We start from the raw sequence: 140158 nt of genomic DNA, 5'->3' as shown, positions 1-140158 counted from the left end.
CAAAAAAAAAAAAAAAAAAAAAAAAAAAATATATATATATATATAAAAATTAGTCAGGCATGGAAGTGCACGCCTGTAATCCCAGCTGCTCAGGAGTCTGAGGCACGAGAATCACTTGAATCCAGGAGGCAGAGGTTGCAGTGAGCCAAGATTGCAACAGAGCAAGACTGCACTCCAGCCTGGGCAACAGAGCAAGACTCTGTCTCAAAAAACAAAAACAAAACAACCCACAGAATTGTACAACACAAATAGCGGACCCTAATGTAAACTATGGACTTTTGTTACTAAAAAATGTATCAATATAGATTCATCATTTATAACTAATATAGCACACTGATGTTAATAATGAGAGGAATTTGGAGCAGGGGAGGAGGAGGCATGTGAGAACTCAGTTCTATCTGACCAGTTTTTTTTGTAAACCTAAAGACATCTAAAAAATAAAGCATATTAATTTTTCTAAAAATCCTTCATTGTTAAATTCAGATTTTACCAAGTGTACCCAACTATGTGGAACAATTGTTTTTTAATAGAAACTTTTTAAGATTATTTGTTTTATTTATGAAATCTAAATTGTTGAAGCTTTTTCAAGATGACTGCTTCCATTTTTTGTGGGTCTGTAAAGAGTGCAGAGTTCATGTTGAAAATCATTTCATTCCTTTTTGCTTTCTCAAGTAGTAGAGTGGTATAAAGTATTAATTGTGTAAGTTTTTCTTTGTGTGTGTGATTAATTTAGAGCAAATATTTTGCATATTACTACATCAAAAATCTTTCCAAATATTGTAATAGCTAAAGTAATCTGGAATGTTTGTCTTGATTGTTACTCATTCTTTATCATATAAAACACCTTCTTTCATTGATTCCAGGACATCTATTCTAGGACCTCTCTGAAATCAGTGTACCTCTTAGAATGATTCTAAGTAACATCTTAGATTCAGTGAAATATGATATGTCTAATAAGGGTCCGGAAGAAGGGCTATAATGATTGTTACAAAATCATGATAATTTTTCACTGGTGTTATGGGACCGTTCTTATTTTCCTTTGCCTGCCTGTCTTCCAGATGCTCTCTGTGTGGGTATGTGTGTAGCCATCCTCCTTCTTTGAAGTCTCATATGTGGAAACATGCAAGTGACCAAAATTACAACTACGAACAAGTAAACAAGGCTATTAACGATGCAATTTCACAAAGTGGCAGGTATTTCATCCTACCCCCTCCCTTTATTGCTATATGTAAATTAAAGCCAGGATTAAATCTACTAGTTCTACATTATAGCCTCCTCACGGTGTGGTGTGTTTGTTTTGTTTTTAAGAGTTCTGGGGAAATCCCCTGGAAAGACTCCATTAAAGAGCAGTGAAGAGAGTTCTGATCCCATCACTGGAAGTTCGGAAAATGCAGTGTCATCTGCAGAACTGATTTCCCAGACTCCCACTGAAGTTCTGGGTCCCAGCGAGAATGAAAAACTGAGCCCTACAAGTAATACCTCATATAGTTTAGAAAAAATCTCCAGTCTGGCCCCTCCTGGTATGGAGTACTGCGTTTTACTCTTCTGCTGTTGTATTTGTGGTTTTGAATCAACCAGCAAAGAAAACCTCTTGGATCATATGAAAGAGCACGAGGGTGAAATTGTAAACATCATCCTGAATAAGGACCACAACACAGCTCTAAACACAAATTAGGTGGAATAATGACTCAAACACGAAAGCAGTAGAAGAGGATTCCTTCACCACAGTTTCACATTTGCGCTGTCAAACCACTTCCTAGCCACAGAAGAAATCATTGATGTGATTTTCGAGAAAATGACAGATGTGACTTTGGAACCAAACTTGTAATAAAAGGAATTCCAAATGGACAAGCAGTAATGATATTTAAATATTTTGAGTGAGGGGGAGTGGGTCAAAGAGGAAGCAGAGGTGTAATCCTGTATTAACCCTCTGTCACCCCTTCTTAGTGTTGAGTGTATTTATTAAAGCTTATTAGAGTGTAGAAATGCAAGCAAAAGAGTTAAGAAAGGGCTTTTCAGGAACCATTCTAAAAGTTATAAAAAGGTCACAGTCTTAAGCAGAGCTTAGTTTTCTTCTCACTTCTCAAATGCAGACTGTGAGGCCTCCAGTGAGAAATGGGAGGCAGTTCTGGGAGGGGTGTTTTCAGTGTCACCAACAGAGTCAACAAGGAAACATAATTAGAGGGCTTTGAAATGATCTACTGAAATCCCTAAATTGATAGAAATTCATCATACTCAATCTAGGACATGTTTTAAGGAGTAACCTTAAACAAGAAAAGACCTCTCAATTCAAAACTAGATTGTAAATAGGCATTCAAGAAGTGTTGTCTTAAATTTACAATGAATTTCTTGTGAGCCGAGGACGAAACAGGTGAATTCCCACCAGACTCAAACCAGATCTCAAACCAGATCTCAAACCAGATCTCAAACCAGATCTCAAACCAGATCATAGTAATGCTAAATCGTCTTGCGTGTCCTCAGAGGTTCTTTTCAGTGTCTGTTAGAATTTGGCATACTGTCTCCATAGTGCACAGACCTTCTAATACTCTCTGCTAAATGAGACCACACTTGTTATCTGAAAGTGTGTAAAAGAAACAATGTATGAAAATTTACATTTGATCATCCTGCACTGGAAATAGTTTGAACTATTTCCAAAAATCCCTTAGGGGATGAGGGGTGAAATTTAGAAGCTGCTGAAAATGAGTACTGCTGTGTTGAGCTTTTCCTTCCTGGGATATATTAATTTAGTTATATTTAGCAGAAGAGGAATATAACCAAATGTGACTAAAATTAATAGCAAAAATTCAGGTTGTTTGTAAAAATTTTAATAACAAATAGCATTTGGCAAGTCTATAGGATTCCTCCTATCTGGGAAATTCTATTTTGTTAAGAGTGCGACAGGACATATGGAAAACCAATGCAAAGTGCTTAAGCATTAAAACTCACCATCAAATAGATGTAGTCTTATTAATTACACATTTTGTGATTTAATTATTTCAAGGAGTGAAGAAAACAGGGTGTTTTTGTTTTTGTAGTTCTGATTACTCATTTAGGCATTGTTTTGTTAAAGTAAATTCTGCCTACAAGTGAAAAGGTCGGTGCGCTCTTCCGTGCACCATCCTCATGGTGCTATTTCCGAATATCTGAATATTGATTTCTAACACCTGAGATGAGGCTGTGACCGATCAACTTGGAACACTGTGAAGGTTTTCGAATGGGATATGCTGTAGGCACATTTTAGGAAGAATTCTGTTCCCAAAGTCCAGGTATGATTGGATTAATATTTATAAAATTATTACTAGGAATTATTTAAGTGGGGCCAGGCATCTTGCAACATTTTCTGATTTGTTGGTTTGTTTGTTTTTTTTTTTTCTTTCTAATCTCATTTTGGTGATATTTAAGCAAACATAAATGATTGTAACTTTGCAGCCTTTTTATTTAGGTAGCTTTAATTTATTTATGAAAGTTAATCCATTTCTGATACATGGTTTTTAAAAATATGAAATGGATTTATATATACTGTATTCCTCAAATCCACTGAATGTGGACTTACATGCATTTTCTCCTTTTTTCAGAATGGAAACATTTTAATTTCAAATTCAAATAAAACATTTAAAATGGCTTCATTATTATTACCCATACTGTTGCCACTCATATTGTAAGTCAGTTTTTTCATTGCTGGTACAATGACTCAGTATTTCTTTATAAAAATATGTTGTTCTGAAAATCAACAACCTTAGAAGAATTTTGTTTTATTATATTTCCTTGGCTTTAGTTTTATGTCATTTTTAGAAAATAATAATAAGCATCCCCAAAATTTCAAAGATGTGAACTTTTAAATTACCTTTCTTTATTTCTTTAAACTAATTCCATTGATTGTTACTTAAATTTTCCACTTGGAATCATGGATTTAAAATTTCCCCACCTCATGGGGAAAAAACTAACCCAGAAGTTCAAAGCCTCTAAAGTTTCGTTTGATTCTGGCCTTAGAATTGTCCTTAAAAGCTTTCTCCTGGCCCATAGGAGGAAGCATATATCAAGGAGGTTCTTTACCTTCCCATTATCATTTTGTGGCAAGCCTTAAGTTAACAATGTGTCTACCAAGAACAATTGAGGTTTCTAAAAGTGATAATGAAGATTATGCAATTATAATTGTAGCAGAGATAGCTATTAAAATAATTAGTAGCCTGGGCACAGCAGCTCACACCTGTAATCCCAATACTTTAGAAGGCCAAGGCTGGAGGACTGCTTGAGTCCAGAAGTTTAAGACCAGCCTGGGCAACAAGGGGAGACCCCGTCTCTACAAGAAATTAAAAATTAGCCAAGCATAGTTAGTTGGCATGTGCCTGTACCCCAGCTACTCAGGAGGCTAAGGTGGGAGGATCACTTGAGCCTGGGAGATAGAGGCTTCCAGTGAGCCGTGATGGCACCATTGCACTCCAACTGGGGTAACAGATGAGGTCCTGTTACCCACCACCCCCCCCCCCCCCCCCCCCCGCGAAAAAAAATATTCAGTAGCAATTCCTTCATAGGAATAACATTTTATTTATTGGTATTAGACTTATTAGACAGAGCTCACAGTATCTGCTTTCTCCTCTGAACACTTAAAAAATTCTAAGATGTGATAGTGAAAATAGCTTTGAAAAGAAACTGCATATGGCAAAGGTGGGGAGGGGGGAAGATGATGCATTCTGATCATTATAAAGAATACTTTTCAGGGCTCTATCATTTTCTCCCTTTCTCTAATCATCCAGAATACGGCAGGTGTCCCAGTGTTCAACAGTATCATGCTAATATTCCATTTGATCGGTAGTCCAAGTTCTTTGGCCAGATAGTGCAATGTTGTGACACCAACCGAAGCCTTTGTTCTGGATCTTTCTTCTATTGAAGGTGGCTGCTGGTGGCTTCATAATTATTTTCTGTTTTTTTCTCACAAAGTAAATGGTGGGCATCCATGTTTACATTGCACCTTCCTGTGCTGTAATTGGCTTGACAAAGACAAGCAGGCTTCTCTGTTGAGACTTATTGTGTTTTTAGTTTTCATAGACACTTATTTAATCTTTTTAAATTGTACAGCAAGGTGCTCTAAGTAATATTCGATAAAATATATTTAATAGAAATTTGCGTTTGATATTCATGAACATGAATACATGTATTTTTTTAAGAAATAAGTATTGTGTAACACTATGGCATTGCTTCTATAGCCAAAGTATAAAAATTTCTGGAATACTGACATGTAAAGACTACAGTTAATTCTGACACTGTATCTTATTAAAATAGGATGATTTGCATTTTGTAAAATTATCCTGCACATCGAGCTGCATGCCTTAAAGCTGAAACTCTAGGACTGTGTTCATGGGAGAACAGTTCATCTGTTCAGAACAGTGAGGCAAGGTCTGTAGTGCTTCTTTAACTACCTTTGGAAATACTGTACAATGTTAGAATAATTTATTTTGCTTTACAGGAGTTTGTCATGTATTGACTTTAATATTGTATTTTGGTAATAAATTTTTTGTTAAAAAAAAAACTTGCCTCCAAGTTTTATTAACCACGGGTTGTGTCCATTCTTTTCCTGGAAATGATGACTTTATTGCTTAGAAAGTTGTATTTAAATAATTAAAAGCTTCCCAAGGGTTAAACGAAGGTTTATGATGACTCTTGATAACTTGTTAATCTGTTGCTAACTAGCATTAGACTGTTACACGATAAATTGAATAAGCATTTACCTTTTAAAATCATTTTAAAAATTCAGTCTAATTTTGAAGCTTTTTTCCTTGCTACCCAGTTCAGTTTCTCTTCCAAATGTGACACGCTTATATGCTTTCAATTCTGATATAGTCAAAGTGCTAATGACTAGTTCTGCTATTGACAATTAGCATTCCTTAGCGAAGGCCAAAAACTACAGTGATACGTTCACACCTTGATCATTTTGTAATGTATACAGATAGCTGTTGACATCATATTTGTTGCATTGACAAATGAAGCTAATATCATCTGACTGTATTGTGGGTCTGGTTATCCATTTGTGCCCTAGAATCCTGAGCCACCTCAGTTGAAAGTGACCAAGACCAAATATTTCATCCTATGCTTCCCAGGGACAACGTAATCATATCCCCTGTCTTTGAAGAACCCAATCTGAAACTGTGTCACTAACCTCCAAATTAGAGAATCCTAGCATGGAAGCTGTAGAACATATGGTCCAGTGTGGCAGCCACTATAATATGATCTAAGTGTAAAATACATAGCAGTTGCAAAGACTTAGTACAAAAAGAAAGGAAATGTATTAACAGTATTTTATATTGATTACGTGTTGAAATGATATTTTGGTTTAAATAAAATATTAAAATTAGTTTTACCCTTTTTTTTTTTTTTTTTTTTTTTTGAGACGGAGTCTCGCTCTGTCGCCCAGGCTGGAGTGCAGTGGCCGGATCTCAGCTCACTGCAAGCTCCGCCTCCCGGGTTCCCGCCATTCTCCTGCCTCAGCCTCCCGAGTAACTGGGACTACAGGCGCCCGCCACCTCGCCCGGCTAGTTTTTTGTATTTTTTAGTAGAGACGGGGTTTCACCGTGTTAGCCAGGATGGTCTCGATCTCCCGACCTCGTGATCCACCCGTCTCGGCCTCCCAAAGTGCTGGGATTACAGGCTTGAGCCACCGCGCCCGGCCAGTTTTACCCTTTTTTTAATGTAGCTACTAGACAATTTTAAATTACATGTGTGGCTTACATTGTATTTCTTTTGGACAGTGCTGGTACAGAAGAGAGATTAGCAAACTAGGGCCCTCTCTTCAAAGCCAGCATGCCTCCTGTTTTGGCAAATAAAGTTTTATTGGCACACAGCCATGCTTGTGTGTGTACATATCATATACGGCTATTTTCAAGGTACAACAGCAGCACTGAGTAGTTGTGACAGAGACTATATGGCCCACAAAGCCTAATTCACCACCTATTTGATAGAAAAAGCCTTGTGAGTAGACCTCTGAACTAGAACAATGGTATAATTTGTGCTCTAGAGCTACCAGAAAGAAAATGGCTTTTTACAAAGAAAGCTTTTTATAGTAGTGCTTTATAACTAAATTAGTTTGTTTCTTCCTTTGTAATTTTTATAGTCTACCTATCTCAGGTCTTAACTATATTTGATGACTTGAACCTATTTCATCTCTGATATTTAAAGCCAGTTTGTTTGAAATAACAATGCATAATTAAATAATAAATTAAATCAAAATGCAGCTATAAAAAGTCTCACTTGCCTCCTGACAACTTTATGGTGTTGATGTCAGCCCCCACGGCTTCACCCTGCCAGTGGTGTGGGACTGCAGCACACCGCCTGCACGTGTAACCATGGTGCAACGTAACCCCAGTGACTAATCCACTTGGCTGGGGTGACAAGTGAATTGAATAATCCAGGATATAAAGAAAAGAGTCTTAAATGCACCTCTTCATAATGAATAGCATGTGTGACTCCAAAGCCAGCTTCAAAGGTAGGGAGGAGGTGGTAGTTGGCTTTGGTCTAGAGCTGTTGATTAAACTGGCAGAGCTAAGAAAAAGTCCGTACTCTTCTACATAAATTTCTTCCAAGTCAATCAGTGAATATGTAAAATGAGAACATTTTTGGCCCTGTAAATTCATAGAGAAGTTACTAATTGGTGCCATACGATAGACTGACTTAGGTAGTGTGTTTTGATGTGTATCTTAGAATCCAAATCAGCGGCGCATAAGATGCTGGAACCATTTCCAGAGACCTATGTGTACAGCACAGTCCAGTTTGCATGCTGTGCTAGGGGACTACAGACCTCATTTTTCTAGTGGTACATTAATAAGTATACTGTATCTAGTTTTATTTGAACTAAGTGTTTACAAGAATATGACAGCTTTGGTTTCTTTAATCTCCTGATTTTTTTTTTCCAATAATGGGTAATCAGTTGAAGTTGTTTGCCTTACCAAAGTAGATTATGTAGGTAAGAAGGTTTTCTTTTGAATTAAAAAGTTTAATGTCAGGCATCTAATATAAATTCTTATTGCCATATAACAAAATTGTGTCACATGTGGGTGGCTTTTTGCTCCCTAAGTCAACCAGATTTACACCAGTCGTGTTACTTAATCCAGATAGAAAAGGTGTCATTCTGTAAACATTTGTACAGATCTATATAAGACAGGTACTTCTACAATGCGGTGTTTGTTTTAAAAGGATTCTACATATTAGGTAAATGTAGAAAAAACATGTAAAAACATCTCCGGCCACTGCACTCCAGCCTGGGCGACAGCGCGAGACTCCGTCTCAAAAAAAAAAAAAAAAAATTGTCACTAGATGCAGTGGCTTACACCTGTAATCCCAGCACTTCGGGAGGCTGAGGCGGGCAGATGACTTGAGGTCAAGAGTTCAAGACCAGCCTGGCCAACGTGGTGAAACCATATCTCTACTAAAAATACAAAAATTAGCCGGTTGTAGTGGCACACGCCTATAGTCCCAGCTACTTGGGAGGCTGAGCCTGGAGGACTGCTTGAACCCGGGAGGCGGTGGTTGCAGTGAGCCAAGATCATGCTACTGCACTCCAGCCTGGGCAACAAAGCGAAACTGTCTCAAAAAAAAGAAAAAAAGAAAATATTTGCACAAATCAGAAAATCATGGATCCTTAGCCATGAGCTCAGACCCAACTGTTTCACCTTTCTGATTTATCAGCTTTGTACTTTGGTAAAAGGAAAAACAAAAAGAATATTTATAATTACCCATGTTATTACCATGGATTGATCAGTAATAATCAAGTATAGTTTTAAAATGAAAGTGTGTTATCTGAAATATATACACAATGGAAAGCTGGACCTGAACAGACCCTCAACAAAATAAAACATTCATTTTTCAGGATTTTTATTAGCACCTACTATTGATATTTAAAGGCTTATTGTCACAACTGTGCACATCTCCAATTTTTTTCCTACTTGTCATCTCATGCGTATTTCAGAAATAATGTGGCTGTGTTTTACTGAAATAGGCACGTCAATCCACATCTTGTTCTTTTTGTTTATATCTGCAGTCCCATTTAAATTCAGTATTTCCCACCACAAACGGTGTTAGAAAATTCTATTTCGGGCTGATGAGAAAAAGTACAGCAGGATATGGTTCAAAGCTTAAGCTGTATTTCTGCTCTTCCAGAGCAAGCATTCCACAAAAAATAGTTATGCTGAAATAAACAGTGGTAGGAAACCAGTGGTTTCAAGGCTATCTGCACTTTCTAAAACCCTTCTCCATGTGAAGCCTGAGAACACAGCTGGTGCAGCTGTGCCTCCCTGGAATGGTGATACTAGAGTCCACCAGTTCCACCGCAGAGGTGAAAAACTCTAACATGAGGCTCTTCGGCATTTGGGCCCCCCTGGAGCAACCCTGTGCTCAGCCTGCAAACGCAGACAAAAGCTCCAGTGTACTGTCTGACAGTTGTTTTTTTAAGTTCCAGGGTACATGTGCAGGATGTGCAGGCTTGTTACATAGGTAAACATGTGCCATGGTGGTTTGCTGCACCTATCAACCCATCACCTAGGTATTAAGCCCTGCATGCATTAGCTATTCATCCTCATGCTTTCCCTCCCCCCATCCCACCCCCAACAGGCCCCAGTGTGTGTTGTTCCCCTCCCTGTGTCCATGTGTTCTCACTGATCAGCCCCCACTTATAAGTGAGAACATGGGGTGTTTGTTTGGTTTTCTGTTCCCGCGCTAGTTTGCTGAGGATTATGGCTTCCAGTTTCATCCATGTCCCTGCAAAGGACATAATCTCATTCTTCTTTATGTCTGTATAGTATTCTATGGTGTATACGTACCACATTTTCTTTATTCAGTCTATCATTGTTGGGCATTTAGGTTGATTTCATGTCTTTGCTATTGTGAATCGTTCTGCAATGAACATATGTGTGCATGTATCTTTGTAATAGAATGATTTACATTCCATTGGGTATATACCCAGTAATGGGACTGCTGCATCAAACGGTATTTCTGGTTCCAGATCTTTGAGGAATCACCGGGCGTGGTAGCATGCACCTCTAATCCCAGCTACTCGGAAGGCTGAGGCAGGAGAATCATTTGAACCCGGGAGGCGGAGGTTGCAGTGAGCCAAGATCGTGCCATTGTACTCCAGCCTGGGCAACAAGAGCAAAACTCCATCTCAAAAAATAAAAAATTTAAAAGTATACCTGCAAACCAGTCCAAATGCTAGCCTCTTCACGTCAGGTGCCCTCCTGCAGGCCCAGGGCATAGCTTACTAGTTCTATCAAGTGGCCTTGTGATCAGGCAGGAAAACAGCAAAAGTGGCAAAAATAAAACCAAATCAGCACTTGTCTTTAACCATAATCCACTGATGAAACTTACTCTTGAAAGATAAAGTGGAACAAGGCACGGTGCAGTGGCTCATGCCTGTAATCCCAGCACTCTGGGAGGCCGAGGCGGGTGGATCATTTGAGGTCAGGAGTTTGAGACCAGTCTGGCTGACGTGGTGAAACCCCATCCCTACTAAAAATACAAAAATTAGCCAGGCATGTTGGTGGGCACCTGTAATCCCAGCTACTTGGGAGGCTGAGGCAGGAGAATTGTTTAAACTCAGGAGGCAGAGGTTGCAGTCAGCCGAGGTTGTACCACTGCACTCCAGCCTGGGCGACAGAGCGAGTGTGATTCTGTCTCAACAACAACAACAAAAAAGTGGAACAAGAGCTTCACAGCCATATTCCTAACTAGGTTATTCCTTACAAAACTAACAAGAATAAGTATGGACATGAGATACAAAGGGCATGATCGCTAATTAAAACCCTAAAATAGTAACACCTATCTATTGTAAACAGGCAAGCCAGCTGCACCTATACTTGTATTAAATACCTTAAGAGTTTTTGGGCCGGGCGCGGTGGCTCAAGCCTGTAATCCCAGCACTTTGGGAGGCCGAGATGGGCGGATCAGGAGGTCAGGAGATCGAGACCATCCTGGCGAACACAGTGAAACCCCGTCTCTACTAAGAAATACAAAAAATAGCCGGGCGAGATGGCGGGCGCCTGTAGTCCCAGCTACTCGGGAGGCTGAGGCCGGAGAATGGCATGAACCCGGGAGGCGGAGCTTGCAGTGAGCTGAGATCCGGCCACTGCACTCCAGCCTGGGCTACAGAGCGAGACTCCGTCTCAAAAAAAAAAAAAAAAAAAAAAAAGAGTTTTTGAAATTCAAGACATCAGTGGCTCACTGTAATCCCAGCATTTTGGGAGGCAAAGGCAGGAGGATTGCTTGAGGCCTGGAGTTTGATACCAGCCTGGGCAACATGATGAAACCCCATCTCTACAAAAATAAAAATAAAAAAATTAGCCTGGTGTAGTCCCAGTTACTCGGGAGGCTGAGGTGGGAGGAATCACTTGAGCCTGTAGCAAACTGTGATTGCACCACTGCACAACACCCTGGGTGATAGAGCAAGATGAAAGAAAAGAAAGAGAGAGAGAGGAAAGGAAAGGAGGAAGGAGGGAGGGAGGGAAGGGGAAGGGAAAGAGAAAGGAAAGAAAAAGAAAAGGAAAAGAAAGAAAGGAAGGAAGGAAGGAAAAGAAAGAAAAAAGAAGAGAGAAGGAAAGGGAGGGAAGGAGGAAGAAAGAAAAAGCAAGAAAGAGAAGGAAGGAGGGGAGGGAGAAGGAAGGAGGGGAGGAAGGAGGAAGGAAAAGGGGAGGATAGGAGGGAGGGTGGGAGGAAAGGAAGGAAGGAGAGAGAGAAAGGGAGGGAGGGAGGGAGGGACTAATGGTGTGCCTGAAACAATACACATCGACCTTAACCTTCAAAAGAATGTACTTTTCACATGGGTAACGGCAAGCACTGCCAGTTGTTCCTCAACATCCATTCTTCCATGATCACAGAATTTTTAGCTGGGCATAAAGCTGCCCAGGTAGGCTGTATTTCCCAGGCTTCCTTGTAACTACATGAAGTCATGTGACCAAGTTATGGTTCATGGGATATGATTAGTGATATATGAAAGTTCTGAAGAGATCACACCAGGCACAGTGTCTCATGCCTGTAATCCCAGTACTTTGCGAGGCCAAGGAGGGAGAATCACTTGAGGCCAGGAGTTCCAGACCAGCCTGGGCAACATGGTGAAACCCCATCTCTACAAAAAAATACAAAAATCAGCCGGGTGTGGTGACACACGCCTGTAGTCCTGTTACAGTAGGCAAACAGCTAGACACGAGCAGGAGGGGAAGCCCCTAGAAACGGAAGGTCTGGGAAACCTCATGCCCAGGGACCACCCAAAATTTGCAAATTATTAACATCTCTAATGCTGGAGGGGGTGTGCAATGAGTCCAGTGTGAGCAAGGAGGTGGGGAAATACCTATGCAGAAAGGAATACCCCTTAAGACTCCTAGTAAATCACCCACTCTTCAGTAAACCTCTCAGAATGTTGCTAGCTGCGTGCTGTTGAGGGAAAGATGGCAAAGGAGAAATTCCTAAGATACCAGGTGCAATAAATACAGACCTGACCTCTATACAACCCTCCTGGGGTGGCGGCAATGAGCAATGCAGCCATTTGGTAGAGTCTGCACCCAACACCGGCCACACATGCCCACCAAATAGTAGTAAGAGAGGGTCCCATGAGCCTGGGAGGGAACGAGGCAGTGATAAAGGCAAGGACTTAAGGCAGAAGCAGGAAAACTGGACAAAGAAAAAGGGCAGGGACTTAAGACAGAGGCGGGAACTTCCAGAAAAAAATCAGACATCATTAAAACCCACCACAGAACCCTTGGAGCGGCTGCTGGCTCGTTCTGTCTCCGCAGCTGGCTCTGCCTCATCTTTCAAAGTATTCTGTCTCTCTAAATAAACTCTCTGCTCTCTGTTTTCCTTCAATCATTTCTCTCTTTTTTGGCTAAACTGTCTCTTGGCTGAATTCCTTCTCCCAAGGAAGACTAAGAACTGAGGACTCTGCTCTTCCAGGTAACACCCCCAACTACTCAGGAGGCTGAGGTGGGAGGATTGCTTAAGCCCAGAAGGTCGAGGCTGCAGTGAGCTATAATTGCACCACTGCACTCCAGCCTTGGCAACAGAGTGACATACGATCTCTAAAAATAAAAATTAAAAATATTTTTTTTAAAAAGAGATGAAATGAATCTAGGATCACAGAGTTCAAAGCTGGCTGAGAAAATATACCAGTTGTCCTTGAAACATCCACTGTATTTGATGGCTGTCTTTTCTCTAAACATATTGTAATGCAAATATAAAATTGTTTTGTTTTAAAAAACGATAGAATACATCAGCTGAATTCACCACCAAAAGAAATGAAAGAAACTTCTGGGTGTGCCCTTAAAATGAAGGGAAGTTCTACCTCCCCTTCTTTCTCTGTGCTGCCACCTGTTATGTAAATGTTATGATCACTAACTATGAGAACAAGCACAGGACAGAACTAAAACTCAACAACAAAACCCAATTCAAAAACGGGCAAAGGGCCTGAATAGACATTTCTCTAAAGAAGATCTACAAATGGCCAAAGAGTACATGGAAAGATGCTCAACATCACTCATCATTAAGGAAATGGAAGTCAAAACTGCAATGAGATACTACCTTATGCCCATCAGAATGACTACTATCAAAAAATAAAAAAGCAGAAGATAATAAAGTGTTGGTAAAGATGTGGAGACACTGGTACCCTTGTCCACCATTGGTGGGAACGTAAAATGGTACAGTCACTGTGGAAACAGTATGGTGGTCTAATGCGCACAGAGTTTCAGTCTTACAAGATGAAGAGTTTTGGAGGTATATGATGATGATGGTCGCACAACATTATGAATGTAATACCATGGAACTGTACATATAGAAATAGTTAAAATCAGCCAGGCACAGCAGCAATCCCAGCACTTTGGGAGGCCAAGGTGGGCAGATCACTTGAGGTCAGGAGTTTGAGACCAGCCTGGCCAACATGGTGAAACCCTGTCTCTACCTAAAATACAAAAATTAGCCAGCTGTGGTGGCAGGTGCCTGTAATCCCAGATACTTGGGAGGCTGAGGCACAAGCATGGCTTGAACCCAGGAGGTGAAGGCTTCATTGAGCTGAGATCGCAGCCTGGGCGACAGAGCAAGAAGGTAAATTTTATGTATTTTGCCACAAAAAAATTTTTTTTTTAAAACCACAAGTGTGACATTTTTGTTGGAAGGACCCTGGGTCCCTGACATTGTGGAACCAGACTGCTTACATGACAGACATAAACATCATTTCAGCCACTGTCTTTGGGTCAATACTGATCCCTCAGCTCTTATTTCCAGTCTGTCCCACCATTTACATATCGAGAAATACATTAAAGGGAAAAGTAAACCACCAGGATTCTGCAAGGATCCAACCACCAAAACCTAGTCTATATCGGTGTTTCCACCTTTATTTCATTACCATCCTCCTAAGCCCTTCAAGGCATTTTTCCCAATTAATTTCCCCACCCATGACACAGAAGTACTGTACTGTTTCTCTTTCTAGGTACCCTAAGTATATCTGTGCTTTTTCTTTTTTTTTGGGGGGGGGGATGGAGTCTCACTCTTGTCACTCAGGCGGGAGTACAGTGGCGTGATCTCAGGTTACCGCAACCTCCACCTCCAGGTTTGACTCTTGCCTCAGCCTGCTGAGTAGCTGAGTCTACAGGCACGTGCCACCACACCTGGATAACTTTTGCATTTTTAGTAGAAAGGGGGTTTTGTCACGTTGGCCAGGGTGGTCTCTTAACTCCTGACCACAGGTGATCTGCCCACCTCGGCCTCCCAAAGTGCTGGATTACAGGCATGAGCCACCGCGCCAAGTCTGTATATCTGTGCTTTATACATTAAAATAATAATTTTTTTCAACAACCAGGGACCAGTTTTTCCCCACGAGGGGGTTATATCGCCATAGGGAATTCATCCTTGTATTTAAATGAACTGGTTGAATGAAGACAGTTACAGGGAGAGCTATTTATTTCAGACCTCATTTCCTGGTATCTTGACTGAACATCCAAAAAGGTCAAGAGATTGTGAGGAGAAACCTGTGAGGAGGCTGGATTTGTTACCTCCATCACGTGGAGAATCACTAAAGTACAACAAAATCGACTCGATACAGCTAGACTCCATGTAGCTGTTGGGATAGTTTCCGTCTCAGAGCTTTCGGACCTGGACAGTTGCAATCAAACCTGTGGACTTGATGCATAAGGAGTCCTTTGGGTTATCTCATCTCTGGCCACCAGTTGACTCAGCAAGGTTTGTGGGGAGCGCTTGATAAGTGTTAGTGAAAATCCAGCCATAATTTAAGGCATGATAAAATGTCTGAATTCGAGAGTGTTAGAAACACATCCTTTTCTGGCTGAAAGTCCTGCGTACAACAAGAAAAAAAAAAAGTCCCAAGCCTAACAATACGCCTTGGCATCTATTAGTGGGAAAATTCTGCTGCTGAGATTTGTGGACACGTGTGTACATGCCTGTTTTGCAGGAAATGACATTACAGCAGTCCTAGGAAACAAACCAGAAGGACCAGCCAAGGACACAGTTTCTCGGACTAACATCTAGGGAATCAGCACATGTGGCAAAAGCTTATGTAATAAAACATCATCATCTGCTGTAATTGAATACCTTACCTATTCGTGTCCTCATTCAAAAATATACAAGTTATTCTAACCATGGAAATGAAAAAAAGTGTAGGTGGTAACCATGGAAATGAGAAAAGTACAGACAAGTAGAGGTAAGCAGAGAAGCAGGTGTTGAAGAAGAAAATGAGGCCAGACACAGTGACTCACCCCTGTGATATCAGTGCTGTGGAACGCCAGGGCAGGAGGATTGCTTGAGGCCAGGAGTTCGAGACCAACCTGGGCAACATATTGGAACCCCACCTCTATTAAAAATTGACCAGGTGCAGTGGCTCACACCCGTAATCCCAACACTTTGGTAGGCCAAGGTGGGTGGATCACCTGTGGTCAGGAGTTCGAGACCAACCTGGCCAACATGGTGAAACCCTGTCTCTACTAAAAATACAAAAAAGTCAGTGAGGTGTGGTGGTGCATGCCTGTAATCCCAGCTACTTGGGAGGCCGAGGCAGGAGAATCACTTGAACTCAGGAGACAGAGGTTGCAGTGAGCCGAGATCGCACCACTGCACTTGGTCTGATGACAAGAGTGCAATGGGTGACAAGAGCGAAACTCTGTCTCAAAAATAATAGCAATAAAAGAAAATGAAACAAAAATTCCATATGTAAATACTTCGCTAACTTTACATTTTATAGAAATCCTTGGATTTGTGCACCTATGCTAATCTGTCTAAAAATGTCACTATTTTAAAGCACTACAAATTTAGTGAATATAAAGTTGAACAAAGGAAGAGAGAAAACACAAACAACATTTCATAATGCTTTTCTGAATGTTCCCGGACCAAATCGAAGGTCAGGCTGCTTATTCTCACAGCCCAATAACGAGATGCAGATGAACTGGGAAAGGAGGGAGTTTATTTCTGTAACCGGGTACAGGGAGAAGGCCTAGAAATTATCCCCAGACCAACTCAAAATCATAGTGTTCCAGAGCTTATAGACCTTCTCAGCTATATGTCTGTGTGTAAGTGTGCATTCACCTAAACACGTAAGTGATCGACTTTTTCAAATCTGTAACTAACATCTAAGTCCTGAAGACCTTCCTCTGGAGCCTCAGTAAATTTATTTAATCTAAATGGGTCCAGGTGCTGGGGTGATTACCCTTATCTTGTTTCCTGCTAAATCATGGTTTGGGGAGTTCCTTCGGACCCCAATAAAACTAGTACAATCCTAAACGGGTCCTGTTGAGAATTCCTCGTTATCTTGTCATGCTTCAAGACCCAGGAAAGGCCAGGGCGAAACTCCTGATGGGCGTTTGTTACATTCTAGCCTTTGTATAGGGTACTGGCTCTATCGGTTTTTACTATTTAACTTCACCACTCAGTCAGTAATGAAATGGTTGTTACGGAGGCCTGCGTTAGTGAGACCTGGCCTGCCACATGAAGACTCCAAGAGAAGAAGCCATCTATTGACAAACACTTTACAGGAGGGAAAGAGGAATCCAGTGTGATGTCAGTGACTGTGGGACTCTGGAATGATGCAGGCATAGAGGAAGCTCATCCCTGGCACTCGGCCCGGGTTCCCGAAGACCTACACATGCTGAGCCAATCTCAGAGGACTGCCATAGACACGCCCCACCTCTGTGGTCTCAGACATGAGTCATACAGTGTGTGTAAAACAATTCAATGGGATGTATGCAGAAAACACTAGGATTTCCACGTGTAGTCACTTTGTTTAAAAATATGTTTATATGGGCTGGGTGTGGTGCCTCATGTCTGTAATCCCAACACTTCGGTAGCCCAAGGCTGGAAGATCACTTGAGCTCAAAAGTTCAAGACCAGCCTGGGCAACATGGCGAGACCTTGCATCATTTTTTTAAAAAAAAATGTTTACATATATACAGAAAGAGAATACAACATTTTTTTCTGATAAAAGTTTGGAGGCTGGGTGCGATGGCTCACACCTGTAATCCCAGCACTTTGGGGAGACCAAGGCAGGCACATCACTTGAAGCTAGGAGCTCAAGACCAGCTTGGCCAACATGGTGAAGCCCCGTCTCTACTTGAAGTACAAAAATTAGTCAGGTGTGGTGGCACACGCCTGTAATCCCAGCTACTCAGGAGGCTGAGGCACGAGAATTGCTTGAACCCAGGAGGTAAAGGCTGCAGAGAGCCGAGATCGCACCACTGCACTCCAGTCTGGGAAACAGAGTGAAACCCGTCTCAAAAAAAAAAAAAAAGAAGTTTGGAGACCACTGCTTTGACTTTCACCAAGACACTTGAAAAGTCAACTAAATTGGATGAAAGCACTGTTGGAAAAAAATATATACATAGTGTACCAAACTGTCCCATACATGTTTCTGTAAGGGAATACTCAGCATTATAAATATCTCGTTTCTCCCAAACATTTATAAACATTTTATATAATTCTAATAAAAATTTCCATGGATTCTGTTTTGGAACTTGGTAAATGATTATAAAGTTTATCTGAGCAAATAAATAGGCAGAAATTGCCAAAATACATACTGAGACGGAGTTCCGCTGTTGCCCAGGCTGGAGTGCAATGGCGTGATCTCGGCTCACCGCAACCTCTGCCTGCCGGGTTCAAGCAATTCTCCTGCCTCAGCCTCCCTAGAGTAGCTGGGATTACAGGCTTGTGCCACTACGCCTGGCTAATTTTGTATTTTTAGTAGAGACGAGGTTTCTCCATGTTGATTAGGCTGGTCTGGAACTCCTGACCTCAGGTGATCCGCCCGCCTTGGCCTCCGAAAGTGTTGGGGTTACAGGCGTGAGCCACTGTGCCCGGCAACTATCTAATTTTTAAAAAATTGTCAAGTCTCTCTCACACTATATTTAAAATATAATATTTTTAAATACTAGCAGAAAGAAATAAAGAAACATTTACGATCTTGAGACGGGGAAGGTTTTTTTAAGCATGATGGAAAAACCCAGAAGGCATAAAAGAAAGTTGACAATATAAAAATGGAAAATCCCTGCACAGCAAAAGACATCATACCAGATACACAATAATGAGAAAATATCAGATACACAATAATGAGAAAATATCTGCAGCATATATGACAACAGATTAATAAATACCCATAATCAGCCAGGTGCAGTGGCTCACACCTATAATCCCAGCACTTTGGGAGGCCAAAGTAGGCAGACTGCTTGAGCTCAGGGGTTCAAGACCAGCCTGGGCAACATGGCAAGACCCCACCTCTACAAAAAATTTTTTTTAAATTAGCCAGGTGTGGTGGCACACGCCTGTGGTCCCAGCTACTCAGGAGGTTGAGATGGGAGGATTTTGTGAGCCCAGGAGGTTGAAGCTGCAGTGAGCTGAGATGGTGCCACTGCACTCCAGTCTGGGCAACAGAGCAAGACCCTATCTCAAAAACAAAAACAAAAACAAAAAAACCCTGATAATCTATAAATAATCCCTTCATAGCAAGATTAAATAGATGGTGAAAGAACACAAAAAGACAAATTACACAAATTAAATGCAAATAGCCAATAAACTCCTGATATATTGTCTTCACCTCACTAATAAAGAATGCACACTAGATAATCATGTATTATTTGTCACCTAAGATTGGCAAAGGTTTAAAATGCTAATTGTTGGCAAGGGCATGGAGAAATAAGTGCCATAATACCCACTGGAGGAAAAGAAAAACAACAGAATCTTTAACCTTTTTGGAATGTAGCTTGCCAATGTTTATCACAATTTAGAATATGAGTTATAGGGCTGGGCGTGATGGCTCAGGCCTGTAATCCCAGTACTTTGGGAGGCTGAGGCTGGTGGATCACTTGAGGTCAGGAGTTTGAGACCAGCCTAGCCAACATGGTAAAATCCCATCTCTACTAAAAAGACAAAAATTAGCCAGGTGTGGTGGCGGGCTCCTCTAATCCCAGCTTCCTGGGAGGCTGAGGCAGGAGAATCACTTGAAGCTGGGAGATGGAGGTTGCAGTGAGCCGAGATTGCGCCACTGCATGCCAGCCTGGGTGACAAAGCTAGACTCCACCTCAAAAAATTAAATAAAATGAACATTGTATATCAGACAGGAAAAAGCCAGTAATACAGAAGAACTCACACCCTCGGGATCCCAAGAAAAGATCCATGGGAAGGATGTAATGAACAGTGTTAATGACTTCTGGTGCAGTGCTTCTCAAAGTGTGATGTACATATAAATGAACTGGGGGTCATATTAAATGCAGATTTTGGCTACACAGGTCTTGGGTAGGACCTGAGACCCGGCATTTCTCAGATGACCCCAGGTGATGCCCATGCTGCATAACCCACAGACCACATGTTGAGTAACAAGGTTCTGCTGTGGTTCCCTAACTTTTCTGAGAACAGAATTATCTGGAAAACTTCTGTATTAGTCCATACAGCTATACATACTGCTCTGAAGAATACTGCTATAAAGAATGCCCAAGACTGGGTAATTTAAAGGAAAGTTGTTTAACTGACTCACAGTTCAGCATGGCTGGGGAGGCCTCAGGAAACTTACAATCATGGCAGAAGGCAGAGGGGGAAGCAAGGCACTTTCTTCATAGGGAGGCAGGAAGAGGTGCTGAGCGAAGAGGCAAGAGCCCCTTATAAAACCAGCATATCTCGTGAGAACTCACTATCACGAGAACAGCATGGGGGAAGCTGCCGCCATTAATTCAATTACCTCCACCTGGTCTCTCCCTTAAAAGGTGGGGATTATGGGAATTACAATTCAAGATGAGATTTGGGTGGGGACATAAAGCCTAACCATATTAACTTCTTAAAGATTAGTGGTCCCCTAGCCCTACAGATTCTAAATTCAGTAGGCGTGGGGTAGGACCTGACAACGTGCATTTTTTTTATTATACTTTAAGTTCTAGGGTACATGTGCACAACGTGCAAGTTTGTTACATATGTATACATGTGCCATGTTGGTGTGCTGCACCCATTAACTCGTCATTTACATTAGGTATATCTCCTAATGCTATCCCTCTCCCCTCCCCCCACCCCACAATAGGCCCTGGTGTGTGACGTTCCCCTTCCTGTGTCCAAGTGTTCTCATTGTTCAATTCCCACCATGAGTGAGAAAATGCAGTGTTTGGTTTTCTGTTCTTGCGATAGTTTGCTAAGAATGATGGTTTCCGGCCGGGCGCGGTGGCTCAAGCCTGTAATCCCAGCACTTTGGGAGGCCGAGACGGGCGGATCACGAGGTCAGGAGATCGAGACCATCCTGGCTAACACGGTGAAACCCCCTCTCTACTAAAAAATACAAAAAACTAGCCGGGCGAAGTGGCGGGCGCCTGTGGTCCCAGCTACTCGGGAGGCTGAGGCAGGAGAATGGCGTGAACCCGGGAGGCGGAGCTTGCAGTGAGCTGAGATCCGGCCACCGCACTCCAGCCTGGGCGACAGAGCCAGACTCAGTCTCAAAAAAAAACAAAAAAAAAAAAAAAAAAAGAATGATGGTTTCCGATAACGTGCATTTAACCTCTCAAGTGATGGTGACAGTGACGCTGCAGATCCCCAGACCACACTTTTGAGATGCACAGCACAACTATTTCTGGCCCTGGCAGAGACAACCAAGGAGACCATTTAGGCTTCTAAACCTACTGCACACCAGAAGTCTTCCTCTACACCACCACTGCAGTCACAGTCCATTACTGGAGCCCATTCCTTTTACATTTCCTCTCTGGCTCCTGGCTCATATGGCCAGAAGTGTGAGCGAGGACCTACACTCATTACCCATCACCTCCATCATTACTTTATCAGAACCAAAGACTAATTCTTAATTGGCTTATTCTCCCCAAGACTTACTCTCAGCAGTAGGTCCTACTTAGGAAAAGTCTCAAAGCGTTATCTTGCTTAGGAATGTCCTTTCATAGTATTAAAACAAGCAGCTGCTGCTGAATTCTACTTTCTTTTTAAGCGATGATGTTTCACAATGGTCACATTTCCCCCAGAGTGAAGAGAAAAAAAAAAAACCTAGACAGTAAGAGGGAAATCCTATTTAAGGGGGACTCAATTCACCTATGTATTCATGAAGCAGACAAATGTACATAAAGTCATCTTAACATGAAAGATAATAAACATACAGTCCTTGCCCTCAAGCCAGGCGACAGAAAAGCTACTAACCACCAGGTTGAAACAAGACAAATGTCATCTGAAAAAACAGCTGCATTTGTTTCTATCGAAGTCTTCCACCAGATACCTTAACACCTTCGCACAGAATGTGTGCTCTTTACTAACAACCGACACACAAAGGAGGACGATCTCCAGCAGAGGTGACTAGGAAAGGCTTCCTGGATGGAGTAATTTAGTGTTGGAGTCAGACCAATGAGCGCCTTTTCAAGGGTGGAGGTCCCAGATGGCCATTCCTTTAACAAAAATCAATTAACATGTAAAGTATATGCTGACAAATAAAACGTTTGATGGGCCCAGTGCAGTGGCTCAAGCCTGTAATCCCAACATTTTGAGAGGCTGAGGCAGGCCTGCCTCAACTCAGGAGTTTTAGACCAGACTGGGCAACACAACGAGACCCTATCTCTACAAAAATTAAAATGAATCTCAGCTACTCAGGAGGCTGAGGAAGCAGGGTCACTTGGGTGCACGGGACTAAGGTTGCAGTGAGCTATGATCACACCACTGCACTCCAGCCTGGACGACAAAGCAAGACCCTCGTCTCTACGAAAAATTTAAAAATTAGCCGGGCATAGCAGTGCAAGCCTCTGGTCCCAGCTACTTGGGAGGCTGAGGCGGGAGGATTGCTTGAGACCAGGAGGTCGAGGTTGCAGTGAGCCGTGATAGCACCATTGCACTCCAGCCTGGGCTACAGAGTGAGAGCCTCATCTCTAAAAAATAATTTCAAAAAAGGTTCCATTTAGTGTTTTTCGTGGTGTGACTAAGAAAGATATCTAGAAATATAGCACAGTCACTACCTGCTCTCAAAAAGCGGCTGCCAATCTAGTTTGGAGACAGAAAAATATACCCGAGTGAGAACACAGAGGAGTCTATTTTGTGAAAAGGGGCATCTTTGGAGACGAAAATCCCTCTCTGTGGGACGCTGACGGGCAGTCGTTAAAGGACTTCAGCGGCAATCGGGCACTGGGGCTTTGCCAAGGCTTGGAGACGGCGCGCCAGGCCGGGCAACGCAGGAAGCGGGACAGGCCCGAGTGGCCCTACTGCTGGCGTCCCTACCGATCCCTGCGCATCCGCCACACAGCAGGGGACGGCAGGAAGGAGGAAGGAGGGGAAGTCCCGTAAATCAGGCCCTCAGGGGCTCCCAGACCCGCACCCTTCTCAAACCCCGGGGGCCACCGCAGAGCCGCTGCTCCGGGCCGTGTGGCTCCAGGCGACCCTTCCTCGGAGTCGCCGGGCCCTCCTCTCCCAAGCCGAATCTCTAGCTCTGGCCTGAGGTCACCGGCGCCGGCGAGAGCAAACACAGGATTCGCACCCCGCTCCCCACGACAGCGGCTCCGCGGCGGCGCTCAGAGTCTCCTGAACAGACCGGACTCAAGGCAGGCCAGGCAAGCGGAAGTGTGCCGCTTCCTTCCGGCCAGCTCCGCACGAGACGGGGCGGGGATCCGCGGAAGGAGGCGGGGACTCCTGTTGACGAACAGCTCCTGGGGCCTATGGGCGCGGCCGCAGCCGCCAGGCCTCTCCGGCGCGCCCCCTCCCCGGGGCTGTCGACGCCCCCCAGCCCCTCATTTCCACAAAGCTCCGCGGCGGCTCTGCCCTCCTTGTCCCTGCGGCGCGCTGCGGCCCGTGGCGCTGCCCCGCTCCCGCCTAGCCCAGTCGGCCTCCTTCCCCTCCCGGAGCCGCGCGTGAGGACCGCTGAGACCGCAGGTCTGTGGCGGCGCGCGGGGACGCGCGGGGGAGGGTCCCCCGAGAGGGCGGGCGGCCGCCGGCGGAACACACGGCTACAGCTTCGAGCCCCTCAGGCCGCCCCGCCCCGCCGCGTGGCGCATTCGGGGGGCGCGGCCGCGGCGTCGGGGCGTCGGGAGGGGCGGAGCGCGGAAGTGTCAGCCGGGACGCGGGCCGGGCTGGACTCGGGAGGGACCAAGTTTGCGGAGCGGCTTCTGCGCGACGGCAGTGCGGCGAGGCAGGGCCTGGGCTGCGACCCCCAGGGCCGCTCGCCCGAACTTCCCGGCTGCCCCTGTCCTGGGAGACCTACCTGATGGGGACGCCAGGTGTGCAGGGGCGTGGCGCGTAGGTAAGCGGACCCGGTGCCTGCCTCACCCAGGGGATGCTCACTAGAGCGCTAGGCTTTTTAATTTTTTTTTTTTAGAGACGGGGGTCTCGCTCTCTGGCCCAGGCTGGAGTGCAGTGGCGCGATCACGGCTCACTGCAACATCGAATTCCTGGGCTCAAGCGATTCTCCCACCTCAGCCTCTGGAATAGCTGGGACCACAAGCATGCACCACCGCACCCGCCTAATTATTTTATTTTATTTTATTTTAATTTAATTTTTATTTTTATTTTTATTTTATTTATTGTATAGATAGGGTCTCGCCCTGTTGCCCAGGCTGGTCTCAAACTCTTGGTCAGAAGTGATCCTCCTGCCTCAACCTCCCAAAGCGCTGGAATTACATGAGCCGCCTTGCTCGGCCAGCACTAGTCGTCCTTATTAATAAAGAATCGAGTCTGGTCCCTTTTCAGTCGCTTACAATGGCATTCCTTTTGATCCGATGGAGGAACTTTTTGTTTCATAGTTCATGGGACTATTGCAGTGCCTGACACATAATTGGTACTTAAATATGTGTTGGTTTTCTGCCTTACCATATTAGAATATATAAATTGTTTTAAAAAGTCCTTTCCCACTTAGGGAGGACTCTAGGATGAGGTCACATGGGGGATAAGCCCATCTGTGGCTGTAGGACTTTGTTAAACACGCTCTCTGTTCCAGGTTCTCCATTTCCAGTGCTTGAAAGCGCAGTACTTAAATCTGGCTTCCTGCTTTTTTATTTTTTATTTTTGGTATGAATGAATACATGAATTGTATAATGTTAGTTGGTTTGTTCTGTAGAGCAAGTTACCCTTAGGAATTAATAAACTGTGGAAACAATCATGTCAGGCTACTAGTCACATTTGAGAAATAATTAGTAAGAGGCTGTTCATTATTCAGAGGAGTGAAGCAAGATGTTCTGGAGGACTGGAACCCGCTTACTCACTGCCACCACTCCCCCGCCTCCCACTTACTGCTGCCAAACCAGGCTCCTGCTCCCCGCGGTTACTCCCACCGACGCTCCCTGGGATAGCAGCTGCCCTGATTGGCACACCCCCGCAGTCATCACCACTGAGGCATATTCCTGAAGCTGCCAGTGTGAATTGTTTTATAGAACACTGGTGTTAAAATTCAGGTACCTGAGACAAAACAATATTTTAGTTCTTCAAAATCCGGTTGTCAACACATTTACTATGGAGTATCTCCCACGTGGCCACTTCTGTGGGAGGTACTGAAGACCTACTACCGCCTATGGAAGTAGAAAATAATACACAACTGTGTAATTACGTGATGCATTGCATGGTAACTGCTATGGCTCAGGGAGGGAGAAGATCAGCCAGAACTGGAATGTCCCAACATGTTCTGGAAGAACAGCGTCTTGTGTGTGTTGCTCACCTGTTTTCGTGACTCCTGGCAGGGCCTGCTGTAGAGCGCATGCTTCATGAATAAATATGATTGAGTCAAATAAATATTTATGTTTTGAGTGTAGCTTTGAAGGCCAGCAACAATTTAGATGGCAAGATCGAGGGCAGGCTGGGCAGAATGGCTCATGCATGTAATCCTAGCACTTTGGGAGGCCAAGGTGGGGAGGATCGCATGAGGCCAGGGGTTCACTACCAGCCTGGGCAAGATAGGAAGACCCCAACTTTACAAAAAATAATTAGTTTCGTGTGGTAGCACATTCCTGTAGCCCAGATACTCGGGAGGCTGAGGTGGGAGGATTACCTGAGCCTGGGGAAGTAGAGGCTACAGTGAGCCATGGTGATGCCACTGCACTCCAGCCTTGGTGACAGTGAGACCCTGTCTTAGGGGGAAGAAAAAAAAAGATGGGAGGGCATGTGAATCGAGGGAAAATGGCATTAGTAAAGGCATTTCAGCATGGATGAGCACGGGGTGTGTTGGGGAGAAGGTACTGACGTTGATGGCCTGTTTATTTCTGTGTAGGAGTGATTGGGAGAACAATGCATGAAAGTCTGACATCATGATGTCCATTCGGCAAAGAAGAGAAATAAGAGCCACAGAAGTTTCTGAAGACTTTCCAGCCCAAGAAGAAAATGTGAAGTTGGAAAATAAATTGCCATCTGGTAGGTGATTTAAACTAAAGCAGCGATTTGGGTTGCTTTTATTTCTGCATATTAAAATGTCACTCTCCAATAGGATAAATATTTGTTGGGACCTGACAATTAAAACTTGTTCTAGTACCCTGATGTTCTAATTGCAATTTGATTGGATTGATTTTACAGTTATGATTTGACAAAAGATGAAAGAACGTTGATTAGAAGCATTCGTCAGCTGTCTGTTCATTAACTTATGGTTCTTCCAATCTCATCCTTTGACTCTCTAGAGTAATGGTCCCCCATCCAAACCCCAGAGTTTAGTCTATCTCTAATTTTTGTGGTCATGTATACTGTTCACACCAGGCAGCCTTACCTTGTGTGAGTTTCTCATTTCATTAAAATAGTGAACGGTGGATCAACATTTTTTTAAATTCCTTATAATTTAGTCAAATACCTGAAGTTTTCTTTTGCTTTTTTTTTTTCTTTTATTGGTGGGAAAAATAATCAGAACTTGGTCAGTTGTTTGTATAATGGTAAAGCTTGCTAAGTGATGCATCAAATAGCATTAACTTCTGTCTTCCTGAGTAGGTTTTATAACTAAAGCATGGTCAGGATTTTAAAAGTTAACATGAAAATCTTCATACCCATTAACCATTTTGGATAGCTGACAGAATTTACATTATTTACAGCCATGTTAATTCTTACCAGCCAGGCTAGTAAAGCAATTCAGGGAAACAGTTTAACAAAAGTGATCTGTAATGGGAGGTCATGCCACCTGGCTCAGCCATTAGCAAGTAATCAATGCATTTTGGATAATAGTACTTTCTGAACACCTTAAACACTGCAAAGAAAGAAAAATACACTCCCATCCTGAAACTAACACCAGTGACATTGTCTTGCTGTCTAAATGTCATATTCTGCATATGTATACCCATAAACATTCATATACAGTTTTGCAAAATTGGGATCCACGTGCTGTTTTGTAGCTTGTTATTTTTCTCTTATTATGTTATGAACATGTCATAAGCCAGTTAACGTATTTTTGAAGTATCCATGTAAAGTATTTTTATAGCTGCCACTGGAGAAGTGAAAGGTTTTCTTACCATTTGCTAATACAGACAGAACCGTGATCAGTGTCCTTGTGGCCATATGTTTGTTTAAAACTTTATTTACTTGGGGCATGTCTTAGTCCATTTCTGTTGCCATAAAGGAATATTTGAGGCTGGGTGATTTATAAAGAAAAGAGGTTTATTTGCCTCAGTGTTCTGCAGACTGTACGGGAAGCATGGCACCAGCATTGGCTTCTAGTGAGACCTCAGGAAGCTTCCAATCATGGTGGAAGGCCTAGGGGAGCCAGTGTGTAGAGATCACATGACCAGAGTAGAAGTAATTTCCGGGGAATACAGGGTGTCAGGCTCTTTTTTAACCAACCAGCTCCCCTAGGACTAACAGAATGAGAACTCGAGAACTCAGTACTGCTAGAATCTCACCAAGCCATTTATGAGGGATCTGGTTCCATCACCATACCACCTCCCATTAGGCCCCATCTCCAACATTGGGAATCATATTTCATCATGAGATTTGGAGGGCCAAATAGTCAAACCATAGCAGGGTACATGCCTAGATTTGGAATTACTGGCCAAATGGGATGCTCATTTTGGTGGCTTTTACTCACTGCTGCCATGTTGCATTCCAGAGAGGCACCAATTTATTCTTCTAGCAGCAGTGTTTGAAGATGTCTATTTTTTATACCCTTACCAAAACAGAGTATTCGCATTTTGAAAGCTGTCAAATTGGCCAAGATTTTTAGAAGTATAACTCACAGTTTTGATTTGCATTTCTTTAACATTAATGAATTTGAACATCTTCAGTCTGTTATTATTGGCCACTTTTTTCTGTTGTACATTGCCTGTTCATGTCCTTTATCTTTTTCCTACTGCAGTATTCATCTTGACAGGACAATAAATTGTCCTGAAATAAAATAAATTGTCCTGAAAGTATTCATCTTATATTAAGGATATTTAAGCTTTCTTATATGTGCTATCCATATTTTTCCTAGTTTATATGTCCTTTAACTTGAGTTATGTTGGATTATTTATTCTGTAGGTTTTTTCCCGCCAGAGCATTCCTGCAAAACCTGTGGGTTTTAAAAAAAAGTTTTAGGTAATCGGCCAGGCGCAGTGGCTCATGCCTATAATCCCAGCACTTTGGGAGCCCGAGGCGGGTGGATCACTTGAGGTCAGGAGTTCAAGACCAGCCTGGCCAACATGGTGAAACCCTGTATCTACTAAAAATAGAAAAATTAGCCACGCATAGTGGTGTGTGCCTGTAGTCCCAGCTACTCAGGAGACTGAGGTGGGAGAATTGCTTGAACCTAGGAGGCAGAGGTTGTAGTGAACCGAGATTGCTCCACTGCATTCCATCTTGGGCAACAGAGCAAGATCCTGTCTCAAAAAAAAAAAAAATTTTTTTTAGGTAATTAAGTTTTTAAAATAGCTTTTAAAGAATAAACCACCGGTTGTACCTAGATCATCTAAAAGATCGATTGCGTCCTAGGCATGTAACACATTTAGTCATCCGTTTAACAGACTTCATAGTTAAATTATGGTGGTTAAAGTGTGCCAGACAGAGGTCCTCAGTATTAAAGATGAATAAGATAATATATTTGTCTTCAAGAAGCTCACACTGTAGTTGGCAGAACGGACACATGAACAGTTGGATATGGGGCAAAAGTTGTAATAGAATAAAACAGGTCTGTGGAATCAGAAAGGACCCTCTGTTGGAGACAGGAAAAGCTTTCCCAGTGACAGGCAGCTAGACTTAGCTTACTTGGTAATCTGAGGTAGAACTATTACATTCTAATTTTTTTGCTAACTTAGTTATTTATCTGTTCCATTTTTCCAAAAGGTTGTACCAGTAGAAGATTATGGAAGATTTTGTCATTGACAATTGGTGGAACCATTGCCCTTTGCATTGGACTTCTTACGTCTGTCTACCTTGCCACGTTACATGAAAATGATTTATGGTTTTCTAATATTAAGGTATGGAGTTTCTTTGACCATTGTATGATTCACTCAGCGGGGTCTCCAATAGTAAGCCATGTGGATGAATGACCAAGGCAACACAGTTTTGCCATAAAGAATCCAGTCTCTAGAAAGGTTGAACTATAGAGTGAAAAGATTTTTGTGTTTATTATTTTAAAATAACATATCAGAATCTTTTTAAAAATATTTATTTATTTATTTATTTTTGAGATGGAGTCTCACTCTGTCACCCAGGCTGGAGTGCAGTGACACAATCTTGGCTCACTGCAACCTCTGCCTCCCAGGTTCAGGTGATTCCTTTGGCTTAGCCTCCCGAGTAGCTGGGACTATAGGTGTGCATCACCACACCCAGCTAATTTTTGTATTTTTACTAGAGACGCGGTTTCACCATGTTGGCCAGGCTGGTCTCGAACTCCTGACCTTGTGATCCGCCTGCCTCTGCTTCCCAGCGTGCTGCGATTACAGGCATGAGCCACCACTCCCAGCCAGAATCTTTATTTTTAATTTTTTGAGATAGGTTATTGCTTTGTCACCTAGGCTAGAATGCAGTGGTGCAAACATGGCTCACTGCAGCCTCAGCCTCCTGGGCTCAAGCGAGTATCCTGCCATTGCTTCTTGTGTCGCTGGGACCACAGGCATGCACCACCTCGCCAAGCTAATTTTTTGATTTTTTTGTAGAGACAGGGTCTCACTTTGTTGCCCATGCTGGTCTCAAACTCCTGGGCTCGAGTGATCCTACTGCCTTGGTATTCCAAAATATGAGAATGAGCCACAGCACCCAGCCCAGGATTTTTCTAATCAAATGAGTTTTTTCTTTTTCATTAAATTATTCCATTTATTTAACAGTTATTCTAAATTAGTATTATTCAAGTTATAGATTGTGAAATTAGTGCAGTAGGTCATGAGTAACATTTTTCTTCATGAAATCAAAAAGAAGAGAATACTATCACATCTGGTAGAGTTGAGGATTGTTTTGTGAAACTTTTAATTGTATATATATATGTGTGCACAAACTGGGTCACAGTATACAAGGTACTTCTCTTTTTTTTCTTGTTGGCTACAACAGGAAAAAAACAAACCAACCAACCAACAAACAAAAAACCGAAAAAGAAATAAAAAAGCCACTGCTTTAAATCATGAGCTCCACAGAGGGTTCTCAGCATGTTCATGCCTATCTAATACTCTGTGCAAGTGGTTTTGCAGGGCATAGGGCGATGGGGAACCTATGATATTTCCAGGGATAGGAGCAGTAATTTTAATCCGATTTGCAAGAGGGTCAGCCGGGCATCACGCCTGTAATATCAGCACTTTGGGAGGTCGAGGTGGGTGGATCACTTGAAGTCAGGAGTTCAAAACCAGCCTGGCCAACATGGTGAAACCCCATCTTTACTAAAAACACAAAAATGAGTCAGGCATGATGACATGTACCTGTAATCTCAGCTACTCGGGAGGCTGAGGCACAAGAATCGCTTGAACTCGGGAGGAAGAGGTTGCGGTGAGCCGAGATCACACCACTGCACTCCAGCCTGGGCAACAGAATGAGACTCTGTCTCAAAAAAAAAAAAAAGTTGGGAGGGTGGTCTGTGACTCTTTAAACACGTTTCCTTGTTTTCTTTCTCTCTCTCTTTTTCAGCATTTCTAGAACTCCTCTTGGCATTGTTTTCAGAACTCGTATATAACTTACATGTGGAAATTTACATCCAAATATACCTTATTTTTAAATCTAATATGTCATGCTCTTAAACTGTGGTGTCTGATGATTAGTTGCTTGTAAAGGTAAACAAACACCGTCAAAGCCAAAGATGTATATCTGTAAGAAAGTTCAAAAGAAGTGACTGATGTAGGATCTAAAGACATTTTCCAAAGAAAGTTTTCCAAAACATTTTGAGCTTTGGTTCTCTTACTGGAATGAGCCTCCAAAGGAGATTGCTTTGATGAGAAATCTAGTTCATAAGAATAACTTCTAGTGTATTTATTTTTAAACCTGCTGTGTTACTTTATGGGAACAGTATATATATCTTTATACAAATTATCATAGTACCAAAGAAGAATAATTCTTATCCTTCAGTGGCAGTAGGTAGGTCTTCTTGTCAGAAGAATTTTACCCGTTTATCTATCTTTTTTTGGGAGGAGCTGGGGCGGACAGGGTCTTTCTTTGTCACCCAGGCTGGAGTGCAGTGGCGCAATCACAGCTCGCGGCAGCCCCAGCCTCCTGGGCTGAAGCATTACTCTCACCTCAGCCTCCCAAGTAACTGGTGCACGTCACTATTCCCAGCTAATTATTTAATGTTTTGTAGAGATGGGCCTACTGTGTTGCCCAGGCTCTTCTCAAACTCCTGGACTCAAGCAATTCTCCTGCGTTGGCCTCCCAACATGTTGGGATTGCAGGTGTGAGCCACTATGCCCTGCCTATCTCTTTAAAATGGAATGCTGGCAGGGCGTGGTGGATCACTTGAGGTCAGGAGTTTGAGACCAGCCTGGCCAACATGGTGAAACACTGTCTCTACTAAAAATACAAAAGAAATTAGCCAGGCATGGTGGCGCATGCCTGTATTTCCAGCTACTCAGGAGGCTGAGGCAGGAGAATTGCTTGAACCCAGGAGGCAGAGGTTGCAGTGAACTGAGATCGTGCCACTGCACTCCAGCCTGGGTGACAGAGCAAGACTTCATCTCAAAAAAAAAGTGTTTATAAAGCGATTACCTTGAATTAAACCATGTAGTGCTTATATATTAACATAAGTATTTTGAAAAAAGACTGAAATATCCCTGTGTGAGCAGATAGCTCAAATTAAATGCTAACAACAGTGTAGCAAGGAGACATGTTGAAAGAGATCATATAACTTAATTATAAACTATTAAGTGTAGCTCTTTAATGTAAAACTTGTAACTAGCCTTGCTGGTTTCCTTAAATAAATATACCCCATCATCAAGAAATTTGAACACCCTTGGTTTTTCTCTCTTTACTTTCACTGGGTTAAGGAAGTTCTAGTTTCACCTAGTATTTACTGAGCTCCTGTTCCGTGGGTAACATTGAGTTAAACACTGTGGAGAACATGGAAGGAATAACACAGATTTCTGAATTTGCCAGCAGATTTTCCAGTATAGTAAATGAATTAAGTATATATTAAGCACCTACAGTATGCCAGCAGGTACTGTGCTTAGTGGTAGCAGTATCACTGAATAAGACAAGGCCGTGCCCCCAAGGAACTTACACTCTTGAGAAGGAAACAGGTGAGTATCCAGACAATTACAGGACATCCACACTCAGTGCTAGGATGGGGTGAGATAGAGAGCACTGTGGGAGCACATAGGAGGGGGAGCCTAACCTCATTTTGGAAGATCAGGGAAGCTTTTCTAGAGGAAATGATGGTTAAATAGACCTGAAGGAGGAGTAAGAGTTAACCAGGCAAGCTGGGGAGGAAAGATGAGTGTCCTAGAAGAGGGACAAGTGCAGGAAATTGAAGAGGCAAGAGAGCCTGGTATGTGAAGCATTGGCAGTAGTTCAGCCTGGCTAGAGAGTAGAAGGGGAGAAGGGATGTACTGGGAATGGTAAACAGAGGCCAGATAATAAAGGGTCTGTCTTCTCTGTCTCGAAGATAGAACTCTCTCTGAATGTATTATAGTAGTGAGCCATATTTTTAGTGAGGCAGCGATGTCATCGTATTGGTGTTTCAGAAAGTTGCCTCAGGCTATGATGTGGAAAATGGATTTGGGGAGAGCAAAACTAAAGTCAGGAAACTGCTAAGATAATCCAATTCAGTGGATTCAGTAATATTTATCACATTCACATATTCAGTAAGTGAATATCTTCTGTGTGCCAGACACTTTTCTAGGCTTTGGGAATAAAACATTGAATACGACATAGAACTCAATTAGGATGAAAAGGGCAAAAATCAGAAAGAAAATGAAAATGAATCCTGTGGTGAAAGTCACACGGGATGATGAGATAGTCACTAGAAGGCTACTTGGAATAGGAAAGTAAAGCAGACCACTTTGAGGACATGTAAACCAAAACCTACATGATATTATAGAAGGAACCAGCCAAGCTAAGATCTGCGAGAACGTTCTAGGCAGAGGAAACAGCAAGCCAAAAGTCTGTAAGGTAGGAATGAACTTGGCAAATCCAGGATCAGAGAGAAGGTGCATGTGGCCAGAATTTTATGAGCAATGAGGAGAAGGTACAAGAGAGGAGAAGAACAGATCACATAGGGCTTTGAGGCTGCAGAAGAGTTGCAGAGACGTGAACCGAAGTCAGAGCTTTTTAGGAAGTGGACTTGGAGGGATGTCTTGATTCATTGTGTAGAAGTTCGTTGAGAGGGAACAATTGAGAGGCTGTCGGTCCAAGCTGCCTGGTGTGCTTAGCAGCAGGGTGGATGGATGGACATGCCATTTACTGTGACAGTGAGCACTGGGAGGAGCAGAGCTGGAGGGTCTGAGTTCTGATACCAGCTACCCACCATTAGGCCAAACTTCACAGGATGAGAGCACAGCTCTCTACAAAAATGCCTTCGTTTCACACACCAGTGCAAGTTTGGGCCCCCCCACCCCCAGACAACCCTCACTTCTGACCAGCTGGCTACAAATTCTGAGGTTCCCACCACCCGCTCAGGTTCAACAGTTCACTAGAACAACTCACAGAATTCAGGAAAGTGCTGTATTATGACTACAGATTTGTTATAGCAAAAGATTACAAATGAGAACCAGCCAAAGGGAGTGACACATGCAGCCAAGTCTTCGAGGGTCCCTTTGGAAGCTTTCATTATCTTTTCCCCGTGGAGTCAGGCCCATTACCCTCCTGGCACATCAGTGTGTTACACTATGTGGAGCCAACCAAAGAAGCTCCCCTGAGTTCCGGTGTCTAGTTTTTATTGAGGTTTCATTATGTGGGCACGATTGATTGAATTATTGCCCACAAGGCTGGACACAATCTCCAGCCCTTTTCTTCTCCTTAGAGGTTGGGCTGCTAGCACATGGCTCAAAGCCCTGACTCTCAGGCCACATGGTTGAGTGTTCTGGCATGGCCAACCCCAATCCTGAGTCATCTCCTTAACACAAATTAGGAGCTCACCCTGTCACCTGCTAGCACAGGCTCTCAGATGAGGTCTGAAGAACCTACCATGAATAACAAAGACACTCTCATCACTTAAAGTTCCGAGGATTTAGAGCATATCTTCCGGGAACTGGGGACAAACAGCAGCCAGATTCTTTATTCCTGGAGCGTAGAGTTTTAATATGGTTTGGCTGTGTCTCCACCCAAATCTCATCTTTAATTGTGGTTCCCATAATTCCCACATGTCGTGGGAGGGACCCAGTGGGAGGTAATTGAATTATGGGGGCGGGCCTTTCCTGTGCTGCTCTCGTGATAGTGAATAAGTCTCACGAGATCTGTTGGTTTTATTTATTTATTTTAATTTTTTTTTTGAGACAGAGTCTCGCTCTGTCGTCTAGACTGGAGTGCAGTGGCACAATCTCGGATCACTGCAACCTCCACCTCCTGGGTTTAAGCGATTGATTCTCCTGCCTCAGCCTCCTGAGTAGCTGAGATTACAGGTGCGTGCTACCACGCCTGGCTAATTTTTGTATTTTTAGTAGAGATGGGTTTCACTATGTTGGTCAGGCTAATCTTGAACTCCTGACCTCGTGATCTGCCCACTTTGGCCTCCCAAAGGGCTGGAATTACAGGTGTGAGCCACCACGCCTGGCCAGATCTGCCTGCCACCGTGTAAGACTTGACTTTGCTCCTCATTCACATTCTTCCATGATTGTGAGACCTCTCCAGCCACGTGGAACTGTGACTCCGGTAAACCTCTTTCCTTTGTAAATTACCCAGTCTCAGTTATGTCTATTAGCAGAGTAAGGAATGGACTAATACAAGGTTACCTCCCCGTAACCAGGGACGGAGGCCAGCCAATTTTTTTCTTGCACAGGAGGCAAGGCAGGGAACAACGAGCTGAGGTTTGACTATGTTGTGAGGCACTTTTAAAGCAGTCCACACAGAAATATGGAGTAAAGGGAGCTAGACTTACGGGGCTGAAGGCAGGAGTTCCGTCTGTGTTGGAAATGGGCATTTTCATATTACCATCTTGTAGATGTGTGGGTGAGATTGTTTCAGGAGTGTGTAAAATGAGAAAGGAAAGAGAACCTGGGCCAGTTTCTGTCTGTGCCTCAGATACCATCTGGGAAGCTATAAAACAGGCGCTTTTCCCCACCCACCACGCTTGTCCTCTGAAACTTACAATTGAGCTCAGAGTCTTATTCAATTTTTTTCCTTTTTGTTGAAGCAGTAGTCCATGGCACACATTTTGGTTTGTTTCCTATATCACAAGAAGAATCCTCCAATGTTAGAACCATTTCTCAAACCTGTTAATACCTCTGCGTAGGCATTTGGTTTAGTGTCTTGTTTAGATTCTCTAGATTAGCATTGTCCAATAGGACTATAGTGAAGGAAATGTTCAGTCTATGCACTGTCTAGTACAGTGGGCACATGTGGCTGCTGAACACTTGAAATGGGGTAGTACAACTCAGGAACTCAATTTTTTTAAATTAATCTGATTTAATTTTTAAATATGTACATATTTTCTGTCAATAAACAATTAGAAATTATAAATATCACTGAACAAAGACCTTATTTACCAAAGAAAAACTCATTTTTAGAGTGTATATTCCTTTATAAATCTCCTCTAATTCATACCATTTCTATATTGGGGAATTATTTGAGAAGAGTAAATCTGTTTTCCTTTCGTGTTCCTACCTCATCAAAATTAGGTAGTGTTTAATGAAAATACTTTGATGTTATTTTTTAACATTTTGAAGTAGTTGTAATTATTCAGAGAGTAAAAGTGTTGCTTATATAATAGACAAGTCATACATTGAATTTATGCATTCAAAATTATTTTTAAATGCTTGTTGTATTGTTTGTATGTGAAAAGTGGAAACCCTGAAATAGCAACTGGAAAGTTAAAGGAAAAGATACTAGTTTTACATGGTCTTAGAAAATACATATCTAGTATCCTTTCTCAGCATATTTTTGAAATTTTAAGTTATTTTTCTGTTGTCTTAATGCTGGGAAATTGAAAGTATTCAAGATTTTTTAAAATACTGTTTATTGAATGTCTGTTACATGCTTGGAACTATTTGGGGGCATTTTAATACATACTGTATTTATTTGTACCTATTTTTTGAGACAGGTTCTCACTCTATCACTCAGCCAGTGGCACAATCAAGGTCACTGCAACCTTGAACTCCTGGGCTCAAGCAATCCACCCACCTCAGCCTCCCAAGTGGCACCGGCTAATTTTTTCATTTTTTGTAGAGACAGAGTTTCACTTTGTTGCCCAGGCTGTTCTTGAACTCTTCACCTCAAGCAAGCCTCCCACCTGGGCCTCCCAAAGTGCTGGGATTATAGGTGTGAGCCACAATGCCCGACCTACATATTTGTGTAATCTGCCTATCTTTAGAGCCCAAACACTAACTCTAAATTGCCCTTTCAGTGCAACCAGCTTTTTTACTGCCCTTTATTGTAAACAAAAACAAAAAGTAAACCACCCCCCGCCTTTTTTTTTTTTTTGAGACAGAGTCTTGCTCTGTCACCCAGGCTGGAGTGCAGTGGCACGATTTTGGCTCACTGCATCCTCCACCTCCTGGGTTCAAGCGGTTCTCCTGCCTCAGCCTCCCAAGTAGCTGGGATTACAGGCAGGCGCCACCGTGCCCGGCTAATTTTTGTATTTTTAGTGGAGATGGGGTGTCACCATGTTGGCCAGGATGATCTCGATCTCTTGACCTCGTGATCCGCCCACCTCAAATTCCCAAAGTGCTGGGATTACAGGCATGAGCCACCACGTGCAGCTAGTGAAAGCCCATTTTCTTACTTGGTGTTCTGCCCTTATGGTGCCTGGCACGTCATCAGTGCTAAGTAGCTTTCAGTATTCTGCAGTAGACTCAACTGCTGGGGCTGAGGGGTATGGGGTAGGCAGAGGAAAAGGGGAGGCACTGGCTGCTGTGAAGGATCTGGATGGGAACTAGAACCAAAGGATATGACTTCCAGAGCTTGCCTTTGAGGATACGATATGGTTAGTCCTGGCAGTTACAGGAGCCAGTGGATGCATTTTAAGTGATTTTTGTTTAGTAGTTTTGTTTTTTATTGTGGTTGTTGTTGAGATGGAGTCTCACTCTGTCGCCCAGGCTGGAGTACAGTAGTGTAGTCTTGACTCACTGCAACCTTCGCCTCCCGAATTCAAGTGATTCTCCTGCCTCAGCCTCCTGAGTAGAGTAGCTGGGATTACAGGTGCGCACCAACACGCCCAGCTAATTTTTGTATTTTTTAGTAGAGACGAAGTTTTGCCATGTTGGTCAGGCTGGTCTCGAACTCCTGACCTCAGGTGTTCCGCCCATCTTGGCCTCTCAGAGTGCTGGGATTACAGGCGTGAGCCACCACGCCCTGCCATGTATTTGATAGATCTGTATAGCCTTCCTTTTTATTTTCTGAGTGTGTATTTTTTTTAAATTATTGAAACTATGTTGTAACAATAATGACAAAATTTTAAATGAAAAAATTACTTAATATTCATTACCCTTAACAAAAAGCAGTTTTCATTTTTCCCTTCTATTCTTCCTCCTAAGTGCCTAAATATTTTACTTATTTATGACCCGAGTATAGCTAGTTTTTATAATCTACCTTATCTGCTGTTACATCCTATGCTTTTTCCATGTATACATTTTCACAAAACTTTTATAATTACGTAAGTAGTTATGGTTTTATAATTTAATATTTTTGAAGTTTTTATACTCTTGATTATTCCACTATTTTCATGCTCCCAACTTTGGATAGCTAGATTGTTTATAATACTACAGTTAAATTCCTAACATGGCTTACTTATTCTCACTTTAAAGTGGCAATGTAGTGGTTATCAGTTCCTTCTTTCTTGGAATTCCCTCAGAGCAATTAAGGAATGTGAAAAATAGATAATCAAGTTCCAACTTTGATCAAGGGGGCTGCTAAATCCAGTGGCACTCAGAAAGATGCTGAGAGAAAAGTCTGCGGCCAGGCATGGTGGCTCATGCCTGTAATCCCAGCACTTTGGGAGGCCAAGGCGGGCACATCACTTGAGCCCAGGAGTTCAAGACCAGCCTGGCCAACATGGCAAAACCCTGTCTCTGCTAAAAATACAAAAATTAGCCAGGCGTGGTGGTGCACTCCTGTAATCCCAGCTGAAGCAGGAGAATCGCTTGAACCTGGGCGGGAAAGATTGCAGTGAACCAAGATTGCGCCACTGCACTGCAGCCTGGGTGACAAAGCGAGACTTCATCTCAAAAAAAAAAAAAAAAGAGGAGTCTGCAAGCTGCAGGGGTCAGATAAAGTGAGTAAAGCATCGTCCTCCAAAGTTAGTGGCATCTCCTTAGGGGTAAAACCAACAGTGCCTTGAGTAGGACCATGGGATGAGTGTGCAGGCTATAGTGGCAGCAGCTCTCTTGGATCCACTCTGCTATGAAGAACAGCACGCTACACAGGCCGGCCAGAAGGAGTGATCACAGAGACAAGCCATATTTGTAAGAGATGGGATTTAAGAGGACAGTAATGAAGGGAGGCAACCTGCATTTTGAAGATCCCCAAAGCTATCAAGTTCTGTTGACTAAAATGAGGAAAAGACTAAATAACTCACCCTTGTAAAACACCCTATATAATGAAAAATCTTGCTGACCTGAGCTTTGTGCCCAGCCTCGCCCCCACATGAACTTCCTGCAAGTAGCTTGTGTGGTAAGAACTTGCCACATTCAGACATAACTGATAAGGAAGGAACTGGGACAAGATTGTCCAGTGATACTGCAACAAAAAAGGGACGAGAACAACAAGTAGACATCATTGATGAAGAACAGTCCTCAGAAGAATTTTACGGTGGAGATGTGGAGGTTGTAACCACACATGTCACATTAAAAGATAATCATTTGCCACTGTGGAAAATGCATACAAAGGAGAAGCGTAAGAAGCTGTGTACCTTCTTCAAGGGGGAACAGGAAAAGAACAAAAGGAAGTGAAACATGAACTGGCAGACTTTAGACAAGAAATAGAATTACAAGGTAGAATCATTGTAGAAATTATGACCATCTCGGATGCACCATACAGGAGACTAGAATCTGCAGAATGTACAGAAAGAGCAATGTTGGACAGGACTGAGAGAGGTCAACAAAATGAAAGGAAGATTGAATAAAGTGACAGTATGAGAAAGCAAGTGACAATTGAGGACAAAGAGCAGCAAGCATGCATCATTTGTGTCCCAAAAAAAGAGAACCAGAACAATAAATCAGGAAAACAAAACAAAAAGCACGTGTTTAAAGATGTAATTCAAGGAAACTTTCCAAAAATAAAAGGAAATTTGAATCTAGTAATTGAAGGGGCAGAGCAGGTTCCGGGATAAATTGGCCTAGAAAAATCATTAGCAGGATAGAGTTCTCTGAAGTTGCTGGACTTAAATATATAAAGAAACCTTTGGACATTCTAGACAAAAAGATCAAGTTACCAATAAGGAGAAACAAAGGTCAACCTGGCATTCAGGTTCTCCACAGTAACGTCTAATGGTCAGAGACCATGAATGATGCCTAGAAAGTAGGGCCAGGTGCGGTGGCTCACGCCTGTAATCCCAGCACTTTGGGAGGCTGAGGTGGGCGGATCACAAGGTCAGGAGATCGAGACCATCCCATCCTGGCTCACACAGTGAAACCCCGTCTCTACTAAAAATACAAAAAACTAGCCAGGTGTGGTGGCAGGCGCCTGTAGTCCCAGCTACTCGGGAGGCTGAGGCAGGAGAATGGCATAAACCCGGGAGGCGGAGCTTGGAGTGAGCCCAGATCGTGCCACTGCACTCCAGCCTGGGCAACAGAGCAAGACTCCGTCTCAAAAAAAAAAACAACAAAAAAAAGAAAATGCTCAAGTAAGAGAAAGTGATTTATACGTTTTAACCCAGTCATTCCATTGCATGTAAAGACAGCATACAACCTTTTTTTCCCCCTAGAAATAATATATTTTTAAGAATACCTGAAAAAATTGGAAGAGGAAAAACTTGATCCATCCATGAGATACATGGAAAAACAATGACAGAAAGATGCTCAGTGGGGCTCAAATTTGTTTAACTATAGGACTAAAACTAAAAATTAGTGATAGAACAAAATGTATATGATACAGATATTGTCATATTAGGTGCAAGAGTAATGCAGGTCTTGTCATTATTTATTTATTTATTTATTTATTTATTTATGAGACAGAGCTTGCTCTGTCACCTAGGCTGGAATGAACTGGCATGATCTTGGCTCACTGCAACCTCCGCCTTCTGGGTTCAAGCAGTTGTGCCTCAGCCTTTCCAGTAGTTGGGATTACAAGCCTGCACCACCATGCCTAGCTAATTTTTTTTTTTTTTTTTTTTTTTTTTTTGTATTTTTAGTAGAGACGGGATTTTGCCATGTTGCCCAGGCTGGTCTCGAACTCCTGAGCTCAGGCAGTCCACCCACCTCTGCCTCCCAAAGTTAGGATTACAGGCGTGAGCCACCATGCCCGGCCGCCATTACTTTTTGTTTTTTTTTTTTTTTTTTTTCTTTTTTTTTTTTTTGAGACGGAGTCTCGCTCTGTTGCCCAGGCTGGAGTGCGGTGGCCGGATCTCAGCTCACTGCAAGCTCTGCCTCCCAGGTTCACGCCATTCTCCTGCCTCAGCCTCCCGAGTAGCTGGGATTACAGGCGCCCGCTACCTCGCCCGGCTAATTTTTTTTGTATTTTTAGTAGAGACGGGGTTTCACCGTGTTAGCCAGGATGGTCTTGATCTCCTGACCTCGTGATCCGCCCGTCTCGGCCTCCCAAAGTGCTGGGATTACAGGCTTGAGCCACCGCGCCCGGCCCGCCATTACTTTTAAATGGCAAAAACCACAATCACTTTTGCACCAACCTAGTACATAAGAATGCCAACATAAGTAATAATGTTATAATACATAATAGTATAATAATAATATAGCAATGTAACATGTATAACACAAGATAAAAGAGGTAGGAGAAGAGAGGGTAAAAGATGGTGGAGGCTGACTGGGCACAGTGGCTCATACCTGTCATCCCAGCACTTTGGGAGGCCAAGGATCACTTGAGTTCAGTAGTTCAAGACAAGCCTGGGCAATATGGTGAAACCCCATCTCTAAAAAAATAAAAAAATTTGCCGGGCATGGTGGCACGTGCCCATAGTTCCATCTACTCGGGAGACTGAGGTAGGAGGATTACTTGAGCTTAGGAGGCAGAGGTTGTCATTAGCTAAGATTGTGCCATTGTCCTCCAGCCTGTTTGACAGAATGAGACCCTGTCTCAAAAAAAAAAAGGATGGGGGAGGCCAGCCGGCACAGTGGCTCACAGCTGTCATCTCAGCACTCTGGAGGGCAGAAGGTGGGAGGATTGCTTGAGCCCAGAAGTTCAAGACCAGCCTGGGCAACATAGTGAGATCCCATCTCTACAAAAATTTTTTTAAAATTAGCTGGGTGTGGTGGTGTGCACCTGCAGTCCCAGTTACTTGGGAAGCTGAGACAGGAGGGTCATCTGAGCTGGGGAGGTCAAGGCTGCAGTGAGCTATGATCACACCACTGCACTCCGGCCTGGGTGACAGAGTGAGACCCTGTCTCTAAAAACAAAAAAAAAAGAAAAGAAAAAAATTTTTTTAAAAATGGGTGGGAGTATCCTGATTTCTTTCTCTTTTATATCTGGAAGTCAAAATTTTGATTTAAAACTGGTAAGAAACACCAGCCTGGGCAACATGGCAAAAACCTGTCTGTACTAAAAATACAAAAAAAAAATTAGTCAGGCTTGGCACACAACTTACCCCCAGCTACTTGAGAGGGTGCGATGGGATGATCACCTGAGCACAGGAGGCCAAGTCTTAAGTGAGCCAAGATCATACCATTGCACTCCAGCCTGGGCAACAGAGCAAGACCCTGTCTCAAAAACAAAAAAAGATGGCAGTAGTCTTCAAGTTGATCTACAGATTCAACATGATCCCTCTGAGAATCCCAGGTGGACTTTTCACAGAAATTGACAAGCTAGTCCGAAAATGTAAACGGAAACTCATGGGACTCAGAATAGCTAAAACAGTTTTGAAAAAGAAAAACGAAGTTGTAAGACTCAAACTTTCTGATTTTAAAACTTACTACACAGCCACAGTAATCAAGACTCTTGTGCTGGCATAAGGTAGATGTATAGATCAGTGGAATAAAATTGGAAATACAGACATAAATCCTTAGATGATCAAGTGATTTTCAGCAGGGCACCAGGAAGGATGGTTAAGTAGAGAAAGAATAGTCTTCAATAGGCCGGGCGCGGTGGCTCAAGCCTGTAATCCCAGCACTTTGGGAGGCCGAGACGGGCGGATCACGAGGTCAGGAGATCGAGACCATCCTGGCTAACACAGTGAAACCCCGTCTCTACTAAAAATACAAAAAAACTTAGCCGGGCGAGGTGGCAGGCGCCTGTAGTCCCAGCTACTCGGGAGGCTGAGGCAGGAGAATGGCGTGAACCCGGGAGGCGGAGCTTGCAGTGAGCTGAGATCCGGCCACTGCACTCCAGCCTGGGTGACAGAGCCAGACTCCATCTCAAAAAAAAAAAAAAAAAAAAAAAAGAATAGTCTTCAATAAATGGTCTATAAACAAATGGATATTCACATGCAAAAGAATGAAGTTAGACCACTGCCTCACACCACACACAAAAATTAACTCAAAATGGATCATAGGCCTGAATGTCTAAAACTGTAAAACATTTAGAAGAAAACATACAAATGAATCTTTATAACCGTGGAGTAGGCCAAAACTTCATAGAGACAACACTAAAAACACATGATTAAAAATAAATAAATAAATTTGTCTTCATCAAAATTAGACATTTTCATACTCCAAAGTACACCATCAGGCCAGGCGCAGTGGCTCATGCCTGTAATCTCAGCACTTTGGATGCCAAGGTGGGCAGATCACTTGAGGTCAGGAGTTCAAGACCAGCTGGGCCAAAATGGTGAATCCCTGTATCTACTAAAAGTACAAAAATTAGCCAGGTGTGATGGCACACATCTGTAGTCCCAGCTACTAGGGAGGCTGAGGCAGGAGGATCACTTGAACCTGGGAGGCAGAGGTTGCAGTGAGCTGAGATGGCGCCACTGTGCTCCATCCTGGGTGACAGAGCGAGACTCCGACTCAAAAAAAAATTAAAAATTGAAACTTGAAAGTCAAAATTATTCCTTGATCCGTGGGCTGTAGAATGGATTTTGTGTTAGCAGGTGTGAAAATAACACAAATCACCAGATGCATTATCAATGAGCAGTAGTATTTTGAAAAGAATTTTTTTTTCTTCCTGAGTAGTAGGTCTCAACAGTGGGCCTAAAATATTCAGTAAATCATGCTATCAAAACATGTGCTGTCATCCAGGTTTTGTTGTCCATCTCTAGAGCACAAGCAGAGTAGATTTCACATCATTCTTAATAAGGGCCCTAGGATTTTCAGAATGGTAAATGAGCATTGGCTTCAACTTAAAGCCGCCAGCTGCATTAGCCCCTAACAAGAGAGTCGGCCTGTGCTCTGAAGCTTTGAAGCCGGGCATTGACTTCACCTCTTGCGCTGTAAGAGTCCGAGACGACATCTTTCAATAGAAGGCTGTTTCATCTACATTGAATGTCTGTTGTTTAATGTAGACGCCTTCATCAGCCATCTTAGCTGGATCTTCTGGATGACTTGCTACAGCTTTTCCATCAGCACTTTCAGCTTCACCTTGCACTTGTATGTTAGGGAGATGGCTACTTCCCCTCAACCTCATGCACCAACCTCTGCTAGCTTCCAGCTTTTCTTCTGTAGCTTCCTCACCTCTCTAGCCTTCACAGAATTGAAGAGAGTTAGGGCCTTGCTCTGGATTAGGCGTTGGCTTAAGGGAATGTTTTAGATGGGTTGATTTTCTATCAGAGCATTAGACTTTCTCCGTATCAGCAATGAGTCTGTTTTTCATTCTTATCATTGGTGCGTTCACTGGAGTAGCACTTTTAATTTCCTTCCATAACTTTTCCTTTGTGTTAACAGCTTGGCTGTTTGGCACAGGAGGCCTAGCTTTTGGTCTCTCTCAACGTTCGACATGCTTTCCTCACTAACTTACCATCTCTAGCTTTCCATTTAAAGTGAGAGATGTGCCACACTTCCTTTCAACGCTTAGAGGCTATTGTAAAGTTAGTAATTTCGATATGATTGTGTCTCAGGGAGCAGAGAGGCCTGGGGAGAGGAAATGAGACAGAAGAATGACAGAGGTATCAGAACACACACAGTTCAGTTCACCGTCTTACATGGATGGGTGTGGTTTATTGTGCCCCAAAACAATTACAGTAGTATTGATGACATCAAAGATCACTGATCCTAGATCCCATGACAAGTATAATAATAAAGAAAAATGTGAAATATTGGAAGAATTACTAAAATGTGACGGAGACAAAAAATGAGCAATAGCTGTTGGGGAAATGGCGTTGATAGTTGTTTGATGCACAGTTGCCACTAAGTTTCAGTTTGTAAAAACACGTTATCTGCAAAGGGTAGGAAAGCGAGACACAGTGAGATGAGGCGTGCCTGAAGTCATTTCCCTTTATTTACAATGTGTTCTTTCTTTGGTGTTTTTTTGTTGTTGTTGTTGTTGTTTGTTTGTTTGTTTTTGAGACAGGATCTCGCTCTGTCTCCCAGTCTGGAGTGCGGTGGTGCGATCTTGGCTCACTGTAGCCTCGACCTCCTGAGCTCAGGTGATTCTCCCACTGCAACCCCACGAGTAGCTGGAACTACAGGTGCATACCATCGTGCCCAGCTAATTTTTTATATTTTTGGTACAGACTGGGTTTTGCCATGTTCCCTAGGCTGGTCTTAAAGTCCTAGGCTCAAGTAATCCACCTGCCTCAGCCTCCCAAAGTGCTGGGGTTATAGGCGTGAGCCACCACACACAGCCGCATTCTTCTTTCTTGTTGGAACATACACATCTTTTGGTCAAGTACTAAATTCCTGCACCTTTTTGTTTCCCCAGAAAATAAATGTGCAGTGATAAGGAAGGCAGTTCTCCTTTGGCTGTGAGCACCAAGGTCACTCTTCTTTTTAGTCTTTTTTCCGTTTGCTAACATTTTCCACCTATTTACTTGATATCGCCGAATTTGCATGACTTCCCATTGAATACTCCTGCAAAGCAAGGAGACTTTAGAATAGATAGGGTTAATCCACACAATACTAGCACAGTAGTGCTAAGACTGCTGATTGCCTGAGTGTGGGCCCAGTGGAAGAACTGTCGCTTCAGCAGCAGACTGCCCTCCTCACAAGCCCTGCTTGGCACTTCTCACATGCCACGGCTTTAATCAACTCTAGGGCAAGAATCATTCCCCTCTAACAGATGGACATGAATTTAACCAGACAATAAACCATGTATGTGCCATAAATATGTTTGCTGAGGGCATGATTCCCAGTACAGAACTTTAAGAACAGCTGTCTTATGGGCTACTATTTCTTGGTGAGATGATTTGTTAACCTCATTCTGAAACAGATTACATTTATAAAGTTAATTTTTCGGTGGCTTCCCCACTACTAACAGTCTAATTATTTTGGGGGACAATTTTTGTAAACAAAACTTTTTTTTTTTTTCCTGAGACAAGAGTCTCACTCCATCACCCAGGCTGCAGTGCAGTGCCGGGATCTCAGCTGACTGCACCTTCCACCTCCCAGGTTCAAGCAATTCTCATGCCTTAGCCTCCCAAGTAGCTGGAATTACAGACATGCGCCACAATGCCCGGATAATTTTTGTATTTTTAGTAAAGGCAGGGTTTTGCCATGTTGGCCAGGCTCATCTCAAACTCCTGACCTCAAGTGATCTGCCCACCTTGACTTCCCAAAGTGATGGGATTGCAGGTGTGAGCCACTGCGCCCGGCCTGTAAACAGAACTTTTTTACATGAGTTGTTTTTGTTTTTTTTAAAGCAGGGTGAGGAAGACTTTATTCAGGACCATCGTGATAGCTGTAGGGACCGCTGCAACAAGGTCTTGCAGTGGTGGAGAGAGATTGTACTCAACTCCTAGTATAGCATGGGTGAGTAGGAATGGGCAACCAAGGAGCGGGGTGGGGTCAGTGGCTGGGAAACGAGTAAGAGGAACCACTGGGGTGCGGGAGATTCTGGCTCAACCAGGCTTAGAGGATTCTTGCTAAAGGCAGGCCAGGGTGACCAGACATTATGTGGGGGATCTATTTACGTGAGATTTTTTAAAAGCTAATTTGATGTTTCCTTTCCACATTGGGTGTCGTTTGTCTCAAAGGACTCTTTAGCCTTCGGGCATTGCCAGCAACTTATCTGAGTGCCTGTAGGGAATGTGATGAGTCATTGTGAGCAGTCATTTTATTTTCCTTTTGTACTTCTGTTAAGTTACTATATACACTGTTACTTCAGTGGTTTTAAGTACCATTGTGGTACTTAAACCATGTGGTTTTTTGTTTGTTTGCTTTGTTTTGTTTTTGAGACAGAGTCTCACTCTGTCTCCCAGGCTGGAGTGCTGTGGCGTGATCTCGGCTCACTGCAACCTCTGCCCTCCGAGTTCAAGTGATTCTCTTGCCTCAGCCTCCCGAGTAACTGGGATTGCAGGTGCCTGCCACCACGCCCAGCTGATTTTTTGTATTTTTAGTAGAGACGGGGTTTCACCATCTTGGCCAGGCGGGTCTTGAACTCCTGACCTCATGAGCCACCTGCCTTGGCCTCCCAAAGTACTGGGATTACAGGCATGAGCCACCGTGCCCGGCCAGCTGTACAGTTCTTTATAAATACAAATCTTTTGTCTTTCTACTACTTTCTGTCATTATCTTCAAAGATGTTTTCGTTCTGTCAACATTGCATTCCCCATGGAACCTGTGCAAATTGAAATATGAAGTATTTGTTCGTTTTGCATTCTTTAGAGGATAACTACTATTGGTGTATATTTTCACGGGTGTGATCTACCAAGCGAAGTATAAATTGCCATAAAACTGGAAAAGTGTTTGAATGAGTGAAGCAGATGTTCTGTTAGCATGAAGCAGATGTAAAACTTGCAAGTGTCTGTCTAATAAAGTATAGCATTTGGTTCTATACAGCTGGTGCCAGATTACCAATTAATCATGTTTGAATGCATTTTTACTAATTAGGTCCCCCTCTGTTCTTTATGCATTCTGGCTGTATTAAAGGGAGGGATGGGACACAAAAGCTTTCTACCTTTAGTATGTTGAGCAACGTTTTTTCTTATTCTCTGGTCTTTTATTCTTAGAACCATATAATTCACTCTTTCATTCTTTATTGGCTCTCCAGTTTGATTTGGGATGTAGATGTGACATGAGGATTTTCATACTCCTCGAGTGCCTTTGAACACTTTAAGGAAGCTAAAGAAAATAATATAATTAATGTTGTTTTTCTTATTTGCATGGACAAAAGCTAGTATTTGCTCAGTTAACATCAATTCATAGCCTCTGTGGCTATTTGACTGAGTACATTCTAGAAACAAGTGATACCAGGTTGGGTTTATGTTCTTAAAAGCAATAGAGCACTTTTTCTCAAAGATAAAAAATGAGTGGGTTAACATAACTACCCGGAAGAATTGCCTTTACTGCTATGAAAGATACAACACAAATCACTCGCAATGAAAGTTAGAAAAGTTGTATCATTATGTATTAGCCTTTTTATGAAGCAAGTGTGTTATTGAAATTAAATTTTAGGCCCAGGCACTGTGGCTTCTGCCTGTAATCCCAGCACTTTGGGAGGCCATGGCAGGAGGATCACTTAAGCTCAGGAGTTCAAGACCAGCTTGGGCAACATGGCGAAACTGTACCTCTACAAAAAATACAAAAATTAGGCAGACATAGTGGCATGTGCCTGTAGTCCCAGCTACTTGGAAGCTAAGGCGAGAGGATCATTTGAGCCTGGCAGGCGAAGGCTACGATGAGCCGTGATCAGGCCACTGTACTCCAGCCTGGGTGACAGAGTGAGACCCTGTCTCCAAAAAATAAATAAATAAATTTCAGAACCTGATGGGCCTTTTTTTAAATGTTTGATTTCCTCAAGCATTTAAAACAAAATTTGTTTTCTGTGAAAGGAAGTTCAATATGTAAGGTTTGCTACCGTACCTCTCATTTTTCTAAAAGGAGTTAGCAAACAATGATAAAAAGATTTAGAGGGTAGCAGAAATATATTAAATAAATAATTTCTAAGTCTGAAGATAATAGCATGAATGATTCTTATTTATTTATTTATTTATTGAGGCAGGGTCTTGCTCTATCATCCAGGCTGGAGTGGCTTGATCATGGCTACTGCAGCCTTAGCCTCCCAGTAGGCTGAGTCTCAAACAATCCTCCTTCCTTAACCTCCCCAGTACCTGGGAATTCAGGTACATGCCACTATGCCTGGCTAATTTTTTTTTTTTTTTTTTTTTTTGGTAGAGACAGGGTTTTGCCATGTTGCCCAGGCTGGTCTTGAATTCCTGAGCTCAGGCAATCCACCCACTTTGGCTTCCCAAAGTGCAAGGCTGTAGGCGTGAGCCACCGCACCCAGCCTGAGTAGTTCTTTTAATGAAATGTTTATTACCATATGAAAATTAGTTGGAGTTAGGGGAAAGCAAAATGAGCTAAAAGAAATTCATCAGCTGGAAAATGAGATGTTCAGTATTTATCCTTTCCCCCACTGGGTTTGTGGAATGTGGATCTGCTATAATATGAAAAAACATGGCCGGGTGCGGTGCCTTAAACCTGTAATCCCAGCACTTTGGGAGGCCGAGGCGGACGGATCACCTGAGGTCGGGAGTTCAAGACCAGCCTGACCAATATGGAGAAACCCCTGTCTCTACTAAAAATACCAGATTAGCTGGGAGTGGTGGCATATGCCTGTAATCGCAGTTACTAGGGAGGCTGAGGCAGGAGAATCGCTTGAACCTGGAAGTTGCAGGTTGCGGTGAGCCAAGATCACACCATTGCACTCCAGCCTGGGCAATAAGGGTGAAACTCCATCTCAAAAAAAAAAAGACAGATTGAATTATATTTTAGACAATGTGTTACAGATTCTAGGACATGGTTTGTTTTGTTTTTAACACTGGTGTAAAAGAATCTCTAATGACATAGATAATAACTTTTTATTTATGCTTTTACAGGTACAGGTTAAGTATCCCTCATCTGAAATGCTTGGGACCGGAAGTGTCTTGGATTTCAGATTTTGGGTTATTTGCATATACATAATGAGAAATCTTGGGGATAGGATTCAGGTGTAAACATGAAATTCGTTTATGTTTCATGTATACCTTATGCACATAGCCCGAAGGTGATTTTATACAATGTAGTTCGTAAGTTTGTGCATGAAACAAAGTTGGTAGATGCTGAACCATCAGAAAACAAAGGTGTCACTATCTCAACCATCCTAGTGGGCAATCTATGATTATTTGGCATCACCATTGTTCCTGACTCTGAATTTACATGCTACCTTTATAAGTAATCATTTTCTTATACTTATTCACACATAAGTACTTAACAATAAAAAATATGACATACCATCAGTACAGTGAAAAAAATAACACTTTCAGGGTAACTTGTGGCATCATTTTGGCTCTCAAAAAGTATCCGATTTTAAAGTATTTCATTTGGATTTCAGCTTTTCAGGTTAGGGCTGCTTAACCTATAGATAAAGTGTATCATCCAACAGTATTAATTGCATTATTCCAGAAAGTCTTCAGTGTCATTATTGTCTATTGCTTCTATGTTTTACAGTAATAATTTAAATTTAATAAAAGTATCTTGTAACTAAATTGGCTAATAGCTATTACTTTAGATTTTCAGTTCTTCTAGGGTTGAATACTTCCCTAAAGGCAGTTTAAATATTTCATATATCCATTTACCTGCATGAACCTCTTCCCACCAGGGTTACACTTGTCAGAGTAAAATTCATGTGTCTGCCTTATTTGACTACGAATGCCTTTTAATCTTAGAATAAAAAGAAAATGATGGATCTTATGTAATACTGGTAGCTTTTAGGTAGGTGTCTAATGCAATTATATTTCTTTTCATGTGGGAGATTTTTTTTTCTGCCATCCCTTTTTGTGTCTCACTGATATTGCATAGGAATGATGATGTATTCTTTAAAAATTTTTTTAAGATTAAACATTCACTAAAGTAGAGAATAGTAGGACAGACTCCCATGTATCCCTCACTCAACTTTACCAATGATCAGCCTTCCATTCTTGTTTGCCAAAATTTTTTGAGATATATTTTCAGAGTTTTTTCTCTTTCAAGTTGCAGTTATATATCCTTTCTACAGGAATAATATGTATTTAAACCAAAACTAGGTCATGTAAACCCATAGGATCTAACTCTGTTTCAGGAAGTGGAGCGAGAAATCTCATTCAGAACAGAGTGTGGCTTGTATTACTCCTACTACAAGCAGATGCTGCAGGCTCCAACCCTCGTGCAAGGTAATTACAACTGATAGTTTCGTTTGGGGTCTTCTGCGTTTTTTTCAATATTTTAGTCAGAAGTACTGTGTACTAAAAACTACTTAAATGCTCTCTAGAACATGTGTAGCTTTTCCTTGTTAATGTCTAATCATTCCATGAAAATGTCTTTTTTGCTCTGGAAGAAGTTATGTAATACTTTATATAACCCTCCTCTCTTTGCCTTCCAGCTCTGTTCCATCCCAAAAGTAATACCTTTACAATTTCATCGTTTTGTTGCTGAATTTTCTCATGATCATTTTGGAAGGGGTCTTTGCAGGTGAAAGGAGTATTGTCTGAGAACAGGAGGCATTTTGGTAACACAAATAAAAATTACAGTTGTCTCTCTTGTCCCCAGTGCCCCCATTCATTCCTTTATTTCACAGTCGCCATTTTCCTGCATTTTTACTTACCCTGAGTGGGTTAGACCCCACACTCTGCCTTTACTCCATCTAATGAAAGCCCCAACATGCATCTCTTCTACCTAATATATACTTGATAGGCTTAGCATGAGTGCATGTGACAGAAAAACTGCTCTTTTATAGGCTTTATTTGGAGTCGGCTTTGACATTTTTGGTGGCAGTTATTCATAAATTAGTTGCAGTGGTATGATCATAGCTCACTGCAGTCTCAATCTCCCAAGCTCAAGCAGTCCTCCTGCCTCAGCCTCCCAAGTAGCTGGGACTACGGGTGTGCACTACCACATTCGTTTTTTGTTTTGTTTTGTTTCTCTGTGGAGACGAAGTCTCACTATGTTGCCCAGGCTGGTCTCAAACTCCTGAGCTCAAGTGATCTTCCTGCCTCAGCCTCCCAGAATGCTGGAATTATAGGCATGAGCCACTGCACCCAGCCCATAAGTGATGTTTTGTACTTGTAGTTTTATCACCTAGGAGACATGACATTTTGGTTATCTTTGGTTTTGTGCCATAAAAATTAATGAGTTGGTCCCTGTGTTGATAGACAGATTCATCCATAATGAGGGTAATTACTCACCAGCCCTTTACTGGTTTTAGCAGCCATTGATGATTATCGTCTGTAGTTCTTATTTCAGTAGGGATGCAAATTAGTGACCTTCTAATTCTGTCATTCCTCCTGTATTTATGAGTTGGAACTCTGTTATATAGAGAAACTTCTCATTGTTTGGCTACCTTGCAGTACAGTTTATACAAGAAAGGCAGGCTTAGTATTCATTTTTTCCCCATACAATCAAACCTTGTTATTCACAGATCGCATAGTTTTTACTTCCTAAAATGTACTTATAACCTAAAATCAGTATTAATAGTGCTTTCACAGTCATTCGTGGACATGTCCAGAGCAACAGAATAGTCTCTGGCATATGTGTTTCCCACAGAGACTGAATGAGGTGACACTCTGCCTCCTTGTCTCAGCTCTCACACTGCAGTGTCCTTTTCAGAAAATCTCTTTTATGCCATGGCCTTTGCATTGTTTTGCTATTTGTTGCAGTTTAAAATGATCCCCCAAGGCCAGGTGTGGTGGCACACGCCTGTAATCCCAGCACTTTGGGAGGCCGAGGCGGACGGATCACCTGAGGTCGGGAGTTCGAGACCAGCCTGACCAACCTGGAGAAACCCTGTCTCTACTAAAAATACAAAAAAATTAGCCGGGCATAGTGGCGCATGCCTATAATTCCAGCTACTCGGGAGGCTGAGGCAGGAGAATCGCTTAAACCTGGGAGGCAGAGGTTGTGGTGAGCTGAGATCATGCGACTGCATTCCAGCCTGGGTGACAGAGCAAGACTCCGTATCAAAATTTTAAAAATAAAAAAAATTAATGAATTAAAACACAACAGACTGGGTGGCTTAAATGGCAGAAATTTTTTTTCTCACAGTTTAGGAGGCTGGAAGTCTGAGGTTAGGGAGCCACATGGTCAGGTTCTAGGGAGGCCTGTCTTCCTGGCTTGCAGACAGCCACCTTCTTGCTCTGTCCTTACATGGCAGAAAGAGAAGAGCGAGTTCTCTGGTGTCACTTCTTTTAAGGCCACTAATCCCATCATGAGGGCCCATAACTCTCCAACCTAAGAGTTGGAGAGTTATCCATCCGTAACACTCCTGTGTTAGACTTCAGGCTTGCCGTAATGTAATACCACAGACTCCGTGGCTTAAACAACAGAAATTTTTCTCTCCCTTCTGGAGGCTAGTCCAAGATCCTCGTGCTGTTAGGATTGGTTTCTATTGAGGCGTCTCTTCCTGGCTTTGTAGATGCCCTTTTCTTCTTGTGTCCTCACATAGCCTTTCCTGTGTGCAAATGCAGAGAGAGCACAAGGGCAAGCTCTTGTCTGTTCCTCTTATAAGAACACCAGTCCTATCAGATTAAGACCCCAACTGTGTGACCTCACTTACCCTTTATTGCCTCCTGTAGGCCCTGTCTCCAAGAACAGTCATATTGGGGGTTAGGGCTTCAGCATACAGATTTGAGGGGGACACATTTCAGTCCACAGCACCTCCTATTGAGGGACATCTGGGTTGTTTTGGATCAATCTTTTGCTGGTACAAATGGTGCTGCATGAGTGACCTTGTGCCGATGTCATTTTGTCTTTTTGCCAGCCTGCGTGTGGGATTGATTCCTAGACACAGGCTTTCTGGGTCAAAGGGTAAATTCCTATGTGATTTTGCTAGATACTGCAAAATTCCTCTCCATAGAGATGACACCATTTTGTATTCCCAACTATAGTATATAGGAGTCTACTTTTTAATAATCTCACAGAGTGTATTGTAAAACTTTTTTTGCCAACGCAGTAGGTGAGAAATAGCATCCCTCAGGGTAGTTTTAATTTGCAGTCTTTTAATAGGAGCAAAGTTGAGCATCTTCTCCTATGGGGAAGGACTGTGTGCATGTTTTCTTCTGTGAACTGTCCATTCATGCCTTGGATTAATTAGCCTGGTTACAGTGACAGAGGACCTCTATGGCTTGGATCTCTATAACAGCAGGTCGAGTTCTCCTTCTCATGACAATGTCTGCTGTGAGGGAGCTGCAGCTCTACTCTGCCCCGAACATCCATGCATTCAAGCCCTATTTGGAATATGCCAGTGTCATGGCAGAGGGCAAGAGCAAGAGCTGGTAGAAACATGCCTTGTCTCCTAAAGCCTCTGCTCAGCTGTGACTTACATCCACTCACATGCCGCTGGTTAGAGCACATGGCCAAAGCTGTTCTGGGGAGTGGAGAAGGAAGGCCATGTATATTCTCCCAAAGGAGATACTGCAGGTCGCATAGCAGGAAGGCAGGGTGGAGAAATGTGAAATCCTCTTGCCCACATTTCTAGAGAAGGACCTTGTGGTGGTGGTGGTGGTGGTATTTGCATTCCAGTTACAAAAGTTTTAATTTGCCTATGTTTGTGTAAATGTTTAAATGATGTCCATCGAATGTGTGGTAAGCTCTTCGAGGGCAGGAGTATGGTTTTTTTGCTTACTATTATATCCCCAATGCCTACCACACTCTACAACATACTAAACAATCTGTGGATAGTTTTGAATGAATGAATAATTATGAGTGTAATTATTTTCTTCCTAACTTTTCACATACCAATCTTAGGTTTTCATGGCCTAATATATGATAATAAAACTGAATCTATGAAGACAATTAATCTCCTTCAGCGAATGAATATTTACCAAGAGGTTTTTCTCAGTATTTTATATAGAGTTCTACCCATACAGGTATGTTATGTTTTGTGACATTGAATTGTTAATATCAGATGAAAGTCAAAGCCTGCCATTTTGAGCTGAAAGTTGTCACATCTGTCCTTCCTATCTTCAACTGGTTTAGTAGAAAATCAGCAATACCGTATTTTTTCCATGTATATTGTGAACTTTATGTTTTGTAAGATATTGCTTTTTGTTTACATAAGATAAAAGGTTTTGTACATAGATGCTTCCTGGCTTATATATGTATGCAGCCTAGAAGCTAGTAAATACTTTCATTTGGAAATGTGTAATCAGTCCTGATGGATCTTTGAGATAAAACAATTTGTAAAGTCAGCAAATCACAATGACCACTTCTCATGTGAATGAGGTATCCTCGGACTGAGTTAGGTATAAACCTTTCTGGAGTAAAGAGTGAAGCCAGACTTCTCACGGACTTCCTTCCCCTGTCTCTTCGTGGTGGGAAGAAAGGCTGCCCGAATGGGTGAAAGTGTGTAGGCTTGCTGCTTGGAATTAGGGGCAAGCTCCTGCATATTCTGTTCCTACTGTCATGTTTGAAATGGCACTGAGGAGGGTTAGGGCACCTGACAAACTTGTTTTATTGTTCTCTTTTACAGAAATATTTAGAGCCGGTTTATTTTTATATTTACACCTTATTTGGACTCCAGGCGATCTATGTCACAGCTCTCTATATAACCAGCTGGCTACTCAGTGGTACGTGGCTGTCAGGACTGTTGGCGGCTTTCTGGTATGTCACAAATAGGTGAGTTGGAGTCAGTATGCTTCTTTTCTTTCCAAAATGTAAGTAAAAATGAAGTGACTTCATTTCCAGCTCAAGAGAAATTTCTTCTGCCACATTTGATTGGTTGGTAGCATTTTCTCTTTGGTTTTACCTGGTGGTTTACTCAATTTTTCTTGTTTAGTTAGGGAGAAAGTGCTGCTTACGTATAATTCCAGCTGAGGAACAGAGAGCATTGAATTGCAAATCAAGAAAATCATTCATAATAATCCCAAACCTATTATCTGTTTGCTGTGTGATCAAGATTTCTCCAGCCACATATCTCATCTCTTAAAGGGTTTTTTTAAATTGACAAATAGTAATTGTACATATTCATGGGCTACATAGTGATATTTCAGTACATATAGAGTGTATAGTGATCAGATCAAGGTAATTAGCATATCAGTCATTAAAAAGTTTTTGGGTTCTTTTTGCTCTTTTTTAAAGCCAATGAAGATTTTTAAAAATTTTATTTTTTTTAAATTATTTTAAAAATAATTGATTTTTGTAGAGACAGGATCTCCCTGTGTCTACAGGATCTCCCTGTGTTGCCCAGGCTGGTCTTGAACTCCTGGCTTCAAGCAGTCCTCCCACCTTGACCTCCCAAAGTATTGGGATTACAGGCATGAGCCACTGTGCCTTGCCTAAGAAGTTTTAATTGTATCTTCACTGTCAACCTTAATAGGGTTGTATATGGCTCTCAATTAGTAGAGCTTAAAGATGTACAAATGCAAGGGCATTTTTGCCTTATTTAATATCTACTATTATAAGCAGTAGAGCCTTATGAAATCACATTTTTAAAAAACATATTCAAGATCATTGAATTATTGCCTGACCTACAGTGGCAATACCAGTATTCAAAAGGAGTCTTAAAACTTGAGCATGAGTTCTAATACAGGTTTTATTTTGTAAGTCTAAGCAAATTACTTGTTATTAAAATCCTGTTGGGGGTTTACTGTATGCCAAACACTTTACAATATGCATTATATGTCTTCTTCTAAGCACCCTATAGAGTAGATACCATTATTATCCCCATTTTAGAAACGATAAAATCGAGGCTTAAAAGGTTACATTTTGTATATAGATATAGATATCTGTATATCTATATTTCTTTTATATGAGATATATGTATACATTGTTTGATACATTGTTTCATTTATATATCTCTTTTATATAGAGATATATGTAGATATAGATACCTTGTTTGATATATAGACACACACATGTATGTATGTGTTATATATGTGTATCATTTATTGAATGCCTAGTATGTGTGGAGATGGTATACAAAGATGAAAAATCTTACCCATACTTGCCCTCTTGGGGTTCACATTCTAGAGAGGCAGGAAGTTTTTTAAAAATACTGTCAATGACATATTTAAGACTCAAGTATAAAAAACACCAAAAAAATACAGAGAGGGAAAATGTTTATTGCCTCTTGACACTAATGAAGTTAGGGAGAAATAAAAGTAAGGGTTTGGCATGATACATTTGTGAGTAGGTCTGACCTGGGTTTGAATCCCAGGTGCTAAGGGCATACCCATGGACAGAGCACTTAAATGTCTCTATGCCAATTTTATGTTACAGGGATGATGATGATGGTGATAAGGACAGTTATTGAGAACCAGTGGCCAGAATCAGATCTTAAGTATACTTGTCCTTAATATAATATATCTTTCACTGAGGAAGTCTTCGAAGAAATTATTGTAAAAGCTATCACTTTGGCCATTTGTGTTTTCTTTTGTGCAGAATAGATACCACAAGAGTTGAGTTTACCATCCCACTGAGGGAGAACTGGGCGCTGCCATTCTTTGCAATTCAGATAGCAGCAATTACATATTTCCTGAGACCAAACTTACAGCCTCTTTCTGAAGTAAGTGTTTGTAAAATTTCATATATTTTTAATCCCCCAATTTTATATATGAAGCTTCAAAAAATGTGATGTGCTTAGTATCCCAATGCATGTGAATAGTTCTTATTCCATGACCAATTTTTAAACTTGAGTTAAATTAAGTTTTCTTTTCCTGAGCTTTTTCCTACTTTGCAAAGAAAATGTTTTCATTTTTGATGTTAAAAATGTACTCTACATAATCTACCCTTAAATAGTTGCAGCAAACCCACACACGATTTCTGCAAAACTGTCAGAATTTTTAAGCCCTTGCTCTTGAGATGTGATTTGGTGCATTATCGCCTCCATAATAGTGTGGAATACACACACCGTATGTGAATATTTATATGCAAAGTATCACTTTATGATAGTTAGAGCTTAAATAACAAATGCAAGGGTTTTCAGAGCAACAGTTTATGGTTTTTCTGTTTGGTTTATAGAGATACTGGCTGCTCTTGAGAAAACTTGTCTGCAAGGTTTTTTATTACTAGAGACATGTAAATTATACAAAGGTTTTCTTTTTACAGAGGCTGACACTTCTTGCCATTTTCATATCAACTTTTCTCTTTAGTCTGACATGGCAATTTAATCAATTTATGATGCTGATGCAAGCATTAGTGCTGTTCACACTGGACTCCCTGGACATGCTGCCAGCAGTGAAGGTGAGCTTTGCTTTCTTTTCTCACTTGAGATTTTCGCCATTTAGTGTTTTTATATCATAGAATGAGATGAAAATATGCAAGTACTTACGGGTAAAATTGAAGCTGTTTCTTAGATCTGCTGTAAATTTGCTGTGGCCAATTGAAGCTAAGTAATTTATGAAGCCTAGTTTGACCATCTTAACTTTTATTCTGCTTATTTTAAGTTAAAAAATGGAATGGATTTATTTTGGAGCATAAGTGCCTAGGTCAATTGTTATTTATACAGATGACTTAAATTTTAAAATGTAAGATAGCTCTTTTAAGATTTCTTACTGTGTACTGCCACTTTTAAAAAAGAACTCAATAGGTATATAACAGTTTTTTGGTAGTACTTCATAAAATTTTCATAGTCACATTTAACTAATATGGGATGTGAATCCCTGTTGACTGGCTGAAAGTCACATGTGGAATAAAGAAACCCATCTCTGTCTCCTAGTGTCTGCTGCTGTCATTTAATCACATTTTTTTCATGTGCAAAAATATGATTTTATGTATTGTGTACAGTTTTAAAATGGCTTATGGTTACTATTCTAAAGTAGTAATAACTTAAATATTTCCCAAGTATAATAAAATACTTTCTCCAGATCCAAGGCAGCAGTGTAGCCCAAGGATTTGCTCTCATTTATGCCATATCAAAGGAGATGCAGCCAGCTTCCATAACGGATTGAGTCTGAATTAAGAAACATGAAAGCCAACCGGCAAATACACATTGCCTGTCTGCTGAGACACTGTAATAGGATGGGCACTACAGGAAATGCTAATATGTGTAATTTATTGTCGTAGCCACAGTGTGCCTTTTAGCTTGGGAAACAAGGGTTACACACATCAAGAACAGGCAGACAAATGATGGCTGCTAATTAGCAATACTGATATATCTAAAAGAAGAAAAGTTATTTTTAGGCAGAGAAGTGTTTACAGAAGTGAGAAGCTAGAACTGGACCACCGGGATCACAAACGAGAGTAAAATTTGGGTGGGATGTCGGGTGGGGGCAGAATAGGAAGGTAGAATACAGCAAGAGCAAGTAGATAGGACAAAGTTTATGTATGTATATAAAATATTTGGTGTTTCTGCAGGTGTGCCAGTGGCCACTCCTACACTGCTGGTAACCTATACACTCCTATAATCCTTCTTTAGTGTAGTTTCACAGCACGTATCAAAAGCCTAAAAATGTATTTGCCTTTTCACCAACATTTCTACCCCTATAAATTTGTCCTAAGTAAATAATCTACCATGTTCATTTTAGCTGTATTGTAATAAGAAAAAGCTGGGCAGAAAAGATAAAAAGAAATAAAAAACTGGAAATGACTTGAGCCAATAGCAGTAGGGTATACTTAAATAAATGATGGCATATCTATGCAATCAAGTATTACATAACCATTAGTTTCCCCCCATATTTTTTTGAAAAAGCAAAACATAGAGAAAATGAGTAAAGGTTCTGGGAAAACACACGGTAAAGTATTAACCGTCAGCTACATGATTGATGTTCTGCATATTCTTTTTGTTCTTTAGATCTTTGATTTTTTCTGATAATGAACATGTATCTCTTTTTTTTTCTTTGAGATGTGAGTCTCACTCTGTCTCCCATGCTGGAGTGCAGCGGCGTGATCTTGGCTCACTCCAACCTCCACCTCCCGAGTTTAAGCAGTTCTCCTGCCTCAGCCTCCCAAGTAGCTGGGAATGCAGGTACATGCCACCACACCTGGCTAATATTTGTATTTTCAGTAGAGACAGGGTTTTGCCATGTTGCCCAGGCTGGTCTTGAACTCCTGACCTCAAGTGATCCACCTGCCTCAGCCTCTCAAAGTGCTGGGATTACAGACGTGAGCCACTGTGCCCATCTGAATATGTATCTCTTTTAAAATTAGAAAACAAAGGTACTGTTTTGGCTCATACAACATTTTAAAATAATATCGCTAATTTATATTTAGTTCTAAACTTTGTTCAACTTTTGCATTTGAAGCTATGTTGGTATTAGAAGTAGTTTTAAGTATCAGACTTTAAGAAGGAACATTATTACAATGAAAGGATCCTGAGTTATAAAACTAAATTGCTGCTATCAGCTCTGAAAGTAACTGGCTCTTTTAGCTTAGGCAAGTGATTTAACTTAGTTTCTTCATGAATTAGAATCACTTCTCTCTAACCATGTCAAATGGGAAAGAGTTGGAATAATTGGTATAGAAAAAGGTAATGCAAATTCAGAGCTCAAGATGGTGACAAGAAGCAGTACCTTCTTCAGTCCGTTTTGTCATCTTTTCATGAATGATGAAACTCTTACCAGCAAAAACTCAAGTTTCCAGTCAGAAATGTGAACAGAGTAAAACAGAACAGCGAGCGTATTATAAAGTGTATACTTTAGCTTCATTAAAGGCTAAAATATGGAGGTTAGTAAAGTTTTCTTAATTTATGTGGAAACAAGACACATTCATAATAAATGCTTAAGAGATCATGTTAAGTTCCCTATATGGTTCCAGACAAGAGGGGGTGGAGACATTCCTCCCCGTTCCTCCCCAGAGTACATTTAAAAACCTTAGACAGTATATGTATATAACAAACCTAAGAGGAATTTCAGAGGTAGTGAGAAGAAATCAGACTGCCTAGAGACCTTGAGACCAGAGGGAAAATTTGACAGCGAGTTTCTTGGGTTTTCTTTTTGCCCCATATATCCTTGACTGGGTGCTGAAGAGGTCAGAAACCTGGGAATACCAGTGGACTCAAACAAACAAAAAGCCTCCTCCCTCTAGCAAAAGGACCAGCAGAGAGGAAGCCTAAGAAGACAGAACACTTTCAAACATTAACTGCCTTATTCTAGCCAAATGCTACAGAAAAAACCACAGCCCCACTCCCACCTCCATCAGCAAAGTTCAGTGGGAAGCCTAGACTCCTACCCTTACCCAGCTGTCACTAGGCATGCCTCGCTTCCTGCCAGACCTGTGTCAGAGAAGTCTAGTGGGGAACCAGAACTTTCACCATCTCCCAGAGACATCTGTGAAGGCCGCTTGGGAAACCTGGACTTCAACTCTCACTCAGTGGTAATGAGACATCCTGTCCCCTCTCTGTCAGGATGGTGTCAGAGGAGGCCAACAGGGAGGTGGAGACTCTAACCACCACCCAGATGGAATAAGCCTTTCTCTATCTACTGCCCGACCCCATGCTGTCGGTGGACCACGTAAGGAGCAGTGGTGACGCACTTCTATCTCTCCCAGCCAGGATGTGTCAGCAGGGACCTGTAGAGAGCCTGAACTTTCACCTTCACCCAGCAATAAGGAAGCACACCTTCTGCTGACCCCCAGATGTCAGTGGAGGGCAAGTGGGCACCTTGGACTTCCATTTCCGTCTGGAAGTAACGAGGCAGCACCCTTCTTTCCCCGTTAGTGTAGCGTTGGCATAGTTTGAATGTTTTTGTGGTCCGCCACCAAATTTATATGTTGAAACCCAAACGCCCAAGGTGATGGTATTAGGAGGTAGGGCCTTTTAGGAGGTGTTTAGTGCCATTATAAAACAGGCACAAGGGAGCTGTTTCACCATGTGAGGAGGACACAGCAAAAAAGTGCCATGAATGAATCAGGAAACAAGCCCTCACCAGCCAGTGAATCTGCCAGTTCCTTGATCTTGAACTTCCCAGCCTCCAGAACTATGAGAAGTAACTCTTTTGTTGTTTATAAGCTACCTAGATTACAGTATTTTGTTACATAGCAGCCTAAATGGACCAAGACACATGGTGTCACAGGAGGCCTGCTAACATGGCAGATTTAAATAAGATCCAGGGTCCCATAATGTAATAGGATACAGTTAAAAATCACTTCTTAGGCCAGGCACAGTGGCTTATGCCTATAATCCCAGCACTTTGGGAGGCCGAGGCAGGCAGATATTTGAGGTCAGTTTGAGATCAGCCCGGGCAACATGGTGAAACCCTGTCTCTACTAAAAATGCAAAAATTAACTGGCTGTGGTGGCATGTGCCTGTAACGCAGCTATTCAGGAGGCTGAGGCAGGAGAATAGCTTGAGCCCAGGAGGCGGAGGTTGTAGTGAGTTGGGATGGGGCAACTGCATTCCAACCTGGACAACGGAGCAAGACTCTGTCTCAAAAAAAAAAATCACTTCTTATATTAAGAATCAGGAAAATATCTCTTGAGTGAGAAGAGACAGTCAATAGATGCTAACACTGAGATACACAGAAATTGGATTATCTTACAAGGAATTTAAGGCAGCCATCATAAAAAAAAAAAAAGCTTCATTGAGCAGTTACACACTTGAAGCAAATGAAAATACAAGCTCTAAGCAAACAAGGAGAAGACACAAAGAATAAGCAAGTGGAAATTTTAGAACAGAAAAATTCCAATAATCAAAGCTTAAAACTCAGTGAATGGACTCAACAGCAAAATGAAGTGGTCAGAGGAAAGAATCAGTGAACTTGAAGATAGAACAATTTAGAAATTACCTAATCTGAACAAGAAAAAATAGAATGAAACAAAAATGAACAGAGCCTCAAGGACCTGTGAGACTATAATGAAAAGTCTAACATTCAGGTAATCAGAATCCCAGAAGACGACAGGAAAAGAGTGTACTGAAGCTGAAAAAAGTATGCAAATAAATACTTTTGGAAAAAATGTTGAAATTTCCTCAAATTTGGCAAAAGCTATAAACCTTCAGAATCAACAAGCTAAGCTAATATCAAACAGGAAAAATCCAAATAGAGCCACACTAAGACACATTATAATCAAACTTCTGGAGAGTAAACATAAATTTTAAAAAAAGTTTAAAGTAGTCAGAAAAATACTGTACCTATAGGGGAAAACCAATTAGAATGACAGTGAATTCCTCATCAAAAACCATGGAAGGGCTGGGCCCAGTGACTCATGCCTATAATCCCAGCACTTTGGGAGGCTGAGGCAGGTGGATTGCTTGAGCCCAGGAGTTTGAGACCAGCCTGGGCAACATGATGAAACGCCATCTCTATAAATAATAATAATAATATGATTAGCCAGGCATGGTAGCACGTGCCTGAGGTCTCAGATACTTGGGAGGCTGAAGTGGGAGAAATTGAGGCTGCAGTGAACTGTAATTGCACCACTGCATTCTAACTTGGGCAACAGAGCAAAACCCAGTCTCAAAAATAAAAGCAAAAAAAATAAAAATAAAAAACATGGAGGCCAAAAGGAAGTGGCATAGTGTTTTCAGATGGAGAAAAAAAGAACTGTCAAGGCTGGGTGCAGTGGCTCATGCCTGTAATCCTACTACTTTGAGAGGCCGAGGTGGGTGGATCACAGTGTCAGGAGATCAGGACCATCCTGGCTAACACAGTAAAACCCTGTCTCTACTAAAAATACAAAAAATTAGTTGGGCGTGGTGGCAGGCACTTGTAATCCCAGCTACTCGGAAGGCTGAGGCACGAGAATGGCATGAACCCAGGAGGTAGAGCTTACAGTGAGTCTAGATCATGCCACTGCACTCTAGCCTGGTCGACAGAGTGAGACTCTGTCTCAAAAAAAAAAAAAAAAACCTGTCAGCCTCTACTCCTATACCTAGTTAAAATGCCCTTCAGGAATGAAAGAGAAATCAAAACATTCTCAATTAAGGAAACTAATATTGCCAGCAGTCCTACCTTAAGAGAATGGCTAAAGGAAGTTGTTGAAACAGAAAGGAAATAAGGAATTTAAGAGCATCAGAAAGGAAGAAAAGGCAATGAAAAAAGTAAAAATGTGAATAAATATAACAGACTTTTCTTATTCTCTTGAGTTTCTAAATTATGAGGCTCAGCGTGGTAGCTTATGCCTGTAATCCCAGCACGTTGGGAGGACGAGGTGGGCAGATCACCTGAGGTCAGGCGTTCGAGACCAGCCTGGCCAACATGGCGAAACCCCATCTGTACTAAAAATACTAAAATTAGTCGGGCGTGGTGATGGGTGCCTGTAATCCCAGCTACTCAGGAGGCTGAGGCTGGAGAATTGCTTGAACCCAGGAGGCGGAGGTTATAGTGAGCCAAGATTGCGCCATTGCACTCCAGCCTGGGAGACGAGGGAAACTTCATCTCAAAAGAATATATATATTATATTTGATGGCTGAAGCAAAAATTATAGCACTGTCTTATGCGGTTCTCTGTATGTAAAAGAAATACTTAAAACAATATAAAATGGGAAGGGTAATGAGACTTAAATGGAAGTTAGGGTTCTATGCCTCACTCAAACAGTTAAAATGTCCATACCACTAGTCTGTAATAAGTTGTTAATGCATAATGTAATAGCCAGAATAACCACTTTAAAAACTATACGAGGCAGTACATGAAAAAACAGTATAGATAAATAAAAATGAAATTCTAAAAATGTTCAGATAACCCATAGGAAGGCAGGAAGAAGGCCGGGCGCGGTGGCTCACGCCTGTAATCCTAGCACTTTGGGAGGCCGAGGCGGGCGGATCACAAGGTCAGGAGATCGAGACCACGGTGAAACCCCGTCTCTACTAAAAATACAAAAAATTAGCCGGGCGCGGTAGTGGGCACCTGTAGTCCCAGCTACTCAGGAGGCTGAGGCAGGAGAATGGCATGAACCCAGGAGGCGGAGCTTGCAGTGAGCTGAGATCGCGCCACTGCACTCCAGCCTGGGGGACACAGCGAGACTCCGTCTCAAAAAAAAAAAAAAAAAAAAAGGAAGGCAGGAAGAAGAAAGCAGGAATTAGAAACAAGCAAACAAAAAAGAATAAAAGAGTAGATTTAATACCTAAAATAGCAATAATTACATTAAAGGTAAATGATCTAAATACACTAATTAAAGAGATGGCAGGGTGGATTTAAAAAGCATGACCCAACTGTTGTCTAAAACACACTTCAAATACAACAGTATAGATAAGTTGAAAGTAGAAGGGTGGAGAAAGATACAACATGCAAGTATTAATCAAAAGAAAGGAGTAGCTATGTTAATATCAGAGAAAGTAGATATCAGAGCAAAGAAAATTACTAGGGACAGAACAGAACATTATATAATGATAAAAGGTTTAGTGTACCAAGAAGGCATAGCAATCCTAAGTGTACCTGCACCAAACAACAGTACTGCGACATGTGTGAAGCAAAAACTGACCGAACTGAAAGGAGAAATAGACAAATTCACAATTGTAGTTTGAGACTTCAACACCTCTCTCTGGACAATTGATAGAACACCAGACAGAAAATCATCAGAGATATAGAACCCAACAACACCTTCAACCAACAGAATCTAATAATCATTTACAGAAACTCCACCCAACAACAGCAGAATACTCATTCTTTTCAAGCAGTCACAGAATACTTACCAACATAGACTATCTCCCGAGCCATAAAACAACAAACATAAATTAATTAAGATTATAGAGAATATAATCTCTGACTACAATGGATTCAAATTTGAAATCAGTACAGAAAGATAACAGGAAATGTTTCAATACTTGGGAGTTAAACTCACTGTTACATGTATAGTAGTAATAGCCAGAATAACCACTTTAAAAAAATATTAAGATATACACTAAAAAAGAGTCAAAGAGGAACCCTTGGAGAGCATTGAACTCAATGAAAATGAAAGTGAAGCATATTTAAATTTGTGGGACACATCCAAAGCAGTATTAAGAGGAAAATGTGTAGCACTAAAATACTTACATTAGAAAAGACTGAAATCAGTCATCCAAGCTTTCACCTTAAAAAAGGGAACAAAATAAATTCAAGCCAGGAGAAGAAAATAGTAAAGAGCAGAAATCAATGCTATTGAAAACATATGAATAATAGAATTAATTAAAAAGAGCTAGCTTGGTCGGGCATGGTGGCTCACACCTATAATCCCAGCACTTTGGGAGGCTGAGGCGGGTGGATCACCTGAGGTTAGGAGTTCAAGACCAGCCTGGCCAACATGGTGAAACCCCATCTCTACTAAAAATACAAAAATTAGCTCAGCGTGGTGGTGGGTACCTGTAATCCCAGCTACTTGGGAGGCTGAGCGGGAGGATTGCTTGAATCCAGTAGGCGAAGGCTGCAGTGAGCCGAGACCGCGAAATGGCACTCCATCCTGGGCAATGAGAGCGAAACTCCGTCTCATGAATGGATGGATGGATGGATGGATGGATGGATAGATAGGTAGGTAGAGCTGGCTCTTTGAAAGATTAGTAAAATTGTGAACCTCCTCCATAATTGCCTTGGAACATTAAAACTTTTCAATCTTAACAGACTTCCAAAGTTCTGAGTCTCAGGAAGAGTGGGAGGTGGGTGGGTGTTGAGTGCTTAATGGATACAATTCACATTACTTGAGTGATAGATACAGGAAAAGCCCAGACTTCGTCAGTATATGTTATATACATGTAACAACACTGTACTTGTACCCCTTAAATGTACACAAATGTATAAAGCAAAGTTTTGAGCCTCTGTGGTACTATTTATGTGGTAGCCAGTATAGCATAGTGGTTAAGCACACAGAGTCTGCAGCCAGGCTGCCTAAGTTGAATGAGTCGTACGTGGGTCATATAGAAAAATTTTGGTATTTTATTAATGTTAAACAGATGTTAACTGTGGTTATTATGAATGGTGATAAGGAGCCTGAACACGATCCATTGAAGACAACTGCAGTTATTATACACAGAAAGGATATACAGTTGTCCCTTGAACAACACAGGGGCTACAGGTGCCAGTGTCTTCCCCCAGCAGTTGAAAATCTGCACACAATTTTTGACTCCCCAAAAATTCAACCACTAGTAGCCTACTGTTGACCAGAAGCCTTATCAATAACATAGTTGATTAACATGTATTTTGTATGTGATGCATTATGTACTATGTTCTTAAAGTAAGCTAGAGAAAGGGAAATGTTAAATCCAAAGGAAGAGAAAATGTGCTTACTGTTTATTAAGTGGACGTGGATCATCACAAAGGTCTTCATCCTCATCGTCTTCACATTGAGTAGGCCGAGGAGGAGGAGGTACAGGAGGGGTTGGTCTTGCTGTCTTAGGAGTAGCAGAGGCAGAATAAAATCTTATGTATAATTGGACTTGTGTTGTTCAGGGGTCAACTATGTTCTTGCTGCCTTGTTTCTATACTGTACTGTACTAATAGAACCGGGAAAGAATATCCAGTATACCACTGATAATCCAGGACTTCCTAATACACAGTACTGCTCAATTTTACATTTTTGGCTGTTCATCAGCAATGCTTCATTTGAATGTATATAAAACTATACAATCTTGTTGTTACACAAACTGCCCCTTTTTCTGGAAATAAGCTCACTTGATATAAAAAGAACGGTAAACATCAAAAAACACCCACAAATAAAGGCAAACAGAAAGATGTTTTTGGAAAAAAAGCATTTGTAAATGAGTTAGTATCCTTAAAGAGTTCCTACACATCCATGAGAAAACCATTTATAAACCGATAAGAAAAGGGAACAAAGGACACAAACACTGCCTAGAAAGAAGAGCATCAAAAAGAGTCAAATGCATAGGTACAGATTTAACCCAAAGTGATAACTTGTGCTTTACAAAACACCACAAAGCATTGCTGAAAGTTTTAAACGCCTAGATTGGAAAGATAATGCATGTTCTTGGGTTGGAAGACTTAACTGTTGTTAAGATGGCAGTGCTCCCCAAATTGATCTACAAATTGAACACATTCCCTCTCAGAATCCCGGAGGAGTTTTTGCAGAAATTGACAAGCTGATCCTGAAATTCATATGGAAACTCAGGGGACCCAGAATAGCTAAAACAATCTTCAAAAAGAAGAGTAAAGTTGGAAGACTCACACTTTCCAATTACAAAACTTACTAGAAAGCTATAGTAATCAGGACAGTGTGATACTGGCAGAACGGTTGACGTAAACCCAAGGAATAGAATTGAGAGAGATAAACCCTCACTAGAAATGGTCAGTTGATTTTCAACAAGGTTTTGAAGATAATTAAATGGAGAATTAATGGTCTTTTCAACAAATGATGCAGGAATAACTGATACCGACATGCAAAAGCATGAAGTTGAGCCCCTTCCTCTCACTGTACACACTAACTCAAAGCGAATCACAGACCTAAGTGTAAGAGCTAAAACCAAAACTTTTAGAAGAAAACATAGTAATAACTCTCCATGACCTTGGAGTAGCACAGACCTTCTTAGATACAACACCAGAAGCACAAGTGACTTTTACAAAAGCAGATTAGTTGGACTTCATCAAAATTAAAACTGTTGTACTCAAAAGTGTAGTATTAAGAAAGTGAAAAGACAGCCCATAGAACGAGAGAGAATATTTGTAATCATATATCTGATCAGGAATTCCAGAATGTATGAAGAACTCTTATAACTCTTTCAGTGATAAAATAGCAAAGGATTTGGGTAGATATTTCTCTAAGTAAGATACGTAAATGTCCAATAAACACGTGAAAAGATGCTCAACATCATTAGCTATCAGGGAAATGCAAATCAAAACCACAAGCAGATACCACTTTACACCCACTTGGATGGCTAAAATTAAAAAACAGAGACAAATGTCACGGATGTGGAGAAATTAGTTGATGATGATGGGATTATAAAATGATGTAGTCACTTTGAAAACCAGCATTTCCTCAGCGTTTCCTGATTTTAAATATAGAGCTACCATATGATTTAGCAATCCCACTCCTAGATACATACCAAGAGAAATGAAAACATAACCATGCAAAAATATTTGTATATGAATGTTCATAGCAATGTGATTCATAGCTACAAAGTGGAAACCACCCGAATGCCCATATCCCTTCCATAAACAATGTAGTCTGGCCGTGCAATAAATAGTGTTCAGCAATAAAAAAGAATGTTGATACATGGTGCAACATGGATGAAACTTGAGAACACCGTGCTAAGTAAGAGAAGATAGCCAAAAAAGATTGCACTTTATTCCATTTCTGTGAAATGTCCAGAATTTACAAATCTGTAGAGAACAGTGCATCAGTGGTTGCCGGGGCTAGGGGTAGGGGATGATGGCAAGTGATGGCTAGTGGAGATGGGTTTCTTTTGGAGTGATGAGAATGTCATAAAATTAGACTGAGGTGATAGTTGCACAATTCTGTGAATATACCAAAAATCATGAAGTGTACACTTGAAATGGGTGAATTTGATGGTGGGTGTATGAATTATATCAACTAATAAAACTGCTAAGAAGGAAAAACTCTTCCTTCTCTAACCAGTAATTGTACTCAGGAATCTATCCCTAAGGAAATGTTTTTATTCATCCATTCCTCCAGTGTTTATTAAGTGCCACTCTTCTGGTGGGCATTCTTTAAGGTGCTGGGGATACAGCAGTGAACAAAATACATAACTAATCAGAATTCGATTAGAAATTCTGAGAATCAGATCTGAAAAAAATTTTTAAAAGGATGTTCACAATGTTAATAAAAAGCCAGAAACACCTAAATGGTCCAGTGGCAAACAAATTATGGCATATGGTGGAATGTTACATAACCATTTAAAATTTAAGTTTTCACAGAATAGTCACTGATGTGAGAAAAGGATATGGTAGGATGTGAAGGATGTAAAATCCTGTACATGAAATACTATATACTGCTATGAAATCAATATTATTTCTTTAGGTAATGGTGCTGGGTTTTGACTCAAGAGCCTACCTATCGATTGCTATTTCTTGTTTGTGTTTTTCTGAAGTGTCTAACTCTCCTAGAGTAAGATACATTATCTTCATGATCCTAAAGATCATCCGCATCCATTTCCCTGGGTTCCCACTGACACTAAGCAAAGCGCTGAACTGCTGCAAGCCTCACTTTTCAATGCTTCTATCAATAGGTTTTTTTCCCTTGAGGTTAAGAGAACAAAACCATGGAGAAAATCAGATTTGCTGCTGAATAAAACTGGTATTTTTCACATGTCAGTATGAGTATGGCATTGTCTGATTTGAAAGAGAAGAAGAAAACAGAATAAGTGTCTACTCTTTGTTAGGAACTGCCTTTTTTTTCTTTGTGGCATGTTTCGTGTATTCAAGTTAGTTGTGTTTTGCTGCTTTTAGTATCAACCTGTCAACAATTTTTGTTACATCGAGAGTTAATCCTTAGCGCTCATTATGTGCCAGGCATTTCCTCCCCACCCGCCCATCCCCCTCTTTTTTTTAGAGACCAGGTCTTGCTCTGTTACCCTGGCTGGAGTGCAGTGGAGCAATCATAGCTTACTGCAGCCTCAACCTCCTGGACTCAAGTGATCCTCCAGCCTCAGGTTCCTGACCAGCTGGGACTACAGGCTTTTGCACTACCATACCTGGTTAGTTTTTTTTATTTTTGTAGAGACACAGTCTCGCTGTGTTTCCCAGGCTGGTCTTGAACTCCCGGGCTCAAGCGATCCTCCTGTCTCAGCTTCCCAAGATGTTGGGATTACAGGCATTAGCCACCGTGCGTGGCCACCAGGCATTTTCATACATTACCACATCTGGTTCTTGTCAGACCCTACATCAACTCTGTGAGGAAGGTGTCATCGTCTCTGGTTCACGGATGAACCATTTAGGTCACATAGCTGGTGTGCAGCAGAATCGGAACTGCAGTACCGTGCTGTTGGTGCCGGAGCTGATGTCATTGCCCACTGTACTGTGCTGCCTGCTGTGAAGCTGTGAGGTCGAAGAAAACAAGGTCATGCAGCAGGAGGGGTTTGCAGTCTGATCAGGGGATCTGGGCACACACTCACACAGACAAAGCAAGGAATGAAACAGTCCTAAAGTATAGAGTATGGAAAGCTAGGAAATAACAGAGCACACAGTAAAGTACTTATTGTTGGCCATAAACAGTAACTGAAATAGTTGAAAAGAAAACTGAAGATTACAAATGGCCTTTGCCAATTCCCAGAAATAAATACATTTATGTTGTTGTTTATATCCTCTACTTCATATCATCCCTCTTTACTTCCCTTTTAATTAATGGTAGAACGTTTGTTATTAAAAGGTAAATAAACAGTTGGTATGTATATGATTTAGTTTCCTTTTTTAGATTGTGTTTCTTTTTTTTTTTTTTTTTTCTTGTGATGGAGTCTCGCTCTGTTGCCCAGGCTGGAGTGTAGTGGCGCATTCTCGGGCTCATTGCAACCTCTGTCTCATGGGTTCAAGCGATTCTTCTATCTCGGCCTCCCAAGTAGCTGGGATCACAGGCACGAGCCACCACACCCGGTTTTTTTTTTGAGACGGAGTCTCGCTCTGTCCCCCAGTGTGGAGTGCAGTGGCGTGATCTTAGCTCACTGCAAGCTCTGCCTCCCGGGTTCATGCCATTCTCCTGCCTCAGCTTCCCAAGTAGCTGGGACTACAGGCACCTGCCGCCATGCCTGACTGATTTTTTGTATTTTTTAGTAGAGACGGGGTTTCACTTCTTAGTCAGGATAGTCTCGATCTCCTGACCTTGTGATCTGCCCGCCTTGGCCTCCCCAAAGTGCTGGGATTACAAGCATGAGCCACCGCACCAGGCCTTTTTTTTTTTTTTTTGGATTTTTAATAGAGATGGGGTTTCAGCATGTTGGCCAGACTGGTCTTGAACTCCTGGCCTCCAGTGATCCCACCCACCTCGGCTTCCCAGAGTGCTGGGATTACAGGTGTGAGCCACCACGCCCAGCCTAGATTGTGTTTCTTAAAGCTATGTGTGTTTTCTGCATTATTTGTAAGCTGAGGTTGTATCCAACTCATGACCAACATGTCGGCATGTGGTGATCTCTTGGTAAAATATTTGTACTCATCTAATCTTTGGTTCTTGCAGGCGACGTGGCTGTATGGAATACAGATAACAAGTTTACTCCTGGTCTGCATTCTTCAGTTTTTTAATTCCATGATTCTTGGATCGCTGCTCATCAGTTTTAACCTTTCAGTATTCATTGCAAGAAAGCTTCAGGTAGGACTTTTTTTTTGTCGTTTATTGAAGTAACCTTTTTTTTTAATTGCGTGGCTTATTGAACCTTATTTTCATACAGCATACAAAGGGAAATTTACGACCTGACTTCGCACTAAAAAGCGCAAGTGGCATTGTGTGCTTTTTCATGTGCGTGTGGTAGCATTTCTGTTTCAAGCTTTCTGAGGTCATCTTTTTGTTTTGACAGTTATTTCTTAGAGAAATGGAACCTTACCTTCAATGTGGGGATCGGCTAAAGGTGCTTGGTTGAATGCCACTGATTTAAAGTTAAAGTAAAAGAGAAAAGTTTTTAATTTTCATGAGTGTGAACTCAGGAGCGAGAAGAGTCTCCTGCTTATGTTGGGAGCGTGTTCATCACAGTCTTTCACGTTGGTGGATACCCTGTTGTCATTTGATGTAGTAAAGCTACTCTTTTCCCCATCCTTCCATACCATACTAGTTACTTTGAGGTGAACCACAATTAACTCTGTTTTGAGAATTTTGAAAATCCAAATAAATAGCTTTAGAAACAGTGAAACATTTCCTAGGGTATTGTCAAATCATGTTTGAAAACAATGACTTGCTCTTTTAGCTTTATTTATATAATTAAATTTCTTGTATTTACATAAGACATGAGTCATTTGTTTTTGCTTAAAATTATAACATCCTGTTTCACATATACTAGAAACATTTCTGTGTCAAGAAGCCATTGTTTTCCACTTTGAGAAAAAGAAATCATTTTTCTTATTAGTCTTTTGAGTGAGAATTGTTATGGACAAAGGCTTTTAGTTGACTGTCAAAAACAGCAGTTCACAATCGTCCTTTTAACCTTAATTATAAATAAATATTGCTCGTATTTGAACTGTTAAGATATTATTATATTTAACAATGTATAAAATTATCTGATGATTATAAGAAAACTATTACATGTCAAAAGGCACAATGTACTTCTTTTTACACCTATAGGTCTTTTATGTAACTGAGTTGTAACTATGTCTGTGATGTGGGAATTAATGGATAAAAGATGTAACAGGGCCGGGCAAGGTGGCTCATGCCTGTAATCCCAGCGCTTTGGGAGGCCGAAGAGGGCAGATCACGAGGTCAGGTGATCAAGACCATCCTGGCTAACATGGTGAAACCCCGTCTCTACTAAAAATACAAAACATTAGCTGGACGTTGTGGCGGGCGCCTGTAGTCCCAGCTACTCGGGAGGCTGAGGCAGGAGAATGGCGTGAACCCGGGAAGGGGAGCTTGCAGTGAGCTGAGATCGCTCTGCTGCCCTCCAGCCTGGGCAACAGAGTGAGACTCCGTCTCAAAAGAAAAAGAGAAAAAAAAAAAAAAAAAAAAAAAAAAAAGATGTAACAGTTTGTTCGGTCAGCATATCCTGAATACCTTCCAAATGGCAGACCCCAATCGTCCAGTTGCTTAGGTCTTAAAAAATAATTAGGAAAAAAAAAAAAAAAGACTAGGACACATTTCGTCATCTTATGAAGCTCATTATTAAGTGACTCATTTACTACTAGAAAATCATAGATATTAAGACAGTGTAATCCCATGAAAATGAGTAGGTTGTATTTTCCACGTGTATTTTCCCTTTATGTTGTATGAGCCAGTGTTTTTAAATCCTTAAGTAAGCTTATCTTCAGTGTTTATGAAGTTATTTTAAAACTTAAGAATTAAAACATAACTCTTTTAATTTCTAGAAAAATCTGAAAACTGGAAGCTTCCTTAATAGGCTTGGGAAACTTTTGTTACATTTATTTATGGTTTTATGTTTGACACTTTTTCTCAACAACATAATTAAGGTAAGTTAATAAAATGATATATTTAATGTATTTTTAATTAACTTGTGGCATTGGGATAATTTTTGAAACTTTCTTTTTCATTTTTAATAAACCAATTTTTTTAGAGACTGGGCCTTGCCATTTCCCAGGCTGTCCTTGAACACTTGGTCTCAAATGGCCCTCCCACCTTAGCCTCCCAGGTTGCTAGGACTACAGGTGCCACCACACCTGGCTTCTTTGAAACTTTCAATTTTAAATAAATTCTTGCTTTATAAAGTGTATTACCGTGACTGGAGAGTTACCGGTTTTACTTCAAACAGGCTCAGTTTTAACTTCGTCTTAGTAACAACGATTATTTTATTGATTTTAGTCATTCATTTGTATGTACTCTTATGTTCCACCTTGAAGTTACTCACCTTTTGTTATGAAACTTTTAAAAGCTTAAAAAGCATTAAACAAATATTTCCCTAAATTTAAATTTTTTATTTTCAGTACCATAATATACACATAGCTTTCTGTACTGTGGTACTTAAAGAAAAAAGACATGATTTTTATTGAGTTCAGTTAATAAGTAAACTGGCCTTACTATCTACTTTCTGCTAGAAAGAAGAGTTAAGCTCATTTTTCCCAACATTTAACTGACTTATATGTAACATGCCTAACAGAACAACTCATTTAGTAACGTAGACATCCATTGGTTTTATGTCCAGTAGGTGCTTTGCTAAGATTTTTACATTGCCCCAGGGGCTCTGCTTAGTTTAACATACTTTTTAAATGTTTTTATTGGCTTTTTAATTTTTTTTCAGGGTAGGCTTTATTAAAGGTATAGTTCTTGGAAATGATGTCCCATTTGTTTTTATGCTAGAGCAAAACTACATTGATTTCTTCAGATAATTTTGCCTGTCCTAGAAGGTTGGTCTCAGGATAGGAGGCATCTGCAAAACAAGCTCCTTTTCCACAAGAGAACTGTGGTCCTTGTTCACGTCTGTTGACTATCAAAGAAAAAAAGAGTCTTCACTCAGCCAGTCACTATGTCACTGTGTTCTTTTTTTTGTTTTGTTTTGTTTTTTTGGACAGGATCTCTCACCCAGACTGGAATGCACTGGTGTGGTCACGGCTCACTGCACCCTCGATCTCCTGGGCTTAGGTGTCCTCCCACCTCAGCCTCCTGAGTAGCTGGGACTATAGATGCATATCACCACGCTAATTTTTGTATTTTTTGTCGAGACAAGGTTTTGTTGTGTTGCCCAGGCTGGTCTTAAACTCCTAGGCTCAAGCAGTCCACCTGCCTTGGCCTCCCAAAGGATTATAGGCATGAGTCACCATGCTCGGCTGTCAGTATGTTCTTAAACTCCATACAGTTCAGTACTTGTCAATAATTTATTTTTGAATTTCTACTTTTGTTTCTGTTTTTGTTTTTTTGAGACGGGATCTCACTGTGCCACCCAGACTGGAGTACAGTGGCACGATCTTGGTTCATGGCAGTCTTGACCTCCTGGGCTCAAGCAGTCATTCCACTTCAGCCTGAGTAGCTGGGACTACAGGTGTGTGCCACCACACCTGGCTAATTTTCACAATTTTTGTACAGATGGGATCTTGCCATGTTTCCCAGGCTGGTCTCAAACACCTGGGCTCAAGGTATCCCCCCACTTCAGCCTCCCACAGTGCTAGGATTACAGACACGAGCCGCTGCACTCAGCCAAAAGCTTTTTTTTGAGTTGATGAATACCCCATTTATCCTGGTGGGATTATTACACACTATATGCTTGTAAAAAAATATTCATATACTCCATAATTGCATACATCTACTATGTGCCCACAAAAATTAAAAAGCTTATTCAAAGCCAGGTATGGTGGCTTATGCCTGTAATTCCAGCATTTTGGGAGGCTAAGCTGGGAGGATCGCCTAAGGCTAGCTAGGAGTTCAAAACCATCCTGGGAAACATAGCAAAACCTAAACTCTACTAAAAAATTTTTTTTCAAAAAAAGCTTATTTGAGTGGAACTGCTAGCATTTCTGGAAAAGTGGCCAAAAGATACACAATTCTTCCATTGACCCACTATACATATTCATGACCTGTTCTTGGATTAAATCAGTAAAGAGCTGCATCCCTGGACCACCATTTTTTGAATCCCCAAAGAATAACATCTGTTGAATTGCACTTGATGTCTTGTCAGTGACCTACAACAAGAGGAAGTAGAGAAACTTTTCCTTGAAAGTCCTTGCTGTTTTTGCTGTACCCATGGGAAAAATTTATTTTGAGTCTCAGTTCTAGGACTGTTAGGATCTCTTCTGAGCAACTGCTTTGTTTTACTCTTATAAACCTGTGAGTAACATAAATATATTGACCTACCTCTTTGCATTTGCTGCTGGAATGCAAAAGACCAGATTTGTGGCTCATCTCTAATGAATATATTGTGTGTACTGAACTCAGTTGTGGCTTCATGTTTTTTCCCTATCTTCATTTTTCTTCGAATAGAATTTCTTCACCATTTGTGTTATTATATATGGATTTTTAAGCCACAAATTTAAAATAGAATTATATGAGTTAAAATTGTAATCACTAATGATGAACACTCATATTTGTCTGTCCACCCCTTGAGGGTTACAACTGTCTTGAATTGTCTTTGAGTGAATAAGTCTTGGATCGATTATATCCACAGACCAAAAGCCCCAAAGCCAGACAGGCCTTGTGGGTGATGTATCTATTTGAGGTTTCAGATCATCGTCTTGTCAGTTTTCTGGTCTGAAAACTTACGCTCACTATGCCTCAGCCTTCTCCCTCTCCCTGAAACCAAAAAATCTCATCTTTTACCTATTTTGCATATTTAACTTATGTATAAGATGTTTTTTGAATAAAGGATTATGCTAAAATGGGGAGTGGGGATTGGAAGGAGTTTGGAAGTCCCTGCTTTGGAATTCCTCAGTTCTGAGAACTACTGTGAGCATTTACTGATTTTATACACCCACACGCTCCTATGAAATTGGACACTGAATATATAAATTCAATGGGAAATTATCAGGAAACTATGCCTAAAGGACTAATAGCAATTTTTGTTTTCTCTTTCCTTGATAGAAAATTCTTAACCTGAAGTCAGATGAACACATATTTAAATTTCTGAAGGCAAAATTTGGGCTTGGAGCAACAAGGTATAACTGAATTGAAAATCTATGTTTGCTATTTTCTGTTGAATCAGCAGGGACTTTAAAACTTAAGTTGTCATTATGCCTTCACCTATTAATTACAGACTCCCTTTGAGGAAAGATGTAATGTCATTTCTTTGTCTTGTATTGAATTTAATACTTTGCTTTCCATTTGTTCCCTAGGGATTTTGATGCAAATCTCTATCTGTGTGAAGAAGCTTTTGGCCTCCTGCCTTTTAATACATTTGGAAGGCTTTCAGACACTCTGCTTTTTTATGCTTACGTATTTGTTCTGTCCATCACAGTGACTGTAGCATTCGTTGTTGCCTTTCATAATCTCAGGTATGGTATATTTCAGAAATCTAATGCTCTCCTATTAATGAACTTGTTCCATGTTGCAGAAAAATTGCACAGTTGAAAGTCAGAATATCAGACACGGAACAGAGTAATAGTATTCATCTTAAAGGGGGAACATACCTCTTTTACAGTGGACTACACTCCCAGTAGTTAAGAGACAACAGAGTAACAATCAGATTGCATACGGTCTGGGCCTAAGTCTTGGCCTGCACACTTGGGGACAAAGTGATCCTTGAGTCAGTTACATAACCTTTCGATATGTCCATTTCCTTATCTTTAGAATGGGAAGACTAAGAGTACTTACTCTGCAGGGTATTTGAGAAATAAGTAAGTCAGAACAACATAAAGCACTTAAAATAGTGTCTGGTGCCTAGACTTTGGCAGGTACAAGCCATCATGAACTGGTTTCATTATCACTGTTGACTCATAAGCCTCTGTTGTGTTGCCATCATTAGCATCCTGTGTTTTTCTCCCTTCCACCTGTAGCTGCTTTTTTGTATTCCTCTTGAAATGTAAGAGTTGATTAATTATTGCTCATTTGTTTTCTTGCATCTTGCTTCAGGGCTGATAATATTGGAGTGGACCATAATTATTAGTATCTACTGAAAGTTTTGAGTAATAACTGCTAGTTTTAAAAAACTTAGCATGTCTACTAATCTACTGAAAGAAAAAAATCAAGAGTATAAAGGCTTTTTAAAAACTTGTAAGAATATCTACCCATCAAGCTGCTGGGGGATTTGCATTGACTGTTCGTGTTAAACAAAGAAAATTAAGTGTAAGAAGTTGAAGCTACTGTCATTTGTGAAAACTTAATGAAGCTCAGGAGGAAGCCCTTTTTCTGTAGTTACCTTGCCAATTAAGATGCTGGTGAACTGTGATTCACAGCCACGAGAGAGCTGTCATTAAAATGAGTCCAGAGCAGTTGAGAGGTTTTATGATTATTAAGAATGAAGCAACATTGAACCATGAAAATATTTCATTGACCATAAACTATTTTACTATCTTTCAGAAGTGTTCTTTTTTATACCTAACCCAAGATAAAATTGAGCCCTGTGAAAGTAGATGGAAGTTATTCTGGACAGTGTGATTTAATATTATTCCAGACATACCAAGTGTCGACAGGACTCTAGACTGCATACAAAGCAGGAAGTTCAGTGGGCCTGCAGTATCTTGGTGAAAATATCTGCCATGCCCTGTGTGAATCTGTGAGCCATCTCTGGAGGCTGATTTGGTATATGATCATAGATAAAAGATTTTAGAGCATCTTCATCTACCAGATAGGGGTATTAGGATTTTATTAGAGGAAAAGCACTACATTAAAGTAATTAAAGAATCATAGTACAGTCACGTGTCACTTAACAAGGGGGATATGTTCTGAGAAATGCATATTAGGTGATTTTATCATTGTGCGAATATCATAGAGTGTACTTACACAAACATAGATAGTATAGCCTACTGCACACCTAGGCTATATGTTATAACCTACTGCATCTAGGCTACAAACCTGGACAGCAAGTTACTATGTTAAATACTGTAGGCAGTTGTAACACAATGGTAAGTATTTGTGTAACTAAATATATCTAAACATAGAACAGGTACAGTAAAAATACAAAGGCCAGGTATGGTGGCTCACGCCTATAATCCCAGTGCTTTGGGAGACTGAGAAGGATTGCTTAAAGCCAGGAGTTCTAGACCAGCCTGGGCAACATAGCAAGACCCCATCTCCAAAAAAAAAAAAAGAAAAGAAAAATTAGCCAGGCATGATGTGTGCAAACTGTAGTGCTAACAAGTCGGGAGGCTGAGGTGGGAGGATCACTTGAGCCCAGGCATTTAAGGTTTCAGTGAACTATAATTGCATCATTGCACTCTAGCCTGGATAATAGAGGGAGACCCTATCTCTATTAAAAAAAATACTGTATAAAAGATTAAAAATTATATACCTATATAGGGCATCTTTCATAAATGGAGCTTGCAGGACTGGAAGTTTCTTTGTGTGAGCCTGTGAGTGAATGTGAAGGCCTAGGACGTTACCATACACTATTGTAGACTTTATAAACACTGTGCACTTAGGCTATAGTAAATCTATTTAAGAAACAAAGTGACTATGCTATGACATTATGATGGCTATGATGTCACTAGGCAATAGGAATTTTTCAGCTCCATTATCATTTTACCAGTCCACTGTGGTAAGTGTCATCTGTTGTTGGCCGAAATGTTGTTATGTGGCACGTGACTACGTCCAAATGTGAATTAACTTTTAAATAAGGGCCTTTTGTCAGTGCCAAGTTTTTAAAGTATTGCTACCTTTTTAGTACTAGGAAGGATGATACTATGACTTGCTTTGTTTTGTTTGTGTTTGAGATGCTCTCACTCTTGCCTGGGCTGGAGTGCAGTGGTGCAATCTCATCTCACTGCAACCTCTGCCTTCTGGGTTCAGGCAATTCTCCTGCCTCAGCCTCCTAAGTAGCTGGGATTATAGGCACACACAACCACCTCTAGCTAATTTTTGCATTTTTAATAGAAACGGGGTTTCACTATGTTAGCCAGGCTGGTGTTGAACTCCTGACCTCAAGTGATCTGCCTGCCTCAGCCTCCCAAAGTGTTGGGGTGACAGGCATGAGCCACTGCACCCTGCCAGATACTGTAACTTTTATGCAGCACATCTGCATTAGTGTGAGAGGTACATCTGCATTAGTGTGAGAGGTACATCTGAAAGGGGCACAGTGTTCTGTGTTCATGGAATTAATCAGAGATTTCCAGTTTGGCTGGGTTACTGGGGAGGTGCTGAGGACTTCTCTTAGGTATCTAGAGAGGGTAAGAGCACGTACTCTCCTTGTCTGTTTTATTTTTATTTACTTTTCACACCTTGCCCTGTTTATGGATATTCTCCTTGTTTGGAGCATCCTTTTTGTACCAATAGAGAAACCAGTGTTTGGGTTGTAATATTTCCTTTAAGATTCCAGTGATGAATTACCAAATGGTGAGAACAGCCTTAGAATATCGTTTTAATTTTCCTATGTATCTATGGTAGGAAAAAAAGGATTTCTGGGAAATAAAAAAGGTCAGGTCTTTAGTTACATAGAGAAGCATCATAGGTGCCCATTTCTATTGGGTATGTATGAAGGGATCAGTAGACCTTCATGAAAGTTTCATCTTTAACTAGTAGCCTTTACCGTTGTTTTCTTTTTCCCTCGACAACAAATTGTGCAACATCTAAACACTGATCAGTCTTAACATCACTGAAGTGGAGACAGCCAGGCAATGTGTGCTTCCCAGTGTAATGCGATGTGGAGTAGAGCTGTCCCGCTTTCTGTGGGAATATGTTTCAAGTCCCTCAGTGGATGCCTGAAACTTTGGATGGTTTCAGACCCTCTGTATACTGGTTTTTTTCCCCATACATACATCCCTGTGATAAAGTTTCATTTATAAATTAACCATGGTAAGGGATTAACAATAATCATAAAATACAACAATCAATAGCAACATGCCAGCATCACTTCTCTTGCACTGTGGGGTCTTAATTAAGTAAAATAAGGGCTGCTTGGACACAAACAATACAGGGACATTTAAATGTATCTTACTTTATTAGTAGTTTAGTAGCTGAATGTATCTGCTTGTCTGTCTCAGGTGGGTGGGTAGAGTATACAGCGTGGAAACACAGGAGCAAGGAATGATGATCTGTGTCTCAGGTGGGACAGACAAGGGTGGAGAGATTTCATCATGCAACATAGAATAACGTGTAATTCAGCACTGTGAATAGTTTATTTCTGGAATTTTCCATTTAATATTTTGGGACAGCAGTTTCCTCAGTAACAAACCACTGAAAGTGAATCCACAGATGAGAGGGGACCACTGTGCATCATAACCCCGTGAAGTGTTCTTGCCAAAACACTGAACTTGTGTCTAATAAACCTCTAGATCTAATTACGAGTTTACAAGAAGCATGAAGTGTATAACCACCCCTGTGAGGCACACCTGGGAGACGGGAACAGCGTCAGGACGTATGTTCCGTGTTCTTCCCCAAACAAATGGCCTGCTTTTTAAAAAAAGGAGATACTTTTATAGATCAAAAGATATTTAAAGAGATGTGTTAGTGAAATGCAACGTGCAGTTCTTAGTTCCTGATTCAGAGAAACCTGAAAAAAGCAGTTGATGCAAACAGGGAAAGTAGAACATGAACTGGGTATTAGATGATGTTAAGGAATTAATGTTACTTTTATTGGGTGTAATAATTTTAATGTAGCTGTGTTTGATAAAAGTCAAATTTAGATATCAATTTGGATATCAGGAGGTATTGGTAGGTTAAAAATGTGATTTTTGAGGGTTCATAAAGAAACTGAATTCCAAGTTAATGGATGTGTTTTTTGCTTTTATTTGTAAAATTTTGAAAAATTTGAAAAATACTCATAACTGGTAAAACATCTTTTAAAGATCTCTTTCAGTTTCAGAGATTCCAAAAAAATTTGGGTTTTTTTTGCATTCTCTTTTTTTTAAAGAATTGAAGCACTTTAAATTTTTACTTCAAAGCTGCTGTGAAATTTCAGTTTTTCTCATTATTAATGCATTTATATTGTTATACTTTTAGCCTCATAAATTCAAAATTGATCAATGCAAATTCATTTCATCTTATGGAAGTAATCAATTTCTGAATATATAGAGGCATACATTTCTTGTGTCTTCTTCTTTTAAAAAGATCTAACTAAAATTATGTTTCCAGCTCAAATTTTGTATGTTGCTGTTTTACTCAGTGATTCTACAAGTCAACAATCCGTGGGTAAAACGGAAAAAGGCACAGTTAACCTGAAACCAGAAACTGCCTACAACTTAATACATACCATTCTGTTTGGATTCTTGGCATTGAGTACAATGAGGTATTTTTCTTACCTGTTTGTTTACTTTTTAATTTGACCACTCTTGATGTTACTTAGCAATATAATGTGGAAAGTGACAGTCATCTTCATTAATAATCATGGTTCGCATAAAATCATCCTTATATACTATCTTCTCTCAGTATAAAATATTCATCATCAGTTTTTACAATTAATTACAAAATGCCTCTACGTTTTACTCAAAACATAGTCCTCAAAAGGCAGTGGAGTTAAACAATGAACCCTTTGGCAAATAGCATCTGCATAGTTTTAAGTAAGATTTTGCCGTCATAGACTGTAAAGCTGCCTTTATAGGTATCTCAGAATCCAGGTTTATATACAACTAGTACTTCCTGATTTGTGCCTGTGTCTATTCTTGCAGAATGAAGTACCTCTGGACGTCACACATGTGCGTGTTCGCATCATTCGGCCTATGTAGCCCCGAAATATGGGAGTTACTTCTGAAGTCAGTCCATCTTTATAACCCAAAGAGGGTCAGTGTCATCCCTTTTTCCATCTCCTTTTGTGACTTGTAGTATTTCTTTCATACCACTTTTTTTTGTTTGTTTTTCAGTAGCAGTGAGATAAAATGGATACTGAAATTGAAGCTAAAAATACATAATTGATATATTAAGATTTTATAGGGAATTATTTTAAAATAATTTTATTTTTAAAAATTACTTCTTTTTTCTCAGACTGTAAATTAGATATATTCATTATACAGAATTTGGAAATACAAAAAAAGCACAAAAGGGGGATTAAAATTACCAATACTCCCCTTGTCCGGAATTATAACTGTTATTATTATAATGTATTTTCATAAAGATAATTATTAATACATGTATGACCATTTCTCAATAGCCTATAAATGCAGTTTTCAATTGTTCTACTCCATAAATTCACTAGGTGGCAATATGGTAGAAGCTGCAGATATCTTACAAATGATTAGAATCCTCATATCGACTCAGTTATTCTGCATATTGGAGACTTGTGCTCCATTAAATTATATTTCTGGTATTTTTTTAAGTCATATATTTACAAAGCAAAACTGTAAGTCAAAAGTGTTTTAAAAGCTGGGCACAGTGGCTCACTCCTATAATCCTAGCTGCTCAGGAGGCTGAAACAGGAAGATCACTTGAGCCCAAGAATTCCAGGCCAGGCTAGGCAACATAGCACAATCCTGTCTCTCAAAAAAGAAAAGATTCAAAATACTTGTAATCTAAATAATGTCTTTCTTATATAGATATGTATAATGCGATATTCAGTACCGATATTAATACTGCTGTATCTGTGCTATAAGGTAAGACTGATTTTCCTCATTCTTGTCATTCATTTATTTAGCAAAATAATTGCTTTGATTCAGTGTATTTTTTGTATTATTTGGCAAATAGAGTGGTTTGTGGAGGTTATAAATACCTCCTTAGCTTCTTACTGCAGGTGACATTGATTGGAAAACGGATCTTTTTCCCAAATAGTTTTAACAAGTAAAAACATGATAGCAAAAACTACTATAGCATTTAATAATACTAATTAATTTTGGTTTAGACTATTAATATTCAGCTGATGCAAATTCTGAAAATAAGGTGTTTTCAGGCTATTTTGAAATGAAAGTAGAAAAATTATTTTCCCGTTACCTGATTTATATAGACTTAAGAGATTTTTAAATGTATCTTACTTTAAGCTCCATATTTTGTTAGATGCTTATCTTCATAAGAGAATTAGACACATAAATAAATAGTGTCTAAGGCTAGGCTTTTTTAAATCTGTTCTTCAGTATCAATAGGAAGTATTCGAATTTTTCATATTCTCATTTGACTAGTTTCTGAAACAGCATGAACTGCCCTTTAATTCAGATATTATCAGAGACAATGATCATTGGTCAGGTTGACGGTGGCTTTTTGTCACATCTTTGACACTGACAGTGTTGAATCATTCCCAGGGCAGATAGCACAGACTGTTTTACCCAACTGAGCTTCTGACCTGTCTTTTTAAAAAACTTAACATAGTCAGTTTAGATTTTTTTTCCTTTAAGTTTTACTTTGAGTTAGAATGACGGATTTCAGACTCTACCGTGTAGAGCTGTTCTCTGATTCGGGAGGGTGGCTAAAAGCAGGGCTGATGGGGCCTCCCACAGAGAGGAGTCAGCTAGAGCAGCGCAGCTTTGGGGTTTATTGCTTATATTTTCATGTAGGATTTTGTGAACCAAAGGTTTCAGGCTAAAGAAAATATTGCTAAATACTATATTGTAAATATTTCAAAGAAATGTGCTCTGTCATGAGCCTATCAAAACATTTACCATTAGCAAAACTCTGTGCTAACTCCTGGATATTAAAAAACACACAAATAGATTTATGCCTCCCCGCCTCTGGGAATTTTATTGCTCTAATGTAAATAACTGAAACTCATTAAAAACATCTAGACACCAACAATTAAGGATTAAACAGTATATGTTACTGAGGAGTCCAGTCAGTTTACCTTTCTTTACACAATGATGCTGAGGATTAAAGCACACTCCTCACAGAAAAGATAAAGCCCATGAATGTTTTTCTCACCACTGAAGCTGTACCAGACGATAACCATCTTTCACACTGCCCGTGTGCGTGTAGGTTCAGTTCTTTTATGTCTCAGCTATCTATTGAAATTTTACGGATTTTTTTTTTTTTTTTTTTTTTTTTTTTTTTTTGCTGTTTGAGGACTGAAGTTGTTTGTTTGTAATAAAATTGAAGGAGGACATTGTATAAGAAGTAAACTGTCGTAGGGAGTGCTGACTCTTGAAGCATGGTCCTCAGATAAACAGCATCAGCATCTCTTGGGATCCTGTAAACATGCATGTGTTTGGGTCCCACTCCAGACCTACCGAGTCAGAAGCGTGGGAGTCCAGTACAGAAATAGGCACTTAACCAGCCCCCCAAGTTTAAGAACCCCCTGCTGTAGCGTTTACAGGGTTTCTCAGCAGTGGCACGTTGACACTTGGGCCAGAGAATTCTTTGCCGCCTGGGGCGGGGGCGGTCCTATGTGCTGTAGGCTGCTCTGCGGCACCTTCACCCTCTGCCCGCTCATTGAAGCACCTCTCCCGTGGCTGCAACAACCAAAAATGTCACCAGACGTTGCCAGACACCCTGGGACTAGGGCTGGGGCCACAATCTCTCCCCTCACTCCTCTTGAAAACCACTGCTATAGAAGAACCGGAACAGCTAAAGAAGCCATCATCTCCAGGAAATCCTTGCAGGTTTTCCCTGAATGAGGGAGTTAGTATCCTAAGGAATCCTCCAAAAGACTGTTGGCCTAGCCTCTTGATACAGGACTTCAGGAGAAATCCTAATGCATTCCGCTTTCACTGTGTAAAATAGTTCAGATATTTCATCTCCACAAAACACATATAAAATCACAGAGAAAATAAAGATGTTATGGGTATGAGGGGTTACCCTGAAACTGAATCTGTTTTCCAACTATTCCAGCTCTTACAGACTTACCTGTAAGTAACGTGAATTCATGTTTCAAAGCCTGATTTCAGTTTTACATTGCAATTGTAATTAGGGTTTCAAAATTTCTTGTTTATACTACCAATTTTACTGTATCTCTCTTTAGGATAAGCCTATTAAAAGGAAAAAACATGTACTAGCCTCCACTCTGAAGTCAAGACTTTAGTAAAATTAGTACGTTGGTCTTGATTAACTTATTTGGATTGCTGAAATCCCTACTGTTGATTGGTAAAAACAGCAGTTAGTTAATTCAGCGCTTTCATATGGTTAAAGGAGTTTGCCACAAAATTCTCACTAGCTTTTAACATTTTCAGAATTAGTAACTTTCAAACTAGAAAAATACCTAATATTCATTGAGTTCACAGATTTCAAATATGTTTATGCTGTAAGAATTAGAGCATTTCATTAAAAAGTTGGTATTCTATTGGTTATCAAATTAATAAGGAAAAATGGATCATTGAAATATTACAAAGGTATCATTTAATCAGTAATTTTTACTACATCTCTTCCAAAAACTAGAACCAGAAGTCCTGACACCTGATATCCCATCACTAGCAATTTTCCTGATTCACCCACCCAGGAGACAAGATTTGAATGAGCAGTAAAAATGGCCAAAGATGAGATGACCAAAAAAAAAGTGATAGGTCTCAAACACAGCCAGAGATCAATCAGGTGCTGCTTTAATTCTACTAGTGGTTCTTAAATAAAAGTATTCTATTTTCTATGTCAGTGGAGCATACATACGTTGTCACTGGTGTTCTGTGCTAATATGTGAAATGAATTCTGCCTTTAACCTTAGGATGTATATAGATATGATCAAGTCTTTTTAGTCAACTGTCATTTGATAAAAACAATTAAGATTTAGTTAATTGTTGAATTAAATGGACTTAAGGTATTAGATAAGTGGGTTATTCAGAGAGTAGTTTTTATATTTTATTTACAAAATCTTAAGTAAGTCAAGTTGACCAGGAGGCACCAAGTGGTATAAATAGAACCGGATGTACCAGATTGTCCTGGAGAGCCCTACATTTAAAGATTCTTCTCTCTCATTGTACCAGCAATTATATTAATATATGTCAAACCATTTGACCAGATTTCTAGTACAAAAATACAATCATGCTATTATGAAATGAAAAGGGGGCTGGATTTGGAGCCAGGGTCCAGGTTGTAGCTCTGCCACTTGTGACTTGGTCAAGTCAGATACCTCTCTGAGCCGCAGTTTCCACACTTCTAAATGAAAAATAAATCCCAGTGGGTGATGCTGCCTGTTGCGTCATCCATGTCATGGGTTATTGTGAGGATAAAACAATGCCATATTCTAAAACATTTTTGCAGCCATAAAACGGCTCTGTCGTCTACAGGATACATTCTACTTTTGGGGGTAAATTGCGTGGTATTAGTTAATTACATATTCCTAACGGACTCTGAGCTTTCTCATGGTTGGCATTTTTGTCACGTCAAGATAATGTTTTGTCAGGTATTAACATCACATACAATAGCATTTTTATTGGAACAAGCTAAAAGGCTCATTTTTTAAAGTTGGCGATACCTCTCATCCTGATTAGCTTCAGATGAAGATAATTTCAGACACTTCCCAGACTCCAGTTCCCTTGCATTAGGAGGGTTGCTGCAGAGGTGAAATAGTTGTATATTCCAGTTGCCATGTTTGTTTAGTTCACACATTATATGCAGTTTATCTTTTTTTCATTTAATCTTAGTGATAGTTGTGGGTATAGGGGTGGATTTTGTTTTTGTTTTGTTTTTAATTTCAGTTCTGGCCAGGAATGATGGATGAACTCTCCGAGTTGAGAGAATTCTATGATCCAGATACAGTGGAGCTGATGAACTGGATTAAGTAAGAGGATTTTTTTTAACTTTTAAAATTGTAAGTGCCTTTTAAGAGTCACTATAGACCACATTTGGTTTTGGGGGGTTTTTGTTTGTTTCTGAATCTAATTATGAAGAAACATTCGTCCTTACTAAATTTTTCTTTAAAACTCCATAATTGAAAATAACGTCTTTCTATTCAAGAAATATTCTCTCCAACTGTATCTCATGAAGAAAGGGAAAATACCCATTTGGAGAGGAAAACAATTTCAATAAAGACATTTCAAACCACTGACAGAAATGGCAATAAAAGTTTACTTATAGTATCTGTTGAAACTTAAAACTTTATGTCTCTGCCAATTTTATCTTTATTATTTTCATTTTAATACCATTCTGATTTTCTACTAATGGTGACACTTCAAAGTATTCTTTCTGGCCAGTCACAATGGCTCACGCCTGAAATCCCAGCATTTTGGGGGGCTGAGGTAGGCTTATCACCCGAGGTCAGTAGTTCAAGACTAGCCTGGCCAACATGATGAAACCCCTTCTGTCTCTACCAAAAATACAAAAATTAGCCAGGCAGGCACCTATAGTCCTAGCTACTCAGGAGGCTGAGGCAGGAAAATCACTTGAACTCGGGAGGGGGAGGTTGCAGTGAGCCGAGATTGCGCTACCACACTTCATCCTGGGCGACAGAGTGAGACACTCTGTCAAAAAAAAAAGGAAAGGAAAGGAAATATTCTTCCCTCGTTAATTATTTTTAAATTATACTGTAAACTCCAGTTAAGTAGAGGCTCATGCCAGCTCAGTGCAGATTTTATGTTAACTCATCATATTGCCAAAGCTTAGGACCAGAGAAAGTTTTAGATACAAAACCTGGCACCTTCCGTCTTGAATATAATGCTTTAGTGTCCTGTTGGCTCTTATTTCTTCTGGCACTTTGTTGTTTTGCCTCAGCATTCAGCATCTGAATGAAATTTGTGTATTTCAAAGCTTTATTAACAAAACCTGCCTCCCACCAGCAAAAATAAACTTTTCTACCTGGAGCACCATTCCTATGCCCTGGAACACTGTATTTCCCTACTTTTAACCAGAAAGCCTTATTCACACGTAAATAGAGGCTGCGCGTCACATGTGGTGCCTTCTGAAAACATTGGCTGGATTGGCTGCATCACTTGGGATGTTAGTGGCCATTTCAGCACCTGTCCATGGCTAACATCAGCCCTGAGTGTCTGCAGAGATGGTCAGTGCTTGATAACTGAGGCCTTCTAGGGCAACGCGTGGATCTCATAGAGATTTATGTCTAAAACATACCCGTGGCTTTGGTCCTAATATCGGGCTGGGTGTGACTAGATTCAGTCAATATAATTTTTTACATATTTCTAGTGCTGAGAAGAGCAGTAAGCCGTGCTTTGTCTTTATTTATTTAATTTTAAATCATGCCAGACAATTACAGAGTAAATAATTCCTTCAGTATTTATTATGTACAGGAAAAGAGAGTTATTCATGTAAAGGAAAGCTAATTTTGCATTAACTATAGTCAGCTGGAAATTTATGACGTACATCTGAAGTTGAGGCTGATATTTTCTATTTTCAGGACTCTACTGTTGAAATTAATGCTGGAGGACCCCTGCTTTCTGGTAGCATCCTGAAGGTGGTGGATATTCCAGATCTCCTTAGATGAGCACCATAAACACCCCAGTCTTTCAGGAATTAATTATAAAGTCATTAAAAATGTATTGTAGCAGAGCCCCAGGTTATCTTTGGCAGTCTTAGACTAGATATATTTATTTGTAGTGCCTTTATTTTTATATTTTTCCCCACAGAAAATTAAAGTAACATTTCTGGCTGTGAAAAATTGTGGATGAGAGATGATTCCAGGTGTAAAGAAGAGAATACAAGTGTCCTATTTCCCTTGTTTGGGAGGTGATGTTCACTCTTCAGACCCTCCTTTTGTTAACAGCTCCTCTCCCTGTAGTGCCTTTGTAGTAGACATACTCTTTTAGCTTTTTTTTTTTTCTCAGCAACTGAAGGATTTGCATTGTTCCAAAAAATTTGTTCTATTGTGATCTAGTCTCGGTTTTTTCCCCTAAAATTCTTCAAATCTAAATAATATTTTTGTAAAACCAGCTGCTTGGCATGTTTGCAAAGTAAGCGTAAGTGGTGATGAATGTATGCCAAAATAGGGTCTATGTAGACATCAGATATGTTTGTTTAAATCAACACTCAAATCCACACTGGCCTGTAAGACGTGGATTCCAAATGCAAGTGACTGCCTTAATATTCTTTTAACCTGCCCGGATTTCTTCTGTTTTTGAGACATAAAATATGACCTTCAAGTTTCACCTCACTGCTTTGATTAGTCACACGGTATCCATGTTACTAGCAAGTATGAATTGTGCTGGAGAAAAGGCTGCGGCCTAAGGACTCTTTCAAATGCATGGGCTGCGTCTGAAAGAGTCCCAAGATGCCTGGCAGAGAACCAGCACTGTCCCTGAGGGCTGCCTCTGTCCTCCCCTGCCTGTCTTCCTGTCTGCCCTGTTCCCAGACAGTCAAAGCAGACACACTCAAATGTCTGTCTTCTGCCCATGCAGTCATCACGGCATCTGTCTGACAGGGGCACAGCCTCCATTATGGGAGGGATGGCTGCCCTTGGGATGAATCACAACTGGAGAAATAGTGGCCTGCAGAAACCCTGGGGACACCTCAAGTGACCCTCCATTTTGGCACACAGCACCCCTTATGTGAAGTGTTAAAAAGAAGCTTATCCGTCCTCTTCATCACTCACATACCTGGAAGTGTCCCGCCGCGTGTCCTTGCTGCTGGGGAAAGCCACACCCCGCACAAGGTGTCACTATTGTGCTCCTGGACACAGGGCTTCAGCTCGGAGATTCAGGCTTTCCAAGTATTCTCGGAGGGCTTCTCTGCTTTGAGGGTAAATTGAAAGATGTGGTTGCCTCAGTGGGAGTTGGTTCTTTCTTTTTCAGAGGCTGAAGAGATATCCTCAAGGGAAAACAAAGGGCATTACTCTAGGGGAACACTTAAAATGAGACGGTTCATACCCAAGGAATTGGATTCCTGTGAAGAGTCTTAAAGCCTTAACTAATTTATAAAGTTATTCCACATCTGAAGTTGTGCACTTGTTAATAGAGTTCAGCAGATGTTCATTGAGCACCAGCTGTGTATGGGCACCGCGTGAAGTGTGTGGATGCAGGTGGCACTCCACTGCAGCTGCCTCTCACTGGAGTAACTGCTGGGCTTCGCCTCAGCACAGTTGCCCTCATTCTTCTCTCCCGGATTCTTACTCTCTACTGCATTTTAAGATCTTCAGTGGCTTAGCAAGTTCAGTGGGAAAGGTTTTTTTTAGATTTCTAATTTTAATAATAGAAAATGTTTTATGCTTTCCTATCTTTAGCTCCTAAAAGGAGTAGAGATTGAAGTTTCAGAATGAAACCAAGAGTGTTTAGGGATTAAGTTGCTCTTTATTACAAGGATGTTGTGACATTTGACATGTTGTTAAAGTCAGGGCCCCAGGCTGCAGTAGCCCCAGCCGCCTTCCCTAAGAGCTGGGAGGCATGTCCAGCCTTCCACACCCCAGCTTTTGTGCATTCACCTGTCTGCTGCTCTCCACACTACACCGATGCATTGCATGCCTTATTTTCAAGCAGATTTAAATGCATATATTCATATTTACCCTTCTCTCCTGATAAGGTTTCCTGGATACAAAATTAAAAACTTGAAATTTTTTTTTTTTTTCCTTCTGGTATCTCTTTCAGTAAAAGTCAGGCGGTAGTTTTAAAGGTTTTCTGTGATTGGAAAGCACGTTTACCTCAGCAAGGCCGAATGCAACCACAATCTGTGGTTTCCACCTTGTTTCTTTGTGTCCTTGAATGTTTCATTTTTCGTTCCTGAAAATTTTCTTCTGACATTTTGCAAATAAGATAGACAGATCTATAGATTTGCATATTTTGAGGGATGACATTTTAGCTACTTCACTTTAGGAGATTTTCACTGGAAATAGTCTCTTTCCAGTAATGAAACCTGCGTGTGCAGTATTTTCTCGATGGGTCTGAAAAAATGGACCAACTTTCTTTCACATTTAAGCAAAGCAGAAAGTGAGTGTATATTTTAAATATGATGTAGGCTAAGTTCAGACTTTAAATGCCTATAAGCCTCTTTTCTATTTAATGAATCATTTTATAGTATTTGCGTAATTCTATAAATTTTTGAAGTGTAGATAAAGCAAATGTTCACACATTATATTATAATGCTCAGTTTCCCCATTAGTTCAACAGCAATTAACTTGTTGAAGCTTAGAGCCTCAAAAATAAATGAGATTATTTGTTCAAAATGCCATCAGGTCTTCCTGGAATGACATTTAAATTATATAATGTAAATCCATTTGACCTGTGAGTCCTTGTCATTATTTAGTGACATTTCTTACAGAACAAATTGTGTGCAGGTTGGGCAGCCTGCTATGGAGCTTGGCAGAGAGCTATAAAAACAAATTATCCTTTCATTTTATACATCATTTGTTCAAACATTTGTAAAAATTGCTTTGTTTTTCTATAATAGAGAAATGTCATTCAATGGTTAAAAGCACATTAGCTATTTTAGATACAGACCACAGACTGTATCAGGCAAGAGTGTGTGTGAAGGAAGAGCACCCAGCATTATGTCCATCACTGCGCGTGCTTTCAGCTAAGGACAACGAATCCCTTCTCCCTTTGCCTGCTAAATTTACCACAAAATAGAAAGGACAGTGAATATAAGTATCTTTTTAAGTTTAGAAATGTGTGATTGTTTCTCATTTTGTTCCACTTTGCTTGTAGCTTTTCCTTTGGCATTTGCCTTACGGGTAGAGTGAAGTATTGGAAGTAGCAGTGCTATTTCCCAGGTTTACCACGGAGCTGGCATATCAGACAAGGCCACATGGCACAGAGGAAAGAAGCATCATCCCTACTGTCCTCAGAAGTCAGTCATTTTCAAATAAGTGTTATTTTTTGTTTTATTTTATTCTATTTTATTTTTTAGACTGAATCTCTGTCACCCAGGCTATAGTGCAGTGGCGTGATCTCGGCTCACTGCAACCTTCATCTTGCAGGTTCAAGCGATTCTCCTGCCTCAGCCTCCCATGCAGCTGGGACTACAGGCAGGTGCCACCACACTTGGCTGATTTGTGTATTTTTGGTAGAGATGGGGTTTCACCATGTTGGCTAGGCTGGTCTCGAACTCCTGACCTCAAGCAGTCTACCCATCTCAGCCTCCCAAAGTGTTAGGATTACAGGCGTGAGCTGCTACACCCAGCCAGAAGTATTATTTTTAATTCATCTTATAGGCATGAGGATATGTGTATTTTACTGCTTTAAAATAAAGCCACGTCCTCAGTGAGAGAGTATGTTAACAATCCAGAGGATTGTGGCACTAACACATTAAACAGAGATACTTCTTTTAAACTTTCTGACTTTTGCTAATAAGGCCAGACATTAAGAAAGTCACAACTTAATGAGCTTTATTCCACTTTTTATCTCATTCCCCTGAGCAGCCATGTGTCACTCGCTCTGCTGGTGATGGCCCTGCTATTGCCTTGGGGCTGCATCTGCCAGGGGCGGGGGGTGGGAGCCACTCAAGAGCTCTTAGAGCCTGCCCAGGAGAGAGCATCTTCAGTGACTGCTGTTTCATTTCCAGCTTAGCTGAAGGCCTGCAGTGAGCATTAGTAAATATGTGGTAGACTAGGCTCACTACAGCACTGGGTTATTTTGAAGTGTCTGTCTGTAATGGGACCTGTTAAGTAAGCTTTTTTCTTTTTATGAGATGGAGTTTCGCTCTGTTGGAGTGCAGTGGCACGATCTTGGTTCACTGCAACTTCTGCCTCCCAGGTTCAAGTGATTCTCCCTCCTCAGGCTCCTGAGTAGCTGGCATTACAGGCGCCCACCACCACGCCTGGCTAAGTTTTGTATTTTTAGTAGAGACAGATTTCACCATATTGGCCAGGCTGGTCTCAGACTACTGACCTCAAGTGATCTCCCCATCTTGGCCTCCCAAAGTGCTGGGATTACAGATATGAGCCACCACACCTGGCCTAAGTAAGCTTCTTGAAGGCAGGTTGTCATACCGTGTTTGCGAGCCCAGCACGTAGTAGACCCTCGGCAATATTGTTTGAATAAAGAAAGAACTTCATAACTCCCTAGAGGGCAGTTTAGGACTTTGGGCATTTAAGCCTTTGTGAACTCTAATTCATCCAAGGCCTATGATTATAGTCCAGGAGGCAGGCTGAAACCTTGTTCGTTAGCTGTGGCTGGATAACAAGGCCTGTCATCTTATCTCTGCTGTGATTATAAAATGCATGCTACACATAGCTTTGTGCATCTTCTTGGTGCTGAAGCTACACAGAGATTCCTATTATACATTCAAAACGGTGATGGTGAGACAGTCTTGTGATTGGAATGGATGTTGTAAGCTCAGCTGCCGGGTTTGTCTTTTGTGTAGAAGGCCAGCTTGGCACTGTTCAGGCAGTAAGACTACAAACCAGGATCACTCACCCCTGATAGCTCTCGCCTCCACCTCCTGCTCTGCCATGCGTGGAAACCAGACTCATGTTCTTTCTGCATCTTAAATCTGTCTAGTTCAGAGGACCAAAGACAGCCACTTTTTGGCACGGGTGTGTCAAGTTATCGTATCATTGATTGCTGTGGAATGGCTCGTGCCAGTTGAGAGTATTCAAAGGAAAGAAGCCTGGCTTGGAAAAATGGTGGCACTTTTAAAAATTAGTATTTGTGCGTACTTGTTTCCTTTAGCATTACACTCTAGGTGAGGGTAGCACAGTACACAAGGCCCAGAGTAAGTGTTTAGTAAGTGTCAGTTGAATTAAACTGAATTTCAGTAAAACCTTTCACTAAGGAATTCTGGGCACCTTCATTGCATTTTCATTGAAACCCTCTTATTCCTCTGACCACGTGGGACAAAATGTGAGACAGTCCCTGTAATTTGTTGGTACGGAGGACAGAGCTAACATCTATTTGTTCTTGTGTTCCTGGGTCTGTCAGAATGACAAGCTCTCAAGTGCAGCCAAGCTCACATGAAACTTTTTTCCTGCTGGAATCCGCATTCTAGACTCTGGCATGGGAGAGGGGATGCATATTATGTGTCATTATGTATGCTCATTGCCATTCCAGCCACTTTTTTTCCTCACTTAAGAACGCTTATTGGAATGCGAGTGAATGAGAGTGTCATTGTTAGAAAGAAAATCTTGAATTTTTCAAAAGTGAACTATTTGTAAATGTCACAACTTGAATTGTAGGATGTCTTACTTGTAGACATCCAAGGCCTCTGTTGGATGGCGTTCACGCTGGAGTCTTAGCACTGAGTTGGAATAAATAAAACATCCTGGTGGGATGTATGAATGTGATGAGGCTTCTCTTAGAAACCGCAGCACCAGAGCTAGTTGCGTGCCCTGCTCCAAAACCATGGAGAACAGCCTGCCGTGGCTTTTTCTGCAAAGGATGTTGAATTTTAATGATTTTAAATAAACTCCTCACAACCATCTTCCTCATTTTAGTTCAGTCCAGCAGGCACAGACTCCTCTCAACACAAGAAGGATAAACGCATCCCGCAGTGTCCTCAGTGGGCCTCTGTGGGAAATTCTGCACTCAGGAGAATCCCTGGAAGAGAGCTCTTAGGGCCTCCTGAGAAATTAACTCCTTGACCGCTTGCAAGCGACCCTCAGATTTCAGGAAAAAAAAAAAAAAAAAAAAGGAAAGGAATTAAATCAGCTACTATGATTCCTTTTTTCCAGGGAGGAAAAAGGAAAAATGCTTTCCCGGTATTCTGGGAGTCTTTTCTTGGTCCTTAGTCCCTGCCCCTCACACCCATGGGAGGCGGAGAATCGTAGTGTGGTGGGAGCTAGAAAGCGAGTTTGTGCCATAATACTAGGGTGCCCTGTGTTCCTTAAACTGCATATAGTTTCTCATAATCAGGACTAAAGAAAAGTTATGTGTAAAATATTTGCGTTTTCACATCGGAAGTATTGTGTATCCCCCATATTGAGTAATAAGATATTGGCTATTTCAGAATCTTGTTTCCATGGGTTTTTTTTGTTTGTTTGTTCGTTTGTTTGTTTTGAGACGGAGTCTCGCTCTGTCGCCCAGGCTGGAGTGCAGTGGCTGGATCTCAGCTCACTGCAAGCTCCACCTCCCGAGTTTACGCCATTCTCCTGCCTCAGCCTCTCAAGTAGCTGGGACTACAGGCGCCTGCCACCACGCCCGGCTAGTTTTTTGTATTTTTTTAGTAGAAACAGGTTTCACCGGGTTAGCCAGGATGGTCTCGATCTCCTGACCTCGTGATCCACCCGTCTCGACCTCCCAAAGTGCTGGGATTACAGGCTTGAGCCACCGCGCCCGGCCCCATGTTTTTTGTTATTGCTGCTAATTCTGTTTTTATTTTTGGTAGTATCTGTGATTTTTTTCCTTATTGCTTTTTTAAGCAAAAACCCTTGGAATTGACATATTATCACCTGCAGTTTCTGGCTTGATTTGTTATATGTTGCTTTAGGTAGCCCTTTTGTTAGGTTGGATACACAAGCAGTGGCAGTCTTTTAGGTTATTTTTGTTAGACTCTGCCCCTCTGGAACAACAGCAAGAGAGGATTGTGGGTCTTGGTCTAGAAGTCTGAACTCAAAAGCTACACTGCCTGCCTTCTAAGACAATTCCTTATAAAAGTAAACCTAGCAAAACAGTAAGAGGCTTCCCCACTGCTATTCTGGTGAACAGTCAAAAACAGATACAAAACGTTGTTGTAAAAAATGTGGGACTGGTGCAAAAGTAATTGAGGTTTCTACCATTGAAAGTAATGGCAAAAACCGCAATTACTTTTGCACTCACTGGTTTGAGTGGAAGTCAAAACCCAAGCAAACTCCCGTTTTTGTTTTTGTTTTTCCCTGATTCGTAACTCTTTGTAACATAGCTGGATTCTTCTGAAAGAGTTTGATATTGTCTTCTTTGTTGTCTTTAAGGACCTCTTAACAGTGGGGTTAATTCAGACTCTAAAATCTTTCAGCTCTAACACTCCAAGAAAGGCTGTGTTTGCGGGAAGCATGCAGTTGCTGGCCGGAGTCAAGCTGTGCACGGGAAGGACCCTAACCAACCACCCGCACTACGAAGACAGCAGCCTGAGAGAGCGGACCAGAGCGGTGAGGGTTCCCTGTGCCTCCCCTCGCTTCTTGTGGCCAGCCATGGGCTGCATGTCCCTACGTGTGGTAAAGATGGGGCTGAATGCTGCACCCTCCAGCATTAGGTTAGGAGGGTGTGTTAGTCTGTTTTCACGCTACTGATAAAGGCATACCCAACACTGGGCAATTTACAGAAGAAAGAGAGGTTTAATGGACTTACAGTTCCACATGGCTGGGGAGGCCTCACAATCACGGCAGAAGGCAAGGAAGAGCAAGTCATGTCATACATGGATAGCAGCAGGCAAAGAGAGAGCTTGTGTAGGGAAACTCCCCCTTATAAAACCATCAGATCTCGTGAGATTTATTCACTACCACGAGAACAGCACGGGAAAGACTTGCCCCCATGATTCAGTTACCTCCCACTGGGTCCCTCCCACAAGGGAGGGGAAGGAAAAGGAGTTGAGGCATACTGGTCACATTTCTTATGGACCATTCTGAAGTCTGGGGTTTTTGTTTTTTAATAGATAATAATAGTCTCATAGTTCAAAATTCAGAACATACAAAAGGAAATATAGTGAAAAGTGCCTCTCCCATTATTGCAGTTCTTAGTTCCCCTCCTAGGAGGCAGATAATGTTAGCAGTTTCTTGTGTCTCCTTCCACAGGTATTTCATGCGTATACAAATATGGTGGGGGAGGGTGGTGCTCCTTTCTCCATTTTAACAAAAGAAGTGGCATTCTACATTCTGCTTCTTCGGCACTTAATGTGTTTTGGAAATCATTCTATATTCAGTATATTAACAGCTTCCTTGTTATTTTTAAAGCTGCTTAATATTTTATATGGCTATGGCATATTTTATTTAGCCATTTCTGCTGTTTCCCTGTCTTTTGTGATTATATGAACAATGCTGCAGATAAATTTGTCTGCACATCACTCTTTCCAGACACAGTGTCTGTCTGTACAGCAGATTCTTGGATGTGGAAGTGGTGGGTCAGGGTTGTTGGCATCTGTAATGTAGATCGAAAGATTTATCAAGTCCTCTCTATACAGGTCATATTTGTTTACATTCAAGTCAGCAGTGCAGGAGGGTGCCTGTGTCCCTTCATCCCCACCAATCAGGTTTCAAACTCATAAATGTTTCCTAATGTCACTTTTTCATGTTGGCATTTGGAAAGTTGTTGAAAAAGTCTTGTTTTGAGGTGCTATTTGACTAGCCTGAAAGCAGATGATTTTTACTAAATCTCCTGTTTTGTGTAAGAATCATTTGAATTTAGACTCCTGCTAAAATAGGAATTTTTTGATGGGCTCAAATGTTCCGGATAGTTCCAAATTAACTAGGAGGATGCAGGAAAGGGGCTCCCTGGTTTTCCAGACACCAAGTTCATCCGGGGTGGCCTCTACTGCTTGAACTGGAGACTGCAGAAAAGACAGGTCAAGTGCACAGAGCGTCCTTCTGGGCATCTCCTTTCCTGTCTTGGTACTAGGGTTAGACCCCACACGCTGAAATCCTGAAGGCCCTACGGCTCTTCATCATGACCCTGGAATCCTTGGAATGCCTTCAGTCCGAGACCTGGTGCGGGATTGTAGGACAACGCAGTTGTCACAGTAATAGCATCCTACCTCCCTACCATTTCACCCATCCGTGTGGACACATCAAGTTAGACCCTTAAGCCCAAATCAGAAATCTAGCATCGAAATCAGGGTGCAAAAAAGGAGGCAGTGCCTCTCTTCATGAACCCCCACATTCAACACCTCACAAAGTCTGTTTCCATTCAAGCCTTAGAATCTAGGACGCTCAGTTTGCATCCATCCACTAAGGGTGTGTGGCACTGGTATGAACGTGAAGGGGGCCTCCTGTGGCATTGCCCACGGTGTGCTGCAAGTGGCTCTCACCCCCAGGATGGGCGAGAGGGAGAGGAGCAGGGGGGTCTCTCAGTTAGCCAAGATGCAGTGTAGCAGGTAAAGCAGCCTGTGCTACCCCAGCCTAGAAGCAGGGACCTTACAGGGGTCCTTCTCCCCACCTACCCGTATCAGAAGCTGGGGCTCTGCCTTACTGGGACGTGTGTCCCCCAGACTGTCCCATCGCTCTTAATGGGCCATTTTAGTCCAGGGGTCCCCTTTTTAAAAGTAGAGACTATATCTTATTTACTCAGCCCTGTCATTTACCTTGGAACAGCGCCTACTAATGAATATAGTCCTAACTTGAAGTAATACATTCTGAATCCAGATGTGTTCTTCCTGGCTCACTCTCTTCCCAAGGCCGAGCACTCACAGTGTTTTGGGAACTTCCATGCACACACTCCAGGCCTGCAGATGAGCGCGTGCAGCATGGCCTCGGCTGGAGAGAGCACCTTGGGTGTTAGGTCTTAGACTCAGCCCTGTGAAAGGCTACATCACATAGTGAACTCCCTGGCAATTGAGTAGCATTTGCCACGTTGCATTTTTATCTCTTTTTGAAGGTTTATCAGATATATGCCAAGAGGGCACCAGAGGAAGTGCATGCCCTCCTAAGGTCCTTTGGCACCGACTACGTAATCCTGGAAGACAGCATCTGCTACGAGCGGAGGCACCACCGGGGCTGCCGACTCCGGGACCTGCTGGACATTGCCAACGGCCACGTGAGCCTGCTGCCTCTCCCTGTGTGGGGTTCCCCTGCCCCTCCTGCTCTCTCCCACTGAGTGTCCTGTGTCCACTGGTGCATTTCCACAGGCCGGCTTTCAGAGGCTAAGTTGCACTCCAGGGCAGGACTCTGATTTGAATCATAAGAATGTGCATCTTTTTATCTTTTATGTCTAGTTGAATTACGCTACAAATCAAGTATTCACTTTTTCTCTTGCTTCCTGCAGAACGCCTCTCTTGGCACTTTAGTGACTGCCACTGGGGCTGGGCAAGGAAGAGGTGAGAGGGGAGCCCTGGGTCCCCCGTGTCACACCAAACAGAGCAGCTCTGCCTTCAGCTCATTTGTATGATAGGGCTCTGCATAAAATGTATCTGTTAAGGATTTTGCTGCTATAAACAAAACCTCAGCCTTTAAACCCACTGCTCCAACGCTTCGTATTGGCTAGCCATTGCATGGCAGGGGTGGTGGGGCCCTCCTGCCCTCCGGTCTAGGTGGTGGATTCCCCCTGCCCCTCCTGCTGTCTCCCACTGAGTGTCCTGTGTCCTCTGGTGAGTTTCCACAGGCCGGCTTTCAGAGGCTAAGCTGCACTCCAGAGCAGAAAAGCAGTCAGCCGCTTATCCCCTCTCCCTTCTGAGGAAAGTGTTCTTGGAGCTATGCCAGGTCTCAGTAGAGCAAACATTTTTACCCTTTAGAGGTGTGAGGTGTGCTGTAATTAATGGTATGAAAGCCAATAGATATTTGTAAACAAGTTGTACAAAGTGACAAACCTAGCCTAAATTTGAAAAAAAAAAAAAATTCTTAACTGTACAAAATTTGAAATTCAGATTTTTGCCTGAGGAGAATCATAGTTCATAATTGTCTTGAGTTCAGAGGTGGTCAGACCAAAGACATCCATTTGTTTTGATTTGAGTGTGACTTTTTCAGGTTATTTCAGGTTATTTATTTTTTTTGGAGACAGGGTCTCACTCTGTCACTCAAGACTGGAGTGCAGTGGCACGATCTTGGCTTACTGCAGCCTCAACCTTCCAGGCTCAAGGGATCTTCCTACTTCAGCCTTCCAAGTAGCTGGAACCACAGGCATACATCACCATACCCAGCTAATTTTGTTTATCTTTTGTAAAGATGGGGTCTGGCTGTGTTGCCCAGATGGGTCTCAGACTCCTGATCCAAGCGATCCTCCTGCCTCAGCCTCCCAAAGTGCTGGGATTTCAGGCATGAGCCACCGCACCTGGCCGAAGTGTGACTTTTTCTGATGAATTAGAGAGCTTTCTCTGATCACAGTAGTTCTCTGTATTTCATTTCTGTGAGAGAGACAGTATAGTATGTTCCTAAGAGCAAGCAGACCTGAGTTCTAGTTCTGGCTTTCCCATTAATGGGATCATCGTGTGACGCTGCACTCTCCTTCTCAGCCGTGGTCTGCACTTCTGAAGGGGGAAAAGGATGGGCCAGATGATCTCCAAGTGCCCATGGACATTGAAATAATATAATTTAATTTCACTCACATACCATTCTTAAACCCAATACCCATTCCTGCTCCTACTATCTTTCGTAAGTAGGATTTTCCCCCAAAATTGTATTTGGGTTTGTTTTGGTTTTAGATGATGGATGGCCCAGGAGAGAATGATCCTGATTTGAAACCTGCAGACCACCCTCGCTTCTGTGAAGAGATCAAAAGAAACCTGCCTCCCTACGTGGCCCACTTCACCAGAGTGTTCCAGAACAAAACCTTCCACGTTTACAAGCTGTCCAGAAACAAATAGCACAGATTTCTGCCCAGTGTCTATTTTTGATACAGTGAAACTGCATCATGATGAAACTCGGTAGATGACGTTTCCTATGTAAGTAGGTAGCCCAAACCTTCAAGCTGTGATATGAGTAAGTTCTACAGTTGTTTACACAAACATTGCCATCTTTGAAAGCATCTTCTACAAGCGGAAGTCTTTTTTGTTGTGTGTCTATCTTTCTCATTAATTTTCTTTAGCCTAAATGTTGACAACTTTCTAAGAGTGACCTAAAATTATGTTGGAGAGAATGATGTGTGTTCCATGGATACCTGGATAGGCACATGCCATGTTGGAAGATGAGCACCTGCTCAGGATTTGAAATACTTTTAATTTTCAGGTGGCTTAAAACAGCTATGATTGAATCAACTAGAAATGATGATCGGCTTATTTAATATGATTTCACTGGTGAAGACTAATTGGTAGCTTTCTAAAAAGCTCTTTAGTGTCCTGTTTTATCTTAAAATGTTATAATATTTTCCAATTGTCATGCTTTTAACATTAACAAAAAAAATCATATTAGGGCTTTGTATCAAACATTTTGTTATACTCTGTCTGAAATGTAATGTGGAGTACTTCAGCACTATGTGTCATGTATTTGTGTGTGTGTGTGCGTGTGCACGCATGTGTTTGAATGCTGGGCACAGAAAAGTGTTACAAGTTCCATATTGTAAGTCCTTAAAGGGGCAGAAATGTATGTAGCCAAGTAGAATTTATTACATTTTAGTGTTATTATTTTAAAACTTACTGATACTCTAACCTCTCCTGCAAGTAATAGTTTTGCTTTATTTCTTACTCATTTCAATTTATTGGGTTTGCAAAATTTTGTAAACTTTTTGTGTTTTTAGCCTTTGTATTTTTTACAGCCTAGAATCTTGCAAAGTCTGAATATTTTTTAAATGTTCTATCTTAACTAGTTCACTAATACAGTATTTTTAGCAGACAGCATTTTCAGACAGCATTTTCATACCAAGTTTGACTTGTGGTCTCCAATCTTACTGAGAGGGCCCTGGTAGTGTAATTCTTTTCCTTACTAAAAGGTAACCAAGTGCCTCTAAGTCATGCTTATTTGTAAACAACAAAGAAGAATATATGTACTTGCTCAAAATTTTTTTGGTAATTGCTTATATAATTAATTTCTAATGAAGAGGATATGTAAAAGTTGCTAGTAAGAACATATTATGCATTTAATTAAATCAAGATGGCTAATGGAATTAACTTTCTCCCCTGTTCTTGCCAGGTGGAAATGATTTAAGCATTTCTGCTTGCAGTTGTGTTGAAGTAAATTACCATAGACATCAAGATGGCTACATCACATTTTCAAATGATTTTATATTCAATTACTACTTATTAAGCAGCATTCAAAAAGTCTTGTACACTGTCATGTTGGACGCAAGCAGACTCAGCTTTTATCAAAACTTGTTTAAATAAAAAATTGACAGTAGCTGGGTTATTAAATTATGCAACTGAAACTCCTGAATTATACCTTTTTTGTATCCCTTAATACGATTGGAGACCACTGCAGTTTAGGATAATACAGTAATAAAACGTTTTAATCAGTACTGAAACTTAATAATTAAGCCAATAATGATGCATGCCTGTTGTAGCTGACAGCATGGGTCAGTACATCCTTCAGCGAGTGCCTTACTCTAATTGAAACCAAGCACACGTAAGGTACAATATGTTAGACTCTGTGGTTTTGTTTTCAAAATCCTCTGTTACGGCTATATTTAAATTTGTTTTAAGTATTCCTGTATGTATTCATCTAAGCATTTGGGCATTTGGAGTCTTAATATACAAGAAACATGCACTTAAATTTGTATGCTTATCACCGCAATGATGGCAAACAGTGATTTTTTTTCTTTTTCATAGTTTAGGTGTCATTGTTGCCAGCACCTTTAGTGCTCAGTCTTCAGTGAAAAATATAAAGTGCCAAAAAAATCTTGCAAGACAGAATCCATACTTAACACTCTTTCCAAGACACTGTGACCATGTACAGTAGAAGTTTTTATTTCCTGATGACCAAATCTATCAACGAATCATGTTATTAATAAATATTTTTAGCACTTGTCAGTATTCTCCAATGTGACCTTCTCACTGGAGTACACAGAAGGAAAGCAAAGAAGAGCATCTGACTTCTGGCTCTGGCTTACAGCCTCTCCACCAGGCCGAACGAAGCAAGAGACCCACGGCGGCAGCTCCCTGCCACTCAGACCTGGGTGGTGATAGCCTCAAAGAATGGCTCTGTTTTCTGTTGATAGAAAACCCACTTGATTTTGCTTCTGAGTTAGCAATCAGAAGACCCTCTAAGTACAATAGAAGTGCTCTTAACGGACTCTGCCTATGTGACTCCCAGGCCCCGGAGTCTCCATCTCTCTCGTAAGCCACCTGCCCCAGCACAGCTGGAGGCTGCTCTCTAGTGTTCTCAGTGCTCCGGCTCCCTCCCTTGAGTTGTGCGCCCGTCCCAAACTACTACATGCAAGCTCTGCTTCCTCTTGTAAGTACACAACTCAGTTAAGTATTTACGTACACGTAGAAAATACGGGTGTGAAAAGAAAGAGCTTTCTGCAAAAATTAAGTTGAATGCTTTGGTAAGAAGTGATAAAGGCTAGTTGCCAATAAAAGTCGCTTTTAAATTAGGTGTGGCTGGGAAAATTATAAGATATTGGGGAAAATACACAAATCAAGAAAATTTCTGAGATTAGATTGCTTCATAGATTTATTTAAGTACTCATCCCACCTTTTAAAACTCTAAACCGAGAAGAAGGGACCCAAATCATGTTATCGGTGTGATTTATGTGAGAAGTAGAACTATAGTCATTGGACCCTTAGGCAAAGGAAAAACTCATGTCTTTATATCAGAAGATCAGCAAACGAATGTACAGTTGCACAGTTGAGGTTATGATTCCCTACTTTAACCTACTTACTTTATTAAATGACCAACTACTGATACTGATCACAGTAGTTATTAGAGATTCTAATTCAGTTGGAAGGTTCTAATCACTTTATTACAGGCATTTGAAAAATAGGGATTCATTTCAAGTATATTAGCCAGGAGCATAGTTAGATGTTACCCAGGCCGTTTGTCATCGTGTTAATGGTGATTTTCCTGACCCTTGTGAGATCAGCGTGACAGGAGTGTGTGTGTTTGTGTTGGTGTGGGTGTGTGTTTTTGGTTGGATGCTGCCAGGTGGCAAAGGCATATATAAATACATCATCCGATCTGCATCTTTATTCCACGATTAAAAGTAAAAATGTCTATTCTGATTCTATATTAATTTTGTCTAAGATGTAAAAATTTTAGTTCCTCTTTGGCCAAAACCTACCTAAATTAATGTACAGATATTTGGTTTTTAAAATTTAACTCAAATCTCAAAATCAATGAAGTGTTATCAGATCCTGTATCTTGGTTAATATGCTCCCAAATACTTTAAACATGGCAGCCTTTTGGCCTAAGAGAGTGTTTGTCTGTTCTTAGAAAAAAGCTTTTGAGATGAGAGAATGTCTTTCTTTCTTGTGGCAATTGGTTTTCTGTTTTTAACACCCTTTGGGTAAAATCTTACAAAGAGCTTTTATAATTTGTTTTACTGAATTGTATGGAGATTGTATACTAAGTAAAGCTCTTTTAAATTGCATGAGTGTCTTGCATTTCTTTGAAGGTCAAAGCCCAAGGAACCTGCTTGTTGAAGTGCATTAAATATTTGCTAAATAGAGTAAATCACTAAAGATGGGTGTGTCAGGATCTTAATTGTAACTGTTATTGTTGAGGGTGTTTATTTTTTCACATGGATTTTGGTTTGACATCTGCTTATTTGTTTCCCTTGAATTCCAAGGTTATAGTTTAGATTTATAAAGAGAAGACTACTATCAGCAGAATTTATCCTTGAAGGGCTAAATGCTATTTATTTTGACCTCAAGAACAGTTTCTACTTAATTAAATTCTGAGTCTTTAGTAGTTCAGGAAGATGGGTGGTAGTGCACCTGCTTGGTTAGAGTATATAGATAACAAATGTGTTGGACTGTTACGTTCAAAGCGGAAGTTGAAATTTCAAGCAAAAATGGTCAGAAAGACAAAATGGAAAAAAACCGGCAGTGAGATCTCAAATATTCTGTACTGACAGGTGGTGCCTAGCAAAATAAGAATAATAGTATAGATAAGCAAGAGATGTGGGATATGAATGAACTGAACATGGAATGGGCTGACATGGACACCAGGCACTTGACAGATGAAATGCTTTTTTTTTTTCTGCCCCTCCTTTCAGATAAGGTGTCTGAAACTCATTTCATAAACCTTTTCATTATTATTTAGAAGTTTGCTTTGTAAGATTGTTTTTCAACATGCACATAATAGACCTATAGTATAATGTGAAGTCAATTTCATGGGTTACAACCAACATTTAAAAGGAATGGAGGGAGGGAGGGAAGGAGGAGGACAGCCCAGTGTTAAATGTAAGTGCTGTTTTGTGGAAGATCTATTCCAGTTACACATGTAGGTATTCATGTTTGGAGGGTACAGTATAAAATATATTTCTTCCGAGTTACAGTCAGGCTGAAAGCCAGGCCTTTATTAGCTGGGGGATTCTGGGAGGATGGCAGCTTGAACTTGTCTGTGCCCTTGCCCTCTGTGCTAGCAGAACTGTCTGAATGAACATTGGTGATATTAAAGAACTAGCATAATGATACAGAATGGCTGGGCTCCCGGCTAAACCCCACCCTTAAGCCTGGAACCCTGACCCTAAGTGAAAACAGCTGACCCTGTTTTTCTGCCCAAATGTTGCCTTTTGCGGCTGCCACACCCCTATCCTGTGCCCGTAAAAATACTTCAAGTGGCAGAGCAACTCAAGCAGCTGAACAGCAGGGATACAAGCCGCCAACTGGCGGGAATACAAGCAGCTGAGCAGCAGAGACTATGGATAGACCCAGCTAACTTCAGACGTGGCTTCAGGGAAAGATCACCTTCCCACACCATCCCCTTTCCAACTCCCATCCCACTGAGAGCCATTTCCATCACCCAATAAAATCATCCACATATTACTACCCTTCAGTCCATTCGTGTGACCTGATTCTTCCTGGATGCCGGACAAGAACCCAGGTGCCAAGAGGGCGGGGGCTTGGATGCTGCTGTGGGGCCCATACACAGCCTGCCTTCTGCCAGAGAGGAGCAACTGGCCAGTTCCAGCCTTCCTTCCCTCCAGTTCCTGCACTCACTTGCTCGCATACTCCCTCTCGCGAGGAGTGGCCAGCAGCAGGCTGAGTGAAACAGCCACTCCAGTTCTCACCCACAAAGGGGTTCCCTTGCTCAAGGGAACAGTCCCATCTCAATAATTCTTATATGTGATATGGACATTTTCTTAAGTTTCTTTAAAGTCATTATATTTTAAAATATGTACTGAAATATTTACAGGCAAGTGTATGTCTACGATTTGTGTCAAAATTTTGTGGGGCATCTAGATGAAACAAATTAACAATGAAAACATATGGTTTAAGCTAGTTTGGAATTTTTTTATAATGAAAAGACAGAAATTAAACCCAACGAAACAGACCAGGAAACTAGGAAGATAAAATTTATGAGATAGCTGAAATCAATCAATGCAACAAATAGTAAAAAGGATAAATAAATTCAAAATTCAGTTCTTTTAAAATGAAGCAGATAAACACTGGGCCAACCTGATTAAGACAAAACAACAAAAATATAAAACAGTAGAAATGTAAAAAATGTAATTCCAGAGTCAGGAATAATAATTATATGAGGATAACATATACAATTCTGTAACAAAAATAAATAACCTATAGGAAATGGGTGACTTTCTAACAAAATAGAAAATGTCAATGTGGCCTGAAAAAAGAAGTTGAAAACTTGAATAGACAAGACCCATGAAAGTTCTGGCATGGGGTTCAAAGGTCACAAAGGACATTTGGACAAGAAGGGTACACAGCCAGATTCTTTCTCACTTTTAAAGAGGGGATGACTCCCAAGTTCACTTAGTCTCAGCCATAGAATAGGGAGAGCCCCAAGTTTTAGGAAAGCTAGTCCAACTGTCACACCAAAATAACAGAGAATGTATCCGTTTTCTATTACTACATAACAAATTACCACAAATTTTGCAGCTTGAAACAACACACGTCTATTATCTCAAGGTTTTGTGGATCAGGAGCCAAAGCACAGGTTAGCTGGGTCCCCTCCTGTCTCACAAGGCTGCAATCAAGGTATGAGCCAGGCTGCTTTCTCATCTGGAGTTAGGAGACCTCTTCCAAGTTCACGCAAGCTGGTGGCAAAATTAAATTCCTTATGCCTGGGACTGAGGCCATTAACTTGTAGAGGCCACCCCTCTCTAGGCGATTCACAGCATGACCGTTAGCCTCTTCAAGGCCATCAGAAATCATCTCTCCAGTTCCTCTTTCAAGAGTTTTTTGGCCGGGCACGGTGGCTCACACCTGTAATCCCAGCACTTTGGGAGGCCAAGGCAGGTGGATCATGAGGTCAGGAGATTGAGACCATCCTGGCTAACACAGTGAAACCCCGTGTATACTAAAAATACAAAAAATTAGCCGGGGGTGGTGATAGGCGCCTGTAGTCCCAGCTGCTCAGGAGGCTGACTCAGGAGAATGGTGTGAACTCGGGAGGTGGAGCTTGCAGTGAGCCGAGATTGCGCCACTGCACTCCAGCCTGGGCATTGCAGTGAGCTGAGATCGCGCCACTGCACTCCAGCTTGGGCAACAGAGCAAGACTGTCTCAAAAATAAAAAGGCGGGGGTTTCACCTGCTTTAAGTCAGACCCACCCGATATAATCTCCATTTTTGTTAGCTCAAAATCAGCTTATTTGTGACCTGAATTACATCTGCAGAATCCTTTTGCTTTTGCCATATAGCCTTGCCTAATTACATAAGTAGGAGTGGCGTTTATATTCATAGGCTCATCCACACTCAAGGGGAGGGGCTCTGCAGGGCATGTTCCTCAGGCAGTGGGAATCTTGGGGGCCATCTTAGAATTCTTCCTACCACAGTTTAAAAGGACAGGATCTGGGCCAGGCATGGTGGCTCACACCTGTAATCCCAGTGCTTTGGGAGGCCAAGGCAGAATGATCACTTGAGGTCAGGAGTTCAAGATTAGCCTGGGCAACATAACAAGACCCCATCTCTACAAAATACATGTTTTGTAAATTAGCCATGAGTGATGGCACACACCTGTAGTCCCAGTTACTCAGGAGTCTGAGGTGGGAGGATCCCTTGAGCCTAGGCATTTGAGGCAGTGGTGAGCTATGATTGCATCACTGCACTCCAGCTTGGGCAACAGAGCAAAACCCTGTCTCTTAAAAAAAAATTTAAAAGAATAGGGCCTGGTGATAATGGTTAACATACGGCTTTTGTAAACTTTGACAGATAGGAGGCACACAAGGTGAATCCCAGGGTCACCTAGGCTTTCTCCCTTAGAGGCTTTTCCAAACTGTGGCACAGGAAAATGGAGCCCAAGCAGAGTATGGCAGGCTTCCTGGAGGAAGCAGATTTGAGTTGATAGCTGCTAAGGTGGCTGGGATTTGGCAGGGGGTTGGAGGGGCAGAGCACCAGAGAGGAGGGAATTACAATAATGAAAACCTAAGAATTTCCCATTGGGTCCTCGGTTAGTTCCTAGCCTGCAGAGGCTTAGCAGGGAACATTCTGGTCAGTGGCAGAACTGAACAGAAATCTCAGAGGTTACACAATCCTGAGGAGACTTTGGAATTTGGGTGCAGCTGGGACTGAGAGACCATGGTGAATCTCCCAGGCATTCAGCCTGAGACTCTAGAGAGGCTATACCTTATTCTGGGAGTAGAGGCTGTTATCCAAATTACCTGCCAGAAACAAATGTAAATCTGCTATGAAGGATGATAACCTTATTCATGGCTTCAAATTATCTTTATACTTTTTATATACACAGTGTAGCACTCAATAAAAAATAATCAGGAATAATTTTTAAAAACTGAGACCAGGTGTGGTGGCTCACACCTGCCATCCCAGCATTTTGGGGGGGTCAAGAAGGGAGGATCACTTGAGCCCAGAAATTTGACACCTGGACAACAAAGCAAAATTCTGTGTCTACAAAATATACAAAAACTTAGGTGTGGTAGCATGTGCCTGTAATCCCAGCTACTCAGGAGGCTGAGGTGTGAGAATCACCTGAGCCTGGGATATCGAGGCTGCGGTGAGCCGTGATCATGTCACTCTGTACTCCAGCCTGGTGACAGAGTCCTGTCTCAAAAAAAAACAAAAACAAAAACAAAAAACATGACTGCAACAGAATTGAAGTAGAAACAGAGCCACAGGCAAATCAAATATTGCAGCCTGAAGCATAGACTTTAAAATAACTATGCTTATCATATTTAAGACTTTGACAAGATGGAGAATTTAGGTGAGTAACTGAAAACTTTATAAAAGCAAAATGGAAATACTAGAACTGAAAAAGTGCAATGAATTAAGTGTTCACTGTTGGGTTAGACACAGCTGAAGAGAGAATTGATCAACTGGACAATAGGTTAGAAGAAAATATCCAGGCCGGGCATGGTGGCTCAAGCCTGTAATCCCAGCACTTTGGGAGGCCGAGATGGGCGGATCACGAGGTCAGCAGATCGAGACCATCCTGGCTAACACGGTGAAACCCCATCTCTACTAAAAAATACAAAAAACTAACCGGGTGAGGTGGCAGGCGCCTGTAGTCCCAGCTACTTGGGAGGCTGAGGCAGGAGAATGGCGTAAACCTGGGAGGCGGAGCTTGCAGTGAGTTGAGATCCAGCCACTGCACTCCAGCCTGGGCAACAGAGCGAGACGCTGTCTCAAAAAAAAAAAAAAAAAGAAAAAGAAAATATCCAGACTAAAACATTATGGGTTGGGGAGAACGTGAAAAACAAAGGAAAGGCTGTGTGTGGTGACTCACACCTATAATCCCAGCACTTTGAGAGGCCAAAGCAGGATAGGTTGGGCCTCAGGAGTTTGAGACCAACCTGGGCAACATAGTGAGACCCGTTTTGTTTTGTTTTGTTTTGAGATGGAGTCTCACTCTGTTGCCAGGCTGGAGTGCAGTGGCAAGATCTGGGCTCACTGCAACCTCCGCCTCCCAGGTTCAAGTGATTCTCCTGCCTCAGCCTCCCAAGTAGCTGAGACTACAGCCGCCCACCATGCCCAGCTAATTTTTGTAGTTTTAGTAGAGATGGGGTTTCACCATATTGGCCAAGATGGTCTCGATCTCTGGACCTCGTGATCCGCCAGACTTGGCCTTCCAAAGTGCTGGAATTACAGGCGTGAGCCACCATGTGCAGCCCCTATTTTTATTTAAAAAGAAAAAGGAGAGCATGGAATGTATTTTGGTACATTTATGCCATTCTGTAAGTGGTACTGGAGTCCCACAAGAAGAGGAAAGAGAATGAACCTGTATCACTTTGAGCATGCTACTCATATTCTTAGCTTCATGTCTTCTTTTGTAAATGGAGGTGTAATCATAATCTACCTATTGGGTTGTGGGGTGGATTAAATGAGATAACATTTCAAGTAGTAGGCCCAATATCTAGCACATGGTAAGTACACTAGATGAAAGCTGCAGGATTATTATTACAGTCATCTTCAAAATTAGAATATGAGAGAGAAAAGCCTGAAGAACAAAGTTACAGGTGAGTCTGACAGATACTGAAGAGCCCTTAGTAATTTTATGTTAACTATTCTTGCTGTAGAAAATATCTTTAAAAGAAAGAAAAAAAAAAAACAAAAAACCTTCAGGGACTGAGGAGGAGATAAAGAGAACAGTTTTATAGAGAAATCAATTTCTTAGTAAGTCCCGAGGTATGTCTTTGCAACACAAGGAAATGGATTTGTGTTTGTGTCTGTGTATGGGTGGGGAAGAGAGACAGAAAAATAGAGCCATGGACAAAGACGAAGAGACACTGATTGATTGAATGTTCTTAGAGGAGACATTATCATTGCTGAAGATAAATGCCAAAGCCCTGCCAAGGTGCACATATTCATAAAGAAGTAGAAGGGGCTGATTGTGCATGAATCTGCTTAAGAAAGGGAAAGGAGTGAAGGAACATGATTTCAGGACTAGCCGGGTAATTAGAACTGCAGTGAGCTAATTAAGGCTCATAAATTTAATGAAACTATTAGCATTTTCTCTTGCAAGAAAAGGTGTATGTTTTTTCTCAGGAAATGACACCTGTGAACAATTATCTCTCATTTCTATTAAGATTATTTACATAAGTTTTGCTCATTTGGCACTCACTGCTGTTAATTATTATTATTTTTTTTTTTTTTACAACACTTGATCTCACACTAGATTCACTCTGTAGCTAAGAAGGTGCTTTGGGGGTTACTGATAATAGTTAAGCACAAATAGACAAAACTATTGTTAGGGGACCTGCTGTACTGTTACTGTGGTATTTTTGTGGGCAGCCTTTTTGTTTAATAGAAAATGTTTCAGAATCTTTGAATATCTGTAAGAGCCTGGTAGATTATGAAAATTATGAACACAGTTTTTCCTAGGCCATCATGTAGCTCAATGGTTTCTTCAGTGAGAACTTACTGAGTACCTACTCTATGCCAGAGGAAGAGGTGAGAAAAGGGCATGAGGATAGGTTTATGATATAAACATTAATTCAAAAGATCCTATTATTGCACTGAATTGAAATGGTTATGATGACCTCTTAAGGGAAAACCAAAGGTGTATCATTTACGAAATTTAAAATTGCAAGTGTAAACCAAAAGTATCTGAGACAAGTCTTAATTTAGAAAGTTTATTTTGCCAAGGTTAAGGACACATCATGACACACAGTCTCAGAAGGTCCTGATGACATGTACCCAAGGTGGTCGGGGTGCAGCTTAGGTTTATACACTTTATGGAGACATGAGATATCAATCAATACATGTAAAATGTACCCTGGTTGAGTCCAGAAAGGTGGGCAACTCAAAGTGGGGGGCTCCCAGGTCATAGGTAGATTTAAAGATTTTTCTGATTGGCGGTTGGTTGAAAGAGTTATTGTCAATAGAAAGGAATGTCCGAGTTACGGTAAGGGACTCTGAAGTCCCAGGTTTTATTATGCAGATGAAGCCTCTAGGTAGCAGGCTTCAGAGACAGTAGGTTGTAAATGTTTCTTATCGACTTAAAGAGTCTGTTCTATCCATAATTCCCAAAGTAAGGAGGGTATAATGAAGCATGTCCAGTTCCCCCTTCCCATCATGGCCTGAACTAGTTTTTCAGGTTAACTTCAGAATGCCCTTGGCCGAAAGGAGGGGTCCATTCAGGTGGTTGGGGGGCCTTAGAATTTTGTGTTTGATTTACACAAGTTTCAGAAAACCTAACCCAGGTTGTCTTACATAAAGGGAATGTTTTAGCACATTTAACTTTTTTAGGCCCTTAGGTAAGGCTTAATCTGATATCCTAGTAATTAGATTTATTCAGTTAATATTTGTTGATACCTAAAAGGCCTTGGGAATACATTAGTGTCTAAGACATTCCATGTTCTCATAGAGCTTACATTTTAGTAGAGGATACCGACAACAGATAAGAAAAATTACAGAAAACTCCAAATGTTTTAAGAGAAATGAAAGTGCTGTGGTAGAGATGAGTGGGTGGCTCCTTGGGTTTGGGCGCTCAGAAAGCCTTCTTGGAGGAGATATTTAGGCCAAGGTTTCAATGACTACACCCAGAAGAATCATTCTATACTAAGATTGGAGGGAAGAAGCCTCCAGGCCGCTAAGCCAGTATCACAAAGCCCCGGGCAGAAAGGAGCTTGGTGCGCCTGTCAGATGCAGCACATGGGAGATGAGAGAGTAGAAGGATGCAGAAGGCAGACCACACATGCCACCATAAGGAAGTTGAATTTGTTCCCAGATGTGATTGAAAAATAGTGGAGGATTTTGAGCAGGGTAGTGACATTATCTCATTTGTGTTTCAAACAGCATCTCTGTGATACTGTATTTTTCTATTGCTGCCATATCAAGTGACCAAAAACGTACAGGCTTAAAACATCACAAACATGTGGTCTCCAGTTTTGTAATCAGAAGTCCAGGTAGAGCAGGGCGTGACTGTTTCCTCTGCATAGAGTCCAGGAAGATGAAACCTAGGCTCCCTTCTGGAAGCTCCAAGGATGAGTCCGTTTCCAGGCTCATTCAGTTGAAGAACCAGGGTTCTCATTTCTTGGCTGGCTCTCAGCTAGGGACTACCCTTCGCTCCTCAAGGCCTCTCTCTGGTTCTTGCTGCATAGCCCCCTACATCTCAAGACCACCAGCAGGGTGTCAAGCTTCACATTCCTTCTGTCTCTTTGCCGCATCTTCTTGACTTCAGCTGGGAAAGAGTCTCCACTTCTTAGGACTGGTGTGTGTTAGATTGGAACCACCAGATAATAGAAGATAATCTCCCTCATCTCAAAGTTCGTAATTGTCATCACATCTGCAGAGGCCCTTTGGCCAAGGAGCATGACATATTCACGGGTCCTAGAGATTAGGAAGTGGATATTTCAGAGGGGGGCGGCATTGATCAGCCGACCACAGATGCTGGGTGGAAATCAGATGTGTGGGTGAGGTGTGCAATCGGAAGCAGGGAGACCAGTGATCAGGATACTTCGGTAGTCCAAGTGCAACGTTATGGTGTTTGGGAACAGAATGGTAGGTAGGGGTAGAGAGAGGAAGTAGGGCTGATAGGACTTGCTGGTATTATAACAACATAATGGAACCGGAGGTCATTATGTTAAGTGAAATAAGCCAGGCACAGAAAGACAAATGTCACATGTTCTCGCTTACTTGTGAGAGCTAAAAATTAAAATAATTGAACTCATGGAGATAGAGAGTAGAAGGGTGGTTACCCAAGGCTGGGAAGGGTAGTGGGGGAGTGGAGGCGAAGTGGATGGTTAACGAGTACCAAAAAATATGAGTAACACCTAGTGTTTACTAGCACAACGGTGCACCTGTAGTCAAAAATAATTTAATTGTACATTTTAATTGTGCATTTAATTGTACATACTAAAAGAGTATAATTGGAATGTTGTAAGACAAAGGTGTATTATTCTGTTCTCACGCTGCTAATAAAGACATACATGAGACTGGGAAATTTATAAAGAAAAAGGTTCAATGGACTCATGGTTCCACGTGGCTGGGGAGGCTTCACAATCATGGCGGAACATTAAAGAAGAGCAAAGGCACGTCTGCCATGGCAGCAGAGATGAGAGATTGTGCAGGGGAATTTCCATTTATGAAACCATCAGATCTCGTGAGACTTAACTACCACAAGAACAGTATGGGAGAAACCACCCCCAGGATTCAGTTATCTCCACCTGGCCCCACCCTCAGCACATGGAGATTATTATAATTCAAGGTAAGATTTGGGTGGGGACACAGCTATACCATATCAAAAGGATAAATTCTTGAGGTGACAGATATGCTATTTACTCTGATATAATTATTATGCATTGCATGGCTGAATCAAAAGATCTCATGTAACCCATAAATATATATACCTACTACATACCCACAAAAATTAAAAATAAATTAAAAAAAAAAGACTTGCTGGCAGATGAGACATTAGGAATAGGGAAAAGACTATCAGGAACAAATTTTTTTTCTTGGCTTGCATAACTGGGTGTATAATGGTGCCTTTTCTTGATTTCTCTCTCTTTTTTTTAAATGAACCTAATATTATGAACATAAAAGGGTGCCTTTTCTTGAGATGGAGAAGATTATGTGTTAGTCATGATTGGTGTTCAACAAATATTCTGGTTCTCCCCTCTTCTTGGCCCCTTTTCACCTATGTGGGGCCTTATGACTTGTTCTTCACAATGAGATACGTCATTTCTGGGTCAGAGCATTCAACTCCCCTTGCAAAATCCTCCAGAACTCTCTCTCTCCCCAGTGGTGGCTGCTGCTCTGTCCACCTGGGTCCTGGAATAAGGATGGTGAGGAGCAGAGATTTCTTGCCAACTGGCATTCAACTTGTACTGTAAGAAATAAACCTGTATTGTTTTAAGTCACTGAGATTTGGGGGTGGGTTGTTATTGCCCCACAGTCTCACCCATTCTGACCTGACATACTGGGGGAGGAGCAGGAAAAAAGAATTGGGAATTGGCCATGTGGAGTTTAAGGTGCTTTTTCAGTGGTGTTCCAGGTCCCAGGCCTTTCTGCCCACTCCACTGCTGTGCTGTGAGGAGTGTAAACATATTCCACTCCATTCTTGCAGACCCACTCCTGGTTCTAGAATAGCTGCCCACTGCTCTCAAGGTCTGTATGTTTCCTGGTCCAAGTTCAGAGTGGGGAAAGTGTACCTCCAAGATAGCTCAAAGGGCCAGTACTGGAGCCTTTTGGACCTGGCTTGGTTCATGTGCCCATCGTAGAGCCAACCACTGTGACCAGGGGCATGGGTTCAGTAGATGACTTGGACCAGTCAGTTTCTATCTCTGGAGTTGGAATGTGGAAATAATCACACATAAATCACCTGGCTAGGAAAGCCAGAGTACTATTGGGAAGGGAGAAGATGGGAAGAGATGCTGGGAATACATGTCCAGTACAAGGAAAAAGACATCTTCAAGTTCCTGCAGTAGATCTGGCACTGTCCTTGGCACTGTGTGTGGTCTTACCTGTAGGGTCCAGCCCTGTGGGGCTTAGCAGGTGTTCTCCCCATGTGTGGAGACAAAAGATTGTAGAAAAATAAAGACACAAGACAAAGGGTTAAAGAGAAAACAGCTGGACCCTGGGGACCACTACCACCAAGACACAGAGACCGGTAGTGGCCCTGAATGGCTGGGCTCGCTGATATTTATTGCATACAAGACAAGGGGTCAGGGTAAGGAGGGTGAATCATCCAAGTGATTGATAAGGTCAAGCAAGTCACGTGATCTTGGGACAGGGGGCCCTTCCCTTTTAGGCAGCCGAAGCAGAGAGGGAAGGCAGCATACATCAGCAGAAAATGCTGTCTGCTTCGGCTGCCTAAAAGGGAAAGAAAGACTTTCACTATTTCTTCTACCCCTGTCTACTAAGAACTTCAAAGAGGAACCAGGAGTATGGGAGGAACATGAAAGTGGACAAGGAGCGTGACCATTGAAGCACAGCACCACAGGGAGGGGTTTAGGCCTCCAGATGACTGCAGGCAGGCCTGGAAAATATCCAGCCTCCCACAAGAAGCTGGTGGAGCAGAGTGTTCCCTGACTCCTCCAAGGAAAGGAGACTCTCTTTCACTGTCTGCTAAGTAACGGGTGCCTTCCCAGGCACTGGCGTTACCACTTGACCAAGGAGCCCTCAAGCGGCCCTTATGCAGGCGTGACAGAAGGCTCACCTCTTGCCCTCCAGGTCACTTCTCACAATGTCCCTTCAGCACCTGACCCTATACCCGCTGGTTATTCCTTGGTTATACTAGTAATACAACGAAGAGTAATATTGAAAGCTAATGATTGATAATGTTTATACTAATGATTGATAATGTTCATGATCATCTCTATATCTAATTTGTATTATAACTATTCTTATTCTAACTATTTTATTTATTATACTGAAACAGTTTGTGCCTTCAGTCTCTTGCCTCAGCACCTACACACTTACCAATATTCCCATCCTTCAGGGAACCATTGCAAACACTGATAATGTTGGCTAGAATTGACACGAATGTCTCCCTTGTAACCTTTAGCCACCGTTAGATTTATTCTGACAAACATTTTTCCCAAATAAGCAATGAAAATAATAAGTAACTTTTTTTGTTTGTTTGTTTTGCCAGTTGCCTCAACTGCAGTAATTAGCCATGTAGAGAGGCGCCTGAAGACCCTACAGTCATCCCGTTTGTGTCAGGTACGTTACCTTTGAAACCATGCCCCAAAGAGTTAACTAAAACCAATGACTGACAGAAATTCTTGAGCTTGCAAGATGAGGGATAAGAAGAGAAACAATTTGCTGAAACACTGAAACTCCCTCCACTTGTAAGATAACAAAACTGGCAGAAACCAGTTGAACCAATATTGCCAACTGGAGTCTGCACTGAAGGAGCTTGTGGACATCACAGCCCAAATTTCCACTGTAGATTTCATACTACTTTGCCGCAAACTTGTACATGGGACCCATGAGGGGGCATGTAGAGAGAACTGCACATGTGCAAGGACTTTCCAGACCTCCCCTTTCTTTCCACCAATCTCCTGCTAATCCTAGAACCCAGCCACTAAACGTTTTCTAATAAAAGTACGGCCTAAAAGCCAGCACAGAATCAGATTTGAGCTGAACGCCTGTCTCCTTGTTGGTCAACCCATAACAGAAAGCTTTTCTTCACTCAGAAATAGTGGTGTCATCATATTGGCTTCTAGTGCTTGGAGCAGCCTGCCCTTCTGCTTGGTGACACCTTCCTTGCCCACATCCTCTTATTAGAGAGCTGGCTGAGACCACATTCATGACCCCTGCCCACAGCCGGCTGCCCACGGCTGTCTTACCCAGGGTGAACCATCATTCTTCTCTGTGTATTTGGAAATGTGATTCAGAGATTCTAATTGGTCTCCAGTGGCAACTTGAATCGTGAAGACATTATGTGCACACCAAGAAGACAAAGCCAGCCTGCAGCCTGCCACGAAGCAAACACGAACAGTAGCCACGAGCGGCCAGGTGGCCCCAAGGAGGCGGGAAGAGGAAACCTGGTCTGTGGACTCCCATTGCCCACGTGTAAGTCCCTCCCAAGGCTCAGCCTCACTCATTCTTCCCAGGTTTCATGAAGCTCCTGGTTACCTTTCAGCCGAATGACTTCTCTGACTTGGGCTAGGGCAAGAACACCTTCCTTATAACTAAGTCATCCCTGATGAAGACCCTAAAGAGTTCTCATGAGTCTGTTTTTCTTGAGGCAGACACCTTTTCTGTAATGCTCTTTCATAACACCATTTCCAAACAGTTAAAAATGGTACTTCTCACCCTGAATTCTGGTTAATTACATATGCTTCTGCCCTTCTCACAGTGCTTTGAAATTCTTGAAGGCAGAAACTTTTTTTTCCCCATCTTTAAATCCCCAGTGGATTCTTGGAGTGAGTGTGTATCAAGGGTTTGTTGCCTTGGATTCTGCAGGTGAGGTCAGGGTCAGATGACATGGTACTCAGTGAACTATAATTAGTGTCTTCCTTCCAAGGAGAGAAGCAGAATGAGAGTGTGGACCGTGATGCCTGGCAAGATAACTTCCCTCCCTACTGCCTTTCAAAGAAACTGACCTACCTATACATCCCCAAAAGAATGTATGAATATGAAAACTCCACTAAAAATATCCAGGCATTCAAGTCAACAGCCAAAAAAAAAAAAAAAAATGGCAGGGGGAAGTAGTGACAGAATACAATGTAGGGGATATGTGCCCACTTACAAAACAATGTCTGCCATGTCAGTGTTGGGTGCAGTGCTGATATTTATTGTTAGATCAAATCTAATTTTGCTGTTCAGATCTTCAATAGGTATGGAATTATTTCTGTGTTTCTTTCTTCTGTCAGGGGTTGAGAGGCGTTAGACTCTCCCACTGTGATTGTGGATTTGTCTCTTTCTCAGTTTATTTTATTTCAAGATGGCGTCCCACTCTGTCGCCCAGGCTGGAGTGCAGTGGCGCGATCTCGGCTTACTGCAACCTCCGCCTCTCGGGTTCAAGCGATTCTCTTGCCTCAGCCTCCCGAGTAGCTGGGATTACAGGCACACACCACCATGCCCGGCTAATCTTTTTGTATTTGTAGTAGAGATGGGGTTTTGCCATGTTGACCAGGCTGATCTCAAACTCCTGACCTCTGGTGATCTGCCCACCTTGGTCTCCCAAAGTTCTGGGACTACAGGCATGAACCACTACACCCAGCCTCAGTTTAGTCCTGTTAATTTGCTTTATATGTTTTGAAACTGTGCAATTGAGTGCATCAGTATTTAGAATTGTTAACATTTGCAGGTGGGCTGGTCTCTTTAACATCTATGAAATGCCCACTTAATTTCTAAGCAGTACTTCTGAGCTAATTTTGTTCAGTACCAATGTAGTCTACCAGTTGGTATACATATTTGTGACCTTCTTCCTTGAACCTTTCTGTATTCCTATATTTATATAGTTAGGGAGGTTTTGCCTCCATTTTTACTTTTTTTTTTTTTTTTTGGAGACAGTCTTACTCTGGCGCCCAGGCTGGAGTGCAGTGGCACGATCTTGGCTCACTGCAACCTCTGCCTCCTGGGTTCAAGCAATTCTCATGCCTCAGCCTCCCAAGTAGCTGAGATTACAGGTGTGCATCACCATGACTGGCAAATTTTTGTGTTTTTAGTAGAGACAGGGTTTCACCATGTTGGCCAGGCTGGTCTCAAACTCCTGACCTCAGGTGATCTGCCCACATTGGCCTCCCAAAGTAAGCCACTGTGCCCGGCCCATTTTTCTTTTTAATAAAAGTCTTTAGGCCAGGCACAGTGGCTCATGTCTATAATCCCAGCACTTTGGGAGGCCAAGGCCAGAGGATCACTTGAGACCAGGAGTTTGAGACCCCCCGCTAAGCAATGTAGTGAGACTCATATCTACCAAAAAAAAAAAAAAAAATTAAAAAATTAGCCGGGCATGGTGGCACACACATGCCCATGGTCCCAGCTACTAGGGAGGCTGGGGTGGGAGGATCACTTGAACCCAGGAGTTCGAGGCTACAGTGAGCTATGATCCCACCACTGCACTCCAGCCTGAGTGACAGAGAGAGATCCTGTCTCTAACAGCAACAAAAAAGTTTTTAGTCTGTTTAGAATTTAATGTAAGCACTGAGAGATACATTGGAGTCTACGTACACTATCTCACTATTAGTTTTCTATTTGACCTGTTTTATATTCAGTTCACCCCCTGTAAGAAAATAATTTTTTCTGATTTTATGTTGAAATTGTGTCGAATCTATAGAAAAGTTACACGAATTATAAAAAGAACCCAGATTCACTGATGTTTAACATATGACCGTATTGGCTTTATCATTCTCTCAGCAGATTGATAGTTATAGGAAAATGTTTACTATTATTTCTTCTGAATTCTTTTTTTTTTTTTTTTTTTTTGAGACAGAGTCTCACTCTGTGGCCCAGGCTGGAGTGCAGTGGTGTGATCTCGGCTCACTGCAAGCTCCACCTGCCGGGTTCACGCCATTCTCCTGCCTCAGCCTCCTGAGTAGCTGGGACTACAGGCGCCCGCCACCGCGCCTGGCTAATTTTTTGTATTTTTTTTTTAGTAGAGACGGGGTTTCACTGTGGTCTCGATCTCCCGACCTTGTGATCCGCCCGCCTCGGCCTCCCAAAGTGCTGGGATTACAGGCGTGAGCCACCACGCCCGGCCTACCTTCTGAATTCTTTAGGTGTATGCTGCATATATCATACCATTATGCCCCTTAATTTTTCAGTGATTATTTCCTAATAAGGGTATTCCTTTATATAACCACAATTGTATTACCAAATTTAGGAAATTTAACATCAACATGTGATAATCTACAGATCTAATGATATAATGTAATGATATACATCTAACTTATAATATATGTTCTGATGTAGTTAATTGCCCACAAAATGTTTAATATAGCAATTATTTTTCCAGTAGAGAATCCATTTCAGAATCACATGTTGCATTTGGTTGTCAAATCTCTCTCTCTTTTTTTTTTGTTTTGTTTTTTGTTTTTTTTTTTGACAGTCTTCTGTCGCCCAGGCTGGAGTGCAGTGGCACGATCTTGGCTAACTACAACCTCTTCCCAAGTTCAAGCAATTGCAATTCTCCTGCCTTAGCCTCCCGAGTAACTGGGATAACAGGCACGCACCACCGCTCACACCTGTAATTCCAGCATTTTGGGAGGCCAAGGCAGGCAGACCACTTGAGGTCAGGAGTTCAAGACCAGCCTGGCCAACATGGTGAAATCCGGTCTCTACTAAAAATACAAGTCTTTTAAGTCTCCCTTAATCTGGAACAGTTCCTCAACCTTTCTTTGTCTTTCATGAAATTGATATATTTGAAGAATACAGGCCAGTTATGGTATAGAATCTCCTATGTTCCTGACTGGATTGCTACATAAACGATATTGTGTCCTCAGGTTATCACACCTGGAGGCCCATCATATTCTTTTTCCTTTATTCAATGATACTATTTTTTTTCTTTTTTCTTTTTCTTTTTTTTTTTTTTTTTGAGACTGAGTTTCGCTGTTGTCGCCCAGGCTGGAGTGCAGTGGCACAATCTCAGCTCACTGCAACCTCCACCTCCTGGGTTCAAGCGATTCTCCTGCTTCAGCCTCCCAAGTAGCTGGGATTGCAGGCATGCACCACCACGCCTGGCTAATTTTTCTATTTTTAGTAGAGACTGGGTTTCACTATATTAGCCAGGCTGGTCTTGAACTCCGGGCCTCAAGTGATCCATGCATCTCAGCCTCCCAAAGTGCTGGGATTATAGGCATGAACCACCAAGCCCAGCCTCAAATGTTATTTGAACTAATTCTTTGCCCTTCCATTTCCCTGTAGTTTTTGCGCTTGTGAAAGAGAGTTGAGTTTATTGGTTTCAGTTGGCATTTAGAGTTTTCCCCCATGTATACTGATCTAATTTCATTTATTTATTTATTTATTTTTACTATTTAGAACATTAACATCATCTAACAGTGAAAACAAAACAAAACAAAAAGATAGACTCAAAGAAATGTTGCTCCTTCCTCATTCCTGCTATCTCGTCCTGCTCCTTTTTTTTTTTTTTTTTTGAGACGGAGTCTCACTCTGTTGCCCAGGCTAGAGTGCAGTGGTGAGATCTTGACTCACTGCCACCTCTGCCCCCTGGATCCAGGATTCTCCTGCCTCAAGTCTCCTGAATAAGCTGGGACTACAGGCACCTGCCATTACGCCTGGCTAATTTTTGTATTTTTAGTAGTGACGGGGTTTCACCATCTTGGCCACATTGGTCTCAAATTATATATTATATTATATATAAATTATACATAATATTTAGGATATATGTTATATATCATAATATATAGTATATTATATATTATATATGACTTTTATATAATACGTATCACATGTCATATATAATTTATGATTATATATCATATATCATATGTAATATATTATATAACTTATATAATATAATATATAACATATAACATAATTAATACATAATATATAACATAATTATAACATAACATATAATTATATGTGATATATAATTATATATGATATATAATATATGTAATTATATTATATGTTATATATAACATAATTATATATACTATATTATATATAACATAAGTTATATATGTATATATAATATATGTTATATATAATTATATATTATACTATAATTATAGTCATAATATACCATTATATATTATCATATATGTAATATAATATAGTATAGTTAAATTATTATAATATATCTTAGAAATCATTCCATGTGGGTCCATAAATATCTTCATTGTTCTACAGATGTTAAGCCCGTTAACAATTATTGATATGATCTCAATACTCTCACGTTGTTCTAATTACAGCGTGTATAATATTTACCCTGTTTCTCTCTATGATGTATCAGTATCTCACATTCTACAATTATTTTTTATATTTTGGAAGCCTCGTATTTTGTTTCACTGGTTACCTTATTCATACCTTTGATGTTCTTCATTCGGCATAAACAAGAAAGCTCATTTAACTTCTACTCTCTGGTGTCTCCGTTTTCAAGGTATCTGTTGATTCTCATCTGTTACCTATTCAACAGTCATTGTCATAGGCTACTTTTCTCCTTCTCCATTCTGCTCCAGTTTTTAGTTGCATTCTTTCCACTTCGTCAGAGCATATTCTGTTTGCATTACTATTTCTCCACCATGGCTCCACCTGTTGTAAGGGTCTCATAATTACCTGAAGTGATAGAGTGTTATTTCTAGGTGCTTTGTATTAAAGATGGATCTTTATTACACCCTCGCAGCCTCTCCCTGTCCCTCTCCTGGCCTTTCCCTTTTTCTCTCGGTATATTTGTGGATGAAATATATATTAAAGTACAGCTGCACAATTAAAAAGAAAGAAAAAAAGAAACATATGGAATAAATAGAAAAGAAAGAGGAACATAGAACATCTAAAATTTACCTTATCAATAATTATATTAAATGCAGTGGTCAAAACTACAATTAAAAGGCAGATATTGTCACACTGGATACAAAGCAAAACTTTAAAGAAGCACACTTTGAATAAGAAGGCATGGGCAGGTTTAAAATAAGTAGGTGCCGGACACGGTGGCTCACGCCTGTAATCCCAGCACTTTGGGAGGCCAAGGTGGGTGGATGACCTGAGGTAGGAGTTTGAGACCAGCCTGACCAACATGGTGAAATCCCATGTCTACTAAAAATACAAAAATCAGCTGGGCCTGGTAGCACGTGCGTGTAGTCCCAGCTACTCAGGAGGCTGAGGCAGGAGAATCGCTTGAACCTGGGAGGGAGAGGTTGCAGTGAGCTGAGATCACACCACTGCACTCCAGGCTGGGCGACAGAGCAAGACTCCATCTTAAATAAAATAAATAAATAAATAAATAAATAAATAAATAAATAAGTAATGACACTAACAGCACAGGCAACAAAATAAAAAACGACAAATTGGACTGCACAGAAATTTAAAATTTTGTACAGAAAATTTTGAAAGACACCATCAACAGTAAAAAAGCAGCCCACAGAATGGAAGGAAATGTTTTCAAATCATACTTCTGATAAGGGATTAATATCCAGAATATATAGAAAACTAAAACAAAGAAAAAAAATTCAAAAATGAGCAAAGGACTTGAATAGACATTTCTCCAAAAAAGATCTACAAATGACCTACAAGCATGTAAAAAGATACTCTACATCACTAATCTTTAGGGAAATGCAAATCAAAACTACAATGAGATACTGCCTCACACCCATTAGGATGGCTCCTTCCAAAACACACACACACACAGAAAGTAGCAAATGTTGGTGAGGTTGTGGAGAAATTGGAACTCTTTTGCAATGTTGGTGGGAATGTAAAATGGTGCAACTACTACAGACAACAGTATGACAGTTCCTCAAAAAAATTAAGCAATTAATTTCAGCCATGAATGGGTACTTCTGGGTAACACCCGCCAAAATAGAAAGCAAGATTGCAAAGAGATATTTATACACCCATGTTTGTAGCAGTATTGTTTATAGCAGCTCCAATGTGGAAGCAATAGTATCCATCAACATATGAATGGAAAAGCAAAATGTGATACATTGATACAATGGAATATTACTCAGGCTTAAGAAGGAAGGAAATTCCGCAGTGTACTGCAACATGGATGAACCTTAAGGACATTATGCTAAGTGAAATAAACCATTCAGACAAATATTGTATAATTCAACTTATATGAAGAACATAGAATAGTGTAAATCATAGAAACAGGAAGTAGAGTGGTGGTTGCCAGGGGCTGGCAGTGGTTGGGGGAGGAGGGATCAGGAGTGATTGTTGACTTGGTATATAGTTTCAGTTCTGCAAGATGAAAAGTGTTATGGAGATGGATGTTGGTGATGGTTGCACAACATTATAAGTGTATTTACACTGACCTGTACACTTAAAAAAATGGTTAAAATGGCAAATGTTATGTGTATTTTACCAAAATTTAAAAATTGGGGGAAAATAGATGAAAACAGACACTAATCCATTCCCCATCTAACACTAACATAATCTCTCTCACTAACACTAATCACAAAAATCTGTGGTGGCTATATGAATGTCAGCAGAGTGGATTTAGCAATAATAATTATTACCAGGGATAAAGAGGGATATTTCACGATAATAAATGAGTCAGTTTATCAGAACAACAATCCACATTTGGTTGACCCCAGCAAATTTTTGTTTCATTTATATTAAAGCTTTAATACTTTGGTTCTAATTTAACATAATTGAAAGGATAGATTAACCCACAAATACAGGTAAAGATCACAATACCATTCTCATTAACTGATTAAACAAGTACAATATTTAAGACTATTCTACCCAACAAGTGCAGAATTCAAATTTTTTTAGGTGCATACATTCAACATTCAACAGCATACACTACAGAAGAACATTTCAGCAGCATACACTACAGAAGAGGCCATAAAATGTTTCAGTAAATTTACAGGGATTGAAGTCATGCAAAGTATGTCCTCTAACAACAGTGGAATTACATTGGAAATCAATAACAGACAGGTACCTGGAAAGCCCTTCAAATATTTGGAAATTAAACAACACACTTTCAGATAATCTATGGACCAAAAACAGAAAGCAAAAGAGAAATTAAAAAATATTTTGAGCTGAATAAAAAAGAGCACACAACGTATCAAAATAGGTGAGATGAAGCTAAAGCAGTATACAGAGGAAAATGCCTAGCTTTAAGGGCTTATTTAGAAAAGAAAAAAAGTTAGAAATCAGTGACCTAAGCATACACCCTAAAAAACTTGATAAAAAGAACAAAGTAACAAAAGGACGTGATAGAGATCCAAGAAGAAATCAATAAAATAGAAGACAGGAAAACAATAGAGAAAAATCAATAAAATTTAAACCAGAGTTATGAAAAAATCAGTAATACTGATAAAATTATTTTCCTTTTTTTTTTTTTCTTTTTTACCCAAGGATATCATCCTCTACTGGTACAAATAAGATGAGGGGGAAAAAGATTTTCAATTAGATGGTGTCATTCTCAAATTACAGGCAACATTCTAACTTGACTGATTAATAAAAAGAGAAGACACAAGTTATCAGTATGAAGGACATCACTACTGATCCTATAGACACTAAAATAAAAAGAGAATATTATGAACAGCCTTATGCCAATATTATGAACAGCCTTATGCCAATAACTTAGATTAAATGGACGTTGTTTCTTGAAAAATACAAATTGCCAAACTGGCTTAAGAAAAAGTATAACATTTAAATAGCTTTATACATCTTAAAGCAATGGTTCTTTAGTATGTATCAGAATCATCTGGAGTTTGCCCAGCTCCAGAGTTTGATTTTGTTAGTCTAGGGTAGGGCATAAAAGTTTTTGGATGCATGCCGTGGCTCACGCCTGTAATCCTAGCACTTTGGAAGGCCGAAGTGGGTGAATCACCTGAAGTCAGGAGTTTGAGACAAGCCTGGCCAACATAGTGAAACCCTATCTCTACAAAAAAGTACAAAAATTAGCCAGGCGTGGTGGGGCTTGCCTGTAATCCCAGCTACTTGGGAGGCTGAGGCAGGAGAATCACTAGTACTCAGGAGGCATAGATTGCCGTAAGCCAAGATCATGCCAATGCACGCCGGCCTGGGCGACAGCATGAGACTTTGTCTTAAAAAAGAAAAAAAAAGTTTTTAATAAGTTCCCAGATGATATTAATGCTGCTGGCTTATTTGCTACATTTTGTGAATTAGTGTCTTTTTTTCCTATTCATTTAATGTTTGTATTTTAACTTTTATTGTTTCTGAGGGTTTTTTTTTTTTTCCAGCTTTGTTGAGGTATAATTGGCAAATAAAAATTGTATATATTTAAGACGATACATACAACATGATGTCTTGACATATGTACACATTGTGAAATAATTGCTACAATCAAGCTAATCATCATATCTATCACTTCACACATAGATGCCATGGTGTGTATATGGTGAGAACATTTAAAGTTTACTCTCTTAACAAATTTCAAGCATATAATATAGTAGTATTAACTTTAGTCACCATGCCACACATTAGGTCACCAAAACTTGTTCATCCTATATAACTGAAACTTATTACTTTTTGAGCAACATCTCTGTTAGCCCCTGGCAACCACCATTCTACTCTATGCTTCCATGAGTTTGACTTTTTTAGATTTTTCATATAAGGGAAATCATGCAGTGTCTGTATTTCTGTGCCTTTGTTATTTAACCTAGCATAATGTCCTCCAGGTTCATTCACGTTGTCACAAATAACAAGATATCCTACTTTTTAAAGGCTGAATAATATATGCCGTTGTGTATGCATGGAATACATGGAAATGTTGTCTACATACCACATCTTCATTATCCATTCACCAATCAATGGACAATTAGGTTTATTCTACATCTTGGCTATTCTGAATATTGCTGCAATAAATACAGAAGTGAGGATAGTAGTAGAATTGCCGTATCATATGGCAGTTCTACTTTTAATTTTTTGAAGAACCTCCATACTGTTGTTCATAATACATTTGGTGTGTGTGTGTGTTTGTTTGTTTGTTTGTTTGCCGGAATCTCACTCTGTTGCCCAGGCTGGAATGCAGTATGGCACGATCTTGGCTCACTGCAACCTCTGCCTCCCAAGTTCAAGTGATTCTCCTGTCTCAGCCTCCCAAGTAGCTGGGATTACAGGCACCCACCACCATACCCGGCTAATTTTTGCTTTTTTCGTAGAGACAGGATTTCACCATGTTGGCCAGGCTGGTCCAGAACTCCCGACCTCAGGTAATCCACCCACCCTGGCCTCTCAAAGTGCTGGGATTACAGGTGTGAGCCACCACACCCGGCCTGTTGCTCATAATGGCTGTACCAATTTTCAGTCCCACCGACAGTGTACAAGGGTTTCCTCTCTGTGTGCCTGTTCCCCAAAGAAGTGCAACTGGGAAAATTATTTTTAAAAATCAACCATTTAAAGTTTCTGGAAATTGTTCTAAGAGCCTGTGGCAAATGAAGAAATATTTGTTCAGGAAAGTCAATGAAAACTTTGTAAAAACAGTAAAAGTCTGTAGCATTTGAACCACAACTTTTTTCCCTACCCTCAACCCTCCCAGCTCAGCATGATGGAAACTCCACTCCAGGCATGAGCAGCCAAGAGCGCAGGGCTCCTTCTCCTCCAGCTGACAGTCAATGGCTACAGAACCTTTCAGAGTGGCAGGCCAAAGCATTTACTGCCCAGCTACATGTTGCAGAGGCTAAACTCCAGGCAAGTGTGGTCAAGAGGTTTGGGGCTCCAGTCTTCCACCCAGATCCCTACAATAGAGTAGAGGCTCAACTTAAGGCATGAAACACTGCGAATACTAAGCCCTGATCACCCTCGCTCAGCCAGTTCACAGTTTCAATGTCAGGGGAAGCGAGCTGGGAAGACCAGAGGCTACTGATCTCATCCCCTATCCTGCTCCTAAAGCAGAGGGGTCACTCAGAAGTGCGCTACTGTCTCTACCCCCAGGCTGATATTTTGCCAGGGTAATAGGCAAACCATGAGAACACAGATCTCTGAAGCCCTCCCCAAAGGAACTGACTTTATTTTAAACAAACTATAGGGAAGTCCATGACTAAGTCACAAACCATGGAGGTTTTGGTGGTAAGCAATTAAGGATATTAGTAGCTTCATGTGAACCACAAGCTAAACTATAGATCAGCTAGTTTACCAGACAGAACCAAAGAAAAAAGGTGTCAAAAGGAGCCTTCCTGCTTAAGCCTGTAATCCCAGCACTTTGGGAGGCTGAGGTGGGTGGATTGCCTGAGCTCAGGAGTTCGAGACCAGCCTGGGCAACACGGTGAAAACCCTTCTCTACTAAAATACAAAAGAAATTAGCCAGGTGTGGCAGCATGTACCTATAGTCCTAGCTACTTGGGAGGCTAAGTCAGGAGAATTGCTTGAACCCAGGAGGCAGAGGTTGCAGAGAGCCAAGATCACACCACTGCACTCCAGTCTGGGCTACAGAGACTCCGTCTCTACAAAAAAAAAAAAAAAAAAAAAAAGAAGTCTTCCTGGGATTTAAAAAAACTACCCTTAAACACTAGACTCATAAACTACATAAACTACTTTTACAAAAGGGCCCCAGTGTAACAGGATGAGACTATGAAGCAATTTCTGTCTCAGAGCATTGTTGAAAACATTTGAGCAGTCAGCTAGCAATAATTAGAGCTTAAAGATGGGTGTGATCAGGGAAAGAGACTAAGAAAGCCCCGCTGGACCCACCGTCATGACAGAGTGACTGTGCACAGGCCCAAGGTTGCACATTTCAAGGGGTAACAACTCCACTAAAATAGTTCATCTGATACTAAACAAATCAGCCCAGGGGGAGGGAGTCAGTGTGTATATTATCGAACTATTCCTAAAAATGTCCAGTTTTTTAAAAAATTACAACACATGAAAAGAAACAGGAAAACGTAACTCATAGGAAAAAAACAACAAAGGCAACAAAAACCATCTGTGAGATAGCTCAGATGTCAGATGTAATACACAAAGATTCCAAGACAGCCGTGTTAAATACATTTAAAGAAGTAATGGAAATCATGCTGATTGAAGTATGATGAAAATACGTCATTCTATCAAAAATATCAGTGGAGAGATAAAAATTATTTTAAAAAACCAAATATGTCCATCTGGAGCTGAAAAGTACAAAAACTGAAATAAAAAATTAAATGGGCTTAAACAGTAGATTTGGACTGGCAGAAGAAAAAATAACAAATGTGACAGTAGATCAATAGAAATGATACAACCAGCAAAACAGAGAGAAAAGAAGAAAAATGAATAGAGCCTTAGAGACCTGTGGGATGTCAAGCACACAAACATATGCATACTGTAGAATCAGGAGGACACACAGAGAGAGAGACAGAGGAGAAAAAAATAATGGCTGAAATCATCCCAAATTTGATGAAAAACACTCATCTGCACAGTCAGGAGCTTAACAAATAACAAGTAGGATCAACACAAAGAGATACACACAAAGATGCATTGTGGTAAACATGCTGAAGATATAGAAAAAAATCTTAAAAACAACAAGAAAACAACAATTCGACATGAATAAGGGAACCACAGCAGGATTTACCACTGACTTCTCCTGAGAAACAGTGGTAGCCAAAGTCAGTGAGGCAACATATTCAAAGATTCAAAGTGCTGAAACCAAGAATTCTTTTTCTTTTTTTTTTTTTCTTTTTTTCCTCTCTTTTTTTTTTTTTTTGAGACAGGGTTTCACTTTGCTGCCCAGGCTGGAGTAGAGTAGCATGATCATAGCTCACTATAGTCTTGAACTCCTGGGCTCATGGGATCCTCCTCCCACCCCAGCTTCCCAAGTAGCTGAGACTACCAGCACACCATCATGCCTGGCTAACTTTTTTTTTTTTTTCTCTGAGACAGGGTCTTGTTATGTTACCCAGGCTCATCTCAAACTCCTGGACTCAAGCGATCCTCCTGCCTTGGCCTCCCAAAGTGCTGGAATTATAGGCATGAGCCACCAAGCCTGGTCAAGTCAACCAGGAATTCTATATCCAGCAAAACTACCCTTCAAAACGTGAAAAATAAATTAAGACTTTTCCAGGCAAAAAGTGAGAGAATTCACTGCTAGCAGATATGCCCTACAAGAAATACTAAAGAGAGTCATTCAGACTGAAATGAATGGACACTAGATAACTTAAATCCACCTGAAGAAATAAAGACCACTGGAAAATATAATTACATGGATATATATACAGTATAAAGTATTCTTTGCTGCTCATTTTTCTCCTGACTTAAAAGACAACTGTATTAATGAATAATTTAAAACCTATGTGTTTTATCCCTTTTAATACTATTGTAAATGCATTTTTTCTTTCTTTTTTTAAATTATACTTTAAGTTCTGAGTTACATGTTCAGAATGTGCAGTTTTGTTACATAGGTATACACGTGCCATGATGGTTTGCTGCACCCATCAACCCATTATCTACGTTAGGTATTTCTCCTAATGTTATCCCTCCCCTATCTCCCCACCCCCCAACAGGCCCCAGTGTATGATGTTCCCCTCCCTGTGTCCATGTGTTCTCATTGTTTGACTCCCACTTATGAGTGAGAACATGCAGTGTTTGGTTGCCTGATCTTGTGATAGTTTCCTGAGAATGATGGTTTCTAGCTTCATCCATGTCCCTGTAAAGGACATGAACTCATCCTTTTTTTGTGGCTGCGTAGTATTCCCTGGTGTATATGTGCCACATTTTCTTAATCCAGTCTATCATTGATGGACATTCAGGTTGGCTCCAAGTTTTTGCTATTGTGAATAGTGCCGCAGTAAACATACATGTACATGTGTCTTTATAGTAGAATGATTTATAATCCTGTGGGTATATGCCCAGTAATGGGATTGCTGGGTCAAATGGTACGTCTAGTTCTAGATCCTTGAGGAATCGCCACACTGTCTTCCACAATGGTTGAACTAATTTACACTCCCACCAACACTGTAAAAGCATTCCTATTTTTCCACAACCTCTCCAGCATCTGTTTCCCGACTTTTAAGAATTTTTTCTTAATTTTATTTTCAGAGTGTTCATTGCTAGTATATAGACATACAAATGATTTTTTACATTGAATTTGTCTCCTGCAACCTTAAAGAACTCTTGCATTCCTTCTGATAGCTTTTTGGTGGGTTCCTTAGTGTTTTATACATACAAGCTTATGTCATTTGTAAATACAGATAGTTTTACTTCTTCCTTTCCAATCTGGATGTCTTGTAATTCTTCTTCTCTAATTTCTCTGGCCAGAACCACCAGTATGGTGTTAAACAGAAGTGGCGAAAGCAGACATCATTCTCTTTTCCTGATCTTGGGAGGGAAAACATTCAGTCTTTCACTATTAAGTAGGATGTTAGCTGTGGGTTTTTCATAAATGTCTGGTACCAGGTTGGGGAAGTTTTCTTCTGTTCCTAGTTTGTTGGACATTTTGTATCATGAAAGATAACTTCCTGAGACCAAACTGAAGAATACATAAATGAAGGATATTGGTAACTAGATCAGATTGGTGATTTATATCTCTCGTTGAACTGATAAGATAGCCAGAATGCTTTCTGTCATAGAGGCAAGTTGAGCTGTCCCTGGATGCATTAGTATGTTAAGATCAAGGAGAGAGACCATAGTACATATGTTTGTCTCCACTGAAGTTTGTTTGTCCCCATATCCTTAAACCACATCCCTGCCCTATTGAATCTAGGAAGTCATAGAATTTACAAATAAATGAGAAGTTCCTAATAAAGAACTAGTGTCAGACACTCTTATCCTTCGACTCAAGTGGGTGATCATAAACTTCAAAAATACTTAATTGTGTGTCATTATTTGCAAATTAAAACAACAATTACAGAAATTGCAAATTAAAACAACAAAGAGATATCACTACATACCTATTAGGCAAAAATTCAAAACACCGATAACATTACGTCTGTCAAGGATGTGGAACAACAGAAACTCTCATTCATGGCTGGTAGTGATGCAGAATGGTACAGCCACTCTGGAAGACAATTTGGCAGTTTCTTATAAGCTATATTCTTACCACATCGCCCAGCAATCAGGTGTCTTGGGATTTACACAAAGTAGTTGAAAACTTATGTCCACACTAAGAGCTGTACACAGATGTTTGCAGCTGCTTTATTCATAAGTAAGTGTTAAACCTTGGAAGCAACCAAGATGTCCTTCAGTAGGTCGATGGGCAAATAAACAGTGGTACATTCAGACAATGGAATATTATTCAGTCCTAAAAAGAAATGTGCTATTGGGCCATGAAGAGGCATGGAAGAATCTCAAATGCCTATCACTAAGTGGAAGAAACCAGTTTGTAAGGGCTATGTACTGTATGTTTTTAACTCTATGACATTCTGGAAAAGGCAAAACTATGGAGATAGTAAAAAGATTAGGGGTTGCCAAAGATTAGTGGGGAGGGAGGGATGAATAGGCAGAGAACAGAGGATTTTTAGGGCAGTGAAACTGCTCTGTAGCATCCTGTAATGATGGATCCATGTCAATATACACTTGTCTAAACCTGTAGAACATGTAATGCTGAGAGTGAACCCTAATGCAAACTGTAAATTCTGGTTGATTATGATGTGTAGGTTAATCAATGGTATTAATTTTACCACTCCAGTGGGGGATGTGAATAATAGGGGGGGCCATGCAAGTGTGAGGGTAGCACAGGGTACATGGGAAATCTCGGTGCCTTCCTCTTTTTTCTTTCGTTCTTTTTTTTTTTTTTTTTTTGAGACAGAGTTTTGCTCTTGTTGCCCAGGCTGGAGTGCAGTGGCGCTATCTCGGCTCACTGCAACCTCCGTCTCCCAGGTTCAAGCGATTCTCCTGCCTCAGCTTCCAGAGTCGCTGGGATTACGGGATTCTGCCACCATGCCCGGCTAATTTTTGCATTTGTAGCAGAGACTGGGTTTCGCCATGTTGGCCAGGCTGGTTTCAAACTCCTGACCTCGGGCGGCCTCAGCCTCCCAAAGTGCTGGGATTACAGGCGTGAGACACCGCTCCCAGCCTCTGTGCCTTCCTCTTAATTTTGCTGTGTGTGAACCTAAAACTACTGTAAAAAATGAAGTAGTTTTTTTTTAAGTTAATTGAGTTATTTTTTTTCAAATTAATTGAATGCAAAATCAGTCAGTAACAGAATGACTTCAAAACCAAGAAAGAAACTGCAATGCAGAATATTTGAGTCTGACGTCTAACAGAAACACTATAAAAAGGAAAGAATTACTACTATCCATGAGAATGTTTGGGTTTTTTCAAAATGACAGTGTTTTAAAGGAAATAGTTCAACATAAATCATTAGCTTATTAATATTTCTATGCTATTTTAGGTTAATATGCAAACTCGGTGTGTAATATTTTAAGAATTCTAATGCAAAATAATTAGTGAGCCATCTGTAAATCTAAGCTGCTTTCTATGTGACTACCAAAAATCTACTCTGATACTTTTTGCAGTAAGATATTTGTAATTAATTCTCCCTTCACGTGTATAATCTACTTCATGAAACTAAGCTGTGAGGCACAATATTTTCTAATACCCTTCCAAGAGATCTGGAGGAAGGTCCAAGAGATCTGGAGGAAGGTCCAAGAGATCTGGAGGAAGGTATCAGAGTGACCAAGGGTTCTGTCCCGGCACCCACTTGCCAGCAGCGTGACCTTGGGCACTTTTTCTGTCTCAGTTTCCTGAACTGTAAATAGATTAAATCAACAGTCTTATCCCATAGGGTTTTTGAAAAATGATTAAATTAATTAATAATTCAAAGCCCTTAGAACAGTGTTGGGCACAGAGTAAACACCTATTAATATTTATTGATATTATTAACACAATTTTGACACTTCTTAAAAGCGAGTTTGGCTTGTGTAATAATTCTTTTTACCCTCTGGTATAAAATGTTTACCCCAATGTGGCTGACCCCTATGTGAATAGATACCTCACCTTCTCTTTGTCTACTCTCTGCCGATTTTGAAACACATTGTGCCATCAGCAATAAAGGAAATAACTTCACAGAGCATTAGCAGCTACTTGAACATGCCAGGCGTGGTCCCAGCTGAAAGCACTGGCACATGTGGTCCCCCAGCCCAGGATTCCCTTCCCTCCCCTTTCTTTTCTTTTGTGTTTTTTGTTTTGTTTTGTTTTTTTCAGGCAGAGTCTCACTCTGTCACCCAGGCTGGAGTGCAATGGCACGATCTTGTTTCACTGCAACCTCCACCTCCTGGGTTCAAGCAATTCTCCTGCCTCAGCCTCCCGAGGAGCTGAGATTACAGGCACCCGCCACCATGCCTGGCTAATTTTTGCATTTTTAGTAGAGGCAGGGTTTTGCCACGTTGGCCAGGTTGGTCTCAAACTCCTGACCTCATGTGATCCACCTGCCTCGGGCTCCCAAAATGCTGGGATTACTGGATTGAGCCACCACGCCCAGCCTCTTGCCTCTTCTTTCCACACAACTTCCTCCCTCCCTCCACTCAACTCTCTGCTCAAATATTGTCTTCTAAGAGTGACCTGTCCTAATCCCCCAATTCTCTTTTATACTATCAATCAGCACCTATGATTACATTTCTGCTTGTTCTAGTTTCTTCACTAGAATGTAAGTTTCCAAAGGGCAAGGACTGTATCTCATTCACTCTCTCTCTTCTGCTTCCAGAACCTACTGTAACTAGACTTCCTTGGCCTCCCTATGGAAAAGAGCACCCCCTTCTTGGTCTCCCTTATTTTGCTTTGATTTTCTTTACAGTATGCTTTATCATATTGTTTAATTATTTGTTTTTCATGTCCCTAAGACATAAACCTCATGTCTCCAGTACCTAAAAGACCTGGCATCAATTAGACACTTAATAAATATTTTATTTTTTGTCTATTTTTATTTTATTAATTTTTTTATTTTTTATTTTTATGTGTACATAGTAGGTGTATATATTTATGGGGGTACATGAGATATTTTGATACAGGCATGCAGTGTATAATAATCACATCAGAGTAAGTAGAGCATCCATCACCTCAAGCATTTGTCATTTCCTTGTATTAATAAATATTTTAATGAATAAAGAGTATCTGGTATAAATAGGCCCTCAGCAAATATCCCAAGTGAATACATTTTCCAGAAGATGTAATAGAAAGACGAAAGGAAGGCTGTATTTCCCATGGTCAATCAAAACATAATAAAATTTTTATTTTAAAAAAATTCTATTATATCTTACATAAGGCAAATTAGTTCTATTATAAAGCCATGATTGCTAAGCTCATATAGGTCCTCAACAGCTCAGAAATTCTATTGAGCTGTCAACTTATTTTTTCGTTTTTCATGACAATTATTCCAAATCTCTCCTCTTCATCCAGCCCCTCCTCTTCCTACACTCCCAGTAGATAAATCCATGTATCAGTAATCTATTTCTGTATAACAAAGTACTCCAAAACTTACTGACTTAAAACATTAAAAGCATTTATTATCTCACAGTTTCTATTGCTCAGGAATTCAGGCATAAATTAGCTGGATGCCTTTGGCTCAAGATTTCTCATCAGGTTTCAGGCAAACTGTCAGTGAGGTCTGTGGTCTCATCTGAAGGCGCAACCGGGGTAGGATCCTCTTCCAAGCTTACTCACATGGTTGTTGGTAGTGTTCAGTTCCTTGTAAGTGGTCAGTTAGAGGCTTCCCTCAGTTTCTTGCCTTGTGAGCCTTTATGTAGGATTGCACATCACTTGAAAGCTGGCTTTCCTCCAGGTGCACATGCACACAAGAAAGTCCAAGCCAGAGGCCACTGTCCTTAGGTTCTCTAATAACAGAAGTGGCATCTCATCACTCCACCATGTTGTATTTGTTAGAAGCCAGTCACTAAGGCCAGACCACACTTAAAGGAGAGGATTCCACAGGGAATGAACACCAGGAGACAGGGAGTCCTGTGAGATCTTAAAATCTGCCTAGTGCACCCCATTTCCAATTTTATGGAGAAAATAGAGGCCGTGGCATTAGAACGTTCTCATCTTCTACTCATTCATCTGCACCACCCTGTCTTCTTTTCTGCTGTAGCAGTGGAGATGCGATATTTCCACCTGTGCTTTGGTTCCCATTTCGATCCTTTTTCTCAGATTATTGAGAGCCAGTGTGAGAGGGGTAAATTGATTGTTACCCCTTTGTTGCACAGTCAACCTCTCAACTCAACTACATCATTCCCAACAGCTTTTCAGTGGACTCAAGACTCTTCCCACAGAAGCAAACCAACAAAAACACAAACAAAACAAAACAAAACAAAACCTCCACTTCCCTTCTCTTTCCTATATATATCATTTTATTTCTCTCCTTTATTTTTCCAAATACTCTCCCTCCTCAAAAGAAAAAAAAGCTGTCTGTTGTCACTTGTCAGTCCACTCCAAGATCGCTTTTGGCAGAATTACTTGACTAACTGTTGCTAGTGTTACCAGTGACTTTCTGAAACTCAATGAACATTTTTTAGTCCCTGTGTTCTCTTAATTTTGAATGCTGGTGACCACTGCATCCTTCCAGAAACCCCCTCTTCCCTTACTTTCTAAACAATGCTCTCCTGGTTCAATTCCTGTTTCTGTAGCTTCCCCTTCTCTACTGCTTGTGTGGGATTACCTTCTCCTACTCATCCCTTTGATGTTGGAGCTCCTGGGGGCTTGCTTGGTCCTAAGATTTCCCTTCTCACTCTGATTTTCTCTTTTTTGGTGACTTTACCTTTCAACTACTATCTCAATGCATATGACTCACCAACTGACTTCTCTAGCCCAGACTTGTGTACATATTGACCCATTTGACATTTCTTCTTGATGTCTCAAAGATACTTCAAACTCAATATGTTCAAAACGGAACTCATTATTTTCACCCCAAACCGGTTTTTTTTTTTTTCTTGTGTTCTCTAGTATGTTTGTTTCCTAGGGCTTACTGTAACAAATTACCACAAAATCGGTGCTTAAAACCACAGAAATATATTCTCTCACAGTTCTAGAGACAAGAAGTCTGAAACAAAGTTTCAAGAGTTGACCTCCTTCCAAAGGCCAGATCGAAGGGAGAATCCTTCCTTGGTTCTTCCAGCTTCTGGTGGCTCCACTGGTTCTTGTCTGGCAGCCACATAACTTCAATCTCTTTCTCCATCTTCATGTGGTTTTCTCTTCTCGTGTGTTCCAAATCTCCCTTTGTGTTTCTCTTAGAAGGACCCAGAATAACCCAGGATGATCTCACCTCAAAATCCTTAATTACATCTGCAAAGACTCCTTTCTAAAATAAAGCCATACTCACAGGTTCTGGACGGACATATCTCTTGGGAGGCCACCATTCAACCCAGCTCCATGAATGGCACCTTTATCGAGTTGTTCAGGCTCAATACTGGAAACAAGTGAAAAGATAGCACGAACACAGGAACCTCATAACTGTGTTCGTGCTATCTTTTCACTTGTTTCCAGTATCCAAAGCATCCACAAGTTATTTTAATTCCTCAACATCTCAGGTATCTGTCCACTTCTCCCTCTTTACCACTACCTTACTCAAGCTATCATCACCTCTCACCTAGAGTCTGTAACAGCTTCCTGTCTAGACACAGCCACTCCTGCATCCTACCGTCCATTCTGTGCTCTGTAGACTTGTTTCAAAATACAAATCTAATCATGCTGCCCCATTCCGCCTTATCTCCACGTGTTCACTGTTCTTAGGAAACAGACAAGTATAACACAGTCTATATTAAAATCAAAATGAAATGAGGATAAGCTTGAAACTGAGAGGCTTTGGGGATGATAATACATAGCAGGCAGGGACATACTTGGTAAAATAAGTTAAGAAGAATCCCTACAAGAATGGATGACTTTGAACTTGACCTGCAACAATTTAATATAGTGACCTTCCTAGGCTCCTTCTCTACTCTATAAGAAAACAAAGCTACCGAGAATTGATGCTAAAAAGCATCTGTCTCCCTTCAACACTCATCATGCAGTGAATTTTGAGATGGCTGGGATCCCCTCAGAGTATTTCTGCCAACAGCATTCAAACTTGACAAGCCTGCTTTCCCCATCCTCATCTTTTCTTATAACTCTTCTGCTGTGGTACCTGAATGTGAGCTGTCCAATTGGTTTTAAAATGAACTGCCTCCAAGTTACCTACTTTTATATTACTGTCACTACAAAGCAGTCCCCTCCAATTTACGTTCTAAAAATAACTAAGTGGAGACCTTATAGGTCTGATGAAAGCAAATCTCTAGCATAAAAAGTAAGATATTCACCAATCAATCATAAACCACCCTCTGGGCACCTATGATGTATTCAGCACTGTGCCAATTGCACTATCCTTTAGCAAGAGTTTTGGACCCAAAACAGGGAGATGGAGCACAAGATAATTTTCATGAGTAAAATATTCCCTCCACAATTTCTGTTCTTAGGATAGGCTTGATTCTGTTGCCGTAATGAATGGCCCTAAAACCTCAGTAGCTTAAAACAATAAAGGGTTATTTCCACTCTTGCTACTTATCCAGCAGGTTGGCTGGGACTTTCCATCATGCTGTCTTCCCTCCTAGACCAGCTGATGAAGCAGCCACTGTTGGGACATGCCTCGTCACTATGGCGGAGAGAGAAATGGCTCTTGAAGGACTTGCACCCGTAATTAAATGCCCTGACCAGGAAGTGAGATGCGTCTCTTCCTCTGTCAGCTCATTGGCCAGAATATGGCCCCACTTAACCACAAGAGGCCCAGACAATGCATTCTATGATCTTCTCAGAAAGAGCACTGGAAATATTTGCAAACAGCATTAAAGATGACCACAGTCTGCCCTCTGGTCACTAAATATTTGGACTACCCTTCTTCCCAGCAAGCAAAATGTACTCACCACCCTCCCCAAGAGAAATAATCCAAAAGTTCCACCCAATGAGGGCATCAGACTTGAAGTCCCAGAGTGCTGGGTGGGGCATGAGCAACTCTACAGCAGGTCCAAGAAGGCACTCTCCATCCAGAGACCTAAGAACTAAAAGCCAAGTTATCTGCCCCACCTCCCAAGCTATTGCCCCACTCCCAATATATAAAAATGGAACAGTTGTCGGCTCACCGCCATCAACACACCTTCAGAGAGGAGAAGGATGGAAGGCACTCAGACACTGACTCTATTTTCCCTTCTCTGTCTTTTCATTGCATTGAACATTTTCATAGTGTCATTTATCTGCCAAGAATGCCCGTAAGCATAGTACATATATTAATTGATTTAACCCTCGCTGTACAGCGCTATGGGAAAGATACTATTGTAAACCCTATTTTCAGATGAGAAAACTCCAACAACTTATTTGTGCAAGGTCCCCAGCTAGTTCATGCTACAGCTGGGCTTCTGCCTGAAGCAGCCAAGCTCCAGAGTCTGCTGCTAACCATTACACCACACTACCTCTGCAGAATGTCTTCGTCTTTAGAGATTCATTTACAAGTAAAATTCCAAATTAGACTTGCAACTTCAAAGTGGAAAAAAAAATGTTTCTTATGAGAAGTACATTTGAATCTTGAAGGGAACAGATTGGTTCCTGGAGTTGCCAGCACCCATCTCTCAGTGTGCATTTGCAAACTCCCCAGTGGGTTGCTGTGGGCACCCAGGAGGACCCTGTGGGACAGGCACACCTCTCAGAGTTGGGGTCCCACTCAAAAGTGGGACGCTCCCAGGTGGCTGTGTCAGAAAGGCTCCAAGTAGAAAAAACTGCAGCTTTGCTCTACTGCCAGCCAAGGAAACCACCTGTGAACAAGTACACACTCATGGGAGGTGGAAAGGGAAATGGACTTTCTGAATCCAACACAGGCTGTGTTTTGAAGACTGCCTCATAAGTCATTATGATTTTATGGCCATAATTTCCCACCACTTAGACCTAATAATTTTGTCTATTTAGACCCAAGGATCACCACAAACCCCATTTCTTATATTCATAATTTATTTTTTTTCTTCTTTGGATATGTGTTCCATCAAGCACGCATTTTAGGACACACCCATGAGTTCCCGACTCTAAGGTTTTTTCCTACAACAATCTGCAAATAATCATTTCACTATCTTTAACATCTTTAGTTTAGTTTTAATTAATTAATTAATTATTTTTGAGACAGGGTCTCGCTCTGTCACCCAGACTGGAGTGCAGCGGCTGAATCACACAACTCACTGTAGCCTCCACCTCCCAGGCCCAAGCAATCCTCCCACCTCAGCCTCGTAAGTAGCTGGGACTACGGGTGCATGCCACCACACCTGGCAATTTTTGGTTTTTTTTTTTTTTTTGGTAGGGACGGGCATCTCACTATGTTGTTGTCCAGGCTGGTCTCAAACTCCTGGTCTCAAGTGATCTACCCACCTCAGCCTCTCAAAATGCTGGGATAACAGGCATGAGCCACCACGCCCGGCCATCACCTTTAGCTTTCAAGCAAAGAAACAGACAACCTGAAATTTCCCATAGTAAGTGGACCTTATAGAATTTGTCTTGGCCCTGATTGCTTTCTTCTGATTTGTTTTATTATAGCAAGAGAATCCTTTTAGTATATGATTTCCAGTCGTCCTTCCATTTTTATCTACAAACTTGGTTTTGTTACGTTTGTTTTGTTTTTCTCAGGAAAGCCCACTGCATGTGGTATCACTACTGTCGGTTTCCATCTCCAGCACCGGATCATGGCCGCCCCCCAACCTCTGCCCCTTGTACTTGATGCGTTTCCCCCCCTACCTCATCTCCATGGCAGTGGTACAGATTTGATTCCAATAGGCTTCTCAGGTGGTTTTCATTTTACAAAGATTTTTCCCTCAATGAATTCTCCAAGATCTACTTTTCCCCCCTTTCTGTTGTTTAATGCTCTTGTCTTTGGCCTCTTGGGTCTCCTGTTTGAACTCATG

At 41.0% G+C, this 140158-nt stretch overlaps 2 protein-coding genes across 4 annotated transcripts in view; both read left to right on the top strand.

Moving 5' to 3' along the window:
• The window catches only part of ZNF507 (zinc finger protein 507), a 40716-nt gene extending 35077 nt beyond the window's left edge, over window positions 1-5639 (top strand). For both annotated transcript variants that reach the window (XM_025369008.1, XM_025369007.1), the window contains 2 exons: window positions 1059-1193; window positions 1309-5639. In XM_025369008.1, the coding sequence (XP_025224793.1) occupies window positions 1059-1193; window positions 1309-1675 (502 nt within the window). In that variant the 3' untranslated portion in view covers window positions 1676-5639. The remainder of the gene's footprint in view (window positions 1-1058; window positions 1194-1308) is intronic.
• A 17346-nt stretch (window positions 5640-22985) lies between these two features.
• On the top strand, window positions 22986-103826 carry DPY19L3 (dpy-19 like C-mannosyltransferase 3). Of its 2 annotated transcripts, none has more exons than XM_025368679.1 (19): window positions 22986-23346; window positions 25670-25809; window positions 28690-28823; window positions 50206-50296; window positions 53865-53986; window positions 54589-54734; window positions 56499-56622; window positions 57165-57299; window positions 71034-71165; window positions 72866-72967; window positions 76023-76096; window positions 76274-76432; window positions 81196-81318; window positions 81698-81809; window positions 82559-82615; window positions 86570-86652; window positions 95679-95811; window positions 98249-98407; window positions 100008-103826. In XM_025368679.1, exons 2-19 carry the CDS (start codon window positions 25707-25709, stop codon window positions 100167-100169), a joined length of 2151 nt encoding a protein of 716 aa, XP_025224464.1. In that variant the 5' UTR covers window positions 22986-23346; window positions 25670-25706; the 3' UTR covers window positions 100170-103826. The 2 variants fall into 2 exon arrangements, with proteins under 2 accessions (XP_025224464.1, XP_025224465.1); XM_025368680.1 differs by lacking the exon at window positions 22986-23346 and adding an exon at window positions 23549-23713 and having other exon boundaries at window positions 100008-102829.
• The last annotated feature ends 36332 nt before the right edge of the window (window positions 103827-140158 follow it).

Source organism: Theropithecus gelada, chromosome 19, assembly GCF_003255815.1.
Source record: "Theropithecus gelada isolate Dixy chromosome 19, Tgel_1.0, whole genome shotgun sequence".
Lineage (NCBI taxonomy): Eukaryota > Metazoa > Chordata > Mammalia > Primates > Cercopithecidae > Theropithecus > Theropithecus gelada.
Note: the sequence above shows the minus strand (reverse complement) of the source record. Positions and strands in the feature narration are given on the sequence as shown.

Bases quoted from the DNA above. Each gene is read 5' to 3' on its own strand.
- DPY19L3 (XM_025368679.1), top strand. From the start codon at position 25,707: ATGATGTCCATTCGGCAAAGAAGAGAAATAAGAGCCACAGAAGTTTCT. The intron at 54,735-56,498 runs GTGAGTTGGAGT...TCTTTTGTGCAG, and splicing joins TTCTGGTATGTCACAAATAG to AATAGATACCACAAGAGTTG. The intron at 76,097-76,273 runs GTATAACTGAAT...TTTGTTCCCTAG, and splicing joins TTTGGGCTTGGAGCAACAAG to GGATTTTGATGCAAATCTCT.